Source organism: Camelus bactrianus, chromosome 22 (assembly GCF_048773025.1).
Source record: "Camelus bactrianus isolate YW-2024 breed Bactrian camel chromosome 22, ASM4877302v1, whole genome shotgun sequence".
Lineage (NCBI taxonomy): Eukaryota > Metazoa > Chordata > Mammalia > Artiodactyla > Camelidae > Camelus > Camelus bactrianus.
The window spans coordinates 27,846,472-27,957,225 of NC_133560.1; the positions used below are offsets into that span (position 1 = coordinate 27,846,472).

At 51.2% G+C, this 110,754-nt stretch overlaps 1 protein-coding gene and 1 long non-coding RNA gene across 9 annotated transcripts; one reads left to right on the forward strand and one right to left on the reverse strand.

Moving 5' to 3' along the window:
* The first annotated feature begins 17,738 nt into the window (after nt 1-17,738).
* RFX2 (regulatory factor X2) lies at nt 17,739-104,213 on the forward strand. 8 transcript variants are annotated; one of them, XM_074350973.1, is made up of 20 exons: nt 17,739-17,938; nt 63,982-64,094; nt 66,738-66,827; nt 67,052-67,183; nt 68,765-68,844; nt 70,334-70,595; nt 71,007-71,126; nt 83,190-83,264; nt 89,148-89,329; nt 90,497-90,616; nt 92,828-92,943; nt 93,701-93,819; nt 94,171-94,283; nt 94,815-94,969; nt 95,556-95,653; nt 96,517-96,666; nt 97,348-97,556; nt 100,816-100,969; nt 102,005-102,047; nt 102,524-104,213. In XM_074350973.1, exons 2-20 carry the CDS (start codon nt 63,990-63,992, stop codon nt 102,634-102,636), a joined length of 2,436 nt encoding a protein of 811 aa, XP_074207074.1. In that variant the 5' UTR covers nt 17,739-17,938; nt 63,982-63,989; the 3' UTR covers nt 102,637-104,213. The 8 variants fall into 8 exon arrangements, with proteins under 8 accessions (XP_074207074.1, XP_074207076.1, XP_074207077.1 ...); XM_074350975.1 differs by lacking the exon at nt 71,007-71,126 and having other exon boundaries at nt 17,740-17,938; XM_074350976.1 differs by lacking the exon at nt 67,052-67,183 and having other exon boundaries at nt 17,741-17,938.
* LOC123611803 (uncharacterized) lies at nt 49,586-63,512 on the reverse strand. Its single transcript, XR_006718906.2, has 4 exons — nt 62,295-63,512; nt 52,544-52,625; nt 51,184-51,345; nt 49,586-50,612 (listed from the first exon to the last, which is right to left on the reverse strand). It is a non-coding gene; the product is annotated as an uncharacterized LOC123611803 (long non-coding RNA).
* Nucleotides 104,214-110,754: the final 6,541 nt, after the last annotated feature.

Consider the following 110,754-nt stretch of genomic DNA (forward strand, 5'->3'; position numbering starts at 1 on the left):
AACATGTAATAAAAGTGCTACCTCAGGCCAGGCACCGTGACAAGCTGTTTGGGGCTACCATAAAGGACTTTCAGGAGCTATCTGTTTCCACAAAAATAATAAAATAAAATCAGGACTAGAACTCCCAGCTGAAGACAAACCAAAGTAAACTGGAAACACCAAAGAGTGACTCACCTGACGGGTACTTAAACTACAGAGGCTGGCCACTGCAACACCGAGTAGCGGCAGGAAGGAGGGAATGCAAGCATCCAGCAACAGAGGACTTGGTAATACGCACTGTGGAATCTCCATATGGTGGAATATTCTAAAGCTGTGTGAAAAACACCAGGAGTGCACAGCCCCGTCCACGGCAGCACAGTTTACAGTGGCTGAAATGTGGAGACAGCTCAGACGCCCATTAGTGCATGAATGGATGGACAAAATGTGGTCCTTTTACTCAGTGGAGCATGATTTTGCCCCAAAAAGGGGAGAAGCACTGACACTTGCTACCACGTGGATGGACCTTGAGAACGTGATGCTCAGTGAGAGAACCAGACACAAAAGGTCCCACAGTGTGTGATTATCTTCATGTGAAACGTTCAGAACAGGCCAGTCCACAGACAGAGTGTGGATCCCTGGTTGCCAGGAGCTGGGGATGGAGAAGGATGGCTAATGACTGTATGGCTTCCTTTTTGGGGTGCTGAAAATATTTTGGAGCAAGATGGGGGAAAGGTTGCACATCATCGTGGATGTACTGAGTGCCACTGAGCTGTGCACTCTAAAATGGGGAGTTTTGTGTACTGTGGGTCTCCCTTCGATGACAAAAAAGAAAATTCAGATTAGTGATGCCCAAAATGGAGACAATAGAACAGGGCACTCCGGTAGAGAGCACCGGGGTGGTCAGGAGGGCCTCTCGGAGGAGGTGACATCTGAGCTGAGACCTGAAGGATGAGGCATCCTACTGGAAAGGAGTGTTCCAGGGAGGGGGTGCAAAGGCCGTGAGGTGGGAAGCAGCTCGGCATCTTCCGGGTATAGAAGTGTGCATTGTGGCTGGTCTCCAGGCAGCTAGGGGCGTGTAGAGGTGAAGAAATACAGAGACAGCCCCGCCTCATGCCACTCGCCCCCATCGCCTCAACTCCAGCTCCTGGGACCTTCTCTCCACCCTCCACACACTCCAAGCTCCTTGGCATCTCAGAGCCTTTGCACGTGCTGTCTGTTCTGCTCCAAACACTGTTCTCAATCATCTTCATCTATCGCTTCCTCCCCAAACTCAGCCTCTGTTTGAGTCCATTCAGGGAAAACATCCTGTGTTATCCCAGGCTGAGCCAAACCCTCCACCCTCTCCTTCCACCTTCTCTCCCTACATTGCAGGATTTGGCTTTGAAATGTGTGTATACAGGTGTGTGTGTGTGTGTGTGTGTGTGACTGTCTTGTTGATCATTGTATCCCTAACACCTAGGATGCCTGGTACACAAAGGGGTTCAGTCAATATTAGCTGAATGAATACAGACCTAAATAATTGATTCAGTACACCTATGGTTCTCAACCAGTGGATCGCCCCCAAGGATACTTGGCAGTGTCTGGAGACAGTTTCAGTTGTCACAAGTTGGGGGTAGAGGCTCCTGGCATCTCGTGGGGAGGGGCTGGGGATGATGCTAAACATCCTACAGTGGCCAGGAGAGCGCCCCACAACCAAGAGTTATTCAACCCCAAAGGTCAAAAGCACCGACACTGAGAAAGCTTAGCCTAGACAAGGCGGTTACAATATGAAACCAGCAAGCATGGTTAGAGCCTTCTCTATACACAGTAGTGCCCGGAGCCCTCCAAAGAGAGACACTTCCCTGTGTTCTTGGGCTGAGAGGCTCCCTGTAAAACCAGCAAGAGCTAAACTGTGGTTAATACCAAAGGACAACTGCACTAAAAGCGGGTGACGTGGGTCTTTCTGCAGGCACGCCTCTGCGGGGTCTGCGCGCGCGGACTCGTGTAATCTTCACAGCAATCCTTTCAGGTGGCTACCGTTGCTGTCCCCCATTTTACCAACGAGGAAACTAGAACACGGCAAGGTGCGCTTGCCTGTGGTCACAGTGGAGTTCTCTCTCTCTGATCCTGCGACCAACTCATCATTCGTGAGCAGCTTTTAAGTGGGGATGATATGATCCTTCTCCAAAAGCTGAGGTCGAATCCAGCTGTGGATTAAAAGAATCTTGACCAGATGAAGAATGTCTGTTTATCAAGACGTCAGAAAGTAGCAAATCAAATTGCTGACCAAGACAAAATATTTGCTGTGTTTATATCCCAGGGAAGAATTCACATACAGAATATGCAAAGACCTCCTGCTTTGTTTTTTTTTTAAAAAAAGACAATCCCCTGGGAGATAGGGGCAAACCAGGAGCAGACAATTCCCAGAACAGGAAAGGTGAATGAGCTATAGACCCCAGACAAGATGCTCAGGCTCCTTGGTAATCAGGGAAATGCACATTAAAACCACAATGAGACATCCTTTCACTTCCAGCAGACTTGCAAAAATGCATCAGATGCTGGAGAGGAAGAGTGGGTGCTCTCCTTCACTGCTGGGGGAGCTAAAGATGGCATGCCTCATTGGGAGAGCAGAGTGGTGTTAATGGTTAAAAATGAACACGTGCGTGTCCCTAACTTAGCATTTCCACTCTCAGATACATATACCCAAGAGAAACTCTTGCGTGTCTGCCCCGGGAGACACGGACAAGTGGCAGTATTCACAAGAACCTCAAAATGGAAATAGCCCAAATGTCTGTCAACAGGAGAGTGGATGCAGGTCCATTATGGCATACAATGCAGTGATGGAAGTGTAGGAACATACACAAAAACTTGGATGCCTCTCCTGGCCATGATGCTGATGGAGAAGCAGGTGGCAGTAACGATTTTATTTGTATGAAGTTCACAAACAGGCAACATTAACTAGTCCTTGTTTAGGTGGTAAAACTAGGAGGGAAAATTCCACAGGCATTTCAGGGTAGGGCTGCCTCATTCAGGCGAGAGAGGAGCATGAGGAAAAGGGAGGACACAGAGGGCTTCTAAGTTACTAGTGATGCTCTATTTCATAAAGTGAAGTAGGTACACAGAAACTTACTGCTATTCGTTAAGTTCTGCGTTAATGATCCATCAAAATGTTTTGTGTGTTATTTCATACACAAGATGTGTTTCACAATTTTGAAAGGCCATGTGGGGTTTATGATAGCAATGCAAAAGTTATTCAACATTTAATTAAATCTATCAGCGTGGGTTACAATGAATTTAAGGAACAAGGGTGAAAAACTGTATAATCTCCTCAAGATAGAATTTGATGAAATATCCACTATTAAATGAAAGTCCCTTAGCAAAGAAGAAATGGAAGACATTTCCTTATCTTGATAAAGGATACCTACCAGAACTACACAATAAATATTATACTTAACAGTAACAACAAAAGCACTGGCAGAGTTTCCGTGAAGTTAGAAGTAAGACGGAGACACCAGCTGTCGCTGCTACCAGTCAGCGCTGATCTGGAGGGCCTTACCCAACGCAGTAAGATAAGAAAAAGAAGTGAGAGGAATAAAGACTGGAAACAGACAGCGTTGCCGTTTTGCAAATAATGTGATCAACTACCTAGACTGTTCAATCAACCAACAGCTATTAGAAATTAAACAAGTTCTGTAAGCTGACTGGGTAAAAGATTAATATTCAAAACCCAGTAGCTTTCTTGTGCATCAGCAGCAACCAGTTAGGAAATGCAATAGAAAAAGCTCCTGAGGGACCTCAAGGCCAAACTGTGTGTTTGTGGTGAGTCCAACTCCCTGCGAAATATGCCTGAATGTCACACTGGCATCGAAAGTCAAATGTGCTTGTCAGATTCTGAGTCCCCGGGAACCCCCGTGTGCCCCTCTCCCACACCACTGGCACCTGCCACTGTTCACCAGGCATGGTTCTGGCCATCACAGCAAGTCTTGGGTTCCTGGGACATCTGGGCGCGCAGGGTGTTTCCTTCCTCCACAAAGGTGATGAGCAAGTTGCTCCTCCTGGAAACGTGAACATGTGCTGCCCCTCCCCGGCCCCTGCTGTCTGACTCCAGCCAGGATGGCGGTGGCGACAGAGGCAGGAAGGTGGGCAGTTTCCCTTCCCAACAGCCCTTCCACCCTGTTCAGCCTTCCGGAACCTTCCTCCCAGCCACCTCTTGTGACATCACTGTCTGTCCCTGCCTCCCTATCCCAGCCCACCCCAAGTCCTGGAGGAAACTGCTTCCGGGGCGGGAGGACAGCTGTTTTCTTTCCACCTGTCCATTCGTTCATGCCTTGCACTCCTGCACGTGTTTGTGAAATTTTTATGGAACTACAGCCCTTACATCGGGCATCACGCTGGATGTGGGGGACACGAAGATGTGCAAAACCAGATGAAGTCCTTTCAGGGATACAGCAGGGGGACCTAGAATCCTTCAAGCAAATGCCAGCTTACGTGTGCAGAGACACCCAGCGTGTGTTGGTCGAGAGGTTTTGCTGGGGGAGCTGACCTAGGCAGGGAGGTCGGGAGAGGTTCAGATCCCAGCCTTCCACTGGTGGGTGTCAGACCCACCCTCCCCACTTTCGGTCCCGCTGCCCTGCTCTGGGCGTCCTCAGTCTGCCGCCCCTTCCTCTAGGTCTGTTTTGCTCATTGCTGCGTCCCCAGTGCCCACAGCAGTGCCCGGCAGGGCACACGGCAGGTGTGCAGTACACGTTCATTAACCAGATAGTTTGCTCCCCCAAGAGAAAAGAACAAGGAGCGTCCCACTGTCTCTGGAGCCTCCTGGGTGGTTCGCTCCTGTGGCGGAGCAGCCTTCACTCCGCAGAGCGCCGAGGCCGCGGCGGCCGGGAGAGCGCCCCGAGCCGTTCTGCCCCTGCTTCTCCGGGCCACACACCTAACGACTGCTCCCTGGGGCCCCTTGTTGCGACGTGTGACCATCTGGCTAAATCCCAACCTATGGGATGTGGACACAGATGATGAGGGTCACTTTTAGGGTCATGCCCTTGATGGGAAGGTGGTGGCGCCCCCTTCTGCAGTGGAAGGCTGGGATCTGAAGCGGGCTCGGGCAGGACGGATGCAGCAATGCTCACCCAGTTGAAGGATGTCCTCCAGCTTCCGGAAGTGCTGCCGGAAGCGGGCCTCTGCTGTCGGTCCCTTGGGATCAGCCTCCCTTGAATAGCACCACCTCGTCTAGGGTCACGTCCCCTTCCCAGGGCGGCCCTCAGCGGCGTCGGGGCACGGCGTCCCCACCCGTCACCCAACTCGGGGCAACTCTGAGAGGCTCTCCCACCTGCAGAGCCTCCCTGGAGGCAGGTGAACTCCTCTCTCCCTCTGAAGCCCTGTCCTGCTTCCTGCCCTTCCACTAGAGTGCTCCCTAGATAAGCCTTTTGCAAGCTCCATTCCCCGCTTCTTCTCCCCAATGAGCTTGCCGTGCAGCAAAAGCAGTAACTGTCTCCCACTCCCATCCCTCCGTTGACCTCGTCTTACCTTTGTCTTACCTGGCCCAGGTAAGACAGCAATAGGGACTCTGCATCCCCCGCAGCGCCTCCCTTGCCGTCACTCTCCTGGAGCCTTGGCTCTCAGCAATGACCATGCTGTCCGCGTGGTTGAGGAGCCCCTCCTCCAAGCGGAGGGACAGAGTTTATTCCAGGCCACCGCGCACATTTTCATCGAGAAAAGTCTGACAATAGAGAGCACAATTGCAGAGGCAGCAGCTGCAGAAAGAGAAACCCTGATTTGGCAAAATCCATCTACCCCAACCCAGCTGACCCCGGCAGACTCCCCCTCCTCCAAGGCCAAGGGCAAAATGCACTGAAGCTGAGGGCAACTCTGTAAAAGAACCCGGGTGCCCACAATAAGTCAGAGGACCTAAATGGGCATTTTTCTGAAGAAGACATCCAAATGGCTATTTGGTACAAGGAAAGGTGCTCACCATCACTAATCATCAGGGACACGCAAATCAAAACCGCAGTGAGATGTTCCCTCAGGATGTGGAGAAAGGGGAACCCTTGTGCACTGTTGATGGGAATGTAAATTGGTGCAGCTGTTGTGGAAAACAGTATGGAGGTTCCTCAAAAAATTTAAAATAGAACTACCAAATGATCCAGAAACTCCACTTCTGGGTCTTTATGAAGGAAATGAAATCACTTATTGACAAGATCTCCGTACCCCCACGTTCACGGCAGCATTATTTACAACAGCCAAGACATGGAAACAACCTGTGTCCGTTGACAGATGACAGGAAGAAGACAGTGTGAGACACACACACAGGTATATGTGTAGGATGGAATACTATTCAGTCACAAAAAAGGAAATGCTGTCATTTGAGACAACATGGAGGGACGTTGAGAGCATTATGTGTAGGGAAGTCAGACAGAAAGACAAATACTGTATGATCTCACTTACATGTAGAATCAAAACAAAACAAAACACTGAACTCACAGATACAGAGAACAGATTGATGGTTGTCAGAGGTGGGGGATGGGGGAAGCGGGTGAAGGTGGTCAAACAGTACAAACTTCCAGTTATAAAGTAAGTAAGTCCCAGGGATTCGTGTGCAACATGGTGACAGTCGTTAAGGATACTGTGTTGCATGTTTGAAAGTTGCTAAGAGAGTAGATCTTAAAAGTTCTCATCACCAGGGGAAAAAAATTGTAACTTTGTGAAGTGATGGACGTTAACTAGACTTATTGTGGGGATCATTTTGCAATGTATGCAAATATGGAACCCTTATGTTGTCCAGCTGAAACTGATACAATGTTGATTATATCACAATAAAAATAGTTTAAAAAACAGTGAAGCAAAAAAGAAAAAAATCCCCACTAATTCAGGCAGAGGGCCAGATTTGACACAAGCAATAGTTCAGACGCGATGGGTAGTTCAGCGATTCCCACGGTAGAGTCCCCAGAGTGATTCTCATTTTTATTTTTCCAGAGAACTGTAAGTTTTCTCACAGCTCCCCCTGGTGGGAGCTGCCATCTGTGCTACCCGGCTGCAGGGACCACAGCTCGGCCTCCCTACAGCCGGCAGCCGGCGTGGAGTTCCCTGACTTCAGTCTGTAGTTTCTTTATGTTTGAACTTTTTTATTAAGGTCATTCATACACGTTGTTTTGTTGTTGTTTGAGTATCAAAAAGAGCAGAAAAGTGACTCAGTTACTTGTAACTGAATCACCTTGCTGTACACCTGAAACTAACACAACCTTGTTTATCAACTATACGTCGATAAAAAAATTTTTTTAAGTTTAAAAAAAATCAGAAAGGTTTATAACAAAATGGCAACGCCCTGTTCCACCTGTGCCTCTTCCAGTTCCACAAATACCCCTCCCCCAGGAGCCAGCCACTGGTAACACTGACTATTTTCTCTGGTATTAATCTCAGGTTTTTTCCCTTTATTTTTTTAAAACTTGTTTGGGTTTTTTTGGGGGGGGTAATTAAGTTTATTTATTTATAATGGAGGTACTGGAGATTGAACCCAGGACCTCGTGCATGCTAAGCATGTGCTCTACCTCTGAGCTGTACCCTCCCCCTGAGCCTCAGTTTTAGACGTTACCTTCCGGCTTCCTGTTACAGCCTTGCTCTTTGATGATTTTCATCCATGTCTTTACATTAATTAATATCTCTATTACCTCTCCTCATAACAGCATAAAATGAATACATCCTGATGGGAATTGAAAGAGGCTGCTATAGCACTCCCTCTACTATAGCACTCCCTCAACTGAAAATCCAGGTGAAAACCACAATCCGCCACAACTTGAAGAACTTCAGGAGTTTTCTTCCATGTGTGTGTGAAGCCCAGAAGTCCTGAACGTGGATCCGTTCACTCGTGGCCCCAGGAAGGAACTCGTGTCTCTCAGCTTTGTCGATTCAAGGAGGACTGCCCAGAGAACGAAAAGTGGATATTCTGAAACGACCATGGTCTGGGAGAGAAAAACAAACACACACACGGGCGTCCATCTGAAAACTCGGAGGAAGGGCTAGTCCGCCCATGTAAATGTCTCCTTCCATGTACCCATTCACGTAGTTTATGCAATTCTGTATTCTTTTCCCGATGTGTGATCGCCCATTCTTGCTGAATGTGGGACCGAGTTCACCTGTGGTACCACCCCCAGGTAACGTGGACAACCAGTGTCCTTCGAGAAGATGCGAAGGAGCTGCTAAGTGCCGCCCCCTCCCTCATCAGTGGGCCCTGCCAATATATTAGGCAGATTCTAGTATAATTTCCTAAAAGTCACTCATTTTCCTGCACGGGTCCTGCCTAGTTAACTAACCCATGTTCCGCTGCAGCTAGCGCGTTTGTAGTTATGAGCTAAGAAGCAGACATTCTTAGGTCCATTTCTGTAAAGTGGGCAGTAAGAATTCTTGGCGGCTTCTGTCGCTGAAGTATTTCTCTTCCTGTTTTTTTTTTTTTTAACTTCTTTCCTTCTCATTCCTCTCCCCTGTTCATTTCCCCCCAATTCTCTGTTTTTTTCTCTTTTCTCCTCTTTCCTCTTTCCATTCGCAGTCAGTATGGAATATAGGCACAAACATTCTATTTCCCTCCTTCTCAGTTGCCTAGAAGTGGTTAATATAGTTGGCTGAAAACATGGGACTTTTTTTTTTAATGTGCCTGATGTGTATTCAGCCTGCCCCTCTGAAGGCTGTTGGAGGTCACAGACATTTGCTATGGAAATGATTTGGTGTCTCAGAGAAATGTGGTGATGAATGGCGAGAAAGGCAGAAGAAAAAATAAAGGTCTTGGTGGCACTCAGGTGCTCTCCACACAAGACCCACTATTCAGAAACCCCGTCATTATGGAAATTGTCCTTTTATGCTGCCCATGAAAGGAGCAGATGCTCACACTCAGGTCCGCGCCAAATCAGCACCTCTTGAAACCACCCACCGATGCTTAAATGGCCTATAAAGTTCTAAATGCACCAGTTAATTAACAGTCATTAGTTAGATAAAAACAGTCAATTAGGAAGCAGCCCGTCTGGGAGGGGAAAAAAAAAAGGTTTAACAACCACGGAGGGTAAATCCTATCCAGGAGATTTGGAAAGCTACCACATTCTTGGACTCATCTAGACTTTAGTGGTCCTGTGTTTTGTTGTTGTTGTTGTTGTTTTACTGGCTAATTCTTTTCTTGTAAACATATGGTTAAACTTTTGGGGAGGTTTGATTTTTATGTTTTAGCAGAAAAAGATCCTTTCATTTTATTATGCCTCTGCGGTTTCTGACCTCCCAAAACTTGATTGGAAAAGTAATAGTTGCACTTGGTAAACACACACAAAGGCAGACAGGCAGGCAGCCTGCACCGTGTGAAAAGATCTACAGCCTGCCTCCTACTGTTAGGCGTGTCCTTACTCTGTATTTATTGTTTTCCCAGGAATATTCTCTGTATATACAAGCACGCTGCCGAAGAGCACGGAGGAGACGTGGTAGAGTTTAGAGGTCAAGCACAAGGGCATGCGGGCAAGACCTCCTGGGTTCAGACCCCCGCTCTGCAGTTCATTAGCTGGCTCTGTGAGCTCAAGCAAGACACTGACCCCTTCCATACCCCGCGAAGTGGTGGGCAGCCTCTGAGATACTTCCCCAATGGTGTCCACTTCCCTGTGTTCACATCCTTATGTAATTCCCTCCCCCGAATGCGGGCTGGACTTACTGACTCGCTCCTAACAAATGCATCAGAATTGATGCGATGTCACCACCGAGATTAGGTTATAAAGAGACTGTGGCTTCCATCTTGAGTGCATGGGGGAAGCCAGCTGCCATGTCCCCACCACCACATCAGAAGGACATGCAGGCAGCTTATGGAAAAGCCCCAGTGGTGAAGAACAGAAGTCTCCAGCCAACAGCCAACGAGTTGCTGAGGCTTGCCAACAACCACGGGAGTGAGCTTAGAGGTGAGTTCTTCCCTTGGGGAGTTGCTGTTTGATGGGTATAAAGGTTCGGTGTTTCCAGATGAATACGTTCTTGAGTTCTGCTGAACAATGTTGTGCCTGTAGTTAGCAATACTCTGGTGTACACTCAAATTTCGTTAAGAGGGAATATCTCATGTTAACTGTTCTTACACAACTTTAGAAAGAAAGAGAAAAGGAAAGGAGGAGGGAAGGAAGGAATGGAGGAGGGAAGGAAGGAAAGAAAGAAAAAAAGAAAGGAAAGAAGGAAGAATGAACAAAAGAGAGAGAGAGAATCTCCCCAGTCCAGCCATTTGATGAGACTGCTGCCCCAGCCAACAGTTTGCCCACAACTTCATGAGTGACCTTGAGCTAGAACCACCCTGTGCAGCTACACTGAGATTCCTGACCCACAAAAAATATCTGAGATAATGAATGTTTGTTGTTTTAAGCTGCTCAGTTTGGGGACAATTTGGTATGCAGCATGAGATGACTAACACACCCAGCTCCCTCATATGTAAAATGAGATGAATAATACAAGAGTTACTGTGGTGATGAAATGAGTTAATATTGGCAAATGATGGGGAACTACCTGGCACAGAGTAAGTGCTGGATAAATATTTACATATTTACTTTAAAAGGTAGTACATGTGTAACTTTATCCCCTTTGTAAACAAATATCCTCTTTGAAAAACACAAATGGGAAAACCCTGTAGACAGTGTTCAATGTTCTGCGCTTACTTTTTTTGTTGTTTAATATGTAGATCATAGCCATTCTCCTACATCTTCACACATAAATTTGTCTCTTTTTTAATTTTATTTTTTATTGAAGTGTAGTTGATTTATAATTTTAGTTTCAGGTACACAGCCAAGAATTTAGTTACACATACACATACATGTATTTTTTCTTTTTGGATTCTTTTCCATTATATGTTATTACAAGAAATTGAATATAGGTCCCTATGCTCTATAGTAGGACCTTAGCGTCATCTCTTTTTCACTGCTGTATAATATTCCATTGTTTAGCTGAATGCTGCTTTATAAAATCAGTCCTTTATTGGTGGGGATGTTTCAAGGTTTTTGTTGTTCATTTTGTCTCAGTGCCCCACCTTAAATTGTGATGTTTTCAGTCGTAGACTCTTCCAGGTGGAAGAGACCCATCTTTGGAATCATTCAGTGCTGAGGTTTCAAACTGCAGTTCTGGGAGACCAGGTGCTCTGCGGCGCCCCCTGCCTGTGATCAAAACTGCTTCCTTTTCACCAGTCTGACTCCAAACACAGGTCTCCAGACACCTAATCCTCTGTTATTATTATTATTATTATTATCATTCAGATATAATTCTCATAACATGAAGTTCATCATATTAAGGTGTACAAATCAGTGATTTTAATTAAAAGTGTGGTACAACCAACCCCACTATTTAATTCCAGAACATTTTCACTGTCCTCAAAGGAAACCCAGACCCCTAGACCCATTAAGCAGTCCCTCAACTCCTCCCTCCATGGCCCCTGGCAACCACAAACCCACTCTCTGTCTCTGTGGATTGGCCTATTCTGGACGTTTCACATCCGTGGAATCACACGATATGTGGCCTTTGGAGTCTGGCTTTCACTTCCTAGAATGTTATCAAGGTTCATCCGAGTTGTAGCATGTGTCATTGCTTCATTCCTTTTTATGGCTGAATAATAGTCCATCCTGTAAATATACCACATTTTGTTTCTCCATCCGTTGACGGACATGTGAGTCCTTTCCACTGTGAGGCTGTTGTACATGAGTAATGCTGCTATGAATGTGCGTTGACAAGTTTTCATGTGGATGAACGTTTCCATCTCCTTTGGATTTATACCTAGTAGAATTGCTGGGTTGTACAGTAACTCTGTTTAACTTCTTGGAATTCAGTTTTAGTAGCACGGAAGTTCTAGGGAAACCAGGACAAGTGGCCCCTCCCTGTAAGTGATTCCTCCTTGTTGCCACTTGTCCTGGTTCCGTAGGTAAGAGGACCCAGCAGTCGAGATGCTGCCTTCTGTATGCCCCCTTCCCACCACTGCTACCCAGCTTTTCTGGTTCTGTGACTTCCTGTACCGCAGACACTGGCTGTGCCGTTTCCACTCCAAACTGTGCCCTGTTCATCTTCCAGAGATTGCTATGTGGTTTGAGTAGCTTCTTTAAGCAAGCTTTCCCGCTGGAAGAGACTGAAAGCAGATTCCACTAGGGGAAATGTCAGCTTTTCCTCCATCCACTTAGGAGCCCTGGGTGTCCTGTGTCAGCAGGGACCCAGCACTTCGTGATAAGGGGTCATTTGGGCCAGAATAGGAATACGGAGGAGCTGAGAGCGACAGAACAGAGGGTAAGTCCTGAGCTGAGATTTCCTGCTGGAAATTCACGCCCATTTCCTCCCGCCCTGCCATAACATAGAACCACTGTTTGAGTGGGAAATCGTGGGACTGCAATGAAAAGCTAAGGGTGAATCGCAGAGCATCCCTTCCATATCTTCCCTGGGTTGTAGTCGGAGTCTTAAACCCCTTCATATATGCATTCCTTTCATTTGCATTTTCCTGACGGAAGCATTTTGCCCATCTAGCCTTAAGAGATTTGGAGCAACAAAAGAATTGAAAGCAGGGTCTTGAAGAGAGATTATTTGTACAACCATACTCATGGCAGCATGATTCACAGTAGTCAAGGTGGAAGCAGCCTAAGTGTTTGTTGATGGACGAATGGATAAACAAAATGTGGTGCATCCACGTGGAATATTATTCAGCCTTTAAAAAGAAGGAAATTCTGACACACAATACGGATGAAACTTGAGGGCGTTATGCTAGAAGCCAGACACAAAAGGACAAATACTGTCTGATTCCACTCCTGGAGGAGTCAAATTCATCGAGACAGGAAGTAGACGGTGGGGCCAGAGGCTGGGTGGGGGGGTTAGTGAGTGTTTCATGGGGACAGAGTTTCAGTTTGGGAAGAGGAGAAAGTCCTGGAGATGGACGGTGGGGATGGTTTCAAGACAGTGTGAATCTGCTTAATGCCATTGAGCTGTGCACCGATAAGTGGTTTAAATGATAAATTTTATGTATATTTTATCTCAGTTAAAAGAAATTTAAGATAGGTTTTGGCAAGGAGGTTGCATCTGCAGGCTTGGTGTTCCACTGTCCATTTAATCAACAGTAATTTACTGAGGAACAGCTGTGTTCCAAGCCCGACTCCAGGCCCAGCTTTCTCCGTCTCGGCACTGCTGGCTTTGGGGCCGGATCCTTCTCTGTGGTGGGGCCATCCTGGGCATTGTAGGGTGCAGCTTGCCCCGCTTCTACCCGCCAGATGACAGTAGCTCCCCTCCCCTAGTTGTGACATCAAAAATGTCTCCAGACATCGCCCAGTGTCCCATGGAGGGCAGAATCATCCCAGGTGAGACCCTCTGGGCTAGAGGATCCCGTGGGCCCCCAGGAGACTCTGTGCTCCATAACCATGTGACCTTCGGAAGCCCTAGGATGCTGCGTGCATTGAAATATGCAAACTGAGGGGTGGGGGGGCACCCTAGTTTACATAGTTTAGCCTATTGGAACTTCATTCTGGTGCACAGTGCGAACCAGGGGTCAGACTCAGTCCTTTCCCAGAATGTTAATGCCGGGTTTCTGAGTCTAGGCACTGTTGGTATTTGGCGCTAGATAAATTCTCAGTGATGGTGACTGTCCTGTGCATGGTGGGGTGTTGAGCAGCATCCTTGGTCTCTACCTAGTAGCTGCCAGCCGCACCCCACTAGTTGACTTACAAAAATGTTCCCAGACATTGCCAAATGTCCTCTGTGGGGCAGAGTCACTCTTGGCTTAAAACCTCTGCTTTAGATGTTCGGGGTCCAGGAGAGTAGACAGAAGAGGTCCTCACCCTAATGGAAGTTAACTTAGACTGGAGGATGGACGGGGGAGAGGCAGCACACAGAAAAGCAAATGAAACAGGGCTGTAAACTGACATTTCAGCCGGGTCCCCAAGACACAAAGATATGGAATATCCCCTGGGGACCCCAGGCCAGAGAGCAGGTTTTCAGAGGAAATAACTGAGAAAGGGTTTCCCAACTCGAAAGGCTGTTCACCTACCAAGAAGGAACAGGAGGGTACCATCAGAAGGGAACTTTTTAAAAGGATGTCTTGGCCGAGAATGTCCAGGGGTTGTGGAGGGTTGAGTGCACAGTGGGGTCTGATTGCCCCTCCCTCTGATCCTAAGGAGGGGACTCAAAGGGCATGCCTTGGCTCCAAGGAAACCCGCTGGGAGCAGGGAGTGGGTGATGCTGGCGTTCCTGCGAGGCGTGCTGGACTGGTACCTGCATCCTGCCAGATGCTGCAGGACGAGAGGCGGGCTGGCCGGCTGTTTCGGCAGCCGAGCCAAGGCAACTTGCTAAATCTGGACGGGCTTGCAAACAGTGGGTTTGTTTGGGAAGAGATGTGTGTTTCTCGGGAACGAGATGTGCTCAGAGAGCCAGCATGGGGGCATCTTAGATCTCATCCTGAAGCCTGTTCTGGCTTCCCTCCCCAGAGGATAAGCAGGACATGGTGCCTCGATTCCTAGGGACTGGAGAGAGAGGAAGCGGTGGTCAGTGTAGTGAGTCTGGCCCGGTAAAGGGGAATGCAGGTGGCAACCCACCCACCGAGGACAGCTTCTCAAAGTCTCCTGCACTTGATTTATTATTGCTCTGCTGTTGACATCTTGAAATTCTTAGTAACTTTCAAACAAGGGGCCTTTTCCACGTAGGTGGACAGGGGCAGGTGCAGCTCTGTATTCTTTCTCCGAAGACTTCAGTCTTCTCCCAGGAGCTAAGCAGGAAGAGAGACATGCAGGACTGTTAGACCCGGGTGAGAATCAGGCCCTTGGATGAGAGAGTGGTGATGTCACGGACTGCTGCTGCCTTTCCAAGGAGGTTGCCCTTAACTCAAGGGTTGAGGGTTATTCGATTTTCTTAAAAACTGACCAGGCAGGCTCCCCACCTTGTCTTGTCTTTTTGTGAAGGACGACTGTCACCTGACCAGGTTAAAGCTCCTGGTTTCTAACTTTGAACTGAAATAACTTATTTTGTACAGTCAGTTCTGCTCTAATGTGATGCACGTGTTCCTAAAAATCACCGCCCTGGGCAAAATTACAGGATAAAACACGCAGGGCTGGCTTGTGGTAAAATGGACTTCAGGTGACAGTACTCCAAAACTTCGTCAGTGAGTTATGCTTAAAAAGGAAAAGGAATCTAGTTAATATGGTGACAGTCTTTTAATAACCTTATTGAGCTATAATTCACATACTGTGAAAGTCATCCTTTTAAAGCATGTAATTCAGTGGTTTCTAGGATATACACAGTTATGCAACTATCACCACAGTCAGTTTTAAAATATTTTCATCACCTCCGAAAGAAACCCCATACCTCTGAGCAGTCACCTCCACTCCCCATTTCCCCTTTTCCAACCCCTACAACACACTTAGCATCGTGTGTTGAAGGTTCACCCGTGTCCTAGTGGTGTCAGGACTTCATTCCTTTTTTTTTTTTTTTTTGCCTAATAAAATTCTGCCATGTGGCTTTCCCATGCTTTACTTATCCATCTATCCATTGAGGGCTCCAAGGCACCTCCTGTCCTACTCTGACTTTTCCCCTCACCTCCCCACATCTAGTCCATCAGAATGTTCTCCAGAATGTACCCCTGATCCACCCACTCATCTCTGCCTCCACTGCCAGGTCCCTGATCCAGGCCACCATACTTTTCAGTCCAGGAGAACTGGAACAGACTCCCAGCTTCTCTGTCTTTCTTGTCTCTGACAGTCTGTTCCCCATACAGTGAGCTCTTCAAATCACAAATCACAAATCAGAGTACATCTGCTCCTGCTTAAAAACCCTCCCATGGCTTCCCAATCTGACGAAGACCATTTCCCAATGGCCTATGAGGCCTCAAATGAAATGACCCCCTCCATCCTCTGACTCGCCACCCCCACCCAAACCCTCCCTGTCCACTCTGCTCCACCCACACCCAAGGACCTGCTTTTTGTATTTTCCACACTAGTTTCCATCCCAGTGATTTTGAATTCCTGAAATGTTCTCTTCTTCTTCCTTGTTATTCTGACCTTGGCCCATGTCACCCCCTCAGAGAGGCCTAGAGTGACCAGCTCTTCCGGCTTTGCCTGGGAATTTCCCGGATTTAGCGCTGAAAGTCCCATGTCCTGGGAGACCCCATAATCGGCTATCCTGGTTGGCCACACTTGGGAGGCCCTCCCTGGCTGTTCTGTCCAAAATAAGCCCCCCCTACTGACCCCCAGGTACTACAGTGTCACCTTTCCTGTGAGCGTGGGAATTGTGCCCCTCGCACCCAGAACAAGGCCTGTCAAATAGTAGGCACTTGGTAAACATTTCTGACTAAATTAATAATTGGAGGACAGAAACAGATTCCCGCAGTCCCAGGCTTAAGATTCCATCACATGAAAATCTGCAGGAAGCGATCCATTAGAAAGCTAGTGAGCCGCCATCAGCATTTTCGTTAAAACAAAGCAAGATAGAAAAAAATCACCTGAAGTACCATGTCATGAATATTTTATTTTAGTTAAATACGTGTGTGTGGGCCTCTGGGTAAAATGTATTTCCTGCTGTGCGTTGTGGTCAAAAATGTTTGAAAACCACCCATCTAGTAGTCAAGGGTGTGAGATTTGGTGCCAGACTGCAGGAGTCTGAAGCTGTTTGATTACAAATTCACTTACTCTTTCTGGGCCTCTGTTTCCTAATCTCTAAAATGGGTATATATAATGCCTCGTTCCTTTCTCAGGATGTGACTGTGAGCTTGAACTTGAGTTAGCATATGAAAAATGCTTACATCTCTTGCTGGCATAAAAGAATAATTTAGTCTACGCTGACCAATATGATTACTCATTGAATGAATGAGGCTGAAATGTAATCTTCCCTTAAATTGCTCTGCCTGCCTCTTCTCAGACAATGCTTTCTCTCCTGGTGTTGCAGCCCCTTCTCCCAAATAACTATCTGTTTGCTTTTTTATTCTGTTTATTGTCAACCCCTCCCCCATAAAAACTCTATGAGGGTCCTTTGTTTGAACCTACTACCTGAGAGTAAACGGAGGGAAGGAGGTTGACATTTTCTGTGAAGGGCCAGATAATAACTATTTTAGACTTTGCTTATTCCATCCCATCTTTGTGCAAACACCCTACTCTCCACTACCCAACCCTGTCCCAGTGGTATGACAGCAGCCTTGGGTCCCTTAAAGAAATGGGGGAGACTGTGTTGATAAAATTTTATTTGCAAACACAGGGGAGCAGAATTCAGCCCAAGGGCCGTAGTCTGCCAACCCTTGAGTTGAAAATACTGGATTCGATAAAATAAGATAGATTTTTATATAGTTTCCACATGTCACAAAAGCTTCTTGATTTTTTTTTTTTAACCACTCAAAAAGTATTTTAAAAATCCCAGCTTGTGGTGCATGAAAACGAGGCAGTGGGCCGCATGTGGCCCGCGGGTCGGAATCTGCTGACCCCGGAGCCAGATTGTGCCAGGATGCCGACAGTCGTCTGTGTAATGAGCAAAGGCCCCTGGGTCCCCGAAACTCGGCCTACCGGGAGCCGAGCCACCGGCACCCGGCCCGCGCGCGCCTCTACTGCCAACGCTCCGACTCGCGCGCGCCTCCTCCCAAGCCCCGCCCTCCTTCGCGGCGATTGGCTGGGCGTCGCCCTCTTCCTCGCCGAGCAACGCCCCCCTCTGACGGGCACCGCAGGCGGCCAATGGAAAGTCATGAGGCTTTTCGCCCCGCCCTCTCCGCGCCCGTTGGAGGCGGGCATGGGCGGGCCGTTGAGGCGGTGGGGCGTGGAACCTGGAAACCGTTGCCGATAACAACGCCCCGCCCTGTCGCGGCGGGCGGGCAGGCTGCTCGAGGCGGGCGGGCGGGCGGGCGCCGGGAGCGGGAGGAGGAGCGGCCGCGGCCGCCACCGCCGCCGCCATAGAGACTGTAGCCGTGGAGACTGTTACTTACCAACGGGGACCAACACGCAGCAGCAGCCGCCGCCGCCGCCGCCGCCGGAGCCGTTGCCCGAACTCCCGGCTCGAACTCCAGGTGACCGATGCGACCAACACGGCCGGGGAGTGCGGGGGGCGGCGGGGACCCCGATCCGGGGGTCGGGGAGCGGGCAGCGCAGTCCCTGCCGTTCACCTCTAACGTCCGGGATGGCGCGTCCGCGGTACCTACCTCCGCACCCCGAGTCCCGAAGGCGCGGCCGAGTTTGGGGCTCCCGGGGACCCCTTCTTCCTTTTAACCAAACTCGGGGGAAGGTGGGGACCCATCGCCTCACTTTTTACAAAACTTCCTGAGTTAGGAGTTCCCAGGAACCCCCTTTTCACTCTTACCCTCAAAATCCCCGAGTTGGGACCATCCAGGGAACCCCTCTCAAACTTTTGCCTTTAAACTCCCTGAATTTGGAGCCCCTGGGAAACCTCTTCTCACTTTTATTCCCCAGATCCTTAAGCTGGGGGTGCCCGGGGACCCCCTTCTCACTCCTTCAAACGCCCTGAATTGAGGACGCCTTGACAATGCCTCTCGAACTTTTACATTTAAACTCCCTGAACTGAAGGCGCCTGGGGACTCCTCCTGTTTACCCCCCAAATCTCTGAAATTGGGGCACCCCGGAGACCCTTCTCTCACGTTTACCCTCAAATTCCTGAATTGGGAGGGCCTAAAAGATCCGTTCTCACCCTTCCCCACAAATTCTTGGATTTGGGGTGTCCCGGGGATGACCTCGTTTTGACCCCGCTTCCAAATAATGAATTTGAGGACCCTCTATAACCCCAATTCTCACTTTTTAACCAAATGTCGGTGCGCTGGTCCAAGAGAAGAACCACTTCCCTCCTCACTTTTTTTGCCAGCGAATTCCCCGATAATCGAGAATCAAGAATCGGTCTTCCAGACACCCGTTTCTCACCCCCCACCCCAGATCCTCGTGTTCAGGGCTCCTCGGACACTCCTCTGCACTCTCCCTTTTAACCCCGCATTCCTAAGTTTGGGGGGTCCCGGATCCGCCAGCCTTTCCACGCCCGTCAGGAAGCCTTTCGTACACCCGCAGCTCCCCTATTTGGATTGATCGCGAAGCAAGGAAAGTTTCACCGAAAGGGCTTTTTTTTTTTTAATTTAGTAATTTATTATTTAGTTTAAAGAGCCCAACCTGTAGCGCAAACTGCTCGGTGGCATTTTCTCTGGGGGTTGTGCAAGTGCGTGTGTGTGTTTGTGAACCCAGCCCCCACACAGACCCCAGTAAATGCACACACCCCCCGCAGATGCTCCTGATTCCTGTCCTTTTCCCTCTGGGACGCGCTGCGGCGCTCCCTCCGGCTTCGTGCCTGTTGGTTTTTCTCGCCGCGGCCCTAGGAAAGCTCGGTTTCCGATCCTAGTGGCTATTTCGAGGGCCCCCGGGGCCCAACTGCCCCTGCCATTCCGGCGGCGGCGGGGGTGGTTCACGGTCCTAATTTTAACCTCCTGGTTGCCCCGCAGGAATGAGGGAGAAGGGCAGGATGCAGCGCGCGAGTCCAGGGCTGCCTTTCCCCGAGACCTCATTCCTGCTTCTGGGTGATTTTATTATGAGCCTCCCCACCCCCCACCCCACCCCCCCGCCCGCCCCAACACGCAGTTATTTTCTTGTTTTGTGCATTTAACTGTCAGTACAGACTTTCATGAGTTTTCCTGCCTCCCCATAAGTTTTATCTTTGCAAATCCAAAATAATCAAACCTGGTGCAGGGCTCTCCATTTCAACTAGGATTTCCCCAACAAAATAACAACAGAAAACATTAACAACATAACCTTTTTTTTGCCTGCACATATTGTCAACATAGTTTTATCTTGTTGCTTCATAATCGGAAATATTATTTGTTTGCTTATATAAAGACTCCTGGCACTGGGAGGGTATAGCTCAGTGGTAGAGCCAGTGCTTAGCATGCAGGAGGTCCTGGGGTCAATCCCAAGCACCGCCATTAAAATAAATAAATAAATAGATAAATCGAATTCCCCCCCCAAACCCCAAAATTAAAAAAATAAAAGAGCTTTCCCCTCTGTCCTGGGGAGTACCAAGTTACCTGTTCTTTCTCCCACTCAAGCTTAAAAACTTGAACTAATTCTTAAATAACCTTAGAAATGGCTACTCACCTACTCTGGCCAGAGAAAAAGAATGTATGGTAAACCCCACCCCCGGAAAGGAATTTAATTTCTTTAATTACTGGCGCTAATCTTGCCAACAGGCTTGGTAAAACATCGGAGGAGACTTGGTAGTCATTTTTTAAAAAGACTTCTCACAATACATGATGGAAAAGATAACTGGTTCTGTGCGCCTATGATACTCCAACTGATCTGTGTCGGGAATGAGTTCAGAAACAGTTTGCCTCTGTGGTAAAAGCAATGTGAATTATTTAGACCTTTATGCGTTCTTCTCATCCCAGATAAACCTCGGAGATGCTCAGAAGGGGAATCCAGGTGGAGAAGGACGGAGTTATTAATTACTCCAAGTAACAGACAAGTCCTTTGAAATTCAATTGGTATTTGCTTTCTGGGTGCAGAGTGCATGTTACCTTAATATTCATCTTTTACCCATGTTTGTCACTGAAGCACTCCCAGAATGGAACTAGGAGTGCAGATGCTGGGAAATTGTTTATCTGGCTCTTATCCCTTAGATCTAATATGTAGTTTCAGATTTGAGTTTAAATTAATTAGTGGTAATCAACATTTAATTAATCTAACTTTAATTAGTATGATAATTGAGTCAAAATTTTAAATGTATTTGTAGGATTTTTATAGCCACATGAGGTTGTTTTACTTGTAAAATTTCAGGGCCAGAAGGAACCATATCTTATAGTATCTTTGACTCTTTCTAGTTAATGCAGGTTGGCCACTTGTTGAAGTAATATGTTCCCCGATGCGCACTTATTTGTAAAATGTGAAACTTCTGTAAAACCAGGGGAAGTTCTCAGAGAAACCGTCTTGTTTGTTGGGACCCTCACTGAACGCGGGGGCAGAGAAGTACCAGTCTGGTGCCTGAAACTCCCAGCCCAGGGCACACCCAACAAGCACATCCATTTTTCTGCACAAAACTGTGTGACTAGTCACACTGAACAGGGTAGATAAGGACTATAAGCAACCACAAGCCAGTTTAGGTCAGGTTTTGTCACTGAACAAGTCGTGCCAAATTTACCAAAAAACTTCCATATTTCAGAATTTTTGGATTTGGCCTTGTTATAAGGGATTATCGGCTTCTGTATTTTTTAAAAAAAAGGTGTTTTGACTTCTTTTCTAGAATTTCAAGGCGATTAGCTCCATGACAGGCAGTGGTGTTTTAGACATGTGCCTGGCCCACAGGCCGTACTGAATAGATGAATGAATGAATGAATGAATGAATGAATGAATGAATGAATGAATGAATGAATATGCACTGGGAATTAGAGAGAAAACTGAAAACCACCTATATGCTTCTTAGAAACCCCAAGATCACCAAAGGAATTCTTATAGGAAAAGACAAAAAAGGGAGAACTTCAGGAGGGGACCGAGGACTGAGGGGGCATGTGGGAGACAGAGTGGGCGCAGAGGTTGGGGAGGAGAGCCGGAAGAGCCTCACTGACTGGTGGAGACCGAGATTCTGGTCAGTCCTGATCAGCCTTCTTAATCCCCTAAATCTGCTCCTCCTGGGCTCCGAGCTCCCTTGGTGAATGTCAGCTGGCCTCTCCTGGTTGCTCTGGCCAACACTTTGGAGTCGTCCTCCATCCCTCTCTCTCTCAGGCCATCACCAAAAAAGAGGGACCTAGAATCTGACCACACCTCCACCGCCAACCCCTGGTCCAAGCCATGGGCGCCTTTTGTCCCAGTGACTGCAGTCTGTTAACCAGGGAGTCATATCGTGTCCTGTTGTGTGTGCCTCACTCAGAGCTCTCCCCCGATCCCGTCTCCCTCAGCGCAAAAGCCCAAGTCTCCCCACCCGGGCTCCCCAGCCCGACTCCTCTTTGGCCTCATCTGCGATCCCACGTGCCCCACTTCAGCGCCGCTGGCCTCCTGGGAGCTCTTCAAACCTCTCCCCGGAAAGCTCTTGGCCCAGGCCTTTGGGGGCTTGTCCCTCCCTGCCTTCAAGCCTTCCCTGAAACTCCCAGGCCATCTACTCACCTGCAAGGGATGACGCTGCCAGCCTCCTTCCCTGCTCGCTCTCTCTCCCTAGCGTTTATCACCAACACGCTGTCTGTTACATGGATTTATTATTGCTGTTGTTGGAATGTCAGCTCAGTGAGAAGTTTGGTGTGTTTTACGGACTTCGGTGTCCCCCAAGCTGAGACTAATTCTGGCACTGAGTAGGCACTCAATGTTTATTAAATGAGTAAATAAACAATCTCCTGCACACTTATGGGGAAAGCTTATGTGAAAATAAAGAGCTGCTCCTTATCTACCATGGAGCACCATCTACATGGCTCAGCACAGCTCAGACTGGATGAACAGGACCGGAGGGAGGAGTGAAGGGAAAATAACGGGTCATAGCACCAGATGCTGCCAGTGCGGGCTTCGGGGCCACGGCAGAGAAGGGGTTAACATTGGCTCTGAGACTCCAGGTGAGGTTTGGCATCTGCAAGATGAGACCGAGACTCGCTTGTGTGGTTCTGATGTTAGAAATCGAGTCTATTACTGCTTCGCCCGGGGCCGGGCACGTTACAGGTGTGCAGTAGAGGGGCTATTGTTTTTGTTGCTATTTTTTATTATTAGAATGAAGCAAATGAGCAGTGTGGCCTGCCTGAGATGATTTTTTTGTTTTGTTTTGTTTTGTTTTTTGGGGGTGGAGGTAGTTAGGTTATTTATTTACTTATTTAATTTTAATGGTGGTACTGGGGATTGAACCCAGGACCCTGTTCATGCTATGCACACACTCTACTGCTGAGCTATAGCTGCCCCCGCTTCTTTAATTTTGTTTTTTGACTTTTTAATTTTGGTTTCCTGACCACCAAGCACAGAGGAGACATTCAGTAAATACGTCTTGCTTGACTGAGTGTGTGAGCCTTGCACTGTCTAAGGTGGGAAATAACCTTTGATTGCATAGAAATTCTCCGGTCCAAATATGGTGCTCTCCAAGCGTGAGGGCCTGGGCAAAACCAAAAACACCCAGAAAAGTCGCTCAAAGCCACTCGTCTCGGTTCAGGTCTAGGTCTATCTGAAATGAGTCCCCAGCATCACACGCTCAGATGGGTTTTGCCAAGAGGCCAGCTCTGCCGGCAGGACTTTCAGAGGAGAACATTTAAAAATGGGTTACCCTTCTCTGTTATCGCTGGCTCTTAGCTGCCAATCTGGTCAAAGTCTGGAAATCAGCCACTTGGAGGTGCGAACCGGCCTGGCGTTCGTGCCAGGACTTGAGTTGAGCCCTCGGGAGCAGACCGCCTGGCCCCACTCCTTACTACACCTCACTTCTTTTTTCCTGAAATGCATTCCTGTTTTATGATACATAGGTTTTGGATATTTTAAAGCACGGTTTTATGCCCTGACAACCTTATTTGTAATTTTTATGAATTCTGTGACTTTCCAAAAAGTATAGTTGATTTCCCAAACCTACAGATAATACACATGCATACAGCAAGTGGATTTCAGATGCCATGAATCAGATTATACACGCCATAATCCATATTTTAAAATGAAAAAAAGAAACATAGAAAGCCATTAAAAATATGTAGAACTTACATGTAATGGCCTGATATAGTGATTGTTTATCATTTACAATGTAACAAAGCCCAGATGTGCTATATGCAGTGAGCCTATTTCTACTAAGATTTCTGCAGTTATTTGGAGAGAGTGTGTGTGTCTGTGTGGTGTGTGTGTGAGAGCTGGGCTACTGACATCCACGGAAGCTCTTCAGGAGCTAACAGTTGAGCTGAGACTGAACTGATCAAAGAGCACAGCCTTGTGCAGTTCAGAGGGAAGAGCCTTCCAGGCAAGGGGCAGCAGATGCAAAGGTCCTGTGGCAGGAGGGATCAGCTGGGCCTGGTCAAGGCAGAGAAGGGCGGTTGTGTGGCTGATGGCTGGTGAGCAGAAGAAGGAGAGGCAGAGGGCCCTGGAGGCCATGGAGATGAGTCTGGCTGCTGTTTTAAGTCTGAATTAGGTTTTCAGTAAATTTTACCTCTGCCTGTAGCTGTCAGAGCCATGGCATCGGGTCATTTGTTGAAAGACTTGCTTCCTGGGCCTCTGCTATTTCTCCATTGTTCGTTTATTCATTCGTTGGTTCATTTCTCTCTGAGCCAAGCACTATCCTATGAGATTACAGAGACTAAAGACTAACTCAGGGGGGTATGTTTCAAAATGCAGATGTACTGGAGGTCTGTCTAGGGCAGCGTGATGTACAGAGGAGGGAGGCCACGCTCCCTGGAGGGGCCAGGAAAGGTGCCGAGGAGGAGGGGGCTGGAGCTGAATCTCAGGAGTGGTGTGCCAGCAGACGGGTGGGGAGAGCCACAGCGTGGCTGTGCCCTCTGGAAGCTGATCGCAGGGAGGAGAGGAGATGAGGCTGGATGGGAGCAGGTGTCGGCAAACACGGCCTGTTTTTGGAAGTGAAGCTTCGATGGGACACGGCCATGCTAGCTCATCTACATGCCATCTCTGGTTGCTGTTTTGAGACCACAGCAGGGCTGACTATTTGCGACAGACGCCAAACATGGACCACAAAGCCTAAAATACTTACTGTCTGGGCTTTTAAGGGAAAAGTTTGCTGACCCCTGGCTGAACAGGTGGGGCTTGTCTGCTGCTGGGCTGAGAGGTTTGTTGGGGAAGCACTTGGTGAGCACATGGGATTGTGGCAGATGTATCAGAAGGCTTGGCATTTGGAGGCTGGTGATGGAGAGTCGATGTTGCCATGGTCCAGGTCACCAGGGCCTATGAGACCAGCCGGGGATGCTGAGGAGGACAGAGCTGCGGGGTTCTCAGGTTCTCGGGGGCTTCAGGGACCTGGTGACTCGCTGTGGGACGAAGGGCAGGGTAGAGTCCAGGGCGATTCCCAGGTGTCTTAACTTTGGGGATCAGGTGGAACAGGCCACTTCAGGGAGCAGAGACGCCGATGTCGGGTGGGGGGATCAGGAGCTCAGGCGTGGGCTTGGGGGGCTTGAGATGTGTACGGGACCGCCAAGTGTGGGCAGTGTGGGTTTCGGGGTCTGGAGCTGAGTTGGGGGGCAGTCCTGGCTGGAGGACAGGATCTCTGAGCTGTCAGCATGTGATCGGTCATTTCAATCATGAAAACAGATGCACTTACTCAAGGAGAGGCAGAGAGGAGCAGAGAAGGCCAAAGGCAGAGCCATCCAAATTCAAGGAGCATGAAACCAGTGAAGAATCAGAGGAAAGTGGTTTTTTAAAAACTCACGGCAAAATATAATAACAATCATTTTATGTTCGTTTTAATCAGTGTTAAAGTCACAGCTCGGTGGCATGAAGCACACTACGTGTTGTGCAACCATCCCCACCATCATCTCTAGAACTTTCTCACCTTCCCAAACTGAAACTTCATTTCCCCATGAAACACTTGACTCCCCAGCTTCTGGCCCCCACCGTCCTACTTCCTGTCTCTCTGGATGTGACTCCTCTAGGGACCTTACATGAGTGGAATCAGACAGTATTTGTCCTTTTGGGTCTGGTTTATTTCACTGAGCATCATGGCCTCAGGGTTCATCCTTGTTGTAGCAGGTGTCAGAATCTCCTTCCTTTTTAAGGCTGCGTAATATTCCACCGTGTGGATGGACCACATTTGTTTATCCTTTCATCCCTCAGTGAACACTGGGACTGCTTTCACATTTGGCTGTTGTGAACCCTGCTGGACAGAGGAGATTTTGAAGGGACTCTTAGGTCCCAGGAAAAACCTGGAAAGGGCTGTGAAGGCAAAGAGGGAAGTAACTCAAGAACTGAGCACCAGGGGGTGTGAGGGCTTGTAGAGACCAGAGCGATCAGACGGGGACAGTCCCGGCAGAAGGGAAAAAGCACGCGTCCCCGCAGAGCAGCAGAAGGCTTGGCTCACGAGCACCTGCCATTTGGAAAGCTGTTGAAGCCACGCTCATGGCGCGGCAGTCCATTCCTGAAGTCACAGCAACACTTAACTATGCTTATACTTTTAAAATGCAAACTGCTCATCTTTGGGAAACAGTGCCATGTTTCCAGGATCCGTTTCCGTCCAAAAGGTGCCCTGTGGGGCAAGGCCTGGGAAGCAGTTTCCCCCCCCAAAAAAAAAAAAAATTACCAGCCCGCAAAAATGTGTTCCTGCTCCACCCGGTCCAGGGAGAACCCAAAGAAAACCGCCCAGAGCTTTCCCACCTCTCCTCTTCTCCTCAGAATGCGTACAGATGGAGCCTGCCTGGAGGAAAAATAAACTTGGGTTCCAGACCCACAGAAAACAGTTTCAGGCATGTGCTTCGATTTTCTTCAACTTGTGGAAGAATTCACCTTACTCGGGACTCCTTTCTGTGAGGAACCTTCTCGGTCTCCATCAGTTCAGCAAATATTTGTGGCCCCCAAATATCAGACATGCGAGGGGCTTACCATGAGTCAGATACCCAAGTGTGTGCATATAGCGTTGTGTAGGAGGTTAAGAGGGGAGAGGATGCTCGAGAAATTTAAAATTGTCCGCAACCGTTGGCCACTGACGTTCTGGCCAGAAGTTCAGGCGTGAAGCGGGTACCATTCAGGACCACACCGGTTGTGTAAATCACGTCTGGTTTTACTGTCAGCTCTTCAAGTGACAAACAGGAGTGAATAGAAGGTATTTCTGGAAGCCCTGCACGGCTGGATTCATCGCTGGCAGTGCTCTTGCCACCTGGACTGTGCTCCCGGGGAGTCTCAGCCACCCCAGAAGAGATTCACCCATCAGCAGTCTTCTGATCTAACAAACTGCAGGATGGCAGGGTAGAAGTGGCGTCCAGGAGCGACCTGGGCCCCCACCCAGACTTCCGGTTCCTTCCTTCCATGTGTGTGGTCTACACAGCCTTGCTTCTCTCTCTGTTCTACCCCAGTGGCCACTGGAGTCCTTGCCGCGGGAAGCCCGCCCTCCTCTCCTGTCCTGGAAGCAGGATTTCTTCAGCCTTTAGCTCAGCAGCAGTAAGCATGCTCTGGGGTCACTTCCCCTTCCTTGCATCGACCTTGTTCCTTTGGCTCACGATTCTTATCTCTTCATGCCCTCCCAGCCCACCTCCCTGGGGCTCTCCTGGGCCACCTCAGGAGGAGCGGATGGGCTCTTTCTCTCTGCTTTTTGTAGCCAGATGGATGGACTGTCCCCCTCCCCTTTGTTGTAATCTCATCACACTTAGCTTGGCGTTCAAGGCTGGGCTAGGTCCAACCCCGTCTCCTCTTTCATTGCCTGTCTTTCACGGCACCTCCCAGTGGGCTTTCCCTACCTTAAAGAGGTCTTATCCTTTGGTCTCCCCTCTCTCTGAAATTCATTTCTACTGATGAAACCCTTAACGCTTCTTTCAAGACCTTCCTCTGATGCTCTCTCACCAGGGAATCTTGCGATTTTAATCCATGAGCTAGGGGGGCAAACAGAAGACCAGACCCGGTTTCTCCACCTCATCACTGTTGGCTTTGAGGCTGGATCGTTGTAGGTGGGAGGGCGGTTGTGGAGGGGTGTCCTAGGCTTTGTAGGAGGCTGAGCAGCTTCCCTGGCTCCCACCTGCCAGGAACACCCACCCCACCCCCAAGTCGTGACAACAGCTACATCTCTGGATGTGGCAGATCCCTGGGGGGCAGAATCACCTCTGGGTTAGGGAGCATGGGGTTAATCAGCCAGAAGTGCCACAGCACGTAGATTTAGCACCCCAGGACTCTGTGGGCGGGCGGTAGTGATTTCCACGTCTTACTTCCTGTTCTTGGTTGTGTGCTTCCGGGGCACAGGGACCACCGTCCCTGCCACACTTCCCCCTAGGGCTTCCTACGCCATACATGAGTGAATCAAACACTTGGGCCCAGAGCGTTCTTCAGAGGCAAGGCCTACATCAAATAACAAAGCGAGAATCATGAAACCCTTGCCTGAGATCTGATAGCCTTCAAAACTCCATGTTTTTGATTTGGTCTAAATGAACATTCTGGCCCTTTCAATACCTAGTTTTCCTTTACAAAATCCCCAAAGAAGTTTTCATCAAAGGCTTCCGACTGTTAGTCGACTCCCCTTTTGACCCAGCCAACACTGCAAGTCAAGTTCTTTTCCAGAAAGCACAGGAATCTTCCTCGGGATGTGGTCTTACAACCAGACTGCTGCCAGTCCTGTAGCCGGGAGCCGTGTACACAGTGGAGGATGTTAGATGCCTAATTCTACGTCAAGCCAGTTGCAGTGGCTCAATTCATGTTTGTGTTGGAACTTTTCAAAGATTTTACTCTGTTGAAAGTCAATTTGAAACAAATGTACTTAGATTTGTTAGAATTAGTTCATCAACAAAACACAGGACTGAGAATTTGTGGAGCAAATGAATGCTCCTTTCTGCTGAGTTATAGGACCATTTGCAAGTGTGTGGAACCTTAGCGTTTGCTGTGGCTCTGGCCACGTGAAGGGTTTGAAAGCTGGTTGGAGGAGGGAAGCTGCGTGATGTCTTTGTGGGATACCACTGACTGCCAGCGTGTTTAATTAAATCATGTGAGCTCGCGGTGTTTTATTGATACATGATTGGATTCTAAAATATGATCATGCTGCGGCACGGTAGCACCTACAAGCACGTCTTTTAAAACTTCTACTGCGGCGTCTTCTGCTGTGGAATCAGGCGTGACGGGCTGATGAGTGTTTCCCAGTGATGCAGTGCTTGTGGGGAGTGTTCTCTTGTTTCCTGCTATTCACTAGCAGATAACAGGAGCCCTGTACCAAGGGTTTGAGAAATATTTGTAGGGCAGACTGTTTTCAGTCTGAGAAATGTCTCCATCACATATTTGTCTGTAAATTGGCAAAAGTGCTGTTGCTTTATTTGAACAAAGAAAGCCTGTGGAATCTTTTAATATTCCAAGGAACTTGGGGTTGGGGCAGGGGCGAGGGCATCAAACCTTCTCCATAAAGGACCAGATAGTAAATATTTTAGGCTTCTGTGTGGGCCAGACGGCCCCTACTGCAACTGCCCGCTCTGAATGGGGGTGGCCGTGTGCCAGTAAACTTCACTTATGGGCGCTGAAATGTGAATTTCATGTAATTTTCAGGTGTCAGAAAATATTTTGACTCTGGTATTTCAACCATTGGAAAATGTGGAAATCATTCTTAGCTTGTGGACCGTGCAAGATCAGGCAGCAGACTGAGCCGGACTTGGCCTGGGCGTGGGCCATGGTTTGCTGACCTCTGCCCTGTGAGAGGGGATGGCACGCAGGGGCTCCGCCCGGCGTTCGCAGCCCGTTTTCCCCCGAGAACCCTCAGCCCGCGCCCTCTGCTCCAGCCAGCTCGGCCCACTTGCCCTTCCACCTGCCCCACCCCCAGGACACACCCTGCCTGTGCCTGGCTCCAGCTCTTGAACTAGTCCACCCGCCCCATCTGCCCCCACCCCTCCCCAAACCCCGCTGTGGGATGGTCCTGCCCGGACAGCCGGGTTCAGGGTGAGACCTTCCCAGATTCCCCGCCCCATCATTCATGGTACTGAGTTCCACCTGGAGTCTGCACCTGTCACCTTTGCCACAGAAGGAGTTATTTGTGTCTCCTTTTCTCTCTCATGTGGTATAAGAACCTTGAGGACAGAGACCAGGTCTGACTGTCACTGCACGACACCAAATAGAGTAATGATTTGTTGAATTGACCCCAGTTCTTACCAGATCAAGATCTAATCGTGCTCTAAAATCATTTTGCCTACTTTCCAGTAGAACAAGGCTTCATAAGATATTTGTGATTTCACAGTTGGGTGATTTATTCTCAGAGTCTGCTGAACTGCGATTGTCCAATAGAGATGTCATGGAGGCTGTGTGTGTAATTTTAAAGTTTCTATTAGCCACCTTTTGCAAAGTAAAAAGAGGGGAAATTTATTGAATAATATATTTTTTTAATCCAGTAGGTCCAAAATATTGTCACTGCAACACGGCATCAACATGAAACAATTTTTATTGAGACAGTGCACATCCTGGTGTGTTAAGTCTTGAGACCCAGTGTCTGTTTGACTCCCATGGCACATCTCCATTCGGACGGGCCACATTCCAAGAGCTCAGTAGCCATGGTGGCCGGCGGTGCAGGGAAGAGCGTTAACATGAGGACAGACAGGATCTTGAGGTCACCCATACTCTTTTTTTTAAGGTATTATTATTATCTTTTTAGGTACCATTTTTTTAAATATCTTTTTTTTTTTAATTTGGTTTTTGTGAGGGGAGTTAATGAGGTTTTATTTATTTATTTTTAGTGGAAGTACTGGGGATTGAACCCAGGACCTTCTGCATGCTAGGCACACACTCTACCACTGAACTATGCCCTCCTCATGTCACCACCCCCCATCCCTGCTCTTTAAAAGGGCCAGCAGCTGAGCTGCTTACCGTGTTCAATATTTCACAGCCTCACAGTTTGAGGTCGCTCACAGGGCTGCGTAGCACAGGTCCCCCGACTCGAATATTTGCCATTTTCTCAAAGGATCTTGATTGGACTTTGCAAACAGGTGTCCACTCCGGGCCACTGGGCAATTTGATCCCAGAATTCCCTTGTGACCATTTAGGGACTTTGGGATCCTTATGGACAGGCCCCCTAAGCCTGTTGACTTCCTCTTTTCCATCACGGAAGTCATATCTTTTCACTGTAAAAAATCCAACTGGTACAAAAAAGTGAAAAGGGACGAGAGAGCCTCTGGCTCCCCCTCTCCTCTCCTCCTGCCCCTCCCTCCACTGGCAGAGTTCAGAGTCGATCCTTTCAGACATTTTGTATGCAGATGAAACATACTCAGCGCTACTTCATTATTTTTTAATTGAAATGTAATTCACATATCATAAAAGTCACCCCTTCATAAAGCGTGCAATTTGGTGGTTTTCAGTATATTTACAAGGCGATGCAGCCACCACCACCATCTAGTCCCAGAACATTTCATCACCCCAGGACAAAACCCTGTCCCCAAGAGCAGTCACCCCCAGCCCCTCCCTAGCCCCTCACAACCCACTCAACCCACTCTCTGTCTCTGTGGATTTGCCTGTTCTGGACATTTCACATCCGTGGAATCATTCACTCTGGCCTTTTCTGATGGGTCCTCTCACTGAGTAGCATGTTTTCAAGGTTCATCCATCCTGTGGTGTGTGTCAGAGCTTCATTCCTCTGATGCAGGCAAAAAAAAAAAAAAGGAGAGTATCGTATCATGCCCAGTTTTCTGCGACCTGCTGCTTTCAGCTAGTGTTTAGTTTGTATCTTTCCTTGTCCTCTGTGTGTGTGCTGCGTCTTTTCCACATTCCTGTGTGAGATCCCACCAGGCGGACGTGTCCTGGGGTATTTAATTGGCTCCTTACGAGGGGCAGTTCATTTACCCTTTTTCGCTTTTACTGACGTTGCTGCAGGAAACATTCTTGTCCGAGTATGTTTATGCGCCTGCGGGAGACGTTTGCAGACTCTCAGAAGGGGACTTGCCGGTTGGAAGGGCTCCCTTCCCTTTGCACCGGCTCCCTTTCACACTCACGCTGCAGTCCCGCAGTGGAGGTCACGTCCCCCTGTGTCCTTGCCTGAAACCACGCCGCCAACCCCACCCCTACCCACGTGGCACCCTTTACAAGGTGCCTTGACTCCGGGTCCCCTTCAGAGAACATTGGGTCTCGGGCCTTCTGACGGTCAGGTGAACACGTGTGTCCTCCCCCCGGAAACACACAACAGACGCACCCTCGTGTTCTGCCTGTGATTTGGGAGGTTCCGGGATGCCTGGCAGCCTCTCCCTGGACCAGCCCCTGCTTCTGAAACTCGTTCCTTGTCAGTCCTGCTCTGTCCACGTCACAGCCCACATGCGGGTGACTCAGACCCAGTCTGTCGCCCCGAGCTGCGCCTGTGGCCGCAGGGGCCTCTTGGGGAGGCTCCGTGGCTCGGCCGGTTTGTGCCAACACAAGTTCATGCTTGTCAACTTGACTCTGAGCTGTCTCTCACCCAGCAACGGTGTTTTCCCACCCCTCTGAGTTCCCTGTTGATACGTGGTTTTCACCTCTTTGCTACCGTGACAGGCCACCAAAGCATTCACACTGCCGTTGTTGCAGCAGGAGACCTGTCCCCAAGGGCCAGCACACGTCCCCTGGTGCCGGCCAGGGACTGACGCTCCGGTGGCCATGTCTGCCCTCACCAGCTCCCGGGGGAGCCAACCTCTGTCGCCCTGTGTCACTGACTTCTCATAGTGTAGACACCTCTTTAACTCCACACTAACGGTTTAAAACCAGAATTCTTGTTGAGTGGAATAAAGTTATTCATCCTTTTTAATAAAAAAAAACTCTTTTGTTTGTTTTGGGAGGAATAATTAGGTTTATTTATTTATTGTTTGGGTATTTTTAAGTGGAGGTACTGGGGGTTGAACCCAGGACCTCGTACTGCTAAGCACGTGCTCCACCACTGAGCTAAACCCACCCCAAGTTATCCATCCTTAATCGAAGCTTTTCCCCCACTGTAAATTTAATGAATCATACTTTTCTTTTTAATGGCCTCTAAGACTCCTGAGACACTGACCTGATCTGGTTTACCTTCATTCGAGTTTCATGAATGTCCAATCTTCTGGAAACGATCGCTTCTTTATCCTCCAGAGGGAGGTTCTGGGACATAGTCTCATTTCAGATTCCTGATGGTGAGAACCTACCTCTCGCTGTTCATTACTCACTCCTTCCCCACGATTGGTGCTGTTTACGGGACACGTTTGACCAAATGTTCTGGCATTTTTAAAACAGACTTCCTAACATCTCACCCCACATCACTGAGGTTTTCAAACAGAAAGTCTCTCAGGAGTAGCGTGTGAGGAGTGTTTTTGTTTGTTAACCGAGCTTGCTTCTGAAAGTGTTGTAAAGAATTGTGACCTAGCAGCTTGTCGGGCCCAGCTTTCTCCTTGTTGGAGCGGTTCCGCATCCCGTTACTGCCTGGGTGAGAGCGTGGGGACAGATTGGTTTGCACAGCGTCCATCTGCTCCTCGTCCCGCGTTCACTCACGCTTGCCCTGTCACTTTCTTGTCATTGAGATAAAATTCACATAAGATGCATTGTTTTAAAGTACCGTGCAGCTCTTGGGGATGTTCACACTGCGACATAACCTCTATCACTCTCTAATTCTAGAACTTTTCCTCCCCTCACCCCCACCGAGCAAACCTCGTGCTCCTTAGCAGTCCCTCCCCCGGCCCTCAAGCCCTGGCAGCCACTAATCTACTTCCTGTCTCAGCGGAGTGGCCTGTTCTGGACATTTCCGACAATGGAATCATAGAACACTTGGCCTTTTGGGACTGGCTTCTTCCCCTGAGCATAATGGGTTGAAGTTCACGTACGTTGTAGTGAGTGACAAGGCTTCCTTCCCTTTTGTGGCTGAATAATACTCCGTTGTATGGCTGGACCACGATTTACTTACCCATTCATCCACTGATGGACATTCGGGTTGTTTCTCCTTTGGGGCTATTACGAGTAACGCTGCTCTGAACACCTGTGGACAAGTCCTTGTGTGGACATAGATGTTCATTTGTCCCGGGTGTAGACTGGGAGTGGAGTTGCTGGGTCACACGGTGACTCCACGTTTAGCTCCTGGGGGAATGCCGAGTGTTTTCCACAGCGGCCGCACCGCTTTCCATTCCCACCAGCCGTGTGGGAGGGCTCCAGTTTCTCCACATCCTCACCTCACAACACGTCTTATTTTCCCTTGTTTTTATTGTAGCCAACCTAGTAGGTGTGAAGCGGTCTCTAGTTGTGGTTTTAAATTTCATTTTCCAAATGACTGACCATGTTGGGCATGTCTTCATTTGCGTATTGTCCACTTGTAGACCTCCTCTGGAGAAATGTCTGTTCAAAGGTATCCTCTTTTACCATCTTCTTGCATCCACAGATCCACAAGACCCCTGAATCATAAAGGTTCAGGGGTGCAGGTCAGTGTTACGTGGGGGAGGCAGGGGTCAGGATCCACACAGGACCTGAGCGCTGGTCCCCTCTGCCTCCTGACATGGCTCCCGCTCTAGCCTGTGGGCATGTCATTCCAGAGACTTCCCGACACTCTGCGTCCTCCTGCTCCAGGGGAGAGACATGACAGGGGCGTGGGCTGTCACCCTGAGAGTGTCCTTGAGCCTCTGGCCACTGAGATTTCTAGAATGTAGTTTGTCATCACATGGCCTGCTTGATTACCTGTCCATCTGTTTATCCAGAATCATTTTAGGCTCTCTTAGAGATAAGAATGATTTTGTACATTTTTAAGTGGTTGGGGAAAAAAAACCAAACAGAAGCATAATATATTGGAACCCATGAAATCGTATGAAACTCACATTGCAGTGTCCAGGAGTGAAGGTTTATTGGCCCACAGACGTGCTCACCTGTGTCCGTAACGTCTGGGGCAGCTTTCGCCCTACGTTGGAGGGGCTGAGTAGTCTCCACTGAGAATATCTAACCTCAGAGCCTGCAATATTGGCTGTTGGACCCTTAACAGAAAAGGCCAACCAGCAGCCGGTCTGATGCAGCGCAGGTTACGTCTGACTGGCCCTCAGCACAGCATCAGGCGTTTGTGGACCCGACGCCGGTTTGGAGGTGTGATTTGGAGGGGAGGACCCGTGACTTCCCAGCACGTTTAACACCACTTTTCACTTCCTTTGAGGTAAAGGGAACAGTGTTTGCTGTATTATCCTCTCCTGCTTGCTATAATTAAAAGAGCCCTGGTCTGGCCACATCTCTCCTGCAGGCTGAATCCCCTTAACCTCCTAACATCTGTGAGACGGTGCGTTTCCCAGGCCCCAGCACTACCTCCACATTCAGCATCTCTCCTGGCATCCTCCCCATCTTTCTGGCCCCAGAGAGCCGGGCTGAGGTTTAGACAACACTCAGGGTTCCCGAGGAAGCTTGGGTTCCTCCCTTCTGGTTGCCGACAGTCGGCCCCAGTGGCTGTCACCCAAGGACTAGTATCTCTCGGCAGATCGCGCTGGCTCTGGAATTTGGTGCACCAGTCAGGTCACCCATGAGTAATTTCTGAAATGAATTTCTGCTCGTGTGGGAAACCCAGCATCTGAAACCATTGCCTCAGTATTGGAACCCTCTCGAACAGTGAGATGTAAGAAATTAAAATGTGGAATGGCCAATCAATTAAAAAAACCAGCTTTTAGAGATCAAGAAAGCTGACTATTGCCACATTTCAGCCCATTCACATAGAGCTAAAACCTGCCTTGGGATGACTTCCCCGTAACTTTGAAATCGTTGCTCCTAGCTGAATTTTTGAGAATGGAGACATTGCTGGAATGGCTGCTAGACCCCCAGGAGGAGCTGGAACTGGCTTCTCTGGGGTAGGAACTAAGTGGACTCACCTTGAGCTCTTCGCCGTGGGGCTGGTCACTGTCGGCCAGCAAAGGGCTACCAAAGATGCCAAATCGATGCCAAATCATATCTGTTTCCTCGGTCCTATTCAGTTAGGGTGGATGTGAAAAAAAAAAAAAAGAACCACAACATTGCTCTTCTCCCCTTAATTACCTGCTGGTCGAGGTTTCTCTCTTGGAGTTCCTCAAATCTGCGGCATTCCCGGGCTTGGTGGCCTGTGGGTTGGTTAATTACCGCCAAGGTGGTCATTGAAGGAGGGGCTAATTATCAGCACGATCCCTTCCTGGACTGTCTGAATCCCAAAAGATGGAGTGATGGCCGAAAAGTCTAGCCACCTCCAAGCTGTGGCTTCCTGCTAGAGACAGGGCAGGTGACCCTCCCCTCCTGTGACCGCCGTCTGGCCCCGTCTCTGCCTTCTGTGGTGGTGGGAGGGGCAGGCACGGCCAACACTCCACCCCCTCCAGGGAGTGAATTAATTGTGTCACTTTCTTCTAAAGACTGCTGACCTGCCTGGGTCATCCGAGGCTTGTCTAACTGGACTCCTCGAATCTGTGAAGTTTAAAAAAAAACGTACAGCCCAGTGGTTCTTCTCCTTTCTTCAGCCCGGGCCTCTGTCAGAGTCTGCTGAAAGCTGGGAGTTTCTCCCAGAAGAACAGGCACAGACACTTGGGCCCCGACTGGAATTTCACGTTCAAGTTCAGGTTCACGGATTCCCCGAAGTACAACCCCTGCTGAGTCCTCAGACCCAGTTACAGGACCCTGCTGTCGTCATGTGAACAGGCATATTACAGAGGAAAGAAACCACTTTCCAAGTATCCTCTAGGTTTTAAAAATAGAAGAGCAAGAATTAGGTCAAAATCGAACACTTGATAGTAAATAGAAAGGCAGGGACCCTCCTGTGTGTATGTACCTCTGTAGAACGCTGGGAGTCAGCTTCACTCAAATTCCGGATGGAAATAATAGTGAGGAAGTCCCCACCGGACACAGGAATAAGGGGTCTGCACAGATGTGGCCATTGATATTGAAGCAGAAAAGCAGAATTCATCTAATTTATGTCGGCTTCTTTCACAAATTCACCTTTATGGTGCTCTTTCCGGCAAGATTAGATCCTCATGTGTTGTTACTTAACTTTAATTACTTGGTTATAAAAATTGACCCCAACAAGGGTGCCAAGACCATTCAGTGGGGAAAGGACAGGTGCTTCAGCCAGTGATCTTGGGAAAGCGGTTACCCACACGCAAAAGAGTGAAGTGGGATCGTTATCTGCTTTACACCACATACAGAGATTAACTCAAAATGAGTCAAAGACCGAAATGTAAGAGCTAAAATGATAAAACTCGTAGAAGAAAACACGGGAGGAACTCTTCACGACGTGGGATTTGGCAATGATTCCTTGGATTTGACAAGAAAGGCGGAGGCAACAAATGAAAAAAAAAATAGAGAAATTGGACATCATGAAAATTTTGAACTCTTATACTTCAAAGGACATTATCAACAGAGTGAAAATGCTACCCATGGAATGGGAAAAAAATGTTTGCATATTCCTCATAAGGGGTTACTATCCAGACTATATAAAGAACTCCTACAACTCAACAATAACAACAAAAAAACCCCGCTTAGCCTGATTAAGAAATGGACAAACATTTGAACAGACATTTCTCCAAAGAGGATATACAAATGGCTAATAAGCACGTGAAAAAATGCTTAACATCACTCATTGTCAAGAAATAAAAATCAAAACCACAGTGACATACCACTTCACACATTAGGATGACTACTATTGGAAAAATGAGAAAAAAAACCCAGAAAATAATAAGCATCGTCAATGATGTGGAGTGGTTGGAACCCTTGCGTGCTCCCGGGGAATATAAAATGGTGCAGCTGCTGTGGAAAACAGTGTGGTGGTTCCTAAAAAAGTTAAACATGGAATTACCATTCAATCCTGCCATTCCTCTTCTAGAATAATACCTAGAGACTTAGACAAACACTGGCACACCCATGTTCACAGCAGCACTATCACAGGAGCCCAAAGATGGAAACAGCCCAAGAGTTCGTTGAAAGACGAATGCATAGACCAAATGTAGTCCATCCACACGGTGGAACATTACTCAGCCTTAAAACGGGAGGAAATGCTGACACCTGCCACGACATGGATGAACCTTGAGGACATGATGCTCAGAGAAATAAGCCAGTGACAAAAGGACAAATACTGTATGATTCCACTTATATGAAGTCCCTAGAGGAGTCAAATGCATAGAGACAGGAAGTAGATGGTGGGGGCCACGAACATTTATTCTCTGGCCCTTTATAGAAAGTTGGCCCACACCTGATTGAAATCAGTGTACTGTACTGATCCCTAACAGTGAGTAACTGTAACCGAATGACAGATTCAACGCCTTGTTCATTTCCTGTCTCCTCTTTTATGTGCTCCTTTTAAAAACTGAGTGTACACTTATAAAGAATTTATTTCTTTGGATAATGGTGTTTATAAGTCAGTAGGGACAATTCACACTGGATTCATAAGCCAGCTGATGCTTGTGGGCTGTGATCAAAGTGTATAATTACCTGCATTTAAATTGTAGAAGCTGTCATTTACTTTCCTGTTAACTAAATAGTTAATTAGTTAACCCTTCATGTACTGGGATGAATGTTACTTAGCTTCTTCATAGAATGGTATTTTTCCTGCCCAGCTTCCATATATAGGTCTTAAGAAGCTCAATTAGGAACTTAAGCATTAATTATCATTAAAACTTTTAAATAGTAAGTGCTGTGGGAGCTTCCTCCATGGTTTCCTGCTTTCACTCTTTCTCCTAACAATCTAAAAAGAGGGCTCTTTTAGGAAGATAAGTCAGATCGTATTGTGCCCCCACCTGGGGCTTCCCTCAGGAATTGGAATAAATCCCAGACTTCTGGAGGTGCCCTTGGGTTCTCTGCTGACCCTGCAGCAGCCCTGCCCTCCTCTGCCACAGGGCCTTTGCACCTGCTGCTCCCTGTGCCGGGAGGGCTCACTCCCACCTCTCCCCGTGTCTGGTCTGCTCTCAGATCAACACCATCCTCCACAGCACCTTCAACTGGCCTGCCGAGAAGTTGGGACCCCCGTCTCCCCCACCATCCCTAGCTCTGTCCCCCTGCCAGGTCTTCCTGAAATAACCTTGTGTCTCTGGCGACTGGTGTCTTGTCTGACTCCCCTGCCCAAGGATGTCAGCGCCCCAGGAGCAGAGCTGTCATCACCTTTGAATCCTCAGAGCCTCAGCCAATGCCTGGCCCTCAGTAAATCAGTCTTTTCTTTTGGCTCACTCCTAGTTTATATTTGCATACCGCTCTGTGAGTTTTCACACACACGTAGATCCTTGCAACCACCCCCCACCAAGGGGGCAGAGAACAACCCCAACGCCCCAGCCTGGTCCCTTGAGCTGGCCATCTGCAGTAAGACCCTTGCCCCACCCTTGTCCCCCTGCCACCCCACGCTGCTCCCTGTCCCTGTAGCCTCGCCTTCATCACAGTGTCACGTACACAGAGACACACAGCACGTGGCTCTTGAGTCTGGCTTCTCTCACTCAGCGGAAAGCATCTGAAATCCATCATGCTGGTGTGTGTTTCAGGGATTTGCTCTTGTTACTGCAAGGTCGTGCTCCACCGTGAGAATGTCCCACAGTTGGCTTACCCAGTAAGGCTTCTTTTTGTGTTGGATGCTGAATGAACATTAAAGGCTTCGGTCGTAAGAGCGGCAGCTCCCGGCAGACCACCGGGCTGACCAGCGGGCTTCCCCGCGCAGACAGCAGCCTGCGGGCGCAGCTGCGTGTTCACACGAGCCCCCGTGCCTCCGAGGGCTTACAGAGGTAGCACCATTCTTTAAATGATATGTAAGTTATACAAAAATCTTGCTCCTATAAAGGACCGTCATCTGCAGAAGTCATTAAGAAATGGAAGTTTCTCCTTCATCCTCCTATCTCCTTCACCTCCTGTGAGATAAGCACTGTTAATAATACAGTGTGTGTCCTTCCAGACCTTTTTAATGAATTTACCTATTTTAGAGCATATATAGTTGCATTTTTTTTTACATAGATTCATTCTTCAAGTATTTGAGAGTCTGCTCTGGGCCAGGCACTGTGTGTCTTGGAGATCTGTCTTGGGGAAGGTACCTTGTTCTTTTTTGCCCATATTTTTTTTTACAACTTTATTGAGATATAGTTCACATACTGTAAAGTTGATCCATTTAAAGTGTACAGTTCAGTGGTTTTCAGTATAGCCAGAGACTTGTAGAGCCATCACCACTAACTCCTGAACATTCCATCATGCCAAAGAGAAACCATGTGCCCATTAACAGTCACTCTCCATTCCCCATTTCCCCAGCCCTCAGCAACCACAGATCCACTTTCTGTCTCTCTGGATTGGCCTGTTCTGGACGTTTCACATAGAACTACACACTGTATGTCCTTTTGTGTCTGCTTCTGTCACTGAGCATTGTGTTCTCAAGGTCCATCCATGTTGTAGCGAGTGTCAGAGCTTCTTTTCATGGCTGAGTAATGTTCCACTGTATGGATGGACCACATTTTGCTTAATCAGCTTACAGACATTTGAGTTGCTTCTACTTTGAGGCTCTTAAGAATCATGCTGTTATGCACTCGGTGAACAGTGTGTGTCCACATATCTTTCCAATGTGTGTTTCTGTAGGGTAAATTCTGAGAGTGGAGGAAAAGAGATGCTGCTTTCAACTAGCTCTTCATCCTCAGGCTGTGTGGGTTTAAACACATCCTAGGTCTCAAGGGATGCTCAGGGGTCATTTTCTGCAAAGGCAGACCCTGGTCTAGGACAAGAATCCCCGTGCCCACCCCCAGCACCAGTGCTGCACGGCTCCACCTCTGCATGGGGACACGTGGGGACACCGCAGGCACCGTCACCTGCTGGAGACTAGGCCACTGGTTTAGAGGCAGACCCTGGAAACTTGTGGCAAAAGAGCCAAAGCAAAAAGGATCTCCTGATGAGGAATTAAACTCACCAGGTAGTCTTGTGGAAGGACGGGATTTCTGAGCAGGGAAAGGGGGCTGAGGATGAAACGACGCTTTTATAACAGCAGCGCGGCCGTGTTCACTTGGAAGGAGCAATGCTGGGAGAGAATCAAGTGTGAAGTATTTGGCCAGAATGACGAACCCCACAAACATTCCCTGGAATGGCTACAGCACACAGCACGGGGCGCTCCCCGGAGAGTTTCTCTCCCTTGTTTTGAAATCACAAAGAAGAAAGCACACAGAGGCTTTTAGGGCTTCAGGTATTGAAACAGGCAAAACCCAGCAGTGGATCTTGGTCGCGTTCGAAATGAGCGACTTACCACGACGCTAATACTTACTGAGCACCTACTACGTGCGGGGCCGGCAAGTAAGCCCCGTGCTTTGTAGGCTTCATTTTATTTAACACAATGACTCACCAGCCAGACAGGATTTATTTCCTCCATTTATGGATACAGAAGCGGAAACTCAGAAAGGTTTAAGGCACTCGCTGAAGGTCACCCAGCCAGCAAATGGAGGGACCAGGATTCCAATCCAGGTGCCTGCTCTCAGCCATTGTGTTACATACATTCCTGGGACATTGTCACTTGGCTTGTGCTGCATGTCTGGGGGAAGGCACACAGGTCCAGGATGCTTTCCCTCTCCTCCACTGAGATGAGACTCCCCCGCTGCACATCTGTCCCCTGTGGTCCCAGCAGCCCACGTCCCTTGGCCAAGATCGGCCACTTGGGGCGCGGCTGCCCCTCATCCATCTTCTGTCTTCCTGCATGTCGACCTTGCCCTGGGCACTGCCCAGAGCCCTTGCTGTCTGGGCAGGCCTGTCGAGAGGTTGCCAGGAAGTCCTTGAGTGGTTGTCCACGGTCATTCCTGTGTAAGGGTGAGATGCACACCTCATGTGTGCTAGAGAGCGAGGGATCTGGCCGCTTTCTGCCGGCATCCTGCGTCCTCACGGGTGCTCTCCTAATCAGTGCGGGCTGAGCAGCATCCTGGGGAGATGCTTAGATCCCCAAAGAGAAGCATGCAGCCCAAATTATTGAGCTCAGCCACCCACATTCAATCTCATCTTCAGCGTGACACTTGCGCCAGAAAAAAGGAGGATCTGACTTAAAGAGAAATGCAAACGTGTCTTCATTATTCCAGCCTGTGGTAAGCTTTCGAGGGCATCCCCCCCCGCCCCCCCACCCCCGGTTCGATCTTACTTTTTTCCTTATTCAAGTAGTTTCAAATTCCGTTTGGATGGAAATCTGTCAAATATTTATCTTTTTGAAAATTATGCCCAAGTAGTGGTACATGCTTGTCAACTGTCACGGTGGTCAAGCCACCGGGACTTCTCAAAGCAAGGGGGACTGGAAGCAGGATTGAAACGTGGGAGGGTTCGAGAGGTGGCTCTTTGTCCAAGTTGATGGTCGTTCGTTCTGGACGAGACAGGAGAGGGAGGGGAATAGGAAGCCATGTTTCAGGATACCTGTCTGTTTCTCCACCTTTCAAGCAGAGCTAGAAAATTTTATTCCATTTTTTTCTCTCCAGACTATCTTTTTCTCTGCTTTGGGAGCTGACTTAATACAGGGTGGGAATGAAGAGGCCAAAAACAGAACCAGACGAAGCTGGGCATTTGTCCGGGTCCCATGAGCTGCTTGCTGGCTTCCCGGTCCGGGTCCTGCCCAACCTCACGCCCGCCTGTAGAAAGTGTTTGCTGAGAGGAGTGAAGACTCATCTCAAGTCTTTTTCTGTTTGTTTGTTTTGGGGTGGAGGGAAGTAATTAGGTTTATTTATTTTAATGGAGGTACTGGGGACTGAACCCAGGACCTCGTGCATGCTAAGCACACGCTCCACCACTGAGCTAGACCCTCCCCCACATCTCAAGTCATGATGTAACAGGAAAGTCAGTTAAAACATTCTCAAGGTCTGATGGTGTCTTTTTCAATTTCAAAAATAACACTCCCCTCCTCCTGCCGTGCTTTTGATGAGAAAGCCTTTCTAAAATGGAATCGATTTTAGTGTCTCTTCTTGGACTGAATTAGGCTTAATTTGGCTAAAAAACCTAAAACACCTCCAAGATTTCTCTCTTTGGGCTTAATTAGAATAAAGGGTCTAACCACAGCAACAACGAAAACCCCGGTCTTCTCCATTTTGTCAGGGCACTCTGAGGTTTGGCTTGGGGGTTGAAACTTCCCTGTGGCCAGAAAGAGAGTGTCCTTTTCTTCCGGGAGGACTGGACAAGGGGTTTGAGGTGAGGAGAAGGCTGATGGCAGATGCAATCATTATTTTTTTTTTTTTTACATTTTTTGGAGGGGGAGTTAATTAGGTTTATTTATTTATTCACTTATTTTTGGAGGAGGTGCTGGGGATTGAACCCAGGACCTCATGCAGGCTAAACATGCACTTTACCACTTGAGCTATACCCTCCCCCTTGCGATCACTATTTCTAATTTGCCTTCCTTTGCTTCATTTTCATTTCTTCAGATCCCTGGGTGGTGCCAAAGGGATCTCAGACTAGATTTTCAGTCCTGAGCCAGTTGAGAGATATCTGTCGCCCAGAGACAGGTGACCACTTGCAAGCCGTGAAGGTCCTTCCCTTCCTAAGGCAGGCGAGGACTCTGCAAGCTGGCCCAGGGCCGTGCGACGCCCAGAGCGGGCAACCTCTGATCTCAAAACTCTCACAGAGAGATTCTTGGCCTCAATCGTTTAGCTTACGTTAGATTTCTTGGTAATCTCACATAGTTCAGGCATGACCTAGTAAGAAATACGCCTTTATTTTTCATGAAGGACGGGGCTTCTATTAGACAGCGGAGGGGGAGCCATGGGGTTGGGAGCAAGTGTTGGTCTGTCTGGCCCGTTCAAGCTGCTGTATCAGAACAGCACAGACTGAGCGGCTTATAAACAACAGAAATGTGTTGCTCACAGTTCTGGAAGCTGAAAGTCTGAGATCAAGTGTGCCGGGATGATTGGCGAGGACCCTCTCTGGGTCACAGACATCTCGCTGTGTCCTCACGTGGAAGGGGTGAGCTAGCTCTCTGGGGTCCCTTTTATAAGGAAGGGCACTAATCCCGTTCAAGAGGGCTCCACCCCCATGACCTGTGCACCTTCCTAAGCCCCCACCTCCTACCATGGTCAATGGGAGCCCTGAAGCCTGGGGCCCAGGGAGGCCGTCTGTGGGCTCATTCTTGGCTCACCCTTCCAAGTTCAGGGTCTGTTGGAGTTTCTGCTGTGAGTCTGTAGCCCTGAGTGTGTTGTCATGCGTGATGCCCAAGTCCCACCCCAGAGTAGACTTGGGAGGCCCTGGAATCGTAACAAAGGGAACCCATGACTGAGGAATGGGTTTGGGGGCCAAGAACTCCCCAAAGGGACTTTCAGGTTTGGGGTGACCCATCTGTGACTCAGTGACACCTGCATCTTGGCAGACACTCTGCCTTCTGTCCGGGACTGGTGGACAGACGTCCATGCACCTGGCTCTGGCCAGCCCTTCCTCTCTCTTGCAGGGCTTCCCGTCCTGCCCCAACTGTGCCAGGATGCTCCACCAGGAATTCTCCCCTCCTGTGTCACTTCCCTCCCATTGGGTCCTGCCCATCACGATACACACCTGCTGTCCCGTCTTCCACTTTCAGAAACCCTCTCTCAACTGGCCTCCCCTTCCAGCTGCCACTCTGTTCCTCTCCTTCTCTTTCCAGCAGAGATTCCTCAAAAGACTTATCTGTTCCTGGTTCTCCAGGTCTATGACCCTTGGTCTTTCTTGAACCCACTCCAATCTCTATGACTTTTGCTCATACCGTTCTTCTGGAACTGCTCTGTCATGGTCATGGTGACCTCTCTGTCTGAACTTAGAGGTCATTTCCCAGCCCCCAATCACCTGGTGCTCAGGACACCACTCGCTGGTACTTCCTTGGCCTCCTCTTTTCAGGCTCCTTTGCTGGATCCCCTCTTCTTTAGGATCTCTGAATGATGGCCCTGGGCCTCTGCTCTCCCTTGACGAGCTCGGCCAGACTCATAGCTTTAAATAGGTCATCTATACACTGCTGGCTCCAGCCCACATCCTCTATACACTGCTGGCTCCAACCCACATCCTCTATACAAGGATGACTCTGGCCCATGTCATCTATACACTGATGGCTCCAGCTCATTCCTTGCCCCTCAGACTTTCACTTACATATCCACCTGCTCTCTCAGCATCCCAACTTGGATGTCTGAGCCTCTCACACCTCACACCTTTAAAACTCAACTCTGAGGTGCTCCCCAGGCCTGCTTCTCCTGCAGTTTTCATGATCTCATCCTTTTAATTACAAAAAATCTTTGAGACGCTCTTGACTCCTTTCCCTCACACTCCACATCCAACCTTTAGCCGGCCCTGCTGACTCCACACCCAGTATTTATCCAGAATCTGACTGCTTTGCACCCCTTCCCTGCTGTCACTGAGGCCATGTCACCATCTCTCACCTGGATTATCACAGTAGCCTCTTAACTGCTCTCCCTACTTCCCCCCATCTCCTTCTTCACCTGTTCTCAACCCAGCAGCCAGCGGGACCTGGTTAAAACACAAGTCAAAGCAGGTCACTCTTGGGCTGAAATCCTCTGGTCACTTCTGTTTCACTCTGAGCAAAAGCCAAGCCCGTGTGATGGTCTGCATGAACCTCTTCTCCTCCTGGTCTCCTGGTTCTCTCCACTCTAGTCACCAGCCAGATCTGGTCCCACCACTGGGCCTTTGCACTGGCTGTTCCCGCCACAGGAATGCTTTCCCCCTCGTTATCTGAATGGCTCTGCCCCACCCTTTCCTCACCTCTTTAGTGAGTCTTCTCAGGAAGACATGTGACAACCCTTTAGAAATTGCTGCCCTCCCCACCCCACCCCAGCAGCCCCCATCTCTGCATCTGACACCATCTGACATAGGATATATTTTTCTTATTTCTTTTGTTTACTGTCTCTATCCCCTCCCTCCATTATCTACTGGGACACAAGCTTCACAAAGGAAGGCAATTTGGTTTGCTTTGATTCCCAGGCAATACCTGGCCCATGCTAGGCATTCAAGAAGTAGTTTTTGATTGAAATCAATGACTAAAGCAACTAGGACCTCTGTGTCAGTCCTCTTCCCGGAGATGGGGTTTGGGGTCCTCAGGCTGCGTGTCAGAGCCTCCCTTCGCATGGCGGGGGTAGGGGGGGGAGGTCCAGGCAGACTCAGCAGCGTCCCCTGGCGACTCCCATGATGTTGGCCGCTCGCGGTCTCCCCTCGGATTAGAGACCAGCTTGGTGACTGCTCTACGCTACCGCTGAGCCATGGGTTAACGGCCCAAGAGTCTGGCCTCAAATTCCTGGTCTCTCCGGAGCCCAGGTTCAGCTCCTAACAGCGTGGACTCCACCTTCCCTTCTTCTCAGAGACTCGCGTTGATCTTGTCCAGTTTATGCTAGGAGTCCCTTCTGGATGAGATCTTAAGAAAACAAAGTTAGTGTGCAGCTCTGACAACTCGTACCCGGGGCCAGACCTCAGGCGAGAGCTCAAAGGTGCGCTCCTGCCAGGGCATGTCTTCAGCGTCCTGCGCCTCCGTCATCGAGAACGCGGGCCCTTGCGGCTAGAGCCATGTACTTGCCGTTCAGTCAACATGTTTTAAGGTTTTCTGGCCACACTCCCCTCAAAACCAGACCATGTCTTAGAACTCAACGCCCTGCCTTGTAAGAGTGCTGCCTGCTCCCGTTCCCCGTCCCGGAGCCTCGGGGGCCGGCGCGCCGCCTGCACGGCTCCGCAGAGCCCAGCTCACGCAGGGTTTGAGCTCAGCTGGTTTTCTTTTCTCTGTGGGTCAAGACTGGCCAACCCTCGGGACCTCCCTGCCACCTCTTTCTGGGGCTGCGTGTCCCTCCCTGTGCTTCCTGCCATCTGGGGGCCCTGATGTGGCCTGGCTTCCTCTCCCAGAGTCCCCTCCCTGCGCGGGGCGGGGAGAGCCGGCACCGGGACCGCAAGCTGTAAGTTTCCTCCGGCCCAGCCCCAGGAGGCGTTTCTAATGCTGAGTCCTCGGTTCCGTTTGCACCTATTTCGTATGCACTTGACATTCTCAAAAGGCTTTTTAGTTGGGTATCTACTCCTCTGTTCTTACGTGTTTTTCAAATAGCTGACTCCCCAGGCTGTTTCACTTTTTCTGGTCACTGCCCGGAAGACCCGTGTGCAGCTATGAGCTACCCTACGTTGTTGGCTTGATGATAAATAAATTCTTTCTTCTTGGAGAAAAAGGCACTTTCTCCTCCCAGCACTAGGAAGGATCGCAGAAGTCCCTCCAGTGATGCTTTCCGCGGAGACAGTTGGTCCTTTCTTGGATTTTGTTATTTCAGAACAAATATGGTAAACTGTTTTCCCCGTGGTTACTATAGAGAGGAGATTATTTGCCTTTCTCTTCGGGCTTCTGAAAATAATAGATTACATATTTGGGAGGGTTTTTTTTAGATCTGGTTAATGTGAGATAGAGGGGATTGCTCCGGGGATGACATTGTTTGGTTTGGGAAGTATTCTCACCGTTGCCCGGCAACAGGCTCTTGGAGACGGGAGTGGACTACGTTGTCCCTGGCAACCGTTGTTACTCAGCAAACAATGAGGGCTGGCAAACAGCGCCAGGACCGCAGACTCCAGGTTCTAATTGAACATCTGCATATGTTTTCCTCTGGTGAAATTACGTTTTGAGTTTGATTTGCCACGACAGGTAGACCTGGGTCCACCCGGGGTCTACTTAGAAGAAAGTGTGTTGTTGTGTTGACATTTCATCCTGTATAAACCAAGAGGAGCTGTGGGGGAGGGAAAAAAAATACTTTGAGCTATTTGAATATGTCTTAGACTGCTCTCAACTAGAGACTTATTTCAGTCTTCTGTTGAATGTCTTTTTTGATCTCATTCCTTGTGTTTATAAATCAATACCTGTCCAGTCTACCTTCCTTATGTCAGCGAGAAGCTGCAACTTCCCGGGCGAGTTTCAGCATGATGTTTTTATTCCTGTTGTACAAGAATATCAGAAGAGCCAGGTGTTGAACCCTGACAGCTCACACGTAAAGACACTCGCGTGCAAGTTTGGCTGGTGATAGAAACTGAAGCCTGAACCTTTTGGTTCTTCAATATTCCTCTTAGGAAGTCGGGTACTCAGGTGACCCTCAGGGGAATGTATACATCATGCTTATTAGGGGAAGCGGGTATGTTCCCACTAAATCCTCACCCTGGTGAGGGGCACTTTGCAGCCATGGGGTGGATTTTGATCAGAACAGTCCCCCCCACCCCCCACGTCCTCCTCACCAGCCAGAGATAGCGATTGTTTACCGGCATTTGTTGCTTAGGTAAACACTGCCCCTGAACTTCATTCAAAGCCGGTGACACATTTCTTTCCCTCTTCCCTGCGCCACCCACCCCCCGCCCCCGCCCCCCAAGCAGGTCTATAAATTGAGCCGTGTTAGTCAGGGCAGGTTTTTGGTGGGGACTTGATCCTGCCTCATTCAACCTGAGTGCAGGCTGGCTGACGAAGGCCCCAGCAACTGCGAAAGTGCGCCTGTACCGGAGCACGGCAGCCCGTGGTCGGGTGGTCAGTCAACAGCTCTCGCAGGAAGACTTGCTTAGTTGGATGGATTTTTGTTTCTTTTTGAAGGACAGCCCACTCTGTGGCTGGGTACCCCGAGCACACACGCACTGCACTTTAGTGCCAGTGTTCCCAGCTAATGCCTTGGGACAATTTAAAGTATCTGAACAAGTTTCCCAAGATTCTTTTGCAGCCAAAACTCATAATGGGATGTCATTTGTGTTTTAGAACAAATAAAAGCAGGCTGTAAAGCAAACAAAAAACAAGCTTGTTAGCTACCATCCCTATTAGATGCAATAACTAAGGTGCAATTACATTGAGTGTTGCTGGAATCAAAACGAGTAAGTTCTGACTTAACACGAGGACTCCCCCAAAGATGAACTGGCACACATGATTCTTCCTGCAGCCCGTGGCTGTGGGAGACTTGTAGATCATTCCATTCTGAGGAAGGCGAATCCTTCCAAAAGAAACGCGACTCTGCATTCCAGAAAACGGTTTCCTACCTGGTCCCAGTTTCGGTAAGTCAGTTTTCAGGAGTTGTAGCCTGATTTTAAAACTTTCTTTTAAATTGATCATTTAAAAAAATGATCCGTCGTTGGAAGACCTGTGCTAGGAGGTTTGTGGGGCCGGGGTGGGCATGATTGGGTTATTTATTTATGTATTTTAATGGAGGTACTGGGGATTGAACCCAGGACCTCATGCGTGCTAAGCATGCGCTCCACCACTGAGCTCTACCCTCCCCTGCTCTAGGGCCCCTCCAGTGCTGTGATTTCAAGTGGCAGGTCTCCATTTATAGATAGGCTGTTTGTCTGCTTTTTAAATTCCGGGGTAAAGTGAGGACGAGAGGGACGGGGTAGTAAAATGGAAGGTACCGTGTGTGTGTGTGTGTGTGTGTGTGTGTGTGTGTGTGTGTGTGTGTGTGTGTGTTGGTGGGAGGATGAAGAAAGCCTGCCTCTCCACTGCCCGAATCCATCACAGAGGCACTGCCCATCCCCCGTGGTTATTGGCTGTGTCTGGGGAGGGCGAGGGGGACAGGAAGTGGCCTGTCACCAGGCAGCGCTGTCTCCTGCTGGGTTGTCACCTGGCTCAGACCCAGAAGATGCTGTTGAGGAAGAAGCTCCCGGCCTGTCACCTGTCACCCCTCCCGGCTCCTCCTCCCTGCTGTGTGGGGCGCTCCGAAGGCTCAGGTGGTGGGGAGGAGGGGGCAAGTTAAATCAGCGTATTCCCCACCTACCGTGGTACAGGACATTGCTGAAGCCACCCCCGAGAACCTGGGCCAGGGGCCGGCGCCGGCTCAGGAAAGGTGGACAGTGCAGGCAGTGGCCCCAGCAGCAGGGCCCTCGTTCCCCCGCTCACTTCCAGATATGTCCGGGGGATCATATGCTAGGGGCTCGGAGGGGACCACAGGGATGACTAAGACCCAGACTGTGTTTCCTAGAGGAAGACTGCCTGGTCCAGAGGCCAAACTTGTGCACAGCTGTGTGGTTGAAGGTATGTCCCAAGACCATGAGCACAGAGAAGGGTTTTTGGTTGATTTGAAAGTGCCATGCTTAGCGAGGCTGTGGCCTTAGACCAGTGGTTCCCCCTGGGGACGGTCCTGCCCCAGGAGACAGTGGGCCATGTCTGGGGACACCTTTGGTCGTCACAGCTGGGGATGCACCTGATATCCAGTGGGTGGGGCCAGGGAAGCTGCTCCACACCCCCACAGTTCCCGGGACGGCCCCCCATAGAGAATGACCCTCCTGGAAAGCCTCTGGTGCTGAGAGGAAGACACCCTGGCTTAGAGCAGCGCTTCTCAAACTTTAATGTGCATACAAGCCTCCTGGGAATTGTGTTAAAATGCAGTTATAATTTATGAGCAGTTCCAGAAAATGGGAAGCAGTGCCTCTCATCCCTGGCTGACTTTGCCCCCGACCCTGGGTGATGTCTCAGCCATTTATAGTGGTCAGACTGGGAGGTGCTGCTGGCATCTAGTGGGCGTGGCCAGGGAGGCTGCTCCGCACCCTCCAGTGCCCGGGACGCCCCACATCCAATAGCGACCCTGCCCAGTGGCCACGGCGCCAAGCCAGGGAAGCCCTGCACCAGGTGATGAGATGCCATGACGGCGGGGTTTAGCTGCCACTCCCTGTGGTTCTTGGTCCACTTTGCAGCTGCAGCTACTGGTGGTTTCCTTCTGTTCTAGCTGCTGCGGGGTCGGGGTGCAGGGGGCCTGGAGGGACTGGCACTCTCCAGCCCGTCCTCGGCCCAGCTTTACGGGGTCCGTCAGTCCCAACCTGGCAGATGCCACCTCAGTGCTCTTGGGGACACCAGTCCAGCCTCCACGCTGTGCCCGCCTTGCCACCACGGGTCTGGACCCCTGGAGCCACACTGGCTGCCCTCATCCTGCAAAGACCTCGCCCTGCAGGGTGGAGGCAGTACAGGGCAGGGGACTCACTCAGGCCGCTAACCCCCCGGCACACTGAGTTCCATCTGGGTTGGCCTGGAGGAGCCGAGGGGTCTGGAGGCCATCCCATGTAAACACTCCGTCAGGAATCGGGGCAGCCTGGCTGTCTCCCTAGAGACACAGCGGAAGTGTGCGGGAGCAGGGGCAGGACGGGTGGGCGCAGACGGCGCCGCGTGCCCGCGTGGAGAGGAAACGCTGGAAGAGGGCAGGGAGTGACACAGATGGAGACCAGGGAACGCAGGTGGCCCCCTCCAGGGGTGGGAGTAAACCCTGGCTTCAAACATGCGCAGTCGGTCAGGGGGCTGTAAATTCTGAAACACCGCCCAGCTCGACACTCGGGCAATCGCTTCTGGAAAGAGACGGTGGGAGCAGAGATGTCAGGGTCGCCTTCTACAAGTCCCTTCCAGTCACTGAGCAGGCGTGAAGCCCCAGCTAGGGGAGCCCAGTGAGCCGGCCCGGGGTGGATTCACCCGGACCGTGGCCATGATTCAGAGCTCCGGTAACATGAGCTAAATTCTACCGACTTTTAAAGCAAAACTCTGAGCTCAAGTTCTTATTTTGGATGCTCTTTGGCGTGGGGGCTGGGGAACAATTTACATGGGAAGGAAACAGGGGCTCTGCCTGATACAGACAGCGGGGGACTCGGGTCTTTACAGACTCGTGCCTCCTGTTAAAGGAAGGAGACCCTGTTCAGATCCAACCCCACCACTTCGTGCTGTGTGGCCTTTGGCTCATCGCTTGACCTCTCTGAGCCTCAGCCTTTGGTTTCTTACTTGAAGGCTGATCATGGAGCAGCTGCCTGAGAACTGACCACCTGGGGAAGTCCCTGTACTCAAGTCTGGTGCCCTCCTAAGACTCTGGACCTGTGCAGAAACTAAAGCCCAGGGCCCCTGTGGAGCCACGGGCCCTGGGACACGCACCTGCACCCTGCATGGAGCCCGCGGAGGCTGTCTCTGAGGAGGGACGCCACGCGTCTCGGCTTTGGCATCTCTGTCACAGCCACTCGGCTCTGCGGCTGCAGCAGGAAAGGGGCTGGAGGGTGCCAGGAAGAGAGGGGTGGGCACTTGGGGTCGGGATCTGGGCTGGAGGAGGAGGAGGACATTGTGTCAGGAAGTGGGGTGATGGGGATACAATATCTGAGCCGAGTCCCAGGATGAGCAAGTTATCTGTAGAGAAAAACCTGGATTTTGAGATTTTTTTTCCCCCTATGTGCATGGGTGCAAATATGTAAACATAGATCCCCTTCCTTTTTACTGTAAGTGTCATTTATATTTTCCTGCTGGAATTATGGGGCTGGTCAGCATTTAGTTGAATAGAAACTCACTTGGAGTAAGGAACTGGCAACAGTGCCTTATGAGTGGTTTGGGCCATTTTCCTTTTCTTGTTTTGGAGAATGAGGAAGGTAGTTGGGTTTATTTATTGATTTACTTTAATGGAGGTCCTGGGGATGGAACCCAGGGCCTCGTGCATGCTAAGCGCACCCTCCGCCTCTGAGCCCTACCCTTCCCTCGGGCCATTTTTTTCTCACATTAGCCTGTAGTGGGTGTGCACACACGTATGTCTTTTGTGTAAGTGTGTTTGTGTGTATGTGTGCCCCCATGTGTCTCAGTGTGTGCATGTGTGTTTGTGTGTCCACGGGTGTGTGGCTGTGTGTGTGTGCGCGTGATTGTACATGTGTGTGGTGTGAGTGCATGTGTGTCCGTGTGTACATGAGGAAGTGGACAACACACTCCTGGTGCCTACTCTCCCAGGACAAATAAGGGGCTGATGTGATGAACTTCAGAGCACACACCCCCACCCCCACGCAGGGGAGAATTTCCACTTCCCAGAACCCAAGTCTTGTGGCGGTGAAGTGACTACTAATAAGCGCTGGGAGCAGGTCGCTGGCCAGGAGCACATTTGTGGGGTGAAAGTGTCAGTGCAGGCTGGGTGGTTTCTTAATTCACATTTTCCCCTGAAGCTGTTACATCGTCAGTGGCAACTGAAATCAGACATCTGAGACAAGCTAACTATCCCTTAGTTTGGATAATTTTTACATGAGTAGTCAAATCATGTCTCTTTAAGAGGAAACCAAGAGGGTGAAAAGACCACCATCCTTGGAGCTGAGTGGCCTCTCCCACCCCTGGGGCTGCTGGGCCCTGCTGCCTCCCGCCCCCTGCGTCGTGCTTAGAGCCCTCCTACGGCCAGTTTCCAGGACTTGGGCCTGATCCTCCTTCTGCTGGAGAAAGAGGGAAAGTTTGGCTCCTGAGAAGAAAACAGGAACAGAAGCCCAGTTCTTACCAAAAGAAAAAGGAATTTGAATTCTGCAGATAGTTCATTCCAGGGCGACTCGGAGCCAGCTCTGATCCTTCAAAGGCCACTGCTGCAAAAGAGAAAAACCGAAAAGTGACTGAGGAATGTCAGGGCAACTAAAAGCTTTAGGCAAAGAAGGAACAATTGGTCCCCCTGGATGAGAGTTGAAATTGTGACGCCTGGGCATAGAGGGCAGACTTTAAAGGGCCCAATCGTTTCCCCTCTGATTCCGCACTCCTCGTCCAGCAGAATCGCAGCGATTTCCTGCCCAGATCACCGCAGTGGTCCTTTTCCCTGTTCTCAATCTGTCTGTGAGTTTATTCCCACGCACCCTTTGTCCCAGGCACTGCGTGTTCGCTGAGAACAGTGCTTTTCAGTCGGGGTGACCCTGCCCCCCACCTCAGGGACACTGGGCACTGTCTGGAGACTGGGATGGGGTCCTCCTGGCATCTGGTGGGTGGGGGCTGGGGGGGGTCCCGTCAGCACCCACAGTGCTCGGGCCAGCCTGAGCGTCCGCGGTGCCCAGCCTGGGAACCTGCAGCCGTGCCTTTTTAGGGTGGAGAGCGATGCGTGGCAATGATCCAGGCGAAAGGATGTGGTTTCTACCATCGTGGGAAGTTGAAGAGTCCACTCTTTGGCAGGGAGGAGATGGACACTTCGTTCTCCAAGCGTACCAGTCGCCCCCAGGGGCCTGGCACTCAGCAGGGGCCACACGCCAGCAGGGACTGTCAGTTGAGACAGAATCTAACCCCCACGTGGCTTGCTCCCTTGATCTGGCCTCAGACTGACAGGGGACCCAAGAGAAGCAAAGGGACCTGATTTTTCTGGTCCCCCTAATAACCCTGGGAATGTCAACACAGGCATTGAGGCAGACCCCGGGGTTTGCAACAACCTGTGCTCTCGAGAACCTTCTGGACTTGTTGCTTCTTGTTCATAGGGGGGAAGTGAATTGCCTTCTTGGGGGCAAATGAACCCTGGTGCCATCCAGATGCCACCAGGTACCGGCAGAGCACGCACTGATGTCTGGAGGAGGCCGTGTGTCCCTCCCCCAAGTAAAAGTAAAAGGCCTACGTCTGCCCAGAGTGGAAGTCAATTGGCCAGTCAGAACGAAAGGGATGAAAACCCCCTCGGCTTGCTCTTCCCTAATTACCAGGACATGACAAGCTGCTTCCTAAATCCCAGCCCGACCCATGTGAGGCAGGTGACCCCCGACTCGACCTCGCCTCTGGAGGAGCAGGAATGGAAGGGAGATTGCTTCAGGTCCTTGTGAGTCAGCCCGGGCCAGGAACCCGGCCCAGAACTTGCCCTCCGCTTTTTCTGCATTTCCTTTCCTGTCATTACTGGTTACTAGGCAACTGGAGTATTTTCCTGTAAACAGAAGCCTCTTCCCTTTGCGCTCGGGCAGATTCATTCATCAAGGCTGTCATCCGGGGCCGCTGACCTAGGGTCTCTCCTCTGCCCCTCACAGACACTTAGGAACCCTCGCCCATGCTCTTGGGGGCGGGTGTGACTCGGTGGTGGCATCGCCAGAAGGTCACATGTGCCTCCTAAACGCTGTGCCGGCCAAGTGGGGGAAGTTGTGCCAACGTGGCTGCTCCTCCCTGCTTTATTTCTTAAGTCTGCCCTTATCTGGGACCAGATGGCAAATGAACTGTGCTCAGCTTGTAAACAGCACACTGGGCGTGTCTCTGAGCCACAAAGAGCTTTGGGCCAACCTGGTCAGGCTGGGTCCCGGAACCCTATCCAGAGCAGCCAGAGATGCAGGGACTCAGAGAAAGAAAGCTCAGATCCCTGCCTGGGGAAGAAAAACAGGAGAAGGGACAAAGGAATGTGATAGGACCAGTGGGGAGGACAGCAAGGAATGATTCCCAGTCCCATCACCAAGTTCAAGTGCGGAGCAGAAGCACAGCCGTCCAAGGTGATTGTGAGCACTGAGGAGCCTGTCCCAGCTGAGCCGAGAGAAGGAGAAGCAGAGGACTTCAGGCTGTGGGGGACTGACTGGTGCCCTGGCCCCGGGTCCTGCTGCCCCCGGGGGAGGATCACCCTGAACCAGTCTCACAAGTCCCAGAAGGAAGGACTCCCAAAACTGCTGGTCGCCTGGCCTCCAAGAGCTGCCAGCTTGGCAGAGCAGGCCCTGCTGAGAAGGACAGCGTGCTTGCACATTCTTTGTGGCTGCAAGCTAATAGCCAGATGGGTTTTGGGGTTTAATTTTTTATTATGGAAATTTCAGACATCAACAAAATCCACACGCCAGAGACTGAACCCCCAGTAGTCACCTCCACCCTCTATGGTTATTTGCATCCTGGCTCCCTTTACCTACACCCACTCCCCATCCTCCACTTGTTAGTAAAGGATTCTCTCAGTTAAGATTTACGGACAGTGTATGTGCAGATGTCAGCTGTCCAGTTCTGACAGATGGATAGTCCATGTAATGCACACGCTATCACATAGAGAATGTGTCCATCCACCTTTCAGTTCCCACCTGTCCCTTCCCCGTCAGTCCCCACGCCCACTCTCTTCTGATTTTTTTAACCTTAAATTAATTAGCTGTGCCCGTTCTGTATTATGTATGTCCTCTTTCGGACTCATTGTCGTTCACTCAGTGCAATGATGTTGAGGTTCAGCCATGAGTTATGTTTCTCAGTAGTTCACACTCTTCTATCAGTGAGTAGTATTCCCCCATCAGCTTTTTAGCTGTGTGTGTGTGTGTTTAGTGTTTGCTTGAGGGAATACCCTGCACATGTTTAACTTACCACAATCTGGAATTTCTCATTCATTCCTCTGATGATAGACGTTTGGGTTCTTTCTACTTTTTGGCTATAAAACTGCTACAAACATGCTTTCCAAATTTTTGGAAGCCATGTTTCCATTTCTCTTGGATAAACATGTAGGAAAGGAATTCTGGGTTGAAGGGTAGGTTTAACGGTCTGGAAGACTGCCAAACCTTCTTCCAGTGGTGGTGTGTCTTTTTACATCCCCACCAGTGTAAGAATTACCGTTTCTCTGTGTGCTCTCAACACTGGTGGTTGTCAGATATTATTTTAGCCATTCTAGTGAGTCTTTAGTGGCATCTCATTGTGGTTTAATTTGCATTTCCCTAGTGACTAACAATGTTGAGCACAATTTCATGTACTTTTGGGGCCTCTGTATATCTTTTTGAAGTGCCTATTCAAGTCTTTTGCCCATAAAGTTGTCTTCCTATTATTGAGTTGTAGGAACTTTCTATATATTATGGATAAAAGTCCTTTGTCAGATACATGTTTTGCAGATATTTTCTCCCAGACTACAGCTTACCAATTTTTGTTCTTAATGAAATCTTTTAATAAGCAGAAGTTTTAACTTTTGATGAAATCTAATTTATCATGTTTTTTTATGTTACGTTTATTACTTTCTGCACCCCTTCTAAGAAACCTTTGCCTGTTTTCTCTCAGTAGTTTTATAGCTTTAGCTTTTATGTGTAAGTCTGTGATCTAACTTACAAATCATTTTTATACATGGTGTGAGGTAGGGATTGAGGTTAATTTGTTCTTTTCTTCCCATATAGATAAATCATTTGTTTAAGTGACTTTCCTTTCTCTGTTGAATTGTCTTGGCACCTTTGTCAGAAATCATTGAGGAGAAAGAGAGCTGGGGCTTCACTAGGAAAAGAAAATCATTGACAACACAAGTATCAGTTATATTGGTTATATATTGCTGGATTTAATTTATTAATTTCTTGTTATGATTTTGCATATGTGTTCATAAGGGATGTTGGTCTAAATACTTTTCTTGTGATATCTTTATCAAGTATTAGTGTCAGCGTTTTGCTGACCTCATGAAATGAGATGTGAAGTATCCCTTGCTCTATTTTCTGGTGGAATTTGTGTGTTAATTCCTTCTTCAGTGTTTGATAGCATTCACCAGTGAAACTGTGCCTCGAGTTTTCTTTGTAGGAAGGTTTTCAATAATGTATTCAATTTCCTTGTTAGGTGTAGACATTCATGGTTTCCATTTCACCTGGTGTCAGTTTTAGTGTGTTGTATTTTTCAAAAAAGAGTTCATTAGATCTAAATTGTTTAATGTATTGGCTAGAGTTGTTCATAATAGTTCCTTATTATCATTTTGATTTCTGTAAGATTTGTAGTGGTATATCTCATTTCATTCCTGAAATCGGCTATTTGTGTTTTTTTTCTTTTCTCTTTCATTCTTGTCAGTTTTTTTTTTTTTTAATGGAGGGGGTTGTCAATCTTTTCTGTTTTTTTCTAGGATTTTTTTAAGAGCAGTTTTAGATTCAAGCAAAATTGAAAGGAAGGTACAGAAATTTCCCATATACCCTCTGCCTTTGCACATGCGTAGCCTCCTCCAATATCAACATCCCCCACCAGAAGGTACATTTGTTACACTGATAAACCTACATAACAGATCATCATCACCCAGAGTCCAGTTTTTACATTAGGGTTCATTCTTGCTGCTGTACTTTCTATGGGTTTGGACAAATGTAGAGTATCATGCAGGGTATTTTCACTGCCCTAAAAATCCTCTGTGCTCCTATCCATTCCTCCTTCTCCCTGACTCCTGGCAACCAAAGATCTTTTTACTGTCTCCGTAGTTGTTCCTTTTCCAGAATGCCATACAGCTGAAGTCATACAGTATGAGCGCATTTACTTTCACTTAGTACAGTTGACCCTTGAACAACACAGGTTTGAAGCACACGAGTCCGCTTACCTGTGGATTTTTTTTCAATAAATACATACTACGGTACTGCATGGTCTGTGGTTTGTTGAATCCAAAGATGCAGCGCTGTGGATACAGAGGGCCAACTGTGAAGTTATACTCCGATTTTTGACTGCATGTGGAGTGGCCTTAACCCCGAGTTGTTCAATGGCCAAATGTAATATGTATTTGCTGTTTCCTCCATGTCTCTTCATGGCTTGGTAGCTCATTGCCTTTTGGAAGAAATTTCAATTTTGAAGAAATTTTGGTTTTGTTCATTTTCTCCATCATTTGGAGAGGTTTAATTTTTTTTCATTAATTTTTACTTTATTGTTTCCTTCATTTTACTTAGTTTAAGTTTAATTTGCTTGTCTTTTTAGAGCATCCTAAAGTTGAACACTTAATGATTAATTTTGAGCCTTTTTTAAAAATAGAAGTTTATAAAGCTAAACATTTCCCTCTAAGCACTGCTTTAGATGCATCTCACAAATTTTGATATGTGATGTTTTCATTATCATTTAGTTTAAAATATTTTCTAATTTCTCCTTATTCTTTGATCTGTGGGCTATTTTGGAAGTGTATTTTAAATTTTCTAAATATTTTGGCATTTTTCTAGATATTCTACTGATCTCTAATTTATTCCATTATGGTCAAAGCACATACCTGCTCTATATAATTTTGTTATTTTGAAATGTATGAAGACTGACTTTAGGCTCAAATATGACCCATCGTGGTGAATATAGTCCATGTACATTTGAAAAGAATGTGCAGGTTTTGGTGGTTGTGTTCTAGAAATAGTAGTTAGATCAATGTGATTGATAGTGTCAGATATTCTGGATCTTTACTGACATTTTTGTTTAATTTCTATCAAAATTACTGAGAGAAGGGTATTTAAAATCTCTAACTATAATTATATATTTATTGATTTCTTCCTTTAGTTCTGTTTTGAAGCTGTATTATTACTAGGTGCATCTATAATGATTATGTCATCCTGATAAATTGGTCATTTTATCATGGTGAAATGTCCCTCATTATCTCAAGGTATCTTCAAGGTGATGTTCCTGCCTTGAAGTCTATTCTTCTGATCCTTATACCCACTCCAGCTTTCTTAAGATTGGTGTCTGCGTGGTATGTCTTTTTCCACCCTATTACTTTCCACCTATGCGTGCCTTTATATTTAAAGAGGCTTTCTTTTAGGCAGCATATAATGGACTCTCGTCTTTTATCCAGACTGACTATTTCTGCCTTTTCATTCAAATGTTTACTCTATTTAAATTTATTGTAATTATTAATATGTCTGGATTTAGAAAAGCCATGTTGCCTTTTGTTCCATCTGTTTTTTCTTCTTCATTTCTTGCCTTCTTCAGGGATAATCAGTTATGTTTGGTATTCCATTTTATTCCTCTATTAGCTCCTAAGCTGTATCTTTTTATATTTTTGAAGAGGTTACCATAGGGATTACAATATGCATCTCTATCACAAACTGGATGGAGGTAATATTTTCCTATATCATGTAAAATACCTCACATGAGCCATTTACCCGCCCATTCCTTTGTGCTGCCACTCTTACACAGATTACATCTACATGTGTTACAAATCCCATAAGAGACTTACAAATTTTTTAAATAGATACAGATATTTTAAAGAAATTAAGAGAAGGAAAGAAAACAGTAGAGTCTTTTGTAATTGCCCACATATTTATCACTTCAAGTGATTTTTATCTCTTCTTGTAGCTCCAAGTTTACCATCTGGTGTTATTTCCCTTCATCCTGAAGAACTACTTTTTGCTTTTCTTATAGTGTAGGCAGCAAAATTTCTCAAGTTTTGTTTAGCATAAAATGTCTTTCTTTCACCTTTTAACAATAGCTTTACTGGATACAGAATTCTGGGTTGACAGTTTTTTTTTTCGCCAACACGTTAAAGATGTCATTCCATTGTCTTCTAGTCACCATTGTTACTGATGAGAAGTTGGCTGTCATCCAAGCTGTTGTTTCCTTGAATATAATGTGAATTTTTCTCTAGTTGCTTTAAAGATTTTATTTTTATTTATTTTTTTATTTTAACAGTTTCACTATGATACATTTAAGTTGATTTTCTTTGTATTTATCTTTCTTGGGGTTTGTTAGAGCTTCTGGGACCTGTAAGTTGATGTCTTTCACCAAATTTAAGAGATGTTTGGCCATTCTTCAAATATGTCTTTTTTCCTCTCCCATTCTCTTCTTTTTTTCTCGGACTGGCAGTATGTTAAACTGCATGTTCTGTTCATTTTCCTTCATGTTTCCCCCTCAGTTCTTCAGATTGGATTCTCCGATCGACCTTCAGGTTCACTCACTCTTCCTTCTGCCATCTCTAATCAGCTGTTAAGCATATCCAGTGAAGTTTCCATTTTAGTTTCTATGCTTTTCAGCTCCAAAATTTCTACCTGGCTCTTTTTAAAAATTTCTCTTCCTCCACTGAGATTCCCATACATTCATTCATTGTGCATACAACTTCGTTTAAGTTCTTGAGCGTATTTTCAGTAGCTGCTTTATCTGCATCACCAGGATTATCTTGGTTGGGTTGTAACTGACTCCTTTGTTGTTCTTCTTGAGTATGAATCACAATTTCCTATTTCTTGTCATAGTTCTTGTGTTATTGGGTTCTGAACATCGTGAATTATATGTTGTAGAATCTCTAGATTCCACTATCTTCTCTTGATGGTATTTAACTTGGCATGACTCAAACTCTGTCCCTCCTGCAGGGAGTAGCAGCTGAAATCTCCTCATAGTTTTTTCATCTTCTAACTACTGGTTTTTCTCCAAGACCCCCATGTCTCCCTCACATGTGTGGTTTCTAGTCAGTTGGCTAAAGATTTGGGTGGACTCTGTGGTCAGATTTGGGGGTTCACTCTTTCTGTGGCTCTTCTTCCAGGATTCCCCCCAACATTGTGAACTCTTGCTTTTCAAACTTTAAGACAACCATGCTGCATCTTTCTGCCACCCAAGCACTTGTGGATTGGGGTGTGCATCCAAGCAACAAGCCACAGAGTCACCAACCAGTCTGACTTTTGACAGTAGCCTTTCCCTGGTGGGCTCCCCAGCAGTGTCTGCCTGGTTTGATCACCCTCCATGGTCTTTAAATAGTTGCTTTTTTTAATTCTTAAAATGTAGTTGATTTACAATGTTGTGTTAGTTTCTGGTGTACAGCCTAGTGATTCAGTTATACATATATAAATATTCTTTTTTGTATTATTTTTTATTATAGGTTATCAAAAGTTATTGAATATAGTTCCCTGAAATAGTTGCTTTAAAGAAATACTTTGCCCAGATTTTTTGCTGTTATCTGAATGAGGGTTAGTCCAACCAGTTTGCTGCGTCATTACTAAAAACCAGGGCTCTTTTGCATGCCTGTTAAAAAACTTAAAAAATATCTAAACTTTGATGAGCTGAGAACCCTTGATTAATGGACCCAAAGAAAACATTTTCAGGAAACTGGATCAGCTTATGTGTAACCTACAAACTTGAATACCTTAGGTGGGTGAGGAAGGAGTCCATGCTCTCTTTGGATAGGCATGTTGCATGTTCATATATCAGAGCAGCCAGCTGGCCCACATGACGTCTGTCCGTCTGTCTGTCTGTCTGATCCTAACATCAAGGATGCATTCGGGGAGAGCAGAGCAGTCAGAGAGTCCTAGATCCCCCTGAAATAACCAGGTCAATTGTTAAATTTTCTGAAACTTTATGAACCTATTTATAGCTCCCAACTGTACTGCCTCTTGAAATCATAATTCTGTGTATTATTATCTGTTTCATAAAGTGCTGTGGTAGACTCACTATCTGAAACGCTCTATATAAATGTTCACACTTCAGTGTCAGAGGTAATACTCAGGTGTCACTGAAGTCTTCATTCATTTGAGAAATGTGTGTCAGCTGCAAGAGTCGTGCCTGGCGTGGAAGCAGGACATCAAAACCTCTCACAGGATGCGAGAGGGGCCCCGGGGAGTTTCCTGGGGCTGCCATTCAAAGGACTGTGTGGCTGGAAACAACAAAAATGTATCCTCTCATGGTTCTGGAGAGGAGTGTGTCGACAGGGCTGTGACCCCTCTGGGGAGGGGCCTTCCTGCCTCTTCCAAAGCTGGTGGCCCTGCCATCCTTGGCCTTGCATGTAGCTACATGCCTCAGTCCCTGCCTCCATCATCACAGAACCTTCTTTCCTCTGTGTGTCGTTTTCTGTCTATTACAAGTACACTGTCACTGGATTTAGGGCACCCTAACCCAGTATGATCTCACCCCAGTCCTTTCCTTGATTCCACCTGCAAAGACACTATTTCCAAATAAGGTCACATTCTGAGATTCCGGGTGGATGTGAATTTGGGGGGGCACACTCCTCAACCCACTAAGTTCCCCAAAGTAACCTGTCCATTGTATTCGAACTCCCATCTTCAGGTTTAAGGGCTGCATCTGGCTTCTGGGGCTCCCAGATTTGAGGAATCAGTTTTATTCATGACTTCAAATAAGCTCCAGGAGCACCACTGTTGTCATTTCAGACCAGCATCTGATTACTTCCATTTGTCTTTAAAGGTCAGCCCCTCCATCCTCCTAACAATTTGAGTCACCCTCCGGGGCCCAATATAGTCCTGTCATGTTGGTGACATATGGCCAAAAAGAACCATGCACTGGACTAAGAGCGTGTGGGCCTCAAGGTTTTGAATCCAGACAGTCTTACTTTTCCACCCACCTTCCAAAACCACATCACTTTATCAAACCCAAATTACATGGACCAGCAGCCAGCAACTGTGGCCCATGAGCCAAACCTGGCCCATCGCCTGTTTTTATAAATAAAGCTTTACTAGAACACAGCCAGGATCATTCATTTATATGTCAGCCATGGCTGTTCTTGTGCTATGATGTGAAAGCCTAGTGGTTGTAACACAGACCACGTGGCTCCAGAAGTCTCTGGTCCTTTACAGAACAAGTTTGCTGACTCTGGTCTGAACAACGTACACTAAGCAGTGTGAGCGACAGACAGTGCATTGTCAGGAGTGTGTTAGGCTGGGGAACATGCTCACCTGGAAACGCCGCTTGATCTTAAATAACTTGCATTCTGGAAGGTGTGTTCTGGCCACAGGAAGCAGAGCGTGGGCCCCTGTCTATCCCAACACTCTCACAGGCTCTCCTTGTTTCAGTAAGACTCCAGCTGTGGAGCACAATCATTGCAGCTGGTGGAACAAGGAACCGGTCTCAGTGAGTTCTAGTCCCTTTCCTCGTGGTGCCACTGAAGTTACTTACTTCCTGGCTTCAGATGGAAACACAGTGGTATATAGTGTGCAAATGCCTGGTGTAAACAGTCAGAAAAAACTGAAAATAAGAGACCTCAATTAAACAAATTCCAACAGAATAATTCCAAAGGTCAATTCGATCAGGAAGACAGAGAAAGCTGGAGCCCCAGGAAATAGATGATTGGAAGTTCACAAGCTCCTCCTCTGAAACAGGCAGGGAAAGTAGGAGGCACCTGTCACTGCGTGGCTCTGGGGACATCTGGTGGTGAGAGCTGAGTCAAGGTCATGAGAAACAGAAAAATGCGCCAGACACGGACATGGTCCATCCAGTGGCTCTCGTGGCCCCAAAGGCATCTGGGAGGGGGAAGGGGGAGTTGGGGAATAGTCAGTAAACACGGGATTGAGCCAACACTCTCAGATTCAAACACACACACACACCCCTTTCTGCTTCCTTTAGGCAAATTATTTTAATCTATTATCAGTTTTTCTTTGCATTTTTTTTAAAAAGGCTTTTTAAAAAATTCGCCACTCCTTATTGGAGGGGCAGTGTGTCCCAGGCACCATGGTGTGTGCCACACTGTCCCGGCCTCCCCAGGAGTCAGTAGTCCCGGGACTCCACACGTTGGGCGAATGTGCTCAGAGCTGGGGCCAGGACAGCACAGGGATGGGGACAGGGGTGTGTGACCATAAAGCCACCTCCTCTCTCTGCCGTTTGTGGATTGAGCGGCTTCTCAAAACCTTAAAGGGAGCCAGCATTTATTTCAAATGAAGAAAGTCTGACTGTCAGCATTTTCCTGGAATGACTTTGTATCCTCGGCCACTTCATGCTCGGGCTAAGTGAGTCTTTCCATAGAGAATTTTGAAGCTGCCTATTTGGAAGATGTATGCACCTGGCTGGAAAAAAAATACACTTTTGTGCTTTCTCTTGGGCGAAGGGCTCTAGAAACAGAAGGCACTTTACCTTACTGCTCAAGACCCCGCAGTGCACGGACAGTCCCACGGAGAATGCCCGGCCCTGAGGCCAGCGGTGCCAGGGGGAGGCCCTGCCCTCAGAGGAGGTGCTTACAGTTTTGGGGGCAGTGGCTCTGTAGATGGCAAGCATCCTTCAGGAGCTTTTGATTTTCTGGATAAATGAGTTTAAAAATTGTATGAGCCCTTGAATATAGTTAAGCCTGATCAGATAGGAAAGGGAGAAGCTGTTATCCCGGCTTGTTATTCAGGAACTCCTGCGGGGCTCTTTTGGAGTTTATATTTGGAAAACCTTCCCTGCCTCTCTCCCAGCTCTCCCCACTGTGGAACGACTGTGCAGTGTCTCTCCCCCTCCCCTTCCTCTCCCAGTCTGGCCAGGGTCCCTGCATTTGAACTTGGAAGGCTGTGGGTAATGATTGCTCGTGCATCTTGTACGCGTCCGAAGCTGCCTCCCTGGGCTTGGTGATTGCAGCCCCACGCCACTCACTCTCTCCCTGCCTCTCTCTAGACCTGAGCATGCAGAATTCAGAGGGCGGATCTGACTCACCGGCTTCTGTGGCTCTGTGTCCGTCGGCGGCTGCCCAGACGCCCGTGGCCCAGCCGGTGCCAGCCTCCCCGCAGGTAACAGACCAGCCCGCCGGCCACCCGGGCTGCTCCGGGAACAACAGCGCAACCACGTGGATGCGTCCACTTTGGTTTTGAAAAACACTGGAATCAGCAGAGTGAGGAATCTCTGTTTTTCTGAATTGACTTCTCAGCTCCATGCCTGCAGCTGTTGAAATAGCCACACCCTCATCTGCCCGCCTTGTACCCCGTTAATTTGGCTTTTTCCCTGTTTGTTTAAAAGGTCTCACCAAGGACAAACTCAAAAGGAAAGCACTCCCCGACTCCGACTTAGTCCATTCTTATTTGCTAGTAGAAATTTTCTTGTACCTTGGAAATGACCCTTTTAGGCAGAGAGACTTTCTATCCATAAGGCAAAAGAGAAGTTAGAATTCTTAGGATGTGGTTGAAAACCGAATCTAGCATTAGAATTGGTATCTTCTTTAAAATTTGCAGAGAGAATTTTCATATTCAGCCTCTCCCAACTTCTTGATTTCTATAGTGGATTGAAATACACCATAAAGTAGATGTGAACATAAAGTTAGTGGCGAGACTATATGAAATTGATGGTCACAGAACAGACTGGAAATCATAGGTGTGTGCAGAGGTCCACTGTGGTCACATGATCAGCTAATATTTATGAATCTGAAAGTTAGGAACGTGAAAGAAAGAATTGATTATGGTGGGAAAAAACCCCATAATTCAGCAAAAGCAAAAAGGCAGACATTGAAGCAGTTTATTCAATTTAGAATGAATAGTTGGACATGTTCTGTGCTTATTTCCTGGAAGCGTGGACGCCCAAGCGTGGGTGCCAGGAGGGCGGTACCACTTGCGGTTGTGGCCTCGTTGATTGTTTCCGCGCCCACTGAGTCTGGTCCACCAGCGCTTCACTTTGAGCTCCCCCGGGTCCTTCTCGCAGAGCCCCAGTCTCTGGCACCCCGGGACCAGGGTGGCCACTGTTTTCCCTGCAGTCTGACTGGTCCCAGGTCCTGCCATAGCCGCTATGCCCATCTGGGCTCCTGGGCTCCGACCCTGTTGGAGATGGATCCAGTCCCCCACCCCAGCCTTGGTGGCTGTGTCCTCCCCCACACCTGCCCCCCCGTCCAAGCACTCTCACCCACAGACTGCCCCAAGTTCCCTGACCAGTGAGCACCCAGTTTCTTACCAGAAAGGGGCATTCTTGCCCCCTCTGTCCCCATGACAGGCTCTTCGTGCTTCAGCTCTCAGCCCTGCGCTGTCCACCAGGCTCTGAGCACTGGCACCGTGGCCAGTGCAGCTGAGACACTGAATTCCACAATTTACTTAAATCGAACTAAATTTGAGTGGCCACACAGCCACACAGCCAGTAGCTCCCGTACTGGACAGCTCCGCCGGAGGGTGTGTGCGTGTGAATCCTTACTATTCTTGTTTATTTGAGGTGAAATTCACATGATGCAAAATTCTCCATTTTAAAGTGAATTCCGTGGCACTGAAGACACTCCTAATGTTTTACAGCCTCCACCTCCATCTGGTTCCAGGACGTTTTCACCCCGCAAAAGAAACCCTGCACCCCATTAGCGGCCACTCCCCACCCCTGTCCCCCAGCCCCTGACAGGCACAGATCCACTCTGTGTCTGCGGACTGGCCTGTTACGGACGTTTCATATCCATGGAGTCACACACTGTGTGTCCTTCTGTGTCTGCTTCTCTCCCTGAGCATCGTGTTCTCAGGGTCCGTCCACGTGGAAGCAGGTGTCAGTGCTTCACTCCTGTCTCTGGCTGAGTGATGTTCTGGTGTGTGGAGGGACCACCCTGTGTTCATCCATCCATCCTGCTGACCCCTGTACCATCTGTGTTCTCTTTGTCTTTGGTGGTGAGCTCCTGGGGGGCTGGGTCCCTGCTGACTTCTCTTAGAATAGTGGTGTTTATTAGGCAAAGCCCTGCAGAATCACCATGATCAGGGAGATTTAGGGTCCACGCTGGACAATCACAGAGTCACAGTCGATGACTTCTGAAGCCCCAGCTTTACAGAAACAAAATATTCCTAACCCCCCCTCACCTCTGGAGGACATTTGCATCCTTCACATTTTCTTAGCTTTGTGTGTCCAACCAGTCCTCTGGGCACAATGACAAAGCCCCACTATGAGGACGACACAGGGGCCCAGAGAGCAGCCGTGGAGACCCCGGAGTTGGCCTGGGCTGAGTCTGGCTCTAGAACTCACGATGCTGAGGCCACGAGACCTCAACCTGGCCTTGACCACTCTGGGCTTCTCATGTGTCAGGTGGGGATGGGTCCAGTGTGTACTGAGAAGCTGTGGTGTGTGACCCAGCGCTCATCCAGGGGGAGGAGATATGGACAGACGGCCAGAAGGCTCTTCTCAGCCCCCAGCTCTCAGCCCACGTCACCTCACTGACCACAGACCCTAAGGAGGCAAAGGCGCTGGGGGCGGGTGGAGGCGCATGTGTGCGCGTGTTTGCACGTGTGTGTTCGTGCACGTGTGTGCGTCCCCGCTGCATCCACCTGAGTGCTTGCGACCGTGCGCTCTCCTCTCCTCCCCTCCCTATCCTGCTCCTGTTCCCATAAAGCCACAGTGGAACCGGGCGGTCACTCTGGCTGTAACCTGTGTTTGTTTGCAGGACTCGCCTCTGACAAGCCTAAATGTCCTCTCTCCTTCCCTTTTAGAGGGTGTTGGTCCAGGCAGCGGGCTCGGCTCCCAAAGGGGCCCAGATGCAGCCAATCTCCCTCCCCAGAGTCCAGCAGGTGCCACAGCAGGTAACCACAGCGCAGGTGGAGTGGGATGCGGTTGGCACTCGCACTCGGGAGCCCTCTCAGAACCGTGATGCATGCTTTCCTGTTGCTGCTCTCCCTTTCTGTTTGATGTGTTCAGTTCCTTACCAGAAACTTCGTTTGGAAGCTATGTTAAAAACAAACAAAAATCTTTTGCTGCAGATAGTTTGCGACAAGCCAAGAAAGCTGATGATCTTTCATTCATTCAGATATGCAGCCTTTGGGGCGCAAGCGAGCCCCTAGGTAGAGCGCGGGGTGCTGCGGTAGACATGCAGGCAGATAGCGGAGGTTTCTGGATTGGAGGAGCATGGAGCCTCCGGGGGAGGCAAACCCATCCGCAGGCAAGTGCTGGACCCTCAGACGGGCGCGTCTTGTGAAATTCATTATTTGAGAACAAAGCTGGACCGCGTGGTAGCAGCATTGATCATCAGCTCAGACGGTCAGCGTGATCTGGGGCAGCCGTCGGCAAACCTTTTCCAGGGAAGGACTAACTGTACAAGTTTTTTGGCTTTGCATGCCAGATGGTCCCTGGCACAACCACACAACACTTGCCAAAGTCATAAAGGAAGGGCATGGCTGTGTGCCAATAAAACTTTATTTGTAAGAATGGGTGGGCCAGGTTTGGCCTGAGGGCCGGGGTTTGCCGACTCCTGCTCTGTAAGATGCTGAGTTAAAATCAGCTCCTGCCTGAAAGTAACGCTGAACATAAGATGGAGATGGCAGGACCTGGACACGCCTCTCTCTTCGAGGCGCTCCTGCTCAGTTTAGTAGTCTGTTAAGAGATGTGTGTCTGAGGCCATGTGGTTTCCGGGAAGGCTCTGGGCCGACTGGCGGGGAACCAGTGGCGCTGCCTTAGCTCCTCAAGGGAGGGGCGACCACAGCTTCTGATTCCAGAAGCTTCCCCCCATCTGTGGGGCTGGGCCTGTCCCAGCTGTTTCTCTCTGGGCAGCTCAGACTTCGGGGCTGACTTCTGGATTTTACCCAGCCCCCCCCCAACCATGCCCACCCAGCACGTGCACCCTGGCACCTTCCCCAGCAGACTGGTCCTCCCAGGGCTGGGCGTGTGCACGTCCGCCTCCTGGGCTGCCGGCGGGGTGGGGCTCGGCCCTGTCCCGCTGCTGCACACAAAGTCCTGTAGGGAGAACACAGAGAGACCGACTCTGGCTCCCCTCACCCAAAGCGGGGTTGAATTAGGCATCCACAAGCCTCCCTCTGCCGTGAGATGCTGAGGTTCCGCACACGCAGCCCTGGGCCTCCACCCCAGGGCCAGCGTCCCTCGGGGGTCCTCAGCCAAGGCTCTGAACTGAAGATGAGGGAGGGATGAGGCCAGAGGTGCTGGGATCTCCCCGTTTGCCCCCTCCCCATCTCCCATTCCCACTCCGGACACATCGCTCCTGCCACTTCTGCTCAGAATTTCACTGTCTCTCCAGCATGGCTCCCAGGACCCTTGCCCCACTGCTGGGAAGGGGCACTAGGGCCACGGCAGGGAGCAACAGGGGGCGGTAGAGAGTGTGACCACCTGCCCTGCCAGTGATGTGGGGGGATCCGATGCTCCGAGGTCCCCATTCTGTCCACACCTCTGGCTTCCGCTATCCAGCGGGACCGGCCTCTCTGCCCGTGGCCAGCAGACGGCAGGCATCCTCCCCGCACGTCATGGGGGCCCCGACCTGCCTCCCCCGTGCCCCGCAGTAGAGACAGGCAGCTCCCAGCAAGCGCAGCAGAGCCCCCGGGGCTGCCGGGAACACGTGCCTTGACAAGACCATCTCTGTACTCTCTTCCGCAAGTGCTGGCCACGGGCAGGAAGCCTGTAGTGGGGTACTTCCTCAGTGCTCATGAAAGGCAGTAAGAGGTCTTTGTGCCCGAATGATCTGGAAACGTGGACAAGGAGACTGTGTAACGCCAGGTATCCACTGTTGTTTCAGGTGCAGCCCGTGCAGCACGTGTACCCCCCCCAGGTGCAGTACGTGGAGGGGGGCGACGCCGTCTACACCAACGGAGCCTTGTACGTGCGTGTCCTCCTCCCTGCAAGGGGCCTCGCAGGGAACCAGCCATGGGCCACGTCCCACCGCCTTCCTCCAGGCTCACGTGGTCCATGGGGGACGTGTCGGCACAAAGTCCCCTCCCTTACCCCTCGGGTGACAAGTTCCAACTGTTACAGCAGTATCAGCCCAGTGGAGATTTCAGAAATCACAGGCCTTTGTAGTTTTACTTCTAGAAAAGGCAGTCTTAAAAAAAAAAAAAAAAAGGAGGGAGGGAGGGAAATAACTCAGCAGTAGAGCATGTGCTCAGCACGCACGCAGTCATGCTGGGTTCAATCCCCAGTACCTCCATTAAAAAGGCAATCCAACTTACACGTCTGAAGACTCCACCTCCACAACCCAGGAGCCGTTTCTGGAGCTCTGTGTTATCCTCCTGGCCCCTGTTAACCTCTGGCTTTGTGTGATGCTGGTAAAGCTGGATTTTCCACTTGTCAAGGCGTCTAGGGGTTTCTGCTTTTGGACCCTGTGATGCTCGGGGCAGAAAACGATGCGATTCCCAGAAGCTGACTGTGCGCTCAAGATGCGCATCCTCTTGCTTCTTTCTGCCTCCGGTTTCCACGACTCCCCTCGTGAGTTCTGGGACTGCACGTGAGGGTGTGGTTGTGGTTAGAGAGGTGTGGTTGCTGGAGCTGGTGAGTGTCTCCAGCACAGCCCTGAGGGTTATAACGCAGTGACACAGAGGAGCGCAGGTGAACCCTAGGACCCCAGTGAGGTCTGGAGGAGGCTTCGAGTCAGCGTCCTGGTTTGGTTGCCCTGCAGTCAGAGAGGATGTCCCCAGGGGTCGGGGGACCAGAGCGCAGGTCAGAGGGGCCGCTCTGCCCCCCAGACGGGCCTCCCCTCAGGACATGGCACTAACCTGTAGTCACCCCTGAGGAAAATTTCTACTGAATGGTCTCCTTTTACTATGGCTGGATCTTTAAAACGTAATTCTCAACCAACATGGTTAATAATTTGATCCAGATGTTAAAGGAACATCAGAGGAATTCTTGGAATCACTTAGAAATTCTATTATGTAAATACATTTTTTTAACTTGCTATTTTTGAAAAAACTAGAGACTCACAGGAAATTGCAAAATTAGCCCCAGACCCCCTGCCTGTGTTGACATCGTCTACAACCGCAGGATGGTCTCAAAAGCAGGGCACTGACGTCAGTCACGTTCAGCACTGCGGCCGCTACACACTCTTGTGCACGCGGGCGTGTGTGTCTAGCTCTCCACGGTCTTGCCCCCAGGGTAGACCCCCTGTAACCACAGTCAGATCCAGCCCTTCACCCCCCAGGAGCACCCGCGAGCAGCCTGCATGTGCAGTTTGTCGACCAGCCAGCTGTCACCTGAACACTGGCAGAGACGATGGCCGTGAGCTCTGCTCTGTTGACAGTTCGTGTCCGCCTTGCCCTGTGGGCTGGGCCCCCTGGGTTCCCACGTTGACATGAAGCCTTCTCTCTCCCGGCAGGCGGACAGCCTACGCCTACAACCCCGAGCCCCAGATGTACGCCCCCAGCAGCGCCGCGTCCTACTTCGAGGCCCCGGGCGGCGCCCAGGTGACCGTGGCAGGCTCCTCCCCGCCCGGGGTCCCCTCCCACAGCATGGTGGGCATCACCGTGGATGTCGGGGGGAGCCCCATCGTCTCCAGCGCAGGAGCCTACCTCATCCACGGGGGGATGGACAGCACCAGGCACTCCCTGGCCCACACGTCCCGGTCGTCGCCGGCTACGGTATGTACAGCCGAGGCTCCCGGGGGCGGCAGGTTAGGCCCTGAATAGACTCCCAGCAGCAGCAGGGACGGTGAGTAGAAGGCGGCCTGAAGCGTGGGTCTCGGAGCCCCGCCAGCCTGAGACGGGCCGGCTCACCGACCCCTTTGACCCTCAGTCCCTCCCTCGGTCAAGACAGAAGGCAGATGGCCACGGTGGGCGGCTGTGAGCGAGGCATGTGGGATGGCGTCCCCCACGGGTGACCCGTCGTGACCCTCGCCAGCCTCTCAGAGATCAGTCCCTCCGCAGGAAAGCTGGGCTGAATGAAGCCAGGGCCCTACCCAATTGTTACCCCGAAACAGGGGCTCACCTGCTTTACGTTGTATCTGCTTTTAAAACTCCGTTTTCCATATTCACTCTTATTGTTTAAACTAGCGCAGAGTAAAACGGGCGTTTTTGGCATACAGACCTGTGAATTTTGACGCACATATGGACTCGTGTGCCTGTCCCCACCCCAGGACACAGAGTGGTTGCATCACCCAGAAGCTCCCTCGGGTACTGCTTGTCGGTCACGACCCCCTCTCGCCCACAACCCCTGGCAACCACTTGTCTGTTCTCCGTCACTGCAGTTTTGTTTCTTGGGGAATGTCATGTAAAGGGAGCCTTTGTGACTGGCTTCTGTCGCTCTGTGTGGGGCCCCAGAGATCCCGCCCAGCTGTCCCCGAGTCAGTGGCTCCTTCTTGCTCCTGAGAGGTGCCCCATTCCACCAGAGCTCGTTTATCCAGTTGCCAGCCAAGGGCCGCTCGGGCCCTTCCCAGCTTTCAGTGACTAAACAAAGCAGCTCAAAGGACTCCCGCATGCAGACATAGCTTTTCCTTTCTTTGTGGTCAATACTGACCAGTGGGGTTGCTCCTGCAGTTAAGTGTACATTTAACTTTGTCCAAAACCGCCAGTGCTTTCTGGGCGGTGGTACCGTTTCGCGCTCCTCCAGCCACGTGTGAGGCCCCCTTGCTCTGCCTCGCCGCAGGCACTTGGTGTTGTCAGCATCCCTCGTAGGCGCATGGTGGTGTCTCCCTGTGGTTGTAATCTGCATTTTCAGGGGGAAGGGTATAGCTCAAGTGGTAGAGCGTATGCTCAGCACCCAAGGGGTCCTGGGTTCAATCCCCGGCACCTCCTCCAAGGGGAAACCAATGAAGAAACCTAATTACCTCCCCCTCAGCAAACAAACAATACAAGCAAAGCGTGTGCTTTCATTTGTGCCACAGATCGGTCTCCTCCTTTAAGCAATCCTGACATGAGGAATTGCAATTTGCATTTTCGTAATCACCATGGGTTCCTTTAAGCAATCCTGACATGAGGAATTGCAATTTGCATTTTCGTAATCACCATGGGTGGCGAGCCTCCGTTCATGTTTTTTGCCTTTGTAGACAGTCCTTGGTGATGTGTCCGTTGAAGTCGTTTATTTTTTTAGCTGGGTTGTTTGTTTCCTTACTGTTGTGTTTTGAGAAGTGTTTGTATATTCTGGATACAAGGCCCAGGCTGGATATGTGATTTGCAAATATTACCTTGCAGTCTTTGGAGTGTATTTTCATTCTCTTGAAAGTGGCTTTTGATTCTTTGGCCATTGAATAAAGCTGTGCTTGTGTTCCAAAAAAAAAAAAAAAAACAAGTGTCTTTTACAGAGAGAAAATTTTTTTCCAATGATTTTGATCAAATGCGATTTGTCAGTTTTTCTTTTTTGAAAAGATCATACTTTTGATGTCATCCTATGAGCTCTTTGCGTATCCCCTGGTCATGAAGATTTTTCTCCTGTGTTTTCTTTGAAAAGTTTTATTGTTTTGCATTTTACATTGAGCTCTGCTTCATCCTGAGGTAACTTTTGTATAAGACTTCAAGTTTGTTGTGGCTTATGTTTACGCATATGAAACAACTGGTTGTTCCAGCATCATTTGTTAAAAAGACTGTACTTTCTCCATCGGATTGCTCTTGTGCCTTTGTCAAAAATCCATTGGCCTATTTGGGACCTTCTGTTCTGTTCTGTTCTGTCGATCTGTGCGCCTGGCCCTTTGCTAATACCACACTGTCTTAATCATGGCAGCTTTAGAGTCAGCCTCAAAATTGGGTGGAGCAATCCCTCTCACTTTATTCTTCTTCAGTGTTGTGTTGGCTGTTTCCATAAATTTAGAATTTTCTATAAAAATTTTAAATCAGTTATATTTACCCAAAAAATTCCTAGTGAGATTTTTGATTAAACAACATTAAAGCTGTGTATCAATTTGGGGAGAATTGACATCTTCACTATTTTGGGTCTTCCAATCCATGAACATGGTATGTTTTCTCCATTTATTTAGATCATCTTTGATTTCTTTCAACAGCTTTTGGTATTTGTTAGCATGCAGATCCTGTGCTTATTTTGTTAGATTTACACCTAAGTATTTCATGTTTTTGGAGCTACTGTAAATGGTATTGATTTTCAATTTCAGCTTCTGAGTGCTCATTGCTAGTGTGTGAAAATACAGTTGATTCCTGGCTCTTGACCTTGCCTCCTGCAACCTCGCTAAACTCACTTTTTAGCTCTAAGGGTTTTTTGGTCTGCAGATGGGAATGATTTTATTTCTTCTTTTCCAATCTGGATGATTTTTATTTCTTCTTGCCTTATTACGCTGGCGAGAACGTCCAGTATGATGTTCCACGGCAGTGGTGAAAGTGGACATCCCTTGTCTCGTTCTCAGTCTTGGGGGAAGAGCTTCAGTCTTTCACCCTTAAGTGTAGTGCTACCTGTAGGTTTTTCACAAATACCCTTTTTCAGGTTGGGGACGTTTCCTTCCATTCCTTAGTTTCTGAGAGTCTTTATCATAATTGGAAAATGAATTTTTCTCAAATGCCTTTTCAACATTGATATGATCATGTGTTTTTTCCTCCTTGGACTATTGATATGATGGGCTAGATGGATTGATTGTCAGTTGAGAAATAACTTCCTATTTCTGTGTGGGCTTAATCTGAAGCAGAAGGTGACATTCTAGCCTCATCCCTGCTCTTTTGGTCCTGATGTGTTTTGGGGTCACCCTGACATCAGAGGTTCCCGGACTCTTGCTGTCCTCTCTCTCTCTGAGTCCAGAGTGCTCCCCAGGACCCGGCTCTGAGGACAGGCATGGAGAGAAGTCACTTGTTCCCTAGAGCCGTGACTGTGGGCAGTGCCTGCACTCTATCCCGGGGGCACCAGCCTCACTCGGTGCCCCCAGGGCCTCAGCCCACCCTCAGAGAATTGGCTGGGGGACCTGAGTTTAGAACCACTGTCATCAGAAGTGTTCCTCACAGACAGCATTAACTTTCACAAGTGTGGTGGCTCCGCGTCAGCAAACTGCGTCAGCTTATACTAGTGAGTAACCTGGGGTCGCAGGTCACAGACCTACTGCCGTCACAGGTCACAGTGTCCACACCACCTCGTGGCAAACAAGTGTGCAGCTCCGACCCCGGGCCGCCCGGTTCCTGTGATCTGTCATCTGGGTTGCATTAGAAGAATCAAGGTTTAGAATCGATTGGAAATCTGTGACCAGGCTGTGTTTTCTCAAACACACACCCCTCACACCCTGTGAAGGTCCTGGAGGGGGACCACCTCAGATGAGCACCTGCCTCCGGACTCCACCTGCTCTGTTGTGATGTTTTGGCTTTTGGTGTGGGGCCACCTCACAAGGATCCGCGGAGATCCCAGGCACTTTCCAGGAGCCAAGAACGGGGCAGCCCTGAGGTTGCAACAGCAATAAATGACGACTCCTGGAGCTGGCGTTCCACGGCTACCAATTTTATTATGTCAGAGTTGTGTTTCGAGGGATTTCAAGTTAATCCCGAAAATGGAGCACAAAGACCAGAGCAAATCGGCACCAGCAGCCCCACTGAGTTTGGGTGACACATTTTCTTGAGTCTTATTTCTGGTTAAAGTTTCACTGGTGTTTTAAATCTTAGAATTGAATTGCCCAATTGGTAAGTTTTGGATAACTTTCCCTGTTGTGCTTTTTTTTTTTTTTTTTGATCACGTGGAGCAGAGATGCCCAGCTGAGAGATCCGCCCTTTGGGTCGTGTCAGGGGGAGGCTGGGGGGGCCCCTGGGGCTTTGAGAAGAGCTGCCCCCCACCCCATGCAAACAGGCAGCCCCCATGGGCCACATAATGGGGGCTGATGAAGGCAAATCACCTATCCAGCTTTTAGGATGAGAGGACATGCCGTCAGGGTCTGAGCAGGGCTCCCGGACCTGGCCTGGTGAAGGGTGGCTGGCCTGGTGAACTTCGCATTTCCTGGAGGTCGAGAAGCGCCAGCACACAGGCAGCCGTGGCCTTGGGTGCTCTGATCACACTGAGGTCGGGGTGTCTGCCCTGGGGACCCCACTCAGGTGGGCCGGACACCTGGTCTGTGAGCACCTGCTGCACCGAAGCCAGAAGGGCCAGCGCTTCACCTCGGAGGACGGCGGCAAATCAGTTCCGTCCTTTTCTGGCCATGGTCAGCGACAGGAAGAACTCCTGTAAGCTCGTGGCATCTGATGTGATTTCCAGACACGCCTAAGACAGCACCAGCCGTTCCGTCCACCCCCACGTGGGGATGGAGTCCCAGCATCCCATGCGCCAAGTGAATGTGTCTGTAAAGGACCTGCTCCCGTCTGTGCCGAGTCAGGGCTGGTGGAGCCTCCGCATCGTCCACGGCTCCCTGCGTGTGGCCTGGTTTCCCTCTCGTGTCCCTCTATCCTTGCAGTCACCCTCCCTGGCAGCCCTCTGGGCTGGTGCACCATCCACGCAGCACCACAACTCACTGTGGCTTGTCCACTGCCCCACAGCTCTTCTCTGTAGCCGGCATCTTCTGTGCAGACTCAGGACATCCTGCTGGGACCACACGCTCACATGCATAACGTGCATTCCCTAGAAGCTTCCGCAGCCTCTGCACATCAGAGCTTTTGTCCAGCTGCCAGAGCAGAAGTTTTGCCGGCAAACGCACAATGTTTGATAAAGGAATTTTGCCACTAGTGCATCTGCTTTTTTCTCTAAAATATTCAGCATCACTTTTTTGTTAACTGAATAGACTTTTCTTAAGAGCAGTTTTAGGTATGTGGAAAAATCGAGCGGAAAGTATAGAGAATCTCCATGACCCCCACCCCACCCGCACACAGTTTTCCTTGTTATTAACATGTCGCATAAGTTTGGTGCATTTGGTACAGTCAGTGAGCCAACACTGGCTCATTAGCATGATTAACCAAAGCCCCTGGTTTACAATAGGATTCACCCTTTGCGTTGTACACTCTGCAGGTTTTGACACACATTTAATGACATCATCACTTTTGAATCTGGTTTTACAAGTTGGGAGCAGTGCCTGTGTTGACTGAGAAGCACCCCTTTGAAGGACCTGTCCGAAGTTCCGTCTCTGTTCTGCTGTAAGTGACAAAACTAAAGAATGACGTACCGGAATGCCCTCTTGTGCTTACACTGCAAAGTGTCAGTTAACTTACCAGAGAAGTCATTGCTCCTGTGTACGTGACACAGACCCACAGAACATGTCAAGGGCTACGGCGGACAAACGGGCCACTCCCCTAATAAACCCTCTTCCTCGGCTCCTCTGCCCGGTCCTCGTCTCCCTGATATTTTCCTTCCTGGCTGTGTATGCAGATGATCAGTGTGCAACCACGGATTGGATCCCAGTCCACAAGCAGGACGTTCCTCCAGTGATTCGACTGGTTAACAGTGGGGGGTTAATTTCCAGGTCACGTAAGATGCTGACGTTTGGAGAGGCCACCTGACTGGCAGTGGGAATGCTCTGCGTTATTTTTAACAACAGCTTTGTTGTTAGTCTGGATATTTCCAAACTAAAAGTTAAAAATATTTTTAAGTTAACGAATTAAGAAGTAGAACTCTATTTTTTTAAAGTTCTTGGAACTACAAGAAGAACTAAACATATTTGCTAGCTGTTAAAAATGATTACCACCCACCCCCTCAAAAAAATTACTTCTATGAGGTAGAAAGAAAAGAGGAAAACGGGTTTTTTTTTAATACCTTTTTTCCTATTTAAATTTTAACCACATGTATGCATTACCTTCTACATTTTTTATTGAGGCAAAATTCATATAACATGAAATTAACCATTTTAAAGCATGTAATTCAGTAGCATTTAGTACATTCAGTGCAGCAATCCCTCCTCTAGTGAAAAAATTCAAAAAATCAGTTGAGCAGTAAAGTATAATCTATATGGTGTAATTCCGTGAGTGATGTACGTTTGCTCAGTAAATCTCTGGGGGCAGAGGCAGCAGACTGCAGTCCTCCAGCCAGATCCTGTCAGCTGCCTGGTTTTGTAAATAAAGTTTTATTGGCACGCAGCCACGCCCACCCACTCGTACACCAGCTGTGGCTGCTTTCCAACTACAGGGGCCGAGCTGAGCAGCTGTAACAGAGAGCGCCTGGCCCACAAAGCCCAAAATATTTACTCTTGGGCCCTTTACAGAAAAGTTTGCCAACTCCTGATCTAGAAGAACTGGCTCAGAAAGAGCCCCACGAAAGATTAAGTGATAAACACAAGGAGCGGAACTGAATGTGTCATACAGCCCCAACCGAGGAGAAACCGTTAAAGCAAGCGTGGATGTGACCCGGGACCCAGCTGCTGGGGACAAGGGCAAGAGCAGGAGCCCAGGAGAGGCTGAGGCAGGGCTGTGATGGGGTGGGGCAAGCGAGGTGCCCAGGATGCCAGATTTCCAGAGTTGCTCCCCTCCGGGCTGATCCTGCCATGACACGACCTGGAGAATGAGCACCTCCTTCAGTTTGATGCCCGGGCGCCTTGAGGGCCCCACCCCAGTCCTGGCCCTGGACAGAGACTTGGATGTCTCTGGGCTACTCAGGTTTTGGTGTGGCCAGCACATATGATATTACTACGTGATGTTTAAATGTTTCATTAGCTAAATTAAAATGGGCCAACAGATTGAAAATGCCCCCCTCCCCCTCCCCAGCAGTGAGCCCTGTGGTCCTACCCATCTTCCGACCAGCCCTTCCCTTAACTGCAGCATTTCCTTTCTCCAGGCGGGACTGTGTGATTGTACTTCCCTAACCTCCGAACTCCCAGCCTGCTGCTCTTGTTCTTTTAAAATACTCTCTATTTTCTTTAAAGATCCAAAAGCGTTGTTCATAAACCATGTAAACTTTTATTTCCTCCTTCTCTGGTCACATAAACCAGCTCTGTTTTAGGGCATAAGGTTAACTCCAGCAGGTTCTCCATCCTTGTCCTTGCTTCTCCCTGCGTGTTCAGAAGCATCATCCCCCGTCCCCTTCCCGTGTCTAGCCCAGGAGGCGGGGTCGGGACACTGAAAAGGGCAGACCAGCCTGGAGCTGCTGGCCCTCTGCGGGGGTGACCTTGGTCTGGCAGGTCATTTTAGGAGGTTATTATGTTATAAATGGAGTGGCCATTTGGGCAGCTGCTAATGAACTCAGAGGAGAAGTCAGCTCACCTCCCTTAGGAGACACGGTCTAGCCCTTATGGATCAGATTATGCCGGGATTGTACAGGAAAGGAAAGGAATTGTTTAAGTTCCTTTAAAAAAATTTTTAAATAGTGGACTGAATTTAATATACTTGGGAGTGATTTAAACTTGTCGGCGCCCCGCTGGCACCGCGAGTTCCTGAGACAGTGCCTTCCGTCGTGAGTGTTTATTAAGCGTTTTCTCGCCTGCCGACCGAGCCGTAAGCCCATGTGTCCTTCCGCCAGGCGTTCTGTCACTAATCCACGCGGGCGAGACCAGCGTAACTAAGCAGCCAACAAGGAGGAATGTGGGCTGCACCGCACCCAGTCGGAAATAAAGATTAAGCTCCTGCTAAGTCAAGAAATAGAGGCCCAAGGGTGTGCAACCAAGATGGAAGGAGTCTCCCAGAAGTTCAGAAAACAGAAGTGATTTTAGGGAAAGCTGCCTGGCCCTGGGGTGGGGAGGGGCCACTGCTGCGTCTCCTTGGCTAGTCCTTACTGTTTGACATGTGGGCCTGTGCAGGTAGCACTTCAGTAATTTTTAAATAACAAAAAAGTAAACTCCAGTCAAGTATAAAATTAGTTTCCATTTTAAGCATATTTAAAGATTAAACACGAACTTTTCCAGGCACCGAGAGGACCGATCAAGGCCTTTGTGCTTGCACACTAGGAATAGCTTGGTCAGGTCTGTAAGGAAGCCTCCCACTCAAGCTGCCCGTCTTCAAGTTCAAGAGCTGACAAGTCTTTTCCCAGGATGCTGGACCGCAGCGCTGGGAGGCGGCGGCGCAGCGCCCTCTGCTGGATGCGCTGCGCCTTCGGGCCTGGCTCCTGGGCATCAATCTTCGATGTTTTCCTGACCCTCACCGCCTTCAGAAGTTTACCCGACGCTTTCATTTTAAAACACGGTGAACACCTTGGGACGTTCTGCTGTGCTTTAAGTTAATTTAGCGTATCAGCAGGCTTGTTCAGACACTATTTAACAGCTGTGGTTTTTGAGGATGCTCCTATACAGCTAATGTTCATTTCTGTTCTTTTCCACCATACTCACAACGCCATGCTTTTTTAGCAGTCAGTCTTACATGTCTGGCAAACTTCTGGGTGTCCTCAGGACCCTCTCAGGAGCTCCACGAGGTCAAAACTGGTTTCATAATAGTACCAACTCATCAGTTACCCTTTTCCCTGTGTTGACGTTTGCCCCAATGATGCAAAATCAGCACGACTGACACAGCTGGGCACACACCAAGGCAGACGCGTCCGAGTCTCCAGATGCCCCTGTACCCTCCGCGGCATGCACGCACAGCAGAGAGAAAGAGAAGAAAAGAAAGGAGAAATGCCAAGTATCAGTTTCACTCAAGAATATCCCTGACGAAGCAGTAAAAATGATTAATATTTTTTAAACTTCAACCCTCGAGAACACGGCTTTTTAATATTCTGTGTGGTGGAAGGTTCTGCTGCTGTCTGCCAAGGTGTGATGACTGTCGCAAGGAAAAGCCCAAGTGCAGGTGAGTTGTGAGCAGAATGAGCCACTTTTTTTTTCATGAAACGCTGCTTTTCCTTGAAAGGATGATAGACAAATTATGACTATTCAGACTCAGAGATTTGGCAGATATTTTCCCAAAAATGAATGTCTGTGAGCCTGACGTACCCAGGAAAACAGGTTTTATTGCCAATGCATTCTCAAACCCAAAAAGAAATAGAATTTTGGAAAGCTGGTATCTTTCTGAAGAGATTGGCACTGATATTAACAAATGTGATTTTTTTCAATACCATATGATGAGATGTCAGCATTTGCAAGATCTGCAAACTCTGAGCCAATAGTTTCCAAGTGACCAGGGCGTGGTGTTACAGAACCATGCATGTGGGTAAGAGATTCATTCAAATTACAAGAGAGACTAAAGGGGTTTTAAACCAGTTATATAGTTTTTCTTGAGGTAAAATCCGCTTAACATAAAATTCACCATTTTAATCATTTGAGAGGGTACAATCAATAGCTTTTGGTACATTCACCGTGTTGTATAACCATCAGCCTATCTAGTTCCAGAACATTCTCATCACCCTGAAAGGAAACCCTCTAGCAGTTGGTAGTCACCCCCAAATCCCCACCTCTTCTGGACCCGGGCAACTAATCTGCTGTCTCTATGAATTCACCTGTTCTGGATGTTTCACGTAAATGGAATCGCACAGCACGTGGCCTTCTGTGTCTGATTTCTTTCACTGAGCGTCGTGTTTTCAGAGCTCATCCATATTCTAACGTGTATCAGTCCTTCATTCTTTTTTGTGGCTGAATAATATTCCATTGTTTGTATGGACCACGTCTGGTTTATCCACTCATCTGTGATTGACATTTGTGTGTTTCTGGTTTTTTTCCATTATGAATAATGCTGCTGTGAACAAGTTTTTGTTGGAACAGCTGTTTTCAGTTGTCTTGGGTATCGTGGAATTGCTGGGTCATGTGGTTTGGCTGAGTTTTGTGTTTAAGTTTTTGAGAAGCTGCCAAACCATTGACCACGGTGGCCGCACCATTTTGCATTCCCACCGGGAATGGACCAGGGTTCCAGTTTCTCCACGTCTTCACCAACACTTATTTTTCTTTCTTCTTTTAATTGCCGCTAGTGGGTGTGAAGTGGTGTCTCACCGTGGCTTTAGTTCGTATTTCCCTAATGGCTAATGCTTTTATTTAAGCATCTTTTTACGTGCTTATCGGAGACATGTCTGTTCTAGACCTTTGCCCACATTTTAATTGGGTCATTTTGTGGTTGAGTTGTGAGAGTCCTTTACAATATTCTGGGTGTAAGACCCTTATCAGCAATATGATCTGCAAATATGTTCTTCCATTCTGTGGTTTGTCTGCTCACTTTCTTGATAGTGTCCTTGGATGTACAGAAGTTTTTGATTTTGCTGAAGTCCAGTTTATCTCGTTAGAAAGTTTTTATTTTTTGTTTTGTTTTCTGTGCTTTTGGTGTCACGTCTAAGAATCCATTGCCAAATCCAAGGTCATGGAGATAACCTTACTTTACATGATTACCTCATGTTTACTCTATGGGTTTTATAGTTTTGGTTCTTACCTTTAGTTCTTTGATCCCTTTTGATTGTTTTGTCTTTGGTGGGGGATAATTAGGTTTTATTTATTTTTTGATGGAGGTACTGAGGCTTGAACCTAGGACTTCATGCATGCTAAGCACGTGCTCTACCACTGAGCTATACCCTCCCCCCACCTTTGATCCCTTTTGAGCTGACTTTTGTAAAGGCCGTGAGGTGAGCGTCCAGCTTCATTCTTTCACACGTGGCTGTCCACTTCTCCCAGCGCCGTTTGTTGAAAAGAGTATTCTTTCTCTATTGAATGGTCTTCACACCCTTGTTGAAAATCAATTGAAAACAAAGAAAAAAGAAAAAGGAAATCAATCGACCCCAGATGTATGGGTTTATTTCTGGACTCTCAGTTCTGCCTCCCTGAGCTGTCTGTCTGTCCTACCCCGACGCTGCACTGTTTTGGTTACTGTAACTTTGTAATAAGTTTTGAAATGGGGACTTGCGAATCTTCCAACTTTGCGCTTCTTTTTCAAGGTTGTTTGGGTTATTTGGGGTCCCTTGCAACGCCATATCGATTTTAAGATCAACTTCCCCATTTTGAAAAGGCAGCTGGAAGCTTGACAGAATTGTAGTTGCAGTTGTGTTGAGTCTGTAGACCAGTTAGGAGAGCGTGGCCATCTTAACACTACGTCCTCCCGTCTGTGAACAGAGGGCGTCTTTCTGTTTGTTTAGGCCTTTAATTTCTTTCAACAATGCTTTATCGTTTTTCTCAGCATACAAGCATTTCACCCCCTTGGTTAACTTTATTCCTAGATATTTTATTCTCTTTGATACTACTGTGAACAGGGTTGTTTTCATACTTGCATTTTCATATTGTTCCTCACTTAGAAATAAAATTGATTTCCGTCTGTGGATCTTGTCTCCTGCCACTCTGGTGCTGACAGTTTATTAGTGGATTCTACAGGATTTCCTATATTTAAAATCACGTTGGGGAGGGTACACCTCAGTGGTAGAGCAGCTGCTCAGCATGCACAAGGTCCTGGGTTCAATCCCCAGTGCCTCCGTTTAAAAAAAAAAAAAAGGTCATGTTATCCGAAAATAGAGGTGGTTTTATTTCTTCCTTTCCCATTTGGATCCCTTTTATGTCTTACTGCGGCCCGGCGCCCCGGCTGGAACTTCCAGTGCAATGCTGGATAGCAGTGGGGAGAGTGGCCGTTCGCAGCAGTGGTCAGGGGAGGTGATGGGCAAAGCAGGATCCCCCTCACTCCTGAACTTGACTCTGGGGAAGCGGTCCAGCCGCGCTTTCTGAACGCGTCCAGCCTGCTTCTGCGCACGTGTCTCTGAGGTCTTCATGTCCGCTGGCTGTTGAGGTGATTCCCCCAGCAGAAGGAGGCATTTTCCATGGCAAGTCAGGGCCAGATGTGGTGGGAGCCGCGCCTGGCTGATGTCTCTTCCTTTGTATATGCCTGCCGCAGCAGCTCACCTCCTGGCCTCTGCGAGGTCCGGGACTCGTGTCAGAAGCCCTCGCAGCTTCATAAACATTCGGGAGTTTATGTCTGTGATCGTCCAGTGGTCCCGGGGCTGCGCCTCCTGATGGCAGGGCTGGGGTCCTGGCCTATGGGTAATCCCCAAAGCCTCCAGCTGGGAGACCCTGGGCTTTGCGACAGGTCGGGCTGGCAGGGAGGTCAGTGCCACCAACTGTCCTCGGAGCTTGTGATCATCCATCTTCCCAGCACAGATCAAGGCAGGGCACAGCGGGCGGTCATTACGCTGGCTTTGCTCACACCTGAACTTAAGCAAGGCTGAGTATTCGCGTTAAAGCTCAGCTGCCAGGGGTGACGGTGTGGCTCCACCCACTGCTGGTGCCCGACGGGCTCCTGGCTCCTCCCCACGCGGCGAAGTAACGCTCCTGCCGAGGCTCTAACCGCCCCCACCCGCCACCCTGCCTGCGTCCAGCCTGGTTTCCACCCTGGTTTCCACCCTGTAGGCATGCGATTCTTTATTTGGATATTAATAAAAAAAAAATCTTGGCTGATGCTAACCATCTGATTTCCCTTTTTTTTTTTTTTCTTTCCGTTTTGTTTTGTTTCTGCGCACATTTTCTTTAGCTTGAAATGGCGATTGAAAACCTCCAAAAAAGTGAAGGGGTCACATCACACAAAAGCGGTTTACTCAACAGCCATGTAAGTGTGTGTCGACCTGCTGGTCTGCCCTGCCCTGCTTGCACCTTCAAAGGCATTTTAAAGACAAACAGAAAGCAAGAGACGACACCTTTAAAGTGCCCACAAGGGGAGGGGGGAGATCAACCTAGAATTCTAGCAAAAATATCCTTCCACAATGAAGGGAGATGGCTAGGGGACCGCAGTGCTTGGCGTCCAGAACCTCCTGCCCACTGATGAAAAGCATTATAAATAGATTTGTGCTCAAACAAGCAGCAACCAAACACTGACACAGGGTTGGGGAGGCCACAAAGATTCTTAGTTAATTTCCTGCTGTCAGCTCTTTGGGGTAAAAAAGATGGTAATCTGAGAAAAGTGCAAAGCAACTAATCCCTCTGAATTTAGCTGCGTAAAATGTTTCTCCGATGGGGAAGCCGTGATCAATCGGAGGCCCCAGGCCGGGCAGGGATCCTGCCTCCAGGTGGGCCACCTTGTGGGGCAGGAGGGGCCTGGAGGAGGTGAGGCTCAGAGGCTCCGCCTCCAGGGCAGACGGGAAGGGAGAACAGGGGTCTCTGCACTGCCTGCCCTCTGCCCTTCACGCCTCCAGATGCTCTCAGGCCGGCTTTCCACATAACTGAAATTGGCCCGGCATCTTGAACTCAGGGAGTGCTTCTGACAGCACTGAGGCGGGGACTGGACACTCTCTTGTGAGTTGAAACATTAAGAAGAAGCCCCCTTTAGCCGAACACGACCCCAACTGCGACCCCATCAAGGCTTTCATTCAGACGGACGTTCAAAATGAGGTTCTGGCCGAAAGGCAGTGATTTGAGGGGACAGAAGCCCTGCCAGGGAATTCTGGGCTGTGGGGTTGGCACAGGCATGGCCGGCAGCTCCAGCCCACGGCTGAGCCTCTGAGGGCTGGTCCCCTGGGGGAGAGCAGGCAGGGCAGGTCGTGTCCCCTCTGGTCCATCCTGGCCAGGCCATGTCACCCTGTGGGCAGGGCTGGGGACGGGAAACTGTAGCCTTAGACTCAGAGCCCAGGGTGTAGAAAGCCTGCAGGACGGCGGTGCCTGCTCTGGGGACCAGGGTTCAGCTCTGAGCTGCAGCCCGTGGGGCCAGGCGCTGGGGCAGCCCCAGGGGAGGGGAAAGTGGGTGGAGGAAGGCAGGGTGGGGCGCCAGCCCCAGGCAGGCAGCCGGCCTGGGGCAGTTTAAAATGTCTGTGGGAAACGCTTGGACTGCTGCCTCCACTGCAGGGGTGCCGCTGGCTTTCTAACACTTCTCCTCTGGACGGCAGACTTGCCTTGGCTGCTTCCCAACAACGGCTGGCGTTCCTGAGCAGGAAGAACCCCCATGTCTGTTCTCTCCCTGGCAGGGTGGCGTTGAGTTGCTTTTCTTCCACTGGGACCTGGGAGAAGTGGGATCTGAGGCTGGGGACTTGGAGTCAGAGAGGACAGAAGTAAGATCTGTGTAAGGACTCGACCCTACTCACCAGCGCAAAACCCGCCTGGAGTCTGTCTTGGCACGTGTGACAGGGGTGGCCTGGCTACAGGCGATGGTGTGTCCTGCAGACCCCTTCATGGTCCTGGCCAGCCAAGATCTCTAGGACCGGTGTCACCAGCTGTGGCCCCGGCTCCTCTGCCAGCCCAGCCCGGGAGGTTGGCCAGTGCCTTCCAGACCCAGCTGACGTCCTGGTAACCCCAAGCTCCCCAGGCTGCCCTCGGGGCTCGGACCTGGAGGTCTGTGTGTTTAAAGGACCTTCCAGCCTATTGTGGAAGCCCCCCGCTCCCCGTAGGAGGAGGTGGTCCTCAAGCTGTCTCTAAAACAGGGGGAGAGTGCAACTGGGTGGCAGAAATAACTGTTTTAGAGGCAAAGGAGCTCATGCTGGGGATGGAGACACTGTCGCCCACCAGCATCCCTGCTCGCGGGCCAGGCCCCCCGCCAGGGCTGCCCCTCTGCTGTCCCCCAGATCCCATCTGGAGAGGCCCTATCATGGTTTGTGGGAGGTGGCCTCTGCCTCCTAAATAAACTATCATTTCCAACCCCTGGGAGAAGGGCCTGCTTTAAATGAATTGTATTCAGGTTATACGACTTTTTTTAAAATCAGGAAATACCAGCAGTCAAAGATCACTTAGCCTTCAGGTAGGGGTGTGAGGACAAAGCCATGCCCCGCAGACGGGTGGGGCTTGGCCAGAGCTGGCAGCTTACAAGTTGCTCCAAATTCTTGTGGCAGTGTGCTGTTTCTTGGAGTCTCCCCGACCCCTTACCGCCTCGCTGACCCCGCCTGGGCTTCTGAACCTTGTGGGCCTCTCCCGTCAAATCCCTCCTGGGTGTCCACCGGCTGGCCTGGAGGGGCTGCTGAACACGCATGTCCAGGGCGGAGCCCCGACACCCCCCTGCCAAGAACCCCTGGGCCTCCCACCATCTTCCCAGCTCAGCCAGGGCAGCGCCGTCCTTCTGGGAGCTCACCCTTGCCTCCCCTCCTCCTCCCACAGCCCCCCGCCAAATGCTCCTTGACCTCACTTTCAGAACCATCCAGAGTCAGACCACTTCTCTCACCTCAGCACAGCCACAGCCTCCCTGCCCTGGCCCCGCCCTGTCGCTCCTGTGCGTCGTTGTGGCCACCGCCTAGCCAGCCCTCGTCCAGCAGAGTGGTCCTACTAAGACCCAAGTCAGGCCCCGCCCCTCCCCTGCCCTCAGCCCTCCAGGGCTCCCACCTCCCTGGGGGTAAAAGCCCACGTCCTCCCCGCGGCCCACAGAGCCCTGCATGACCTGCCCCGTCCCCTCCCTGCCCTCCCCTCCTCCCTCTCTCCCCCTCGCTCACTCTGCTCCAGCCTCACGTCTCCTCACTGTTCCTCGGACATACCAGGCCCATGCCTACCCCAGGGCCTTTGCAGGTGCCTGAAACACCTCCCTCAAGCTCCCTCCCTCAGCTCCTTCACACCTTTGCTCATCCTGTCACTTTCTCCGTGGGCCCCGCCCCCGCCCCCTCAGGACACTGCATCCCCCCCAGCCCCCTCCCACCCTCGCTGCAGCTCCCAGCCCCCTCTCCTGGGTTTTCCTCTAACACTCAGCACCAGCTCTCATTCCGTGCACTTCACTTATTTACCGTGGGTGTCCCCCCACCACGAGAATGGACATTTCTGTATGGCAGGGGGCTTCTGTCTGTTTCGTTCACAGTTGTCTCTCCAGCGCCCAGAGCAGGCGGTGGATAGATGGAAACGGCAGGTTCAAAGCTGGATTATGGGGGCAGAGTAACGTAGAAGCGCAGAAGGGCTGGCGCTGCTCGGATGATACTGCGCCAGCCAATCAGGGGCCAGGGTCAGGCACGTTTGCCCCAAACAGTGGAAGCAAATATCCTGAGAGATGAAGGGGCTGGGCAGGTGGGCGAGTCTGGTCCTCAAGACCCTGCCTCCCGTTTGTAGGTTAGAGGGACAAGTGTCCACCGGCCCTGTGCCACCAGGGATGTTGGGGTTTGCTTTTTTTCCCCTTAAAAGGAGGGATTTGATCGTTTTCATTGAGAAGAATGCAGTCCTGACAGATCACCAATGTGGATAAATACGTGCTTTTTACTGGAAAAAGTTCTGTTTATTCGTGTTTGTGTGGACATAGAATTGGTGCAAATATCAGCAGACAGAAGTTGCTGCAGTGTCACTCAGAGTCCGCCCTCCCCTGTGCTGCGTGGAGGGCCTGGGGCCCGAGGTCGGGGCGCCGCGGGCAAGGCGGGCGCTGTGCGGTGGGGGGACTGGGCCTCTGGAGTCCGGCATCCCTGACGCGGACGCTCAGCCAGGCGCCGGCCCCCGGAAGTGCACGGTGTGCGGCGCAGACCCCGCTGTGGCTCGCTCGGCCTGCTGGCAAGGCCCCAACCTTCCTGGAGCCCATAAACCTTCGTCCAGCTCCAGTCTGTCTCCCTTCCGGGTAACCTCTCGATGCCAGAGAGGGAGGAAGTGAACCAGTTATTCCTTTGGAGGCTGCTGGCGGCGTCAGCTCTCACTTAGGAGGAAGCCAGCCACCCATCCTTAGTGTCAGTGTCCGCGCCATCACCCGACAGGCCTGCTTTTCATTTCAGTCTCGGGGTTTGGCGGAGGTGTTGAGGAGCAGAAGCGGTCGTGTTTCCCAGACCTTCCTGTTCACGTCCAGCCAGTTGTGGGGCGCGCTGGATGGGGTCTTAGCCTCCACCGCTTGGGGCCTGGTCCAGGGCCCTTCCAGGCCACCGCCCATGGGACCTGGCCTCAGCCCTGTGGCCTGAGGACCCGCCTGCCTGACTCACCAGCCGGCTCAGCCCCTGAGATGTTTGAGCCCTGGTCCCAGCTTCTCCTGCCCACGGAGGGCTCCCAGAGAAACAGCCTGTGCTCTCCAGCTAGGGCGGCCGAGAGAGGAAGCACCGCTAGCTTCTGAACCTGGAGGCTCCCCTCGTGGTGGGGTCCCTGCCACTCTCCAGGCCCCTCCTCCTCTTGGTCAGCATTTCTCGAAGCATCCTTATAGGGCGCAAACATGGGTAGCCCCGCTCTGTCTCTGCTCCCTGGAGCCCCCATTCCAGCAGGGAGATGGGTCCGCTCCAGACAGGGAGTGCTCTGGAAAACCTGGGAGCTCAGGGGCCAGCAGATACCAGCCCTCCCCAACCTGGCTTCCAAACCAGTTGAAGGTAAATGGAAGGGTGGCAATTATCCCAAGTGGCTGGTGGAGCAGGGGGCCCCACGCCAGCGTGAAGCAGGCCGAGCAAGCGTCCACCGAAGAGGCCCAGTGCCTCTGTGCCGCCCGCGCCCTCCTTCCTCACTTCCCAGCCCCGTGAGCCCCTCAGCCCCAGAGTCAAGGCAGGGAGGGGTGGTCAGGGTGGCCTGGGCTGGGGGAGGGGTGCGGAGGGGTGGGGCCGTGCCTTGTGCTAGGATTAGGCCGTCACTAACTTCACAGTTAAGATTCGGTTTACAGCATCAAGAGAGAGCGAGGGGTCAGGACAAGTGGGGCCAAGGAGACGGCGCCTAAAGGTGGGACCGCTGGGCGGGAGCGAAGCCTTGGAGAGAGAAGGTGGTGCTCTGCCACCTTCGTGCAAAAAATAAGCATTTAAGGAAAGTTTGAAAATTAAATATCTGGGTGATTTGATGGAAAGTAAAAAACCGCCATGTTCTTTCCCAAAGGGGGCAGCTGAAGGGCTCTTTCCTGTTTCCCCTGGGCTCTGGCTGCTGCCCCCTCTTCCCCATGCCCCCGTTGTAGTTGTCCCTCCTTCACCCTCTGGTGGGGCGGGACCCGCTGCGAGGTCACAGGAACAGACAAGGAGACAGCTGTCCCATGGACTCACAGTCCTCGGGAACAGCATGGACGCCAGGGCTGCAGGAGGCAGGCGTCGTGGTGACAGGAGGCTCGATGGCCCCTGGTTCAAACCCACTACTCGGATAAGCAGGAGCAGGGCTGGTCCCCTCAGCGGGAGGTCTGAGCACAAAACCTGGCCTTTCGGTCTTGTTCCGTTTCCGTCTGTTTTCCTCTGTCAGGAGCACAGGGACTGCGGCGATGCTAGCTTAACGCAGGCGCGGTCCTGGTGGGCTACCGAGTCTTCTTTAATCTTCCTCTCTCTCCGGGGTTCAGATTACCTCCATTCCCACAGGTTTAGGAAACATTTGGTGTTTCAGCGGCGTGCGGGGCGGGACATGTGCGCGCTCTGACGATTAGGAAGGCAGGACCTAAGTTCTCCCATCACAGGCAGGCTTTTATAAGTTAAGTCCGGGAGACTGAAAATCTGGCTGAAAGTGGAAGGAATCAATAAGCGAGTGGCAAGAAGCTATCTGTTCGTTAAGGAGCCCCAAGTCTCTTGAACCCCAATCAGGGCAGTGGAGGTGAGTTCCCTCACGGCGTTAGTGGAAAGCGCCTGACTGTCTCCGTGCGGCCGCGTGAGCATCTGGTGTTTCTCTTTACCAGCTCCAGTGGCTCTTGGATAACTATGAAACCGCGGAAGGGGTCAGCCTGCCCAGGAGTTCTCTCTACAACCACTACCTTCGGCACTGCCAGGAGCACAAGCTGGACCCCGTGAACGCTGCCTCCTTCGGGAAGCTGATCCGCTCCGTGTTTATGGGCCTGAGGACACGGCGGCTGGGCACCAGGTGGGTAGGTGGGGGGGGGGGGGGGTCCGGCGGCCCCCAGGCCCGCCCGCTCTCTTCCTTGTCATGGAAATCCAGCTGCGGGAGACGTGAGCTTCCCGCTCCTGCCACGTCCGGGTGCCCTTGCCTCCGTCCAGGTGAACCCGGAGTGGCCCTGAATTGGCGGCAGCCACACGTGGGCTGCGGTGGCTTCTCTCCTGGCGACAGACACAGGCTTCCCACTCTCTCTTCATCTGAAATTTTCCACAATAAACAGGCGTTTTCAAAAGCCACCCCTGGATGTTCTAGTAGAGTTGGATTTACTATTTCTTGGTGCTTTTTGCTGTGCCTACACCGGTCCAACAGCAGCTGCCCTTGGCCGACAACCAGGAAACATCACGGGCCATAAACTTGCCCTGTGGGTGTCAGGGTCCTCCTGAGCCCTCTCAGAAGCGGGCATCCTGTGTGTTTTAAAGGACGGGGTGCAGAGAGTTCTCTGCCACCTTGGGATCCTTGACTGAGGACGTCCTTATAGAACATGGTCGGACAGATCACGAAACGGAGGCAGGAGGGGAGCCCCTGGTCCCTGGGGACACGGCCTCTGCTGCCTGGGTGCCTCCCCCTCCAGAGGGTTCCAGATGCTGCCTTCAGGGTTGGGGCTCGGCTCCTCGCACCGGCTCGGCTCACACCTCAGCCGGGAAGGACCCGGGCTCCCCAGCTTGTCCCCGTTGCCAGCTTGGGAGAAACAACGGTGCACAAGTGGGGTGTTTGCACAGCCGCACGTCTGTTACCCAGGGCTTCTCCCCTGAGGAGCCCCTGACCTGTTTTCTCACCGAAATTGTTCAAAGCGCTTTGTTCATCTTCTATGATGGACTAGGGTAGTGTTTCCCAGACTGTGGTGATAATGGTCGTAATAATAATTAGACCATGCTGGGTTAAGCAGAGTTGAACTGGTTCTTTCAGGACTTCTCAGAGCCTTTATCACACTGAAATGCGAGAGGGAAATGTCCCAGAGGGGGAAGTCATTACCAAATTTCCTGAAGCTCTCTGACCCGGGGATGGCCCGTGATTGTTTCCCACGCGGTCCAGGGAACATGGCCCCGAAGGCCCAGGGTGGAGGGCACGGACAGAGCACCTGTCTGGTCATTCAGGACGTCCGCAGAGAGCTGACCCTGGGTGCTTGGTTTCCAGGGGCAACTCCAAGTACCATTACTACGGGATCCGTCTGAAGCCAGACTCGCCCCTGAGCCGGCTGCAGGAGGACACGCAGTACATGGCCATGCGGCAGCAGCCCGCACCCCAGAAGCCGAGGTGGGTGCGCGGCCGGGGGGCGCCTCTCGGCCACCAGACACACCCTGCGGTGGGGAAGGCAGACTCCCCTCCCCCCAGGGTCAGCGCCCCAGGAGAGCCCAGAGCTCACGGGTACTTGGTGTGGAGTGAGGCCGGCAGGACACGAGGGGCTGGGGGTGTGGCCTCCTCCGGCCACAGAGTTTGCAAATCTGCCTCTTTTCCAGACGTATATAGACATTTTGTAAGAGCAGTTTTAGGGTCACAGCGAAAGTCGGTGGGAAGTGCAGCGCTTTCCCACAAGCCCCCCGTCCCCACCATTTGTTACAGTCGATGAACCTGCGTCGACACCTCATTGTCGCCCCGAGTCCGTAGCTGACATTAGGGCTCGCTCTCCGTGCTGTTCGTTCTCCGGGCCTGAACAGAGGTGTAACGACTCTCACCCACTGGTACGGGGTCGTACAGAGTAGGTCACTGCCCTCGAAATCCTCTGTGAGGACCCGCCAGCCTTTGGCAACCACTGATCTTTTTTTCTATCTCCATAGTTTTGCCTTTTCCAGAAGGCAAATCACAGATCTTTTAGAATCACAGATCTTTCAATTTTTTTCAGCCACACAGAGGAAAGAGAAGGAACACTGAACATAACCCTGGAAGTCAGGAGAAAGAAGCTGCTGTACTTCAGTTGCTGCTTTTTCCTGACCTTTGGGTCTGATGGCTAGAAAGGCCTGGTCATTTTCTGGAATGTTCTCTCCATGCATTACAGACCTACTCAGCTTTTAAGGCAGGAATCAGCAGATTTTTTCTAGAAAGGGTCAGAGGGCACATGTCTTTGGCTCTGCAGGCAGACTCTGTCTGTGGAGACCCCTCACGGACCATCTGCACACCAGTGGGTGCGGCCATGCACCAAAAAAATTTTTTCAAAACAAGGGACAGAGCTGGGCCTCTGCAGCCCTAGCGGGAGACGCCTGGCTCAGGGCCCCACTCGGAGGTCATCTCTCTGGCCCTTTCCTGTCACCTCTCCTGCCCTTACCTGTCCTCGGCCCCTCTCCAGGGTCCATTCTGCCCCAGGGCAGGGACCGCACGCCCCTCACCTCCACGTGGCCCCTTCATGCCTCGGCCGAGCTGTGTGGCTAAAACTCATTTTAGCTGCTCTGAAGTATCCCGGTGACTCCCAACCACATGGGAGTTGGCAGTCACGGGAGACAATCTCTGGAACGTTCTCCGGGATCAGCAGTCCATCCTGGACCTGCTTGTCCTCAGACAAGGACTCCACAGCTTTCATTGTTGGGTTCGGGCCCCTGCAAACCCCTGTGAGTCTACACACCCAGCAGATTTAGATGCACGTTTCACAATGACAGGCTTGTGCCACCGACACTCGGAGCCACCCCCCTGCCCCTGTCAGGCCGTCCACGTGCATCTGGGCAGCACCCCTCCTCTCCCACAGCGGGCCTGGCCCCACCGCCTGCGGGGAAGGGCATCCCCCGGGGCCGGCCCTCTGCGCTCGGAGCAGCACGTTGCTCGGGAAGCCCTCCCCTGTTACATCGTCAGTTTGCTGCCTGGACAGACGGCCCACTGCTGTCTGGCTCGGGGCAAAACGAAAGTCTCAGAATTTCCTTTGGGGTCATACAATAGTGAGATGTTCATGACTCTGGGTAAAGAAGTTCACTTGTCTTCTGAGAGAGGCGTTAGAACACACACATCAAAAAGCAACCCAAGTGTCCATCAGCGGATGAACAGATAAACAAATGTAGTCCAAGCGCACACGGGAGCATCACCCAGCCCTAAAAAGCAAGGAGGTTCTGACACTTGCTACAACGTGCGTGAACTTTGAGGACATGATGCTCAGTGAGGGAAGCCAGCCACAGAAGGACAAGTGTTGTCCCTCCCCTAGGGAGGTCCCTGGCGGAGCCAGATTCACAGAGACAGAAAGTGGATGGTGGGGTCAGGGGCTGGGGGCGGGGGGCAGCGTGTAACAGGGACAGAGTTTCGGTTTGGGAAGATAAAGTTCTGGAGCTGGCTGGTGGTTCCCCAGCAATGTGAACGTGCTTAAAGCCAGGGAACTGTACACTTAAAAATGGGTAAGATGGCAAATTGTATGTCTTCTACTTGACCCCAAGTTTTAGAAAATTACATGTACACCCCCCACAAACCAAGTCCTGCTCAGCCCTCTGCTCCCTGGGCTCCTTCCGGGCAGCGCTGCGGGGGGCTCATGGGGACACGCGTGTTCCTGACCAGGTACCGGCCAGCCCAGAAGATGGACAGCCTCGGGGACAGCAGCTCACATGGCAGCCTGCACAGCACACCGGAGCAGGCCATGGCGGCCCAGAGCCAGCAGCACCAGCAGTACATCGGTGAGCCCCCTGCAAAGGCTCGGGGCCGCCGGGCGCCGCCGGGGGTGGGTTCCGGCCCCCGCAGTGTCCAAAAGGGATGCGGTAGACAGTTTACTTGTATGACACCTGTTCAATGGCAGAGAAAGTTCTAGATAAGCCTTCTTTGTGGAATCCCTGAGATTTAAGAATAATCAGCATATGCCCCCAAAATTAATGTATGAAGCGACCATGAGAACAGTTAGTACATAAAATGAAATGCCCATCAGAAAAAAGACGACGGGCACTTGCAGCCCAGCCCGTCCCCTCCCGGTGCCCCGACGCAGGGCGGCCTGGCCCTCCTCCCTGGGGGAGCCCCTCCCCGGCCGGCACCACCTTGACCCAGACCCTGCCGCCGGGATGCCCAGGGAAGCTCACACACGCTGACATCCGCGGCCTGCGTGTCTTAGAGTCTGTCTTCTGAGCCCCGACAGAACCCTCTGTGTTAGGTGTTCTGGAGAGGGTGTCACCGCCCCAGCACCCCCCGTGTTGGGGGATGGGTCGCACGCTGGGTGCCAGGCCCCGTGCTCCGTGTGTGGGTGTATTTAACATTACCGGGAGTTGACGGTGGTGTCCTGACCCCGTACCTGAGAAAACCAAGGCTTGAAAGTTGTGTGGCCTCGAGTGGGAGCCGAGACTCTACCTCCGCTGTCGCGAGGTCCCCCCGCCCACCCTCCTGCTGGCCGGCTTCTGCCTGTGCGCCCTCCGTGGCTCTGCTGATCAGCTCACTTTTCTCCCCCAGATGTGTCCCACGTCTTCCCGGAGTTCCCGGCGCCCGACCTGGGCAGCGTCCTGCTGCAGGAGAGCATCACGCTGCACGATGTCAAAGCCCTGCAGCTGGTCTACCGGCGGCACTGCGAGGTGACCGCCCCCAGCCCCTCTCCCCACCCCCTAGCCTGGGCCTGGGGCTCCGTGGGCACCTCGGTGCACCTCCGCCAGGCCTTGGTGGTCAGCTGCATGCAGTCAGAGCCAGAACATCACCTGTGTCCCTCAGGCCGTGACAGGGGAGACAGGACTGGCGCCTCCTCCCTCTGCAAGGAGCAGATGGGAACTCTGCTCTGAACCAGGGCCCCTTCGTTCACTCTCATCCCCTCCCGGGGTCTCTCTGGGTTTGGAAAGGCCCCCCGCAGCCTGGATCCCGGCCGCTCACCCAGCGTGTTCTGACGCGTGGTGTGTGCACACTCGTGTTTAACCAGCTGCTTTGATTCCCAGGCAACTTTAGATGTCGTGATGAACCTCCAGTTTCACTACATCGAGAAGCTGTGGCTTTCCTTCTGGAATTCTAAAGCCCCCTCCGGCGACGGCCCTGGCTCCCTCCCCGCCAGGTAGCACCCGTTGTCCCCCAGACAGGCCTTGTTCACAGGCCGGGTTTACCCTGCGGACCGTCGCCTGCTGACACCCACACTGTGGCCCACAGACAAGCACTCCCACTTCCCAAGAACTGGCACTCAGACCCCCTCAGGCCCGTGTGGTCTTCACACCAAGTTGATTTGTGACTCATATGGCATGTCCCCTGTTTTTTGTTTTTTGGGTGTTTTTTTATTTTTTTATTTTTGAGTGGAGGCACTGGGGATTGAACCCAGGACCTTGTGTGTGCTAAGCATGTGCTCTACAACTGAGCTCGACCCTCCAACCCCCATCCACTTTTTCCAGCACGAGGAACTTAGGGGTGATCATGGGGTGGGGGGCTGGCCTGCCACAAGGGTCCCCCCAGCCCTGCATGGGCGGTCCTGCAGCCTCACTCAGCTTGTTCCACAAAAGCTGGTGCCTCCTGCAGCTCTGCGGGCCCCAGACAGGCGGCCAGCTGCCAGGCCGAGGCTCATCTGTGTCCCTCAGTGCCACTCATTCCCCCGCAGTGACGAGGAGCCAGAAGGCGCCGTCCTCCCGAAGGACAAGCTGGTGTCTCTGTGCAAATGCGACCCCGTCCTCAGGTGGATGAGGACCTGTGACCACATCCTGTACCAGGCGCTGGTGGAGATCCTCATCCCCGACGTGCTGCGGCCGGTGCCCAGTAAGCAGCCTGCGCTGGCGCGGCTGGGCTGGGGGTCGGGGGTGCCGGCGCTGCAGGGGTCCCAGGACCTCCCCAGAGGAGACTCCCAGAGGCGCCAAGGTCTCGGGACAGCCCTCCCCCGCCAGCAACATCGGGTTGACCTGACGCCGAGCTCAGCTTCCTCCCAGCACTGCGACTCTTCAGCAGGAAAGAGCAGGTCCTATTTACTCCGGCAGAGGACAAAGGAAATGGGGGGCCTCGATGGCTACACCCGGCCCGGGGCAGACACACGCTGGGGGACTGTCCCAGGGCCTCTGCCCCCCCCCACCTGCGTGGCCTACGTGTGGGCTCTCCCTGGGGCTCCCAGGCCCCTGAGGGTGAGGATGCGAGGATGTGGGGCACTGAGCCTCACTCTTCCTGAACCACTGCCCCAGGTGCTGCAGGCTCCCTTCACTCTGGGCGAGAACCACCAGCTCACTGTCTCTTCTCCTCTGTGTTGCTCGGACTTCGAGGGTGGTCATTCCCACGGCACGTGCAGCTCTTACACAGGCTGATTCTCACGGCGAGACTGCCTTTCTCACAGTAGCACGTGGCTCGTGTCTCCCAGGTACCCTGACGCAGGCCATCCGTAATTTCGCCAAGAGCTTGGAAGGCTGGTTGACGAACGCCATGAGCGACTTCCCACAGCAGGTCATCCAGACCAAGGTAACTGTGCGAGCAGGGCCTGGGCCTCCAGACCACGCTGGTCCCCGGGGGCAGAGGCCTTGGCCTGGGGCCCCCTGGGGCCCTGCTGTGCGGTGAAACGAGGGAGCCAGAAGTGGGTCCGAGGAGGGGTTCCCCCACCTCCGCCCTGGGGGATCTTGAGGACCGCTGGGCCCCAGAGAAAGCAGGCTGCTCCTTGTGTCCCGAGGATAAGTGGTCCTGCCAGGAAGGCCGAGGATGCCGCAGGTGGAGGACAGGCGCTGGCCGGGAGGGTGCGACAGAAGATCTCATTGCTGTGAAGCTTTTGGGTCAACTCAGAACAGATTGAATGTTTCTCTGTTTATCTTCGGAGGGGGATTTAATCTCCTTACAATCACCCTTAACGCTATAGTCTTGGCCACTGATCAGAATGTCAGATGTGGAGATCTGGCCTCCTTGTGAAAAAGAGATGATTGTCTTCCATTCTCTCGAGCATCCTTGCAGAGCCGGCTCACGCAGGCGGGGCCAGATCCGGGCAGCAGGTCTGCCTGCCTCAACCCGGGGTTGACCTTCGGGACGCATAGGAATTGCTTAGGTAGCTGTTCGAAATCGCAGATTCCGGGGCCACACCCCTGCAAAGTCTGCTCCAGAGGCACCTGGGAATCTGTATTTTTACCACCCACCCCAGAGAGCCCGAGGGATCCCAGAAGCGGGGGCACAGCCACGCCATCCTGAATCCTCGCTCACCTGTGCTGCGGCGTCCACTGTGGCGCTGCTCGACGTGTTGGTGGCACCTGTGCCCCTCACTGATTCTGTTTCGGGGGCTTTGAGACTGTCAGAAGGGCGGGCCCCTCTTCGCCCAGTAATCGCACCCCCCTCGGCCACAGGTGGGCGTGGTCAGCGCCTTCGCCCAGACTCTGCGGCGCTACACGTCCCTCAACCACCTGGCGCAGGCGGCCCGGGCGGTGCTGCAGAACACCTCCCAGATCAGCCAGATGCTTAGCGACCTCAACCGCGTGGACTTCGCCAACGTGCAGGTGACCTTCTCCCACACGGCTCCCCACGGCCCGGACAGGCACGGGGCCCTCTCCGCTGGCCTGGGCTTCCGCCCTCTAGAAACATGCACAGAGGCCCACAAAGCTGCCCACAGCCGAGCCGATGCCTGGCCCACGCTTCTGTTGCTTGAAAGGAGTCTGGACTGAAGCTCCCCAACCTTGCAGTGCACCTAGGGGCCCCAGGCTCCACTAGGAGATCACTCATGTCCCCCTGGCGTCTGGGCACCGAGACCGACACCTTGGTCCATTTTCTTAAAAAACTTGCCTTCCCGTTGCCACTTTCACGGCTCTCTCCTCAGGGCTTAGGAAAGTGCAGGCCGCCACCAGATGGGTCCTGCCACCAGATCTGCATCCAGGCCCGGTCCTGGGTTCATCCACTGAGTAAATGCACACACGTAGAGGAAGGACCACTTAGAAATAACACAGTGCGAAGGCACAGTACAGTCAGGGCTTTGTAGGCAGGCAGCCGGGATCTGGGCCCTTGGAAGCAGGCAGGTTCCCTCTGGGTGTCCATCCGTCTCTGCCCGTGGAGCGGGGCTGACCTTGCCCTACAAGAGGCCAAGGGCAGGCAGGCACTCGTGCTCAGTGCATCCGGCTCAGGGCCGCCCTCGGGAGCCGTTACGGTGCCCCCGCCCTGACCCGCCGGCCACCCGCGCCCCCCAGGAGCAGGCCTCGTGGGTGTGCCAGTGCGAGGAGAGCATGGTACAGCGGCTGGAGCAGGACTTCAAGCTGACGCTGCAGCAGCAGAGCTCCCTGGACCAGTGGGCCAGCTGGCTGGACAACGTGGTCACCCAGGTCCTGAAGCAGCACGCAGGCAGCCCCAGCTTCCCCAAGGCTGCCCGGCAGTTCCTGCTGAAATGGTCCTTTTACAGGTACATGCCCGCTTCACCTCCCAGAGGGCTGTGTGGGCAGGGGAGGCAGGAACCCACAGACCCCTCCAGTGGGCCTCCCTCCCGGGGCTCCCAGGGGCAGCCCCAGAGCCCCCTGGGGTCTCAAACTGGGTTGCAGAGGCCTCCACAGGCAGAAACCCTTGTCTCGGGCCTGCCTGCTGAGGAGCACGGCAGCTGGAGCATGGGTGTTGATTTCTGCTCCCTGGTGTGACCCGCGGGGCGAAGTCCACGGTGAGTCCAGGACGGGTTTAGGGAGAAGAGGAGCGCGGGTGGGAACCAGGGTGGGGAACAGCCAGCCCAGCAAAACGGGAAGCACCACCGAGCCTTTGTCCCCTCGCTGCCAGGTGCAAGCAGGAGGGAGGGACGGGTATCCGCTCCCAGCGTCTCATTGTCCCCACGGGATGGTCCTGGGTGAGGGTCAGGTGGACGGATTTTTAAATGATAGGTGTCACTGTATTACATGACTTTGGTGTGTGGGTGTGAATGAATGTAAGGGGATTGGTTCGGGGAGCCGGCTGGCGTGATCGGGGAGCCGGCACGTCTGAGGTCCGCAGGGTGGGCTGGCGGGCAGGACACTCCGGTGGGAGCGGATGCTGCTGTCCTCGGGCGGGGCTCCCTCTTCCTCAGGGAAACCTCAGTTTCGCTCTGAAGGCCCTCGAGCTGAGTAGCCGAGGCCCAGCCCTGGTGGGAGGGCGAGCAGACGGAGGGGAGACGGGAACCGCGGCAACACCCAGACCGACGTTTGGTGGCGTCGCCGCCGGTCACTGACGGAGAAGACTGAGCATCACAGGAAGTAAAGGTGAGAGAGAAAAAAATACTGAGAAAGAAAGAAAATTGGGAGCCACAACTCATAAAAGAGAAGCATGAAGAAAAAGACATGAAAGGGCCGACCCGGGAGGTCTGCTGTCCGGCCGGCAGAGGTTTTTTTAAGAGACAGAAAATGGAGGGAAAGAAACTAAAAAGAAACATCAAGAAGGTCTCCCAGAACTGAGGCTGGAGTTGCCGAGAGCTGCCGGGTTCCCCGCCCAGTGAACGAGGTTCCCAGCCTCACTGTGCAGTTCGGACACCAAGGAGAAGAGAAAGGCGATTGGAAAGGCTTCCGGGGAGAAAACGGCAGGTCACACCACGGGGCCAGGAACCAGGGTAGCGCCAGACGTCCGCTCAGCATCTCGGAGGCTGGGAGGCAGGAGGGCAGGGTGGTCAGAATCCCGAGGGGAAACCGGTTCCATGCTGCCGTGCTCCCCCGTGCGGACGGACGGAGCGGGAAGGCGGGAGCGGGAGGGGCCTGGCCCAGAGAATGTGGGCCGGGCTTGCGGAGAGGGGTCCTGCGGTAGAGGGGGTGCTTTTCTCTGTCCGGACCAGACTCTCCCTCTCTCCATCTTGTTAGGTTTAAGGGACTGGTTTCTGTAGCGTCCACCAGCAAACGGAGAGCGGTGGGCAGCGGCTTGGTGGGTGACGGCCAGGCTCACGGCCAGCCTCTCCAGGGGGAGTCCACTGATGTTCCCCCGCAGGAAGCTGTGAGTCCATTTGGAGAACCCAGAACACGCAGAGGCGACCACCAGGATGGTTCAGAAAAGCTAAAACCTGGAGCCAGAGCTTTGCACCAGACACCGGGACTGTAGGGTAGGGGCGCTGGGTACCAGTGCCCGATCCAGAGGGGCCTCAGAGAAAGGGGGGCTGGGAAGCCCACCGGGCGGGCACAAAGGGAGAGTGAGAGCCGAAGCATTCAGGCCTGGGGTCTCCTTCAGAGCACGGCTTCTGGCCCACGGCTCCTTCCCTGGCCTGTGATACCGCAGCAACATAAGAGCCAAGCACCACCCACCGGATGGACGGGGGAGGCAGGGCGGAGAGACGGGAGGGAGGGGTGACGGGCCCTTCCCAGGGACCCATGGTCCATGTTCGCTCACTCGCTGAGGGGGTCGGCCTTTCAGAGCCAAAGAAGCTTCTGAGCAGAACATCCCGAGCTCCGGGCCTGCTCGCTCTGCCCCCCGACGCCGTCTTCACGTTCATGGACGTGCTTCACGTGACCTTCACTTTCGAAGGCACTAATTTGGATGCAGGCAGACACCACCCAGGTCCCCTCCTTGGTTGCCCTTCCAGGGCATCTCGAAGCCCAGCCGCCTGGAGCCAGCTCTCTCCAGGGCCGAATAAAACTACCACGGAGTGTGTCTACACACTGGCCCCGGGAAGATGCGAAAAGAAAGTTAAACCCATCTGCTGTCAGCTGTCTTTACCAACTTGCCCCCACGCCCCATTGTTAATACACAAGCATCAACAGTTTTAACCTGTTAAAAGAGAAACCAAGGCACATTACATTTCCAGAAGATTCTTTGAGCAAACATCAATTTGAATCGGGCAGCGCCAAAGCCATAGTGGTTAGGAACCTCCCCCAGGGGGAGAGAGAGAGGGTTTACAGAGAAGGAAATGATTTGACGGCTGCAGTTCAGTGGCCGCCTTCTCTGGGGAAGCCTGGCTGGCCGTCTGTGTCCCTTGTGCACAAGTCTCCCCCTGGGGCCAGAGCGCACTGACTCCCGCTGGGTTTAGAACGCGTGGACTCCAGGGCAGCAGGGCCACCCTGGAGCGATGCCCCCTTGTTTTGTTACATCGTGGCTCCACTCCTGTCTTGTCCCTTCCTGTTTCTTTTACTGCTGCCACAGTGATTAGACGTCACAGAGAGAGTGAGTTCTGAGACGGGCGTCCGCTGTCTGGCACTGCGTGACAGAGGTGTCTGTAGGCCAGAGCTTTGGGTCGGGTACCATGTAAATAACCCCTTTAGGTCAGGGGTCGTTTTTTCTGTAAAGAATTGGATAGTAGGTATTTTCGAGTCATGAGGTTTTATGGGCACACGACACACAACACGTGTATGACGGGCATGGTCAGTCAAAGTCTATTTATGGACACTGGAATGTGAACTTGGCTCACGGGCTAAGGCTGGACCTGGTCTGGGCGGGGCCGAGGTTTGCCAGCCCCTGCTTTGTGTGAAGGAGGTGAAAGCACCCTGAACTTGAGTCTTGTTTTCAGGTGCCTGAAACCGCTGACCCAGGAGAGGCAGGGGGGCGGGTGGGGCTACGGCTGGAGGGGACTCGGTCCTGGCTTTGAGGAGACCTGGGTCCCAGGCCATCAGGTGCACGTCGCGCCAGGATGCCGGGCAGGCCCCTTGCAGGTCTGGGGCCCCCAGGCCAGCTCGGGGTGGGAGGGGAGCCTGGCGTGCGGAGGTGCCAGCCTGTGTCTGCCGCCCCAGCTCCATGGTGATTCGGGACCTGACCCTGCGCAGCGCCGCCAGCTTTGGCTCCTTCCACCTCATCCGCCTGCTCTATGACGAGTACATGTTCTACCTGGTGGAGCACCGCGTCGCCGAGGCCACCGGGGAGACGCCCATTGCCGTCATGGGCGAGGTGAGGGCCGGCACAGGAGGAGGGGCCGGCACGGGCGGGGGGAGCTGGGAGAACACACTTGCAGGGGGTGCGTGTGGTGGGGGAGCCCGACGGACCCATCAGCCCCTGTCACCTGCTTGTGTCACCCGGGCAGGACGTCCCGCCTCTGAGTCCACCCCCACGTGGGGAGTTCATTGTGGTGAAATACACATGACCTAAAATTTACCATTTTAACCCCTTAAAGTAAACAAGTTTGTGTGAAACCACCACCTCTCTAGTTCCAGAACATTCCCTCACCCCCGAAATAAAACCAGCCCTGATCAAGTCACCCCAGCCCCTCCCCCAGCCCCTGACAACTGGGAACCCATTTTCTGTCTCCGTGGACTGGCCTGTTCCGGATGCTTCACGTACATGGAGTCACACGCCATGTGTCCTTTGGTGTCTGCTTGTCTCCCTGAGCACTGCGTCCTCAAGTCCACCTGTGTGGCCATACCTATCAGCATTTCTTCCTGACGGCAAAGTAACATTTGATTGCATGGATTGGCAACCTTTTGCTCAGCCACCCTCTGTTGATAGGCATTGGGGTCACTTCCCCCTGTCGGCTAGTGTGACTGGTGCCGCTGTGGGCATCCACGACCACGTTCTGTGTGAACACCTGCTTCCATTCTTTGGGGTATAAACGTGGGAACGGAATTGCCAGGTCGTGATGGCGCTGTTTTGAGGAGGATGAGGTGATGCTCTAGAGCTCTCAGTACACGGTGAGCCTGTGATGAATAGTGGCTGGTCTTTCACTGTCACTGCTCGGAGGCCACAGCCTCTGGCCCCTTGCTGGCCTGGGTGGTAGGCACCCATCCACCCTCTGGCCGCTCCCAGGCACAGCCCAGAGAGGGTCAGAGGGGACACGCCCAGACACCCAGCAGCATCAGGACCACTTCTCGTGGCAGATCCCCTCTCGCTTACATAGCAACAGCCCATTTTCACGGTGGATGAAGACATTGCTGACTTCCCCGGGACCCGCCCTGCGGGGGCCCCTCACTCTGGACTTCTGTCTTTCAGTTCAACGACCTCGCCTCCCTGTCACTGACACTGCTCGACAAAGGTGGGTGTGTCCCAGGCTTTCCGATCCACCACCCCGGGGTGGTGGGGTGGCACATGGGCAGCAGCAGGCGTCCCAGCTGAGGGCTCAGAGCAGAGGCCCTGCCCCCTCCTCCTGGATTACATCTAATCCTGGGACCTCCCCACCAGCCCTGAGGAGCAGGGCCATAGATAGGACTAGGGCGGCCACGGGCCTCCTGCACCCATGTCCGGAGAGGGCGGCAGGTGGGCCAGTGAGCACTGCCCCTGGGGACCCATGCCCTGCCCGGCACGGTGAGGGGACCCACCATGGAGGGCAACCTGACCCAAGCTGATGGGTACCAGCCAAGGGTGGGCACAGGGAGGAGGGCCCCAGGTGAACTGGCCTAACCCAGCCCCGAGCCAAGGCGGCACCCTGCACCCAGCCTGGTCGTACCCTCTGAAGACGTGCTTCCCCCTTCTCCCCGTCCCATGCCCCCCGCCCCACCACTGACCCCACAGATGACATCGGTGAGGACCACAGTGCAGAGGCCCCCTCGGAGGCCCGCGGCCGGGGCGAGCCGCGGGTGAAGCGGGAGCGCAGTGACCCCAACCACTCCCTGCAGGGCGTCTAGCCCGGTGGCGCCTCCCTGGCTCTGGCCCGATTCCCCGAGCTCCATTGCAATCGTGCCTCTTAGACGAAGTGACCTTTACGCTGACTCCCGGGGCCCCAGGCCAGGGCGCCCTTCCAGAACACGCTGCTCCTCTGAAAGAAACCAGTTGTGACCGGAAGCTCACGTCGGGCGCCCGGTGCCCAGGCGCTCACCTGGGCCACTTAGACCGTCTTTCCCTTCTTCTAAATGTTCTTGTCCTCCCTGCACACATCCCACCTCCGGAGCCTGCAGGGCCCTGTGGGCCAAGTCGGTATCACCACATTGGGCATCTCCTCCATTCAGCTGATTCCAGTTTTCACCGTGGCTCCCAGGAAGGGAGGGATGTCCTGTAGCCGGCGGGCAAGGCCGAGCTGGCCAGCGTCCCCAGAGCCCCCCCGGTGCCCGGTGGTGGGGAGGGGCCGTCTCAGAGCCCACCCCGCGGCCTCTGCCCTGCCGGTCGCTGAGGCACAGAGGCCAGGCCCCCAGAGGCAGCAGCCAATCGCCGCGTCCCTGGACGGCACACAGCCCTCGGCCCCTTGTGGCTCCTAGAACAAGTCACCGAAACAGGCCTGCTCGTACCAAGACGTGGTGCTGTCCTTAAAAAATCAAACCCAGAAGCATTAGCAGCAGCTGGAGGGATTGGGGTTCTGCAAGGTCACAGCCAGCGTCAAGCTGAACCGTTAGGTCTGAAGTGAGTCTGTTCCAAGGGGGCCGGAAGGTCAGTGTTCCCGCAGCGCCCACAGAGAGCGGCCGTCCCAAGTCTGCGCCCTGACAGCCGTGCCCGAGTCCCGCTCCACAGCACCTTCCGGGACGCCTGCCTCTGAAGTCGTGATCCTGGAGTGTTGTGACCCCAGCAAGTCCCGTCCTGGATGGCTCAGAGTCAAAACTCTTGTCTGGGGACAAACGAGGCCCAAGGACCTGCCCAGCCCTGACCTCTGAATGCTCCGGATCTACCCATCGGAACACGTCACACCAGTGAGCTCCATGCAAGAATTCTGCCCCCAAAGCACCTGCAAAGAAGAAAGACCAACGTCTGGTCTAGGAAGCACCGTCTTCTGAAATGCAATAGTTTCTCTTTTTGGAAATATGTTTATAACAATAGTTTTGTGCTCTGTTATTAGAACGTTTCTTATGAATGTGTACATTGCAGTACATTCGGTCCCCAGTGTTGTTTTCTCATTCATGCAGAAGGTACTAGTGTAAACTCACGTGGCCTTTAAAAAGCCTGCTTCCCGACAGGCAGGAGCTCCCTGTGCTCCTGGGCCCTCACAGGTGTGTGGGGAGAGCCGAGGGGAGGGCGAGAAACCGCACTGTAGAAACCAGAAGCCCGGAATGACCGCAGCGTTCGTCTGGCCTGAGAGCCCCAGACTCAGGTGAAATCAGACAGAAGGAATGTCTTTAAACGAACATCTCCGTCCCCGGGAGACACTCAAGTTCACAGCTCATGGATTGTGACGCCTGCCTTTTCTTCCACATGTTTCTGCCTTACGCTCTGTCTAGTTCTTTGCAGGATTCCACGAGGAGGAATATAAATGACAGTAAAGAGCTTTCCAAGCCCATTCTCGTTTTTCATTGCAATAAACACATCGAACGTCCCTGTCTTGGGGGTCACAATCCACACTCCAGCCCCCCCCCCCCCCAGCAGCCCGGGAGGAGGCAGCCTTCCCTCCTGCAGTCCCCTGGCCCCAGGACAGGGCAGGAGGGGAGGCAGTGGTGCTTTCCTCCAGCTCTCTGGGGAGTGTTCTGGAAGGAGCGGGTTCCCCAGCTTCATTTAGCAAGGCCAGCGCTGGGCCAGAGAGGGCAAGGCACTCTCAGCCCAGGAAGGGCGAGACTGTAAGCAGACAAGACTCATTCAGCAGAATAAATCCACGCTTCAGCCGCTGAGGCAGCACACTGGTAGTTCTCAGAGCTTGCTTGGTACAGGGGCAGGGCCGAACTTCTCCCCTGAGAATCAGTGTGTAAGCTTGTTTCAAAATCGCCGATGCATGGGCCCCATCTACATATGGGCTGGCCTGTGGGATGAGGGTGGGGACCCGGGATCTGAGTGGCTGGAGAGGCTCGTGAGCACAGGTGATGCCCATGTGCTTCCTGCCCCAGGAACTGGAGGAGAGATGAGGAGGGGAGCCCGCTGAAGGCCCACTGGCCAACGAGTAGGTAGGGCCCCAGGTATAAGCACTGCACAGAGGACCTCATCCTACCAAGAGCCTCTGGAGGGCTCTGACTAATCACAGTGGCTTCTCGCTAGATGCTTCGTCCATTCTTCTCTTTTTGACAACCTTCCAAGGTAGGTGTTACTCCCACTCCCAACTCATTGTACACATGGGAAAATTAAGGCTGCTGGCTGGAATGCAGGTGAGATGGCTGGAGCACCAACAGCCATCTTGAACCTCGAGGAAGATGTCATAAAATAAGGACAGCAAAGCAATGAAACAGAACGAACCTGGGTTCCTGGTGATCATTACAACCCTAATGACCTCCAGTGAGAGTTCAGTAAGCCACAGGTAGGATGCAGGGGGTCCCATAGATGTTCCTGCCTCCAAGAACTCTCTGGTAGCAGGAACTCTGAAGCAAGATGCGAGGTACACACACACACACCAGCTGCAGGAGCGCTACGAAGGGAGAGTCCCCCTGGCTGGGAGTGTCACGCCTCCCCCTTTTCCTCCCACTTTTCTGGCCGCTGCCCCTTGGCACCTGGGTCCTGCCCCTTCCACACCCTCAGTGGCCTCATCCATGTGCTGCTGACCTGCTCCACAGCTGCCCACCCACCGCTGCTCAGAGGTTGGTGAGTGCCTCGCCCTCCCAAGAACAAGACAGGAGCTCAGCATCTGGCCACCCAGACCTCCCCGGATCTACATTACAGTATCCGCCTCACCGGCCATCCAACTGCCTGAGCCAGGAACCCAGGGCCACCCCATTGGCTCCACCCCTCCTGCCTTCTCAAAATGCCCACAACGCTTCCTCCTTGCCACTCCCCTAGCTTTACAGGCCTGGAAAGGCAGCCCAGCAGGGAGCGAGGACACCAGCTGTGCCCTCAGGTAAATTACTTAGATTGATTTCCCCATCTGGAAAAAACCAACCTCGCAGTGTTGTGAGATTTAATTTTGGTTTGTAGAAAGTACTGAAGTAAGCATTCAGCAACTGTTTCTCAAACTTGGTGCTACTGGCCTTTGAGGTTGGATAAGTCTCGGGGGTGTGGTGTCATCCAGGGCACTGTGAGGCATTGAGTAGTGCCCCACCCAGAGTAGCGTGGGCCAGAAATGTCTCCAGATCTTGATTGCCCAGGTCCTCTGGGGAGCGGTATCCACCCAGGTGAGAACCACTGGCTAATACCATTACCAGTTCTCTGCATCTTTGAAATGTTGACAACCACGTCACTTATCACTTGCCTTTTCATCCTGTACCCACACCAGCCCTCACCCACTCAACTCTCTGATTTCTTGCTCCTGGAACTCCCCCCTGTCTCATTTCAGGTTCTGTCACCTTCACTGCTCTTCCTGCCTAACCCCACCCCCACCCCACATACACACACTCCTTCCTTTTTAGCATTTGTCGTAATTGATGCCTCCTCCAGGAAGCCTTCCTGGAAGATCCCTGAGATTATAGAGTCCCTTCTACCCCATATTTCCTGTGCCATACTTTATTGTGATGGCTGGCAAATCCATCCTTCCCATAAGCTCTGGGGGTGAGTTGCTCTGATTTGTCTTACTCCATACTGTATTTCCCAAATCTAGGACAGATTAAGAAAGTCAAATTCATTCAGGGGATCACCACCAAAATTTTTTTTATAAATAAAATAGAAGCTGGGCTTCAGAAAGACTTACTCTGGTGGATGGATTACACAGGAAGAAAATGGAAGCAAGGGGGTCAATTAGGTCCTTGTGAAGATGGTACAAGCTGGGGGGAGGGGTCGGACTGAAGTGTGGTGGTGGGGTTGGAGGTGGGGCAGAGCCGAGGGCCCAGCCGCAGGCCAGGGGGGTTATGAAGTCATGTTGGTGGGTTGGACATGTTTTTCTTTTTGATAGGCCAGGATAGAAAGAAAAGATCAGGAGTGTCTGTGTAATTAACAAAGATAAACATGGCTTGGTAAAGTCTTCATCTAGTGTATATGTGCATATACACATGCACGCATGCAGGTAACATTGAACACATACACGTATTGAAAGCCACAGTGCTGGAGAGTGGTTCACCACTACTTTAAGGTCATGGGTCCCTTCGGGAATCTCTGTAGTGAACACCCTGTGGGGTTTGGCTGTCTGGCATCCATTCCACCGTCTTCGAGGATGACACCCTGATTCCTTCTGAGGGGCGACCTGTCTCCCATTGCTTCAAATGGCATCTCTCTGAGGGCGCTCACACACACTGAGGGGGCTGCTAGGGACGGAGGGGCTGGAGGGGACAGGCTTGGTGTGTGGGGTGGTGCAGGGCGAGCTGGAGGATGGGAGGTAGGGTGGGGCTGGAGGGGGAACTGGGAGGAAGACAGAGGGCTTCCTAGATCTTGGCAAGGACTGGGGGTGTCATTCTAGAAGTGATGGCCCAGGAGTGTGAGGCCTGTGGCCTCAAAGTGGATTTCAAACTCCCCTCCATCAGCCCTCATCTGCACAGCTGCCCACTGGACCCCCCTAGCTAAAGGCTGTCACTCAATAAATTCTTGAGGGAGGCATAAAGTGGGTGGAGGCAGGGATTAAGCACGTGCCGTCATGCTGGACCCACCCGACACCTCAGAATCTGAATTGTGAGCTGAATGTAAGACTGAGAGCAACCTCCTCGGGGGGCGCCCCGCTGATTCTGCTCCACGGTCCCAGCCCCCCAGACCCACTGGGGCTGCCCAGTTCCTTATCTCTCCTCCCTGGGCTTGTGAGCATCCTCATCGCTTTCCAGCAAATTCCCTGTCTGCTTACATTTGATAGAGGTGTTGTTGGGGGTTGCAAGTTAAATTCAGATGCTGGATGTTTGGTGGGAGTAACGCCGGCCAGCGCCTAGCCGACCTGGTTCCCGGAAGGTGCCAGAACTCAGCAGGTGCAGCGCCTCTGAGTCTCCGCAAGTCTAGTTGCTTGGGAGGCTCTAACTGCTTTTTCTCCTGGGCCCAGTTTTGATCGCACCCCAGTCCTCTGCCGCCCCCGTGTGGTCACTGTGTGGCACAGCCTCTTCCTTTTCACCCGGGAAACCCGCCAGCTCCGACTTCGCTTAGAAGGGAGGCTGTTTTGCTTACTGAAGCAGCGGAATGAAAGGACTAGCTTCCCCTTTGCCCCAGCTGTCTCTCCTCCTCTTCCTCAAATAGTATCTTTATTTTTTTTAATCTCTCCACAAGATATTCCGTGATTACAAACAGAAAAGTAGCCTGGCCATCTCCAAGTGATCTGAGTTGTTGTCAGTTAATGGTACAAAACGACATCATTTGCCTCTGATAGGAGCTACTCCGTGTTATTCCTACTAAAAATCCACCACCTGAATTTAATTAGGAGGAAACCTCAAACAAACCCCAAACTAAGGGACATTCTACAAAATAGCTGGGCATTGCTCCTCACCAGCGTCATGGTGAAGAAAAGACCTGACAGAGGCATTAACCCAGACTAAAGGACACTGAGGAGAAATGACATCTGAATGCAACAAGGGGTCCTGGGCTGCATCCTGGAACAGGAACAAAACCTGGCAGCCAGCAGATGAGATCGGATTAGGTATGTACGTGAGTAAATGGCATGGCACCCGTCTGAACTTCCTGGTTTTGACCATTATGTTGTTTACCTAAGATGTTAATATTTGAGGAAGCTGGGTGAAGGCTATATGGAATTGCTTGGTATGATTTTTGCAACTTCTTTATTAAGTCTGAATTTATTTTAAAAGTTAAATTTCCTAATCACAAATGAAACAGAGTAAGAGAAGCGTAGTATGGTTACATACCCTGTTTATGTAACAGGAAAGAACAAATCTGACTCCATATTGGATCTGTTTCTTTTACTTTAATCTATGTATTGCTTTTGCTGCAAGTTAATCACTAAAGGGATGCTGCCTATAAGCTTAAATTATACTTGATGGCCCATTCTTTGGGACCCCTGCCTCCCAGGTAATGAGCATTAAGCTAAAATATCTTTGTTTAGCTCACAGGAAACACCCTAACCAGGCCCAGCTGTGAATGACTGCGGTCAGGAAGAAGTTAACACATGCCCTCTGGAGCCAAGAACTGTTTAACTTTACTCCCTTCCCTTTTAGTGCAAGAGAAACCTGAATTCTAACTCGGGCAAGATGGTTCTTTGGGACACTAGTCACTAGACCATCTTCTTGGTCTGCTGGCTTTCCAGATAAAGTCACTTTTCCCCCAACAACTCATCTCTCAATTTATTTGCCTGTCATGTGGAGAGAAGTAGGAGCTTGACTCAGTGACATTTAGCTGCTGCAAAGAAAGGGAGGGAAGCTTGGGGCAGGGGTCCCCCTCTCGGCCTGTGTGTCCGTCCACAAGGGACACTCCGCTATCAAGAACTCGACCCTGCAGATGGCAGGAGGGCAGGGAAGGGTGCTGAGCCGAGGCCGCCCAGAGTGGCTTCCCTCCACCCTCGCCTGACTCAGCTCCTGGAGGAGAGGAGCCGCAGCTGGTTCATCTCTAGGTCCTCGCCCTCAGCGTGGGGCTGGCCAGAGAGCAGATACAGCACATGCCTGCCCCCGCCCGCAGTGGGAAGATGAGAGCTGAGTTACAGCTATGGGGCCCAGCTACGGAAGACATTTCCAACTCGGCTGCGGAGAAAGCAGTTCCCAGTTCTCAGAGCCCAGCCCGGGCTGAGGTTGGGGATGATGGGGGTCCTCGGACTTGACTCCTGGTGAGCCAGGGAGGAAGCAGGCGGCAGAAGGGCCGATCCGCAGTTTAAGGTAAACCATCTGGACCCATCTCCCACTTCCTACTCTTGTCTTGGGAAAAACCTCATACTCCTTTGACAGCTGCATGGCCCCTGGCTCGCTCTGCCCTGGCTATCCTGAGCTCCTCACTGCCCCTCCAGCTCACCAAGCTGGTTCCTGCCCCAGGACCTTTGCACTCAACTGTTCTGGCTAGAGTGCATCTCCTGCAGGTCTTCTATTAGAGTGTCACCTCCTCAGAGGGGACTTCTCTGAACAGCCAATCTAAAGTATCCCCTCTCTGCCATGATACGCTGTTGTATTTTCTCTGTAGCCCTGGTCACTATCTCAGACTATTTTTGCTTGTCACTGTCGGTCTCCTCACAAAAGAATGCAAAGCTCCATGGAGGCAGGTCTGTCGTGTTCATCCTGGGCCCGAGGCATCGTCAGTGCGGTGGCTGTGTATTGCTGTGTCACAGACATTCCTAAACCTAGTGGCTTATAACAGCAACCGTCATTTATCTTCCATGGGGGTGAGGAAGGGGAAGGGCTAGGTCGCTCTCAGGGCTTTGCGTTTTGGTCTGTTCCGGCTTCCTTACAGCATGGCGACCCCAGGGCATGACAGCGGAGGCTTTCAGGGCAAGTGTTCCAGCAAAGCAGGAGGAAGATGCATCCTGTCACTGTTATGACCTAACTTCATACATCACATGGTGTCACGGCCACCAATGGACCAGTAATAAGCCTGCCCCTGTTGATGGGAAGAGGGTTAAAGGGTTTGGGGCCATGTTTTTAAACCACCACACTAGGTAGTCAACAAATATGTTTAATAAATAAATACTAAGTTAATCTGTTAGAGGAGACCAGACAGAGCTGGGGCAGCAGGATGAGAACCGTGAAGCCGCGGGCAAGTTAGTGGCTCCTCAGGCTGACAGGTTGAGCATTTCCCGACAGCCCTTGAAAAACCACAGCTGGATTATATTTCGCAAGTGATGACGTGCTGCTGGGAGGCTCCCCAGATGGGAGCTGGATGTGGGCTATGACATGGCTTTTGGAGACGTGGAGGCAGGGCGTTAAGTGGCACCGAACCTCAGGGATCACAGTTCACCCGTGTTCAGTTCTCTTTCACGCTTCTCATCGTGTCGAGAAGTTTCAGCTGAGTGATAATACGCCTTTAATACCCGCTCCGATCCTCTGCTAACCTCCCCATCAAAGGAAAAGCAGGCTTAGGCCTCGGCACTGGGCAGGCAACAGGCTCTACCCAGAATCTTAACACACTCT

Bases quoted from the DNA above. Each gene is read 5' to 3' on its own strand.
- RFX2 (XM_074350973.1), top strand. From the start codon at position 63,990: ATGCAGAATTCAGAGGGCGGATCTGACTCACCGGCTTCTGTGGCTCTG. The intron at 67,184-68,764 runs GCAAGTGCTGGA...CTGTTGTTTCAG, and splicing joins GGAGGCAAACCCATCCGCAG to GTGCAGCCCGTGCAGCACGT. The intron at 94,284-94,814 runs GTAGCACCCGTT...ATTCCCCCGCAG, and splicing joins CCTGGCTCCCTCCCCGCCAG to TGACGAGGAGCCAGAAGGCG.